Consider the following 144,179-nt stretch of genomic DNA (forward strand, 5'->3'; position numbering starts at 1 on the left):
GAAACGTCGATTTTACTGCTCCTCGGATGCTGCCTGAACTGCTGTGCTCTTCCAGCACTACTGATCCAGAATCTGGTTTCCAGCATCTGCAGTCATTGTTTTTACCTATTGTAATTTCGACACCTGCTGAACTCAGTCACCTCACTCACTACATTTCTAATTCCTGTGGTGTCCATACAGCTCCACCCAAAACAATACTGTGGTGCTCCAAATCCAGTTTGAAGTTCTATGGGAAGTATGTAGACCATTAGAATTGGATGAAATTATACGATTAGATTTATTGAACATTTGTCTTTATGTGTTTTTATGATCCATAGTCCTGCAATGATAATCTCCTTTTCGTGTCAGTTAGAAAAGACTAGAATAAAGTACTAGAAGTGTGCAGATTGATCTGTAGTGACTTGTGCACTGGTGCGACAGAACCTGGAGCTCATGAAATGGTGAGTGTACAAATTCTGGCCATTCCCACATAGCCCCTTTGATCACCATGTTGGCAACATGCGACCCTAATCTTTCAACTGAACAAGGGATCCTCTATAAAATTTATTTAAAGAAAAGACCACGTGAGGTGCTTTCAACTTTTATTTGTTGCTGCAAAGTGAGTAGAAGTGTTGCGCGAGGTGCTGTTGGAGGAATCCATAATGGTGCTTGGAGTGTGAAAGGAGAAACGTTGAATTTTGGTAACAAAGTAGCCCGGTAGTATTTGAAGTCGGTCAGGAACAAAGGTTGCTTTCATTAATTAGTGCTGGAGTTCTAGTTCATCTTGAATTGCAGCGTAGCAGAGATATGGAGCAGAGGTCTTTTTATAATTCATTTATGGGATGTGAACAGCATTGGTCAAGCCAGCATTTATTGCAATTCCTAATTGTCCAGAGGGCAATTAAATGTCAGCCACACTTCTGTGGGTCTGCAGTCACATTGAGACCAGACTGGGTAATAATGGCAGTTTCTTTCCCTGAAGGACATTAGTGAACCAGGTGAGTTTTTCTGACAATTGACATTGGTTTCATGGTAATCAGTAGATTTTTATTCTAGATTCTTCATTGAATTGAAATTTCATCATCTGCCATGACAGGGTTTGAACCCAAGTCCCCAGAACATTAGTTGGGTTTCTGCATTAATGGTCTAGCAATAATACCACTGGGCCATTGCCTGCCCTAGAGCAGGGAATAGTGGTAGAAGGAACAGGGGAGTTCTCAGTTGAAGGCTGCATCCAAGCATGGTCGACAGATGATTCTTTTCCTAACCCCACCTCAGCCAGCAAAAGTGTCTGATGTGGCTACGATTCACCGAGTGGTCACCAGCACTTGCAAGCAGGCCCTCGGCCGAACAGCAGATGGGTAATGCATTGCCATTGGCCATATTGAATTCGGTTTTCCTCAATTTCTACACCAGTGGATAGACGAGAGACAGTGATGCTAATGTTTCACAGGTCACCATCATCACTGCATGAAACAGATAGGGGAAATCCTGATGACCTTTAGGAAAAACTTCACTGCCTTCACTCTAACCAGAGAGAAGAAAAATCCTGTGGTTTTGCCAGGGGAGTGCAAGTCACAATGGCAGACTGACTTACCCACAAAACACATGGGGCTCTGTGGAGTAAAGTCTGCCACTCGCGGAACTTGCAGTCACTATGCAATCGTGCGTGGTACATTATTCTGCAGAATGCCCTCTAACCTAACCACAGCCACAATACTTGTGGTTCTTGGCAGTCAGATAACAGGACATCTCATATTTGAATCATCACAATGAACTACAAGTTTGGTGACTTGGTCTTTTTAAACCGCACTAGTCTCTTGCTATCTCTCCATCTTCTGATCATGTCTGGATAGCATGTTTATAAAGCATACTGACATCAGAAAAATTGTGAAACAAACCATTGCCATTCTAAAACAACAGCTTTTCTACACAGACCTTTGTTGGGAGGGAGCAGTCTAGTCCCCTTGGCCCCCTGGGTCTGTGGCAGAAACATTGCGAAGACAAAGAGGAGGAACCTTTTTATCTGTTTGCATTGCCTTTGACTGGACAGACTGTAAGTCTCTTAAAATCTCATCCAGACATCATCATTATTCCATAAATTCCCAGCTTTTCATCCTTCTGCTGCAGACCATCGAAACTTCTTTGTCAAAATCTTCCTTCCCTTATACTCAATGCCTCTGTATATAAAACTACTCATTCAAATTGAATACCATTGCCTCTTTAAAGCTGTGCCATTTAGTTTACATTGCCTCTCCCATTCCCTACGGCCAAAATACAGCACCTCACACTTCTCTGTATCAAATCTATCTGTCCATTCTTTTAAATTATCAATGTCCTATTGCAGCTTATTCCAAGTTTGGAATAATCAACCAATTTTTAAATTTTACTTATTTCAGATCCAAATCATTTTTATATTTACCAAAAAAAAGGTCTGAGAAAGGCAACACCTCTGCCTATAACCCTCCAGTCTGAAAAGCAGCCATTACCATAGCTTGTTGGTTTTCCCTCCTTAAGCAAAATTATTATCCCAGTTAGCTCTGTCTTCCCATGAGCCTCACTTTTGTTAACTAGCCTTCTGTATGGTACCTTGTCAAAGGCTTTCTTGAAATCCATATGGACAACATTCATTGTTTTCCTTCATATGCCTTCTCAATTACTCATCAATAACTTCAATTGGATTATTAAGCATGATCTCCATTTCACAAATCTTTGCTGACTCATATTAATACCTGAAATCTCCCCAGTGCCAACTCGCATTCAGTTTATACATACAATCTTGATTACAAAAGGTAACAACAGAGAAAACTGGTCATAGGAAAGTGTTGGTAATAGAAATAGAAACACCTCACTGCAATGAAAAACTGGTTTCGCAATGTAGAACAAAACAATTGTCAGCTGAAATGTTTTCTGGTTACCATACATCAAACTGCAGCACCAAGAAAGTGATGCCTGCCTAAGCCCTTTGTTTTTGCAACTTTGCAAAAGCACAGCTTCCTAGGACTCAATTATTTGGGAGCTCATATTGATCCTATAAATAACCATTCTGTTGGACAAGATATGTCACGAGATTCACACGGAGGCAGATGGACTCAATAGCACAATATCATAAATCATTCACACTTCCCAGGAAGTACAGGAAGTCTCAAATAGAAAACATGTCACAAGATGGCAAACGTGTCTCAGGATACACTACCTCTGTGGTGCTCCCATTCCCTAAGTGATACAAGCTATGTAGTGAATTTCAGTCTCAGATTAATGAGTGCTTCTGTCATGTATGTCTTATTCCTTTTCGGGTTTGAATTATCATCCTAAATCTGATTCTTTCCTGGCCAAGTTGGACTGAAAGGTCTATGGCTCCATGAGTCTAAGCCTGGTGTAGCAGATTTTTGTGCATTTAACTGCGTATCATTTAGCAAGTTTGAAATGAACACTCAATTTGTAGCCCAAAATGACTTGGGAATTGCGATATTTCTAGATAATTATAACACTTGAATTTAACTTTGGGTTGGGATGCCTTGGCCCTGATAGATATAAAGCTTGTATGCTCTTAAAGAGAAAATGTCACATTGCCCATGAGCAGTCTGAATTCTTGTGTAAAAGTTCTCCTCTATATAAATTCTGCTTCCATTTACAACAACAAAACCAGCACTTACAAAGTGTTTGTGCTATGTTGTAACAGAATGCTGACCTTGCATTCTGTTCCTGGGACTCTTTCCAGGGTCTGCCAGACAGCTGAGGGAATGATGCCTCGAGGTATCGTGTGAAACATGCAGTCAAGTTCTGGGCTCATAAGATGGAAGTAAAACAAAATATACACAGATAAACATGCAACTAAATCCCCAGCTTTCTGCATTTTCTTACATGAGAAAAGTTTGAAAAATAAAATTCTCCGAGGTGACAAGTGAATTTCTCGAAGGATTATTGAAGAGAAGTCCATCCGGGTCCTGTAAAATATTTTTTTTGATTAAAATGAAACCACATTTGTTTTAAAAATGGCTAAATGTTGGCCTGCTGCATCCAACTGCCTCAAAACTATGTTGAAAAAAATGCCTAACCCGCTGTTCAATTCAAAACTTGCCATGTCACTAGAAACTCCATCCACCGCCTGAACAGCAGGATCTAATATATCTGCATCGGAAGGTTTTCCTGGGACTCTGTAGATGTAAGAATGTTTTCCAGGCTGGTATAGAAATAAGTGTAAAATATTTCAGGAAAAATCTTATTTTTCAGCATTTTGTCCTCAGTTCTTTGTTTTATTTTATTGGAGGTGCTAAGACTGAACACTCACCAAACTGAACTGTCTACATAAGTCCTAGGAGAGCACTCATACATAACCTTCAGCGTTGACGATGCCAATGGCCTTTAACCTAAATGTTAGTGACATGTATCTGTACAACTGGAATGCACATGAGGCACCAGTCAGAGGGAGGAAGAACCAAATTTCAGTAAATGTATGCATCTTCTCCAGGATCGCCTGAAATGGGATTAAATCACCTTCAGATTTCACGTGCAGTTTTGTGGGTCTAGGCTGTATCACAAGTCTATGGTGGGTCTATTTGTACCAATAATCTGGCTGGTATACCTGATCTTTCTCAGTATAATGTTTCTCTACTGTAGAACAGATGCAAAAATTCTAGAAGTAGCTGTCTCTGGGGATGCCCCTTTCTTGCCTCGTTAATGCTGACAGAAGCTCATCATCAAATCAGGCAATTGCATGTCACTCCATGTCTCATGGTCCGGGTCTAATTCACATCATTTCTGATTGTGCGAGAATGCCTAGAGATTTTCTGTCCCAGCGACCTGACCTGGAATATGGTCTGAGGGTATCACAGAACTATAGAATTTTATGACATTGAAGGAGGCTATTTGGCCACTTATGCCTGTGCTGGCTCTCCAAATGAGCATTGTGACATGAGACCATTCCCTGTGCCCTCGCATATTGTTTCTATTTAACTAACTATCCTGCCGTCTGAATACCTCAACTGAACCTTATCTTCCACACATCCCAGCAGTGACTTCCGGACCCAAACCATGAACTGTGTGAAAACAATCTTTGATCACATTACATTATCTTGTTTTGCCCATCTCTTTAAATCTGTGTCCTGTAATTCGGGAACTGTTGCTCTGTATCTACTCTACACAGCCCCCTCATGACCTTGAAGATTTCAATCAGATATCCCTCGTCTCTCCACCTTTCCATTCTATCTTCATAACTGGAGTTTCGGAGTCATTCCTGTAAATCTCTTCTGCACTTTCTTCAATGCACTCACATCTTTCCTATATTGTGGCATGCAGAACCATACACAATGTTCCAACTCAGATTTAGCAAGGTTCCTACATAACTTCAGTATCATCTCCTTGATTGTGTACTGTATGCTCCTATTAAAGCTGAGGATACTGTATGCTTCATTAGTGGCTCTTTCCAGCTGTCTTGTCACTTTCAGTGATCTGCACACTCAGACCCCTCACCCCCATTGCCTGTCCAAGCTGTTCCAATCAAAATGTATCACCTCATACTTGTCTGCATTAAAGTTTATCTGCCATTTATCTGTCCTTTTGAAATTCTACACTGTTCTCCCCATAGTTTGCAATTCTTCCAGGTTTTGTATCATCCTCAAGCTTTGAAATTGTCCCATGTCCACAAAGATCTCGACCATTATTCTATATCAGGAAGACCATAGTCTCTCCAAGAACTCCACTGCAAACTTTCTTCTTGATGTTTCAGATTTCTGTAGGCCTACCTTTCCTCACCTAGGTGTTAAATCTTAGGATGTAAATGCCTATTGGCAAGATTAAAACATCAAATAATCTCTTTTTAAAAAAAATTACTTAATATGATAAGAGTACAAATATTGACAGTCTATTATTTCTTTTTACCACAACAACACTCTAGACAGTCTAATAATGTCTAGACATGAGATTTTTCTAGTGAAGGTTAATAAATGTAATCAAAATTAACAACCACTGCTGCTTCCTTCGACTGCAACCCACCTACACCCACAGCCCACTAGTCTGACAACCTCTCGCATCATCTTTCATGTTAGCTTGGATGAAAGTTCATCTGAAGTGGACTAAGGACTAAAAGTGAAACTTTATGGATTTGGAGGGTTTAATGTCAGCATAAGCTTTATAAACCTTTCTTCCAAAGGAAGAGCAGAGAAATCTTTTGTCAAAAATGAGACCAAGTGTAAAGTGTTGTTAATTCACACCCAGGCCTTTGATGTCATATTGTTTTCCTTTCTGGATCTTATTAACTCTAAAATACAGAGACTAATTTATCTAAGTTCCAATGTGCTCTCGTACTGAAGGGTAAAATAAATTAATCTATTGAAGATGACCTCTTTTATTTTTGTATGGAACTAATGTCACACAGAAATAATCAAGTGGGTTGCTGATTTATGCTACCTTGTAACAATGATCAGTGCCCCACAAGAGTTTCAAGTACAGACCTTAATGATTACTCAGTAAATTGGGTGTGTGTATGCAGAATACTGAAGTCGAACTGAGAAGAGGGCCATTGTCTTTGATTGTATTCCAAACCACTAACGAGACACTTTTCAAGATTAATCCCTCCTAGGTCTGCACTGCTGCAACACTCACTTCGTGGAGGAAATAATCTGTGTTAACTTGATCAATGCTCTATGTTAGATAAGACCAGTTGTTTTATCGGGCTTGCTGCAATGTCGGTAAAGAATTATTACCACATTATTGTGGCATTACTGTTTTAAATGAGTTAAGGAATGAGTTAAACTGTAAGGAGATGAATCACATATGAATGTTGTAACACAGTTGTTATCAATGCCACTGGGAACTAGGGGTTAGCTCTGCTGCCTTACAGCACTGGGGACCTGGGTTTGATTCCACTCTTGGGTGACAGTCCGTGTGAGTTTCCTCCAACAGTCCAAAGATGTGTAGGTTAGGTGAACTGGCCATGCTAAATTGCCCATAGTGTCCAGAGGTATGCAGGCTAGGTAGACTAGCCATTGGAAACGCAGGGTTATGGGGTAAGGAGGATGAAGTTGGTGTGGACTCAATTGGTCAAATGACCTGCTCCCACACTGCATGGATTCCATGAGAATAATTTCAATTCTTATCAGTCAGAAACATTGAGGAGCTGAAAATCTGTAAAACAACTACTTTGCTGTGATTACATTTAAAAGGAAAATAATTACCAGGGAACAGTGAGAATACCAGTTTATTCCACCCATAAAAAAATTCTTGAACACTTACACATGAGCTGTAACGTCCTCACTTCTGAGTTATTAGCCTTTGTATACCTCACTAGTCTAATAAACTAATTTTTAATTTCTCTGTTGGCATTTGTTTGGATTTTTCAATCTGTGATTTTATTTTCAATGTAAAACAATATTATTTTCATTTCAATTTAATGAGACCTACTTGAAGTATTAAAAGTACTTTAATAAGCGTGCTCCAGATGAGATTTCAAAACTCCTCAGCGAAGATAGAGTATTAAATTCACTGGACCGTCCCTGTGCAGGGTTCCATCAATTTTACCCATAATTCACAGAGTTCCTGTGACTTTGTTACCCTTACGGCTAGCTATAAGCACATCAAAAAAACAATTATAGTTTGAAATGATTTACCTGCCTCTGTGCCGAATGAGTGTTTTGCAGCAACTTCCGGACAGGATTGTAAAAGTAAAACAGAATGAGTTATCTGCTTGGTGTAGGCAATATTTGCGATGAGGTCACAGCAAGAAAGCAGAGAAAGGAATATAGGCTGTTGGGATCTGGGGCACAAATATGGGGCGATGGAGCATTGCTGTTGATTTAAACTCAACAGAATGGAAGAGCAATTCCGTTCCAGTTCGTTAACTTTTAAAAATTTTAGCCTTGTTTTATTGGCTAATGTAACATTTGTGAGTTCTTCAGCAGATACTGAAAATATATTGCTGCATTTTTCTGGCAAGACTGAATCTATCATGTATATTTTAAAAATGTAGTCCTTAACGTATTTAGTTTTCTATTTTCTCCTCCACGAGAGTTACAAGACTATTTACATCTATCTTTTTGCTGCAATGAAAGTAAATCTCAGAATGGACAAGAATCTTGCAGATGACAGTGAGGACTGCAGATGTTGGAGATCAGAGTTGAGAGTGTGCTGCTGGAAAAGCACAGCAGCTCAGGCAGCCTCCAAGGAGCAGGAAAGTCGATATTTTGGGCATAAGCCATTCAGCAGGAATCAGTGTCATTCCTGATGAAGGGTTTATGCCCGAAACATCGATTTTCCTGCTCATTGGATGTTGCCTAACCTGCTGTGCTTTTCCAGCACCACACTCTCAACAGGAATCTTGAAGAGTTGTCCAAACAGCGATCTTTTATGTTGGTAATTGGAAAAGATATGCTTTGTTGACTTTTGGTTGTGTTGCAACAACATACAGCAATGAGTTGTAACCCAAGGGTGTGACGTGTCTGCTTTTGTCACCACGATGAACAGAATGTAATATTCCCTCTGGAGTGGAATCAGATGTGTGATCGGAGGATCAGATAATGGGGTGGGTCAGCCTTGGGTGAAAGCTTGTCACATTCCCAACTGCCTCAGAACAGGAAGGATTGAGCACAGCCTTCTCACCTCTTAAAGGTCAACTGAGGCCCTTAAATGGCCAGTTAAGTTACATCTAGGCTCTGGTGGAACTCAGTATTTGGCTCAGTGGTTAATACTGTTACCTCACAGTACCAAGGACCCAGGTTTGATTCCAGCCTTGGGTGACTGTGTGGAGTTTGTACATTCTCCCCATGTCTGAGTGGGATTCCTCTGGATGCTCTGGTTTCCTCCCACAGTCTGAAGACGTACAAGTTAGGTGGATTAGCCATAGGAAATGCAGGGATATGGGGATAGGGTTGGGTCTGGATGGGATGATCTTCAAAGGGTTAGTGCAGACTCAATGGGTGAAGTGGTCTCTATCTGCAGTGTTGGGATTCCATCATGCCAATGTCAATGTTGTGGGGAGGTGGGCATAGCCAGGGAAAATCAATCACTCACCTTTTCAATTGACTATCTTTTCAGCCAGGCAAAAGTGAAGACTGCAGATGCTGGAGATTAGAGGCAATAGTGTGTTCCAACGACTGTTCCATTATTCCAACGAGCCACCACACACTGCAGCACAGACGAACTACGCAAAACAGAGAAGGACCACCTATACAACGTATTCAAGAAGAATGGATACTCAAAAAAACACAGTGCGCAGATTCCTCAAGAACAAACCACAACAAGCAGACCAAACACAGCCAGAAACCCTAACCACCTTACCATACATCAATGAAGTTTCAGAAATGACAGCCAGACTACTAAGACCCCTCGGAATCCTAGTAGCACACAAACCCACCAATACTCTCAAACAAAAACTAACAAACTTAAAAGACCCAGTACATCCCATGGACAAAACCGACGTCATCTACAAAATTCCATGCAAGGACTGCCACAAACACTACATAGGAAAAACAGGCAGAACATTAGCCACTAGGATACACGAACACCAGCTAGCCACAAAAAGACACGACCCCCTCTCCCTCGTAGCCCTACACACGGATGAAAAAAGCCACCATTTCGACTGGAACAACAGATCTATCCTGGGACAGGCTAAGCAAAATCATGCCAGAGAATTCCTAGAGGCCTGGCACTCCAACCACAACGCCATAAACAAACACATAGATCTAGATGCCATCTATCAACCCCCCCCAGAAAATGAACAGGAAATGACATCACCACAAACCCCAGGAACCCCATCCAAGAGAAAAATATAAATAGAAAGCAGGAGACAACAGCTTCGCTTCACTTGGAGGTCGCCACTGATGATGTTACCTAGCCAGGTAATGAAACATCTGGATATCAAACCTACAGCTTAGCGAGCAAACCTACACCCTACACCCCTCAACAGTGTGTTGCTGGAAAAGCACAGCAAGTCAGGCAGCATCTGAGGAACAGGAAAATCAACATTTCAGGCAAAAGCCCTTCATCAGGAATGAGGCTGTGAGCTGAGGAGGTGCTGAGATAAATGGGAGAAGGGTGGGACTGGGGGGAAGGATGCTGAGAGTGCAATAGGTGGATGGAGGTAGGGGTAAAGGTGAGAGGTTGGAGAGGAAAATGGGATGGAGAGATGGGAAGGAAGGTGGACAAAGTGCAACAGATCATAAGGACTGTGCTGAGCTGGAAGGTTGGAACTGGGGTAAGGTGGGAAGAGGGGAAATGAGGAAACTGGTGAAATCCACGTTGGTGCCATGGGGTTGGACAGTGCTGAGGTGGAAGATGAAGTGTTCTTCCTCCAGGTGTCAGGTGGTAAGGGAGTGACAATGGAGGAGGCCCAGAACCTGCATGTCCTCAGCAGAGTGGGAGGGGGAGTTGAAGTGTTTGACCACGGGGCAGTGGGGTTGGTTAATGCGGGTGTCCCGGAGATGTTCTCTGAAGCGCTCTGCCAGTAGGCATCCTGTCTCCCCAACGTAGAGGAGACCGCATCGGGAGCAATGGATTCAATAAATGACATATGTGCAAGTGCAGGTAAATCTTTGATGGATGTGGAAGGCTCTTTTGGGACCTTGGGTGGAGGTGAGGGGGGAGGTGTAGGCGCAGGTTTTGCAATTCCTGCGGTAGCAGGGGAGGGTGCCAGGAAGGGATGGTGGGTTGTTGGGGGGGGGGGAGGGGGGGCGTGGACCTGACAGAGTTGTCAAGGAAGGAATGATCTTTACGAAAAGCAGACAGGGGTGGGGAAGTAAATATATCTCTGGTGGTGGAGTCCGTTTGTCTGTGGCGGAAATGGCGAAGGATGATGCAATGTATACGGAGGTTGGTGGGGTGAGTGAGGACCAGTGGAGTTCTGTCCTTGTTGGAGGGATGGGGTTTGAGGGTGGAGGTGTGGGAAGTGGATGAGATGCACTGGAGGGCATTATCAACTACGTGGGAGGGGAAAGAAGGAGGTCTCTACGTGGTCTCTTAAGAAGGAGGTCATCTGGTGTGTTCTATAGTGGAACTGGTCGTCCTGGGAGCAGATGTGGCGGAGGCAGAGGAATTGGGAATAAGGGATTGCATTTTTGCAGGAGGCAGGGTGGGAGTCAATGCGTTTGTAGAAAATGTCAGTGTTGAGTCGGTCACCATTGATGGAGATGGAGAGGTCCAGGAAGGGGAGAGAGATGTCAGAGATGGTCCAGGTGAATTTAAGGTCGGGGTGGAATGTGTTGGTGAAGTTGATGTACTGCTCAAATTCCTCGTGCGAGCTTGACATGGTGCCGATGTAGTTGTCAATGTAGCGGAGGAAAAGGTGGGGAGTGGTGCTGGTGTATCTGCGGAAGATGGACTGTTCCATGTAGCTGACAAAGAGACAGGCATAGCTGGGGCCTATGCAGGTGCCCATGGCTACTCCTTTTGTCTGGAGGAAGTGGGAGGTTTCGAAGGGGAAATTGTTGAGAGTGAGGACCAGTTCAGCCAAACGAATAAGAGTGTGAGTGGAAGGGTAGTGGTGGGGATGTCGGGAGAGGAAGAAATGGAGGTCTTGGAGACCCTGGTCATGGTGGATGGCGGTGTAGAGGTACTGGATGTCCATGGTGATGATTGGAGGGCGGAGAAATGCAAGTCTTGGAGGAAGTGGAGTATCTTTTCAGCCACCCAATTGTTAGTCCTGACTGTACGCTTGTTCCACTTGCCTCCCTTCTGGGCTGCCAGCACTGTCCCTGGTCATGGACTACTCCCAGTGATGCTCCTGCTAATGAAGAGCTGCTGGGTTCTGATGGTCCATTCTGTAGGACCTGGGAATCCTGAGGTTAACAGGAGGGAGGTGCCTGATTGGATTTGGATCATGTTGAAGAGCCTGGAAATGGCCAAGGCAGGATTGCCACTGACTCACCAAGTAGCCAGGACACCACCATGCCCATTAAATCCAGTGCAATGTTAATGCTGTACTGAATTGACCTGCTACTAAGTGCCTTTAACACATGCATCAGAATTTACTCTGCTAAAATACCAAATTAATAAATAGCAGAAATGAGTGGTGTTGTAGAACAGAGGGTTCAAGGGATTCAGGTACATAATTCTTCGAAATTTGCATCACATGTAGACAGGGTGGATAAGAAGGCATTTGCTTGTCTCTTGTGTATAGGAGTTGGGATGTCATGTTGAGGTTGTTCAGGACATTGCTGAGGCCTCTTCTAAAATAGTGTCCAGTTCAGGTCACCCAGTTATACAATGGATATTATTAAGTTGGACAGGGCTCAAAAGAGATTTACCACAGAGTTGCTGAGTGTGAAAGATTTGAGGTATTAATAAAAAAGCTGGATGGTAATGGTAGCTGTCCTTTCCCTCGGATGGGGATTTCAAGCCTTGGGGCACATTTTTAAGGTGAGAGGAAGGAGATTAAAAAAGACATGAGGGGCAATTTTTTTTTACACAGAGAGTGGGTCACATGTGGAATGAACTTCCTGAGGAAGTGGTAGATGTGGGTACAATTGTTAACATTTACAAGACATTTGGATAGGTACGTGAGGTACACAATTGGGAAAGGTTTTGAGGGATATGGGCCAGGAGCAGGCAGGTGGGATGCATTTAATTTGGGATTATGGTCAGCATGAGCTGGTAGGACTGAAGGGAATGTTGCCGTGCTGTATGTCTATGACTGCATAAATGGCAGACGAGATATTTCACAGCAAAATAGAGGACAGGAAATAACATGGAATGATCATAGAACATAAAACATAGAAAAATACAGTGCAGTACAGGCCCTTCGGCCCTCAATATTGCGCCGATCCAAGCCCACCTAACCTACACTAGCCCACTATCCTCCATATGCATATCCAATGCCCATTTAAATGCCCATAAAGAGGGAGAGTCCACCACTGCTACTGGCAGGGCAGTCCATGAACTCACGACTCACTGAGTAACGAATCTACCCCTAAGATCTGTCCTATACCTACCACCCCTTAATTTAAAGCTATGCCCCCTCGTAATATCTGACTCCATACGTGGAAAAAGGTTCTCATGGTCAACCCTATCTAAACCCCTAATCATCTTGTACACCTTTATCAAGTCACCCCTAAACCTTCTTTTCTTCAATGAAAACAGCCCCAAGTGCCTCAGCCTTTCCTCATACGATCTTCCTACCATACCAGGCAACATCCTGGTAAACCTCCTCTGCACCCGTTCCAGTGCCTCCACATCCTTCCTATAGTATGGCGACCAAAACTGCACACAATTCTCCAGATGCGGCCGCACCAGTGTCTTATACAACTGCAACATGACCTCAGGACTCCGGAACTCAATTCCTCTACCAATAAAAGCCAGTACAACATATGCCTTCTTCACAGCACTATTTACCTGGGTGGCAACTTTCAGAGATCTGTGTACATGAACACCAAGATCCCTCTGCTCATCCACACTACCAAGTATCCGACCATTAGCCCAGTACTCCACCTTCTTGTTACTCTGACCAAAGTGAATGACTTCACACTTAGCTACATTGAACTCCATTTGCCACCTTTCTGCCCAGCTCTGCAGCTTATCTATATCCCGCTGTAACCTGCCACATCCTTCCTCACTGTCAACAACTCCACCGACTTTCGTATCATCCGCAAACTTGCTCACCCAACCTTCTAGCCCCTCCTCCAGGTCATTTATAAAAATGACAAACAGCAATGGTCCCAAAAGAGATCCTTGCGGAACACCGCTAGTAACTGCACTCCAAGATGAACCTTTACCATCAACTACTACCCTCTGTCCTCTTCCTGCCAGCCAATTCCTAATCCAAACCTCCAACTCACCCTCAATGCCATACCCCCGTATTTTTTGCAGTAGCCTACCATGGGGAACCTTGTCAAATGCCTGACTAAAATCCATATACACCACATCTACTACTTTACCCTCGTCCACCTCCTTAGTCACCTTCTCAAAGAATTGAATAAGGTTTGTGAGGCACGACCTGCCCTTCACAAAGGGCAGGCATCATCATAGATCTACTTTCCTTTAAATTGTACAAACCCATATACACTGCTACCGTCAGCAATGTTATCCAAATAGCACATTAACTTTAGAAGCAACAACCTGAATTTCAAACATTCATGTCAAAGGGTCCAATGACTCTGTGACCAATGGTGCTTAGTCATATTTGAATTTTGATTAAAAAGTAATTTAGATTGATCCTTTTAAGAATTTTAGGGATGCTAATTATAAACCATTGTGAGTAAAGTGAGTGGTGAGGTGAGTGGAGGAAGCAGGGGGAGTGATGAGGGGTTCACTGACAGAATTGTGAGGAAAGAAAGTAGTGAGGAGTGAGGGAGAAGTGAGTGGAATGGAGGAAGTGAGGCAAGTGGGGAAGTAAGAGGAATAGAGGGATTGATGGATGGCAAGGCGAGAGAGAATAGTTGAGGAGGAGTGGTGAGAGAAAGCGATGAGGGGAGTGGTAAGAGGGAGTGATGAGGGGAGTGATGAGGGGAGTGATGAGGGGAGTGATGAGGGGAGTGATGGGGGGAGTGGTGAGGGGAGTGGTGAGGGGAGTGATGAGGGAAGTGATGAGGGAAGTGATGAGGGAGTGATGGGGAAAGTGGTGGGAGGGAGTGCTGAGGGGAGTGATGAGGGGAGCGATGATAGAGTGATGAGGGGAGTGGTGAGACGAGTGATGGGGAGTGCTGAGGGGCAGCGATGAGGGGTGTGATGAGAGGGAGTGATGAGGGGAGTGATGAGAAGTGCTGAGGGGCAGCAATGAGGGGAGTGGTGAGAGGAATGATGAGGGGAGTGATGAGGGGAGTGATGGGGAGTGCTGAGGGGGAGCAATGAGGGGAGTGATGAGGGGAGTGATGGGGGAGTGGTGAGGGGAGTATGTGAGGGGAGAAAGTGAGGGCAGTGGTGAGGGCAGTGGTGAGGGCAGTGGTGAGGGCAGTGGTGAGGGGAGTAAGTGTGGGGAGTAGTAAGGGGAGTATGTGAGGGGAGTGTAAGAGGCGTGGTGAGCGGGGAGGTGAGTGAAATGGGTGAGGGAAGTGGTGAGGGGAGTAGGTGAGGGGAATAGGTGAGAGAAGTAGATGGCACAAGTGGGTGAGGAGTGTGGGTAAGGGGTGTGGGTGAGGGGAGTGGATAAGGGGAGTAGGTGAGAGAAGTAGATGGCACAAGTGGGTGAGGGGCGTGGGTGAGGGGCGTGGGTGAGGGGCGTGGGTGAGGGGCGTGGGTGAGGGGCGTGGGTGAGGGGTGTGGGTGAGGGGTGTGGGTGAGGGGTGTGGTGAGGGGAGTGGTGAGGGGAGTGGTGAGGGGAGTGGTGAGGGGAGTGGGTGATGGGAGTGGGTGATGGGAGTGGGTGAGTGTAATGGTTAGGGGAGTGGGTGAGGGGTGTGGTTGAGGAGAGTGGGTGAGTGGTGTGGGTGAGTGTGTGGTGAGTGGAATAGGTGAGGGGAGTGGGTGAGGGGAATAGGTGAGGGGAGTGAGTGAGGGGAATAGGTGAGGGGTGTGGGTGAGGGGTGTGGGTGAGGGGAGTGGGTGAGGGGAGCGGGTGAGGGGAGCGGGTGAGGGGAGTGAGCGACTGGAGTGGGTGAGGGGTGTAGATGAGGGGTGTGGGTAAGGGGAGTGGGTGAAGGGTGTGGGTGAGGAGAGTGGCTGAGGGGAGTGGCTGAGGGGAGTGGCTGAGGGGAGTGGGTGAGGGGAGTGGGTGAGGGTTGTGGGCGAAGGGAGTGGGTGAGGGGAGTAGGTGAGGGATGTGGGTGAAGTGAGTGGGTGAGGGGAGTGGGTGAAGTGAGTGGGTGAGGGGAGTGGGTGAGGGGAGTGGGTGAGGGGAGTGGGTGAGGGGAGTGGGTGAGGGGAGTGGGTGAGGGGAGACAGTGAAGAGTAGCACTGAAAGGAGTGTGGGAAATGATAGTTGAGGTATGTTCAGTGATGATATAGGGAATTGGCGAACCCATACATGCCTTGGTGTTTGGAATGGGCGACAACGTCCTGATATCCTTTTCCTCTTTGATGGTGGCAGGAATTAGAATGGGTCACCAAACTGGGGAACCTATGTATAGATGTAAATAGAGGGCTACTACATTAGATAAAGAGTTGGACCCTTGTTTTGATAAGGGAACAAGCAGCTTTGAGAATAGTATGTGTGCAGACACCCACAGCCTGAGATTTTCCAGATAAGAATCTCAATGGGCAGGTAACTGCATTGGCTTGAAGCAGAAGACAAAACAATGATTGTTATGTGTTGGAAGCTCCGGTTATAATGTTGTCATAAAGTTGCTGCTTATAAGCCAGATGCTACATCTTCTGGTGGCAGACTGGTGATCTGTTCCAGGAAAAAAAGCTATTTATGGAAATAGAAAAGGATGCCTCATGCATCACTAGATATTGTTGGATTCTAAGTCTAATTACTGTCCGTAATCATCTTTAATTCTAGTATGAGGAAATAAATCTCTTTAACAGTAGTACAAAACAGGAACCTCTCTTGGTGATGATGAAAGTAGTGTGTCTTTTTATATTTGTATTTTTTAAAAGCCCCTGGACTGAAAAGAGAGAGGGCTATTTTAAAAACCAATGCTTCATTAGGGTGCTCCATGTTGTGAAAAGCATATATCCTGATACTCAAAGCAAGCATTGTAAAAGAGTGTTGAATAAGCAGTAATTAAAGTTTAAATTGCAGATGAAGATGAGCCAAGGGATCCTGTATTCAGATGCAAATGAGTGGTGACAAGACATTTATTGGTCTATTCAGTCATGACCAGTTATCAATAACAGAGATCTTTTGCTTCCCAATGACTGTGGCTGGTTCTCGGAGTGAGCAGTTTGGAACAGGTGACAGAGAGAGAGAGAGAGAGAGCGAGCGAGAGAGAGAGAGACAGACAGACAGGGAGAGACAGGGAGAGACAGGGAGAGACAGGGGAATAGTGTATGCAGATCTTCACTCAGCCAGAAGCTGCCTATTCCTGTCAGCTGTTGTTGTAAGCTGTGACTTTTGAATTGATAAATGGGAGATTTTCCAAGAGATTTTCCAGCCATTCTACATTTCTTGCAAATGATTGGAAGCACCCGGAAAATGACATTTGAACAGTATGGGAAGTGAAGAAGTATCATTGCAACATCAGAAACAGGTAGCAAAGACCTCTGAGCTGACTTACTAGTTTTTTCTGCCTCTGCCAATAACGTATTTTGCCTATTTGAGTGTATGTGAGTGTGTATTTGTGTGGTTGTGTTTGTGTCTGTGTGTGTGTGCGTGTAAGATGGTGTGTAAAAGGGGTTAGAATTTTAGTTGTTTTATGCCAATGGTTTATATCTGTTTATGTGTAGCTAACATATAATTACTTGTAATAAATAATAATTCATACAGAAGTGCTTTCTTTCTTGTTCTGAAAGTCAAGTAAATTGGAGTACTGTGAATATTGAAAAAAAGACTTTTGGTATGACTTTGAAATAGCACGGCTCGATTTACGATGTGAATCGAGCCGTGCTATTTCAAAGTCATACCAAAAGTCTTTTTCCTGAGTGCAGTATGACAATGATCCAATAATATGTTTGAATTATTAACTTCCATGTAGTAGTGACACTGGCCATTCACAAAATAATTTTAAATAAGCTCATTCCTTTATTACAATCAAGAACAGAAGTGTGTTTGCATGTTATGCTGCTAACATGAAACAGCTTTCAGCCTGGTGTATTAGAAAATGTTTGAAATGCACGGAACATCTAAAGGAGGCAGAAGGAGGTAAAGTTTTATGTGTAATTCTTCATCATAACTCAGGTTTGTGGTTTGGTAGTGGTTATACTAACTTATTATTGTCCTTCATAGACTATTTTAAAATAATCAATCTAGAGATTGAAATAATTAATTCAACATAATCTCCATTCACATTAACAATGCCACTTGCCTCTGAGCCAACGAGAGATAAATGTGATAACTGATTTGTCGACATGGTTAGGACAATCAAAGAAGTTCTGCTGAGGGAGTTTGAGCAGCTAGGAGCTGAACTTAAAAGCAGAGCCACACATGTAATTCTCACTGGTTAACTACCTGATCTACAAACAGACTGGCACAGGACCGATCAGATCGGAGAGTAGAATGTGTGGCTCAAAAATTGGCATTGGAGAACCTGGCTTTGATAAATAAGGTATTTACAACATCATTGGGGAAAGTGGCAGCTGTACCATTTTCCTAACTTTCACCTGAACCGAGCTGGGACCAAAGTGCTGACAAATTTGGGTGGCACGGTGGCTCAGTGGTTAGCACTGCTGCCTCACAGTGCCAGAGACCTGAGTTTAACTCCCGCCTATGTGGAGTTTGCACATTCTCCCCATGTTTATGTGGGTTTCCTTCGGGTTCTCTGGTTTCCTCTCACAGTCCAAAGATGTGCAGGTTAAATGAATTGGCCATGCTAAATTGCCCGTAGTGTTAGGTGAAGGGGTAAATGTAGGGGAATGGGTCTGTGAGTTGCTCTTCAGAGGGTCGGTGTGGACTTATTGGGCCGAAGGGCCTGTTTCCACACTGTTAGTAATCTAATCTAATCTAAAAATTGTCTAGGGTGGGAGAGAGGGTGTGGCATAAAGGATGATGTGACTGATGAGACTCTGAGATGAGAGTATGAGATGGGAGCTGTGAGAGAAGCAACATCCTGCGCTAGACTGTGGTACCAATGTGTATGTAGTGAGAACAAAGAGCTGGAATCAGACTCGGGTCCCTGTGTTGTGAGGCAGCAGTACAACCACTGAGCCACTGGGCACCATTCTGTCACTGTGGTTTCTGCTGATCTTCTATCAAAATTACAATGGATGCCAGAGAACATCCCCCCTCATGTTTAAGTTCATGTAACATCAAACATAGATCACATTTCTAATGTGTCACAAGTACAGTGTGGCAGGTAAACTATTGTATTATGACTTAACACACAGTATTTGCCAATTTGCAGGTTTACAAGCAATCCTCAGTAATGGTCACCCTTTAATCTTTTTATCTGTACTGAGGCATGCATGTTACCATGTGTTAATTTTGGTGACACAGAAGGTACATGGGGGTGTTAGGGAATGGGGAGGTGGGAAATAAGCAAACCTTTTGAACTTTTATCTTTATCTTTCCAAAGTTTCCTGAATCCAGCCAGTGGCTCATGAACCCTCTGAGAGGTCAGGAGGCACAAATCGTGGAGAAACTGACCCAATTCCATGAAAATTGCAGAAGCTTAGGAGATACCTACTTTCACAATGGAGCCAGTCAAACTGGGAGTGCATGGTGCCTGCTCACTACTCATATCCTGAACCCATTTGTACGAATGGGCGCTTTCTCCTGACTCCAAACTCATGCTTCACCCTAACAGGGTGGAGGCACTCTCAATCTTCAAGATTGAGGTTTACAAATTCTATCCAAAATCTGTACCATATTTGTCTGTAGCTCTTCCAGATGTTTTGTCCTCCTGACCTCACACAATTTGTTTTTTCTCATGGCTTCATCGATGCACAGTCTTACATTATTGCACCATGGCATAACGCCAAAGAAAGGTCCTTGTGAGACATTTCTTAATGGGTCACGGACTCAGTGTGGGTTAATTACCAGCTGTTCGAATGTTGCAACTTCTGGTCATTTGCTCTTCAACCACTATTTTCTTTTTAACGCTCATCAATTTCCCACTATCGCAGAAACAAATCTGCCAGAAATATCAAGATAATCAGAAGGCAAAGAGTAAACATGAGATTATATCATTTTCATTGAATCATAATTTCCTCCTTTTTATCCACATTATTCATTTTAATTTGACTTATGTTAGGCAGAGATTTAACGTTCATTGCAATAAACTTATTCTGAAAAAAAAATTTGGTCTGTAAAGCAATTGAGCTAATTTCAGAGAACATGACTTGGTATATAAATTACTTGGGATTTCAGGGCTCAAATAATCCACAACTCTTCGGGTCATTGTTTACCGAGAGGTGTGTATTTGTCAATTTTGGTCAGACTGGTTGCCTTTCACTTGCTTTCATTGATAATACTTTATTGAATCTGTAAATATCTGCAAAAGATCAAACTGCATCTACATTCTTTGAACTTGTTGTTAATTTTCAGCTCCCCATGTAGCTATTCAGACATCAGTTTTCATTTATATCATTCCGTTTAAACATTTCTTCTGAATGATGGAGTCCAATCTCAGAAAACAGATATAAGTCAAATTCCTTTAAAGGGCTACCTGGAAAGAAACTAAATGTTTGTAAAAAGGGGTCAATGTTAATTCGTAATTGGGAACATCACAGAGTGAGCACTGTGACCAGCTGGATGTAACTACTCTAAAAGACTGATAGGTTTCATCAGGATCCACTTGCTGACTTTCTGACCAAAAAGGACTGGGAAATGTTTGCATTAGCCTTTGGATTGGGGTTATTTACTTGAAAAGAAAAGATTTTCAGGGCTATGAGAAAACAGCGGTAATGTGTAACTGACTGGATAACACTTCTGAGGAGCAACAACAGATACAACAGCTCAACCAGGCTCTGTCTGCCATAGGATTCTACAGGGGTAGGCTTTTACTGAGTCTGAAGGAAATATGGCAGATGAAAGGGGATATAGTTAAACAAGAGCTGGAAATGTTGATTACTCGATAATTTGGTCAGATAGAACAAAGAAAATTTACAGCCCAGGATCAGGCCCTTCAGCCCTCTAAGCCTGAGCCAATCCAAATCCACTGTCGAAACCTGTCAGCCAATTCCTAAGCATCTGTATTCCTCTCCTCCCCACCTACTCACACATCTGTCCAGATGCATCTTAAACGAGTCTACTGTATCTGCCTCTACTACCTCTGCTGGCAACACGTTCCAAACGCCCACCACCCTCTGTGTGAAGTACTTGCCGCGTGTATCCCCCTTAAACTTTCCACCTCTCATCTTGAAAGTGTGACCTCTCCTAATTGAATCCTTCACCCTGGGAAAATAAACTTATCTCTATCCACTCTGTCTACATCTTTCATGATTTTGAAGGGTCCCCCCTCAATCTCCTTTTTTCTAATGAAAACAAACCTAACTTACTCAACCTCTCTTCACAGCTAGCACCTTCCATACCAGGCAACATCCTCATAAACCCTCTCTGCACCCTCTCCAAAGCGTCCACACCCTTTTGGTAATGTGGCGACCCAGAACTGTACACAGTATTCTAAATGCGGCCGAACTAATATCTTGTACAATTTTAACATGATGTGCCAGCTCTTATACTCAATACTCCGCCCAATGAAGGCAAACATACTATATGCCTTCTTGAGATTTAGAGATTAGCTCATTAATGTATTGAAAGCTGTCAGGACTCACACTGTTTTCTACTCACAACACACCACAGGAATACTTATTCTATTAAAACTTGTGCAATTCTGAGACTTTTACAGGTGAGGTTACAGAGCACAACAATCTTGTGACATGCAGTACACATTCATTTGCAGGAGACATGCAGCAGGTGGCTTTGTGAAGTTGTGTCTGAGGTCAGCAGCTTTCTTCGCTAAACTCTGTAGCACAAGGAGGAGAGGAAGACACCAAATGGCCACTTCCATAGAAGCTCAGGGCTAGGAGGGGTGTGTCAGTAGTGATGGGAATGCATGGTACTGGGTTGGGAACCAGTGTGAGGTGAGAAAGGCCTGGTGTCCTAGTTGTAGTCATGTCCTGCAGAGTGGCAAGGATAACACAACACTAACATGAACATTCAACATGGAGCAACTGCAAAATACGTAATGTCATTTCTTCCACAATAAAGAAAAATCGCTAACTTCCCTGTAAGTATCAATAGGACCAACCATAAAGTGTGCCAGCATATTTAACTCTCCGATAAAGATGTGTTCAACAAATAATGATTATGTCAACGTGAATAAAGTGAATAGAGTGTGTTGTTAAGTTTCAAGATGGCTGTCGACAGTCACTCAAACATATGCACTTCAGTGAATTCGGTCTGCAGCGCTAGGAATCTCAGTTGTGCCAGTGTGCCTCTGTGCAAGCATGTGTGATGCTGTGACAGTATGCCAGTCACTGCCCTGCAGAGCTTTGTATTGTTCAGAGAGGCTTTCACATTCCAAAGCAACTACATAGATATTGCTCAGTTAGAGCCATGAAAATACACTGTGATGCCAACCTGAGCACCAATTAAACTGAGTAGACAACAGAACATTGAACTGTGGAGTTAAGAAGCCTGTGACCATGGGAAAATGCTGCAAAGGGAAAGGAGTTGCTTAGTTCTAGAATCTTGCTATCATTTTTAATAAAATACATCTTGACATGGAGGGGATGTGAGGAATAGAGTGTGATGGTGGGGAAAGGCTTGTATATTTTTGTTTGGTAGCACCTGCCTTTGGCTGTAAATACCAATCGCATCAGCAGTGAGTGTTGGTAGAGGAGTTAATACCAGCCCCACACCATGGACGTGCGTGGAATAGTGTAGGTTAGATGGGCTTCAGATTGGTATGACAGGTCGGCGTAACATTGAGGGCCAAAGGGCCTGTACTGCGCTGTAATGTTCTATGTTCTATAACTATCAGTGACAGGAAGGAACAGTGATATAGCTCTAAATCAGATGGTATGTTTGGGTGGGGAGGGAACCATGCAAATAATGGTGTTCCTATGTAACTGCTGCCCTTGACTGTCTAGGCGATAGAGGATGCAGATTTGGAAGATGCTGATGAGTTGATGAAGTGCATCTTGTGTATGATTGTGTCTGTGTGTCATTGGTGAATGCCTGTGTTGTTGAATGGGGTGCCAATCAAGCTGGTTGTCTTGTCCAGCACACTTGTTGAGCTTTTATGGTGCTGCATTCTCTCAGAGAAGTGTTCCACTGACTTATGCCTTTTATTTGGTGGATGGGTTTTGGCCTGCACTCATAGCTACAGAAATTGCTTTTGCTTAGTGTTCCTACGTATGGGAAGTGCTGGGATATTGATCGTAGGGAGTTCATTGAGCAGCATGAGGAAATGGTTAAATCTTCTTCAGTTGGAGGCTTTTATTGCCTGGCCCTTATGGGATGTGAATGTCACTTTCCGCTCCTCATTCTAAGCCTGAACATTGCCCAGGTCTTTCTGATTGTGGACTTGGACAGCACTAACCCTCCTGTTGGTTGTTTAATTATCTCCTATCATTCATGACTGTTGTGGCAGCCTGACAAAGCTTAAATCTGATTTGCTAATTGTGGGATCACTTAGCTCTGACCGTTGCATGCTGTTTCGGCAATTTGGAAGAGGACTGGTCCTGTGCCATGGTTTCACCAGGATGAGAACTCAGTTCTACTTGGCTATGACACAGCATTGCAAGGTGTTGTTTCTGTGCATGCTGTCATATTGCTTCAGCCAGCAGTGGCTTTACCATGAGCACAGCCTCAAGTGAAAGCAACATCACGCAAAATATTTACAAGTGAAATTTAAATCTGCGCAAAACGTGGGCCACCTTTGAGCTTTCAATAAAGTCTTAAGTTAATGGCAATGGGATTGGGGGAGAAAGGTGTGCCCAAGGAGCAGAGACGATCTGTTAGGCTTGGAGGCTGTTTTATAGTCTGCTGATACCTGCTGCATTGTCAGCTGATGGTAGGTTACTTCACTGAAAAGCTTGCCTTTGATCCTCATGTCTCTCCTCTTTAATGTTTAATTGCAATTGTGAGAGAACTGACAAAAAGCAAAATTGGAAGTGTTGTGTCCTTCCTGTTCCTCTGTCAGGAATCGGGAGGCAGTGGTGGATTGGTCATATCACTGGTTGAATAACCCTGAACCCCAGACTAATGTTCAGTAAGCATCTGGAATTAAAAGCTAGTCTGGTAGGCCTTAGAGCAGCTTATAAAATCATTCAGATATAAATAAGGTGAATATCTTCTCCCTCTGGCAGATAATTGGATAAGTACATGAATAAGAAAGATTTGGAGGGATATGGGCCAAGCTCAGGCAGGTGGGACTAGTTTTGTTAGGGGTTATGGTTGGCATGGATTAGATTAGATTACTTACAGTGTGGAAACAGGCCCTATCGGCCCAACAAGTCCACACCCACCCGCCAAAGTGCAACCCACCCATACCCCTACATTTACCCCTTACCTAACACTACGGGCAATTTAGCATGGCCAATTCACCTGACCCGCACATCTTTGGACTGTGGGAGGAAACCGGAGCACCCGGAGGAAACCCACGCAGACATGGGGAGAACGTGCAAACTCCACACAGTCTGTCGCCTGAGTCGGGAATTGAACCCGGGTCTCAGGTGCTGTGAGGCAGCAGTGCTAACCACTGTGCCACCGTGCCGCCCACAAATAGTTGGACCAAAGGCTCTGTTTCCATGTTATAGGACTCAATGAATCTAATGATCTCATGTGACCATTGCCAATTATTGTAAAAATCCATTTTATTCACTAATCTCTTTAGAGAAGCAAATCTGTTATCTTTACCTAGCCTGGCCTTGATGGGCTCCAGACACACAGCAATGTGGATGTCTCTTAACTGCCTTCTAAAACATTCTAACCAGCCATTTAGTTGTGTCAAAAAATGGCTATAAAAACTGAACAAAGAAATGAAACTGGACAGATTACCTAGCACTAACCTAGACACTGGAAAAGACAATGGCAAAAACAGTCAGTTGCTCCTGCAAAATCCTCCTTATTAACATCTCGGGGCTTGTGCCAAAATGGGGAGAGCTGCCTTATGGCTACTCTTGAATTTTTCATGAAATCACACCTTATAATGTCCCAAACATCCACCTTCCACGGGAGAGCAGACCCACCCATGGTGGTTCCAGAGTGGTAAATGGTTGAGAACATGCTGCCCTGGGAGACCTCAGTGTTGATTTGAGACCTATGATGACTCACAGCATCAGGCCAAAGATGGGCAAGGAAATCTCCTTGTGGATTGCTACTAACTGTCCTCAGGCCAGCTGATGAACTTTACTACTGCATGTTAAAAACTCCGATGACATACTGATAGTGGCAATGGCACAGAATGGACTCTGGATGAGGGTCTTCAGTGTCCATCACCAAGAGTGGATCTGTAGCATGACATTGAGCAAGCTGGCCAAGTCCTAAAGGATATCACTGCTAGTCCGGGTTCGAAGCAAATTGTGAGGGAAACAAGTGTGAAAACTTTCTATGACCCCTCCTCAGCAATTGACCTGTCGCAGATGTGTCCATCCGTGACAGTATCAGTAACTGGGAGAACAGTACAGTCTTCATACAGACAATGCTCTGTGTTCTCATTGAGGATATCCTCCATTGGCACTATCACTGTTCTGAATGGATCAGAATTTGAACAGGTCTGTGCCTCATCATCCCCATGAGCAGAATTATATTTAAGCACAATCTGTAACCTCAGAACCTCGCACGTAACCCACTTTACCATGACTCTGAGTCAGGAGATCACTCTGGTTCAATGAAGAGGGCAGGAGGAATATCAGGAGCAGCTCCAGGCATTCCTAAAAATGAGATGTGAACCCAGTGAAGTGACAACACAGGGTGACTTGTATAGAGTTATAGAGTCATAGAGATGTACAGCATGGAAACAGACCCTTCGGTCCAACCCGTCCATGCCGACCAGATATCCCAACCCAATCTAGTCCAACCTACCAGCACCCGGCCCATATCCCTCCAAACCCTTCTTATCCATATACCATCCAAATGCCTCTTAAATGTTGCAATTGTACCAGCCTCCACCACTTCCTATGGTAGCTCATTCCATACACATACTACCTCTGTGTGAAAAAGTTGCCCCTTAGGTCTCTTTTATATCTTTCCCCTCTCACCCTAAATCTATGCCGTCTAGTTCTGGACTCCCCAACCCCAGGGGAAAGACTTTGTCTATTTATCCTATACATGCCCCTCTATAAGGTCACCCCTCAGCACCCGATGCTCCAGGGAAAACAGCCCCAGCCTGTTCAGCCTCTTCCTATAGCTCAAATCCTCTAACCCTGGCAACATGCTTGTAAATCTTTTCTGAACATTTTCAAGTTTCACAACATCTTTCCAATAGGAAGGAGACCAGAATTGTACGCAATATTCCAACAGTGGCCTAACCAATGTCCTGTACAGCCGCAACATGATCTCCCAACTCCTGTACTCAATATTCTGACCAATAGTGGGAAGCTTACCAAACACCTTCTTCACTATCCTATCTACCTGTGACTCCACTTTCAAGGAGCTATGAACCTGCACTCAAAGGTCTCTTTGTTCAGCAACACTCCGTAGGACCTTACCATTAAGTATAAGTCCTGTAAGATTTGCTTTCCCAAAATGCGGCACCTCACATTTATCCGAATTAAACTCCATCTGCCACTTCTCAGCTCATTGGTCCATTTGGTCCAAATCCTGTTGTAAGTTGAGGTAACCTCTTCGCTGTCCACTACACCTCCAATATCGGTGTCAATTGCAAACTTACTAACTGTACCTCTTATACTAGACAATGGAAACCATATGCAATAGACAGAACTAAGCAACACTATAACCAATAGATCAGCTTTACTGGACTCAAAACGTTAACATTGCTTTCTCTTCACAGATGCAGTCAGATTGGCTAATTTTCTGCAGTAATTCCTACTTTTGTTTACATTACATCTAATCTCTGCAGACCAGCCAGTCGTGAATAGTGGTGGATTATTAAACAACTAAAAGAAGGTGGAACTCCACAAATACCTCCATTCTCAATAATGGGTTGCCAAGAACATCAGCCACCCATTCTGACACTCCCTTGTACCAGTTGCTGCTGCTTCCTATCACTGTCATGAGGAATAGAATGTAAGTACAAAGTTGTGACCACAAGACTGTCGAATGGAAAGAGAGAGAGAGAGAGAGAGGTCCTAGTCTTTTGCCTCTTCATTTATTAGCCCTCACTTACTTGCCCTGACTGAGGCTTACAGTGTGAGATTCCATTGACCTTCATGACATTTTGACTTCTTTAGATGCATGGGCGTCTGATTTGGTTCTTCAATAGTAGCCCCAAAGTGGCATTGCTAGCCTTTTGTGTTTGGGCATTGGTAGATTCTTTCTTGATGGCAGTAGTGCCTTGGGGAACTCCTTTAGGATATCTAATGTCCTAAGCTAGGGCAATGGTTTGAGACTTCGAGCAGAGTTGGGAGCAAATCAAAGTCTTTCCCCAACAGAAAAGAAGTTCTGAGGAAGGGCCACTGGACCTTAACTCTGATTTCTTTCCACAGACGCTGCCAGACCTGCTGAGCTTTTCCAGCAACTTCTGTTTTTGTGTCTTGCAGATTCTAATTGACTGCTTCAAAGAGGATAATCCAGTTCTCTGGTCTGTTAATGATGAGAGACTGAAATCCTTTCAGGAAAAGGAAACAAATGGGAACATAGGAGGACAAGAGGTAATTCAGCCCCTCGACCCAGCTCTGCGATTTAAAGTTATGATTGTCTGCCTGAAAGCCCTGCTATCCCCAATAGAAACAGCTCAAACACATTGCAAGACTACGTTTGAATAAATAGAAACCCAAGTTACATGTTAATAAAAAAAGTAATGTATATGGCTAATTGTGGAAGGAGAAAGAATAGGCTGTGATAGTTTCTTTCAGTTTCTGGATCGTCTCAAAAGTTCTTCTAACAAAAACATGAAGTTGTTTTCAAGGTTGAGCAGAGTTTGAATAATGTAATCAGATATTAATGTGTGGAGCCTCACACGGAAACAAAATCTATATTTCTTCTTTCTTATCGAAGAGACATTCACCTCATTGTGAACTAACTTTTAAATGCAAAATCTATTATCTCAATTTAATTTTCATCCATAAATCTATCTGTTCTGCTGAAGGTTCTTTTAGTGGTTCAGGAAACAGGCTCACATTAACACTGATGCAAAATTACAAACCATTTATACTGATTTCCAGAGTCAAAAGATTAGCTTGTGCAATCAGTTTATCTTTGAACAAGGTACAAGTCTCAGGCATCAACAAGGCAGAAAAAGCTGGAGCAACCAATATTTTTGCCATGTTCTACTTTCACTTAACAAACACCATCTAATATGGAAGTCCACAGCTCCCTGTCACTTAAAAAAACCCTCAGCAATTATCGATCTGAGTTTTGACCTTTCCGCACTACCTCGACAGTGTTATTCTTTTAAAATTCACAGATCAATACAGAGTCATTGATTCTACAATCCTTGACAGTGCAATTTACATGCACCTTAATAAGGCATTTAATATTGTCAGCTACAATGCATGATGTGAGAAGATTGATAACAAGCAAGTTTGCTGAATCTTCCTTGTTGTTTGCAATAGTCAACCTCTGCTGCACATCAATGTTATTTCAAGTTTTTATACTAGTGTGACCAAAATTGTGATCGATATTCTGTCCTGCATAAGTTATGTGGCAGTAACTGAAAATCACTTGCAGTCTCACTTTGTTGCCTTTTGCCCATGTTTTGCCCTTTTTTTTTCCACTACAGATAAAATGTGCCCAGGCCATTTTAAAAAATCCAAATTCGGTGTCTCCATGACAATAAAATCCATTGGGTCCGCTAATATGAACTAAATTTAAATAAAATAGGATGAACTTGATATTCCCCCAAATCATTTAGCAGAAACATTGGAACAGAGTCAGCAAACCGAGCTTAAAAGTTGCTGCCGCACTCATGTTGATGAATTGTACTTCCACCAGGGCAACAAATATTTCTCAAAATTCTAAAGCAACAGTAAATTATCCATGAAGTTACACACATTAACACCTGCTGTGAATATGACACAAAGACTTTTGCTGTTGGCTGAATTGAAGGTATCCAAATGAAGGTCATGACCTGTAAATGTCATAGAACATTCAGAGAACTCTTCTGATTTGATACAAAAACAGGAATAGTTGATGAAACTCAGCACGTCCAGCAGCATCTGTGGAGAGGGAAAATGTTTCAGGCCCAGGGATCCTTCTCCAGAACTTGACAGGACCTCTGATTTGAGAATTGCTATTTTTACAGTCAATTGAAATACAGGAGAAACACAAGAGTAAACCTTCTGTCTACTCAGCACAGAAGCCAGGCTGGTTGGGCAAGGACTGTTGTGGTGCTGTGATAGTGTCCCTGCCTCTGAACCCAGAGACCTGGCTTCATGTCTTACCTACTCCAAAAGTGTGTTATGACACCATTGAACAAGTTGGGTGGAAGCTCTTTAAATTCCATGCTAAAAGTTGGGCGTCACTTATGTGTGAGGATAGATGGGCTTTCGATTTTACAATGATTGACTAAATCAAATTTTGATTTTTTTGGGGTCTTGCATCCCACAATCTAGGATGGCATGGTGGCTCAGTGATGAGCATTGCTGCCTCAAGCACCAGGGACATGGGTTCGATTCTGGCCTTGGGCAACTGTCTATGGAGTTTGCACGTTCTCCTTATGTCTGCGTGGGTTTGCTCCAGTTTCCTCCCACAATCCAAAGATGTGCAGGTCAGGTAGTTGGCCGTACTAAATTGCCCATAGTGTTAGGTGCATTTGTGGGTGGCACGGTGGCACAGTGGTTAGCACTGCTGCCTCACAGTGCCTGAGACCCGGGTTCATTTCCCGACTCAGGCGACTGACTGTGTGGAGTTTGCACGTTCTCCCCGTGTCTGCGTGGGTTTCCTCCGGGTGCTCCGGTTTCCTCCCACAGTCCAAAGATGTGCAGGTTAGGTGAATTGGCCATGCTAAATTGCCCGTAGTGTTAGGTAAGGGGTAAATGTAGGGGTATGGGTGGGTTGCGCTTCAGCGGGTCGGTGTGGACTTGTTGGGCCGAAGGGCCTGTTTCCACACTGTAAGTAATCTAATCTAATCTAAAAATATAGGGTAGACGGGTGGGTTACTCTTCGGAGGGTTGGTGTGGACTTGTTGGGCCAAAGGGCCTGTTTCCATACTGTAGGGAATCTAATCTAATATTTTTGCTTTTGTGTTCTGCAATTCTCTCCATCTGCTAATGAATATTATGAAATCTGTGGTGCCTTTACCATGCTGCATTGCTGGTGACAGCAGCTGCACTGTCAAGTAAATGAGACAATGATGCAAACATTTCTTGACAAAATGGTTTCTTGCTGTGCCTTAGGAGGCAGTGCAGCAATATAAACTGGAAACATACCAGACTATCTGGTTACATAAGCAATAATTTTTCCTTTGCCCTCCTGGTGGGTAACCTTATCCACCAGAGCGCTCCTTCCATTCCCTGACAGGACCAACCAGAAGTTTGCGTGTGTGTTTTAGGCCTAACTTTTTTGACCACTCATTTATTGGATGGAAAATGTGGTTGAATTCACAGCATACAGTTACCAGTTTAACTTGGGAGACCTAATTGAAAACGCAGACCTATGAATGCAATGTTAGTTATGTTGCAGTTGTGGGAGACAATTGTGGAGGGTTGCAACTACTTCCTTACTCTGACATGTGCAACAACCAATGCAGCTCAAATCCTAAAGCAATATACTGCGGATACTGGAAGGTGGAAATTAAAGCAAATGAGTATTATAGGACATAGGAGTAGGAGTAGGCCACTCAGCCCATTGAGGCTGTGCCTGAACTTCAATGTGTTTTATTCACCATAACTCTATGCGCTTTAGCAATCAGAAATCTATCACTCTCTATCCGAAAGACACTCAAAGATTGACCTTCTACAGCCCTGTGAGGTAGAGAATTCCAAACGTTCACAACCCTCTGAAAAAAAATTCTTCTCATCTTGGACCTAAGTGGCTTCCCCCTTATTTGTACAGTGTGCTCCCTGGTTGTAGGCTCCCTGACCAGGAGAAACATCGAACCTGTGTCTGTTCAGACTAATATCATTTACAAGTTCGCTGATGACACCACCATAGTCGGTCGAATCTCAGATGGCAATGAAATAGACTACAGACAGGAGGTGGAAGACCTGGAAAAATGGTGCACTGAGAACAACCCAACTCTCAATGTCAGCAAAATGAAAGAACTCATTATTGACTTTTGGCAGGATGTTACTCATACCCCCCAACATATTAACAGCACAGAGGTGGAACAAGTGGAGAGTGTCAAAATCCTGGGACTGGTCATCAACAACAGGTTTTCTTGGACACTCCATGTGGACTTAATGGTTACAAAGGCCCAACAACATTTTTTCATCAGGCAGCTGAGGAAATTTGGCATGATGGCAACTTTTATAGGTGCGCCATCGAGAACATTCTGTCTGGATGTATCACTACCTGGTATGGCAACTGTACCATTCAAGATCAGAGACAGTCACAGAGAGAGTGGTGAATTTGGCCCGGACAATCACAAAGGCCAACCTCCCATCTTATAGAATCCATCTACCAGGCCCACTGACAAGCAAATGCTGCCAGTATTCTTAAAGATCCACCCCACCCTGGCAATATTTTTCTACAACCTCTACCACTGGGGAGAAGGTACAGAAGTCTGAACACATGCACCAGCCGGTTTCGTAACAATTTCTACCCTACTGTTGTTAGAATACTGAATGGACTCACAAACTCTTAACATTCGCCTATACCTGTGTTTTTGTTTTTGCCGCTGTTTACCTATGATTTACTATCTATGCTATTTAACTGTATGACCTGCCTGTATTGCTCACAAGACAAAGCTTTTCACTGTGCCTCAGTACACGGGACAATAAATTCCATCCAATTCAATTCAATTCCTGTCTATCCCTTTAAGTATTCTGTAAGTTTTAATGAGGTCACCTCTCATTCTTTGAAACGACAAAGAATACAGGCCCGGTTTGTCCAATCTCTCTTCATAAGACAGTCCTGGGAATAAATCCGATAAAGCTTTGTTGCACATTCTCAATGGATATAATTTCTTTCCTGAGATATTGAGGCCAAACCAGCACACAGTATTGCAGGTATGGTCTAAGCAATCTATACAACTGAAGTAAGACTTCACTGATTCTGAGCCCCTCACTGTAAGCTCCCTAATCAAGGCTGCCTCATTATACATCACCAAATCCGGAACTACCTGTTCCTTAGTGGATTCTACCGGAATGTTGCCTCAAAGAAACCATCTTGTAGATATTCTGCAAATTCCTTTTATTTGGATCTGCTACCAACCTGATTTTTGTAGTCAACCTGCGTATTGAAATTCCCCATGATTATTGTAATACTGCCTGTTTTATATATACTTTCTGCCTCACATCCTGACTACTGCCAGAGGTGTTGTACATAATTCCCACCAAGGTCTATTTTCCTTTGTGCTTCCTCAACTCTATCCATATAGGTTCTCCACCTTCTGACCTTATATCGTTTCTTGCTAACTGTGTCGGTCATGCTAAATATCTCTCTCATCTCCTGATAAACACCATGGTCCGTACTACCACAGCTATATAGTGACCTGCAAATAACTCCAACCAATTTTTGCTGCCCCTTGCTGTTTCTTAGTTCTACCCAAACAGATTTCACACACTCGTTTTCTCATCTGAGATTGTCCCTTACCAATGTACTGCTCACATCTCTTATATCACTGCAACTCTATCTCCTTTTTCTTCTGGTCTGTCCTTCCTAAATATCAAATATTCTTGAATCTTCAGTTTCCTTTCCTGGTCACTATGCAGCCATGCTACCCATCCATCTATTTGTGTCTTTAGATCATCCACCATGTCGTGAACACTGAGTGCAATTAGGTACAGTTTCCTTTCTTTCGCCCTTTTCACATCATTCTGCTCTAAAAGCATATCCAATGCTTAGTTTTGTTCCTCCTGTCTTCTTGTCTCCTGAGCAACTGTTGACTTCTGATTTACCCCTTTTTAATTTGGATTATCCCCCAGGTTCGGTAAATGTTAGAACTGCTCAGCCATCCTGGCATCATCTGGAGAGACAGAAATGGAGTTAACCTTGCAAGCTTTGTGAGAGTGACCATACACATATACATGATGAATCTATGAATAAGAGCATATTCATAACATGGAACACAAAGGGTTAGAATGCAAGTACAGCGAGCAATTAAGAAGGTAATTTACATGTTAGCCCTAATTGGAAAGGAACAACGGTTGTAAAGGTGTCTGGTGAGACCACACCTAGAATACTGTGCACAGTTAAGGTCACCATATCTAAAGAATATCAAACCTATGTGCCTTTTCTCATTGGTACAGCAAAGATTCATGAGATTAATTGCTGGATTAAGAATAGTGGCCTATGATGAGATGCTGATTAAATTAGTCTTATTGTCTCTGGAGTTTTGACAACTGAAAATGAAACACAGGAATAAGGAAACACTGTGTCCAGTGAAGGTTCCCCCACCAAAAACTTCCCCCAGCCCTGTTTCCCCTTACACACCTCTCATCATCGCTGTGCAACCCACAGCGTGGCTCCAGTGATTCAGGAAGCCTCCTTACCCACACATCCAGCTGCATCGAAGATTGCCAACAGGAACCCAATGCAGTCTCAAGAGTGGCCACTGCTTCAGGGAGAACAAGTGAGTCTAGAGAGCTATTTTTAAACCTGTTAATGGGATGTGAATGCCATTGGCTAAGCATTTATTACCTCTCCCTAATTGCCCAGTTAGGAGGCAGTTCAAAGTTCACTACACTATTGTGGATTTGGAGTGACTTGTAGGCCAGACCAGGTAAAGACAGCGGATTTCCTTCCCTAAAGGACATCAGCGAACCAGATGGATTTGTATGACAATTGACAGTGGTTACAATTAGGTTAGACATTATAAAAATTGCAGATCTTTTTTGAATGAATTCAGTTTTGTTGGATATTGATTGATAAGCTTCTCTCAGAGCTAGGGCATCTTCCCCACATGGAGAAAGAGATTTCACCTTTACTGAAGTAATAGACCATGAAATGGCTGTGGTGTGGTTTGGCCAAGGATAGGAAGGTTCAAGTCTGATTTTTACCCAGGGGTGGGCAGGGAGAGGTGTGGAGAGAGAGAGAGAAAGAAAAAGAGAGAGAAAGAGAGAGAGAGAGAGAGAGAGAGAGAGTGTCAGTAGTCTCCTCTTTGTTTTCCCACAGTTAAAATTAATTGATTTATCTTCACCACGCCTATATGTTTATCACTTTCATATAGCCATAATCATTTTAAGTACACTTTTCTCACTTTGGTTATAACTCATTTCTACTACAATAAATAAACATTGGTGTGAACTTTCTCTTCACTATGCTTATTGACATTGGAAACTGTTTAGTGCGATGTCAGCAATGCATTTGAAACAGTGAGGAAGGCACTCAGTAGAGCATATACCTCCACCTTGCTGTGTTAGCTCAATATTATCACAATTACAATCCTCTTCTATGATTTCTTACCCCAGCTTAATTGTTATCATAAAGCTGAAAAAAGAAACGTTTTTACTATGAGCTTCCATTTGGCTGAGTCAGCCCATAATAAAAGTCAAATTATCCTATCTTTCCAACAGACCCTTTTAAGTACTTCAAGATCCAAATCCACGTCTGCATCACAAAAACGAATTAATTCTTTCTTGGTCCATACTCTATCTGCCTACCAAGTTTTGTAGATATCTACTTCTTAGTCTTTGAGATATATTATTTCCAGACAAATCAACAGAGGTAAGGTCACTAACTCCATCTAGCTTCAGTGACAGCAGTAATAAAAGATCAGCATGATGTAAAATTCATTTGCATTCAGGAATTAACCCATTAAGGATTGTGGCTATTGAGTATTATACAGACAGCTCGTAATCTTCCTAGAATAAGATTAAATGAAGCACACCACAAATCTCCAATAGCTATCTCTGAGCTAAATCCTGCTTTTTTTCTGGATTTGTAGCTTTCATACTCAATTAATTTCATATCACTGCATTAAAATCCCAGAGCTCCATCCCTTGCGTTGTGGAATACCCTTCGCCGTATGACTGCAGTGCTTCAAGAGGAGCATACTAAACCAGTTTAAAGGATAACTGGGAGTAGACAATTAATGCTGGCTTTGCTAATTGCACCCATATAGAGTCATGGAGTCATAGAGATATACAGCAGAGAAACAACTCATCCATGCAAACCAGATATCTTATATAAATCTAGTCCCATTTCCCAGCATTTGGCCCATATCCCTCTAAATCCTTCCAATTCATGTATCCATCCAGATGCCTTTAAAATATTGTAATTGTACCAGCACTACTTCAAGAGGCAGCTCACTCCATGCATCGCCCGCTGCTGAAAACATTGCCCCTTAGGTCTTCTATATCTTTCCCCTCTCACCTAAACCTATGCCCTCTAGTTTTGGACTCCCCCACCCCAAGGAAAATACAGTTACCCTATTTACTCTATCCATACCACTCATGATTTTATAAACCGCTATAAAGTCACCTCTCAGTCTCCAATAGCCCCAGCCTATTCAGCTTCCCCCGCTATAGCTCAAACCTGCTAAACCTGGCAACATCCTTGTTAATCTGTTTTGAACACTTTCAAGTTTCACTGCATCCTTCCTATAGGAGGAAAACCAGAATTGCTTGCAATACTCAAAAAGTGGCCTAACCAATGTCCTGTACTGCTGCAACATGACCTCCCAACTCTTATACTCAATGCAGTGACCAATATAGGCAAGCATATCAAACGCCTTCTTCACTATCCTATCTACCTGCGACTCCACTTTCAAGGAGCTATGAACCTGCACTCCAAGGTCATTTTGTTTAGCAACACTCCCCAGAACCTTACCAATAAGTGTATAAGTCCTGCTCTGATTTGCCTTTCCAAAATGCAGCACCTCACATTTATCTAAATTCAACTCTGTCTGCCACTCCTTGGCCCATTGGCCCATTTGATCAAGATCCCGTTGTACTCTAACATGCTCTGAAAATGAATTCTTTGAAATGCAATGATCACTGATTATGGATGGTGGCTAATAAAAATGCTTTGAATTGCATACACAAATCAATTTCGAACGAGACGGGGGAGATAGCATTTGCTGCTGAGATCTTTCATATGGCAGCTTTGTTTTTGTGCAGTCCAGGCATATCAAGGAAGAGCGTGCTCTCATATGGTAGCTCATGAACTTGATAGAGTATTGTTTCAGAGCACCAGTGGTTAAATCTTGAGAGAAGCCTATTTATATTTGCTGGGGTGGGCTTAAAGCAGTGATAGTGTGAGAGTCTGCTGCCAATGAAGTGACTTGTGAATCTGCATGTAAATGGTACAGGGAACTTAATGAATGACACAAAAATAACTTAACAGAATAAAAACTAACAGAACTGCAGGTGCTGTAAATCAGAAACAAAATAAAATAAGTTGCTGGAAAAGCTCAGCAGGTCTGGCAGCATCTGCAAAGAGAAATCAGAATTAACGCTTCAGGTCTTGTTCTGAGGGACGGTCAGAAACGTTAACTCTTGGTTTCTCTTCACAGTTGCTGACAGACCTGCTGAGCTTTTCCAGCAACTTCTGTTTTTGTAACCTTAACAGAAGGAATGATTTGGAGATGCCGGTGTAGGACTGGGATGTACAAAGTTAAAAATCACACAACACCAGGTGTTGGAAGCACCTGCTTTCATCATCAGATTCTCCGCAATCAATTTAAAGAGCAGCGCTCCGAAAGCTACTGCTTCCAAATAAACCAGTTGGACTATAACCTGGTGTTGTGTGATTTTTAACTTAACAGAATGAAGTTACACTCTAAATGGGCAGTCAGAAGAAAAAAATGCAATAAAACTTTTAAATAATGAATACAGGTCTGACTTGTTTTGTAAACCTGAGAGCAATGCACTAATATGACCAGTACATTCATTCCAAGTCCTACTGTTTTCCCAGGGGGAGCAGAATCTGCAGATTCTGAAACAGATATTTTAAATCTCTTTACTGCTTGTACAAGGAATAAGAACGGGAGGGCATAGACTAAAAGCGATGTGTGAAAAAAGAAAGGGTGATGGGAGATAAAACATTTTCATTCATTGAGTAGTTAGGGTATGGAGTACACTGCCTGGAAATATAATAGAGGCAGGTTCAACTGAAGCACTTAAGAGTGCATTAGATAATTATTTGGATATAAATCATCTGCAAGGGTATGAGGGAAGGTTTTGATGTTCTTTTGAAGAGCTGGTGCAAGCATAAACACATGAATGGCCTCCTTCTGTGACAGCACAATTCTGTGTTTCTTCTCCTTTGGGGTGGTAATTGAACAAGAACAAAGAACAAATAAAATTACAGAACAGGAACAGGCCCTTCGGTCCGCCAAGCCTGCGCCGATCCAGATCCTCTATCTAAAACTGTCACCTATTTCCTAAGGACCTGTATTCCTCTGCTCCCTGTCCATTCATGTGTCTGTCTAGATACATTGTAAATGATGCTATCGTGCTCACCTCTACCACCTCCACTGGCAACGCGTTCCACCCTCTGTGTAAAGAATTTCCCACGCGTATCTCTCTTAAACATTTCCACTTCCACCATGAATTCGTGACCACTAGTAATTGAGTGCCCCACTCTGGGAAAAAGCTCCTTGCTATCCACCCTGTCTATACCTCTCATGATTTTGTAGCCCTCAATCAGGTTCACCCTCCACCTCCATCTTTCTAATGAAAATAATCTGACTTGACTCAACCGTTCTTCATAGCTAGTGCCCTCTGTACCAGTAACTTCCTGGTGGACCTTCTCTGCACCTTCTCCAAAGCATCCACATCCTTTTGGTAATGTGGCTACCAGAACTGTACACAGTATTCCAATGTGGCTGAATCGAAGTCTTATACAACTGTAACATGACCTGCCAACTCTTGTACTCAATACCCCATCCAATGAAGGAAAGCATGCCATATGCCTTTTTGACCACTCTATCAACCTGGGTCAGGGTACAATGTACCTAAACACCCATATCTCTCTGCACAACAATTTTCCCCAGGGATTTTCCATTTGAATTAGATTGAATTAGATCTTGAATTAGATCTTCCAAAATGAATCACCTCACATTTACCCGGATTGAAATTCATCTTTCATTTCTTTGCCCAACTCTCCAATCTATCTGTTTTCTGCTGTATTCTCTGACAGTCCCCTTCAGTATCTGCTACTATACCAATCTTAGTGTCATCTGCAAATTTGCTAATCAGACCACCTGTATCTTCCTCTAAATCATTTATGTATATCACAAGAAGCAGTGATCCCAGCTTGGATCCCTGTGGAACACCACTGGTGATAGGTCTTCATTTTGAGAAACTCCCTTCCACTACTGCCCTCTGTCTGCTGTTGTCCAGCCTGTTCTTTATCCATCCAGCTAGTACACCCTGGACCCATGTGACTTCACTTTCTCCATCAGCCTACCATGGGGGACCTTATCAAATGCCTTACTGATGTCCATGTATTTCACATCTACAGCTGTTCCCTCATCATCATCATCATCATCATTGGGTCATTTTCCATTCTTGAGATCCCACTTCCTGAATAGCCATGTCCGCTTCCCATATTTTTGAGCTCAGAATCGGGGCAGGATGGAGGTTTGCATGCAAATGCGAGATTGTTGTGGTGGCCAGGTTAGAAAGCCGGCCTCTGTTTGCCAGGACACCAATTCAGTTCTGTAGATAACTTTGAGTGGCTCAGCCCTCAACCTTCTTTCACCTCTCTCACACCCATTACCTCTTGACTCCCTCACCCTTCATAACCCTAAGGCCCCCATGCTCCGACTCTTCATAGCCCCAATGTCCCTTCACTCTTTACATCCCCTTGTTTTCCCTAACCTTTTCCTACATTTCCACTCACACAGCATCTACAATATAAAGAGTTCTACAATAACATTGGGAAGGCATTGAGGAGCACAGGAGACTGACCAGAAAAGCAACCACTCCTTTCAGAGCAGAATGTTACTGTCCCTTGCAGTTGGTGAGTCCCTTCCTAGCATCCTCCAGCCTACCGCTGACACAGCCATGGTTTTATGGGGAGGTGGGCAACACCAAGGCAGCCCTGTTGCTCTCAGCCCAACTCATTGTCTTAGATGACCAATTAATCAACATGGTGTATTTGCTTCTTTGCTCAGACTCAACTTTCACCCATTGTCAAAGCATAGCCTGCACCTTCGTTGTAGAGGATGTCAAGACCCGGGTGTCTCTTTAATAATAAGTCTGTGTAATCTCTCTCACTGTTCTCACAAATTTGCTTTGAATGAGCATTCAAGGGCCAAGATCAATCCCACTGTTCTTCTGGCAAAGCTGCTGTTACCAAAAAAGAGGCGCAGAGATCACAGTGAGAGCAGCTTTTGCAGATCCAAGAAGGTACAGAGGTCGTAGCAACAGGATAAAATCAATCCCAGTGAACTGGTGTGGAACCCGATTTACAGACTTTGGAGCTGCAACCTAAAAATGAGTGAGAGCTAATGCAGAGGAGACTAAAGATGCCCTGTGTCATTGTGCTACATACCAATGCCAGCTTCTGAATAAGAGCATGTGTTCGCAAAGGCAATCCCACCTCTGGAGACCAAAAGGTTACAGCTTTATGTTTGCAAGCAGGAAGTAAGTTCATGCAACAACTATCTTAAGTGTACCTTGTACCTAAGATGGTGCCATGTGTGGTGACATTGTACACTTTTCACTGTGCATCTGTACATCTGTACTTGAGTACATGTGACAATAAAATCTAAATCTAAACAATGAGCCTACGTAGGGTTACACAGTCCTCTATTCATAAATGCATCTAGGGTTTCACCAATGGCATGTTTGTCAGAATGAATCATCTCATTCCCCTTTGGCCTTGCCATTCAGGTGGCAAGGGCATTAGGATTCTAAACCCATCGCTGGCTTCCTACAAGTATAAGGTGCAGTCAGTTGCACCCATACAACTTTGAGAGCGATCTATCCAGGTTTGCTCACTGTGCGAAACATGTGTGACGTCTCGCTTGCACAGATAATGAGCTGTTAATGGGGATGCTGCCAGGGTTGGAGGGTTTGAGCTATAGGGAAAATAGGCTGGGACTGTTTTTCCTGGAGTGTCCGAGGCTGAAGGGTGACCTTATAGAGGTTTATAAAATCATGAGGGGCATGGATAGGATAAATAGACAAGGTCTTTTCCCTGGGGTGAGGGAGTCCAGAACTACAGGACATAGGTTTGGGGTGAGAAGGGAAAAAATTTGAAAGGGAGCTAAGGGACACCTTTTTCATATAAAGGGTAGTGCGTGTATGGAATGAGCTGCCAGAGGATGTGGTTGAGGCTGGTCCAATTATAACATTTAAAAGGCATCTGGATGGGTATAGGAACAGGAAGGGTTAGAGAGATATGGGCCAAGTGCTTGCAAATGGTAGTGGATTAATTTAAGATATCTGGTTGGCAAGGATAGGTTGGACTGAAGGGTCGGTTTCCATGGTGTACATCTCTATTACTCTATGACTCTAAGTGCAGGAACGGATGAGATAACTCACTCTGGGGCATTGATGGATGTGACACCATTCCACATGTTTGCTGCCATACTTTACATTCAAATGGGAAAATTCTGCACTGGTACATGCTGGAAATACAGAACAAATTGGTTAATGTCTGAAAAGGAAAGGAGTGTTGGCCTGCAGATGGAACTCTTTACCTAAGTGCTGAAATTTTGCACTCAAAGATATTAAGATGTCTTTTGCTCACAGATGCTGGTACTCGAGCATTTTCTTGATTGCCATTGTCGTCCTACTTGAACTTTTTGTAAAGGAGTTATTTGACACATCTGCTTTGACACAACTCTTCCTTATGCCTCCATTTTACTTCAGGTTTGATGAGGTTGCATCATTATCTACTGATATTTGTCTGCTTCAGTAATCACACCATAGCTTAAGTAATCAGGTGAAATCCTCATTATCCCTATTTCTGATTTTACCAATCTGAAACAAACAGGCTCTTAATCTTCTTTTCTCTGTGTTCAGTTGATTGATTCTATAAATAACATGAAATAAATAAGTTGCTGGTCAGGGATACAGTTTGCAAATGAAATAGAGATGAAACTGTCCCACTGAACAAAGAGTGCAGGTTCATAATTCCTTAAAAGTGCTATCGCAAGTGGACAGGATAGTGAAAAAGGCTTTTAGTATGCCTGTTGTTATTGGTCAGTGCATTGAGTGTAGGCGTTGGGAGGTCATGTTGCAGCTGTACAAGACATTGATTAGGCCACTTTTGTAATACTGCATTCGCTTCTAGTCTCCCCACTAGAGGAAGCATATCGTGAAACTTGAAAGGGTTCATAAAAGATTTACAAGGATGTTGCCAGGGTTGGAGTGTATGAGCTCTCGGGAGAAGCTGAATAGGTTGGGGCTATTTTCCCTGGAGCGTCGGATACTGAGGAGTGACCTTATTGAAATTTAAAAAGTCATGACGGGCATGGATAGAGTAGATAGACAAGATCGTTTTCCTGGGTTGGGGAGTCCAAAACTGGAAGGCATAGGTTTAAGGTGAGAGAGGAAAGATTTAAAAGGGATCTATGGGGCAACTTATATCTGGTTGGCATGGACGAGTTGGACCGAAGGTTCACTGGTCTATAGTTCCCTGGATTTCCTTTACTACCTTTCTTAAATAGTGACATTGCATTAGCTAACCTCCAGTCTTCAGGCACCTCACCTGTGACTATCGATGAGACAAATACCTCAGCAAGAGGCTTAGCAACCACTTCCTTCACTTCCCATAGAGTTCAAGAATGCACCTGATCCAGTCCGGGGAATTTATCCTCCTGCTCTATAATTAAGGTATTTCATGATGTCACTATTTACTTCCCAAGATATCTAGCTTCCATGACTAAACATGACTTCAGAGTGAACAGAAATGCAAAAGTGTACATAAAAATAAATCAAATTTGTAGGTATAAGAAACATGAGAGAGATTAAAGAAAGTAGAAAGATAATCGGACAGAAGATGGAACTGTAAGAAATATCAGGAGGAACTGAGGACTGCAGATGCTGGAGACCAGAGTTAAAAAATGTGGTGCTGGAAAAACACAGCAGGCCAGGCAGCATCCGAGGAGCAGGAGAATCGATGTTTCGGGCATAAGCCCTTCTTCAGAAGAAGGGCTTATGCCCGAAACGTCGATTCTCCTGCTCCTCGGATGCTGCCTGGCCTGCTGTTTTTCCAGCACCACATTTTTCAACTGTAAGAAATATTGCATACTTAGGAATTTTAATAAGTAAGCAAAAATGATCAGTTAAGTGAAACACTTATGATTTGTTAGAAAAGACAAGGTCTGAGCCAAATAGCAAGATGGGAACCATTAAATGGGCTGTTTCCTCCTCCTGTTCAATAATAAAACTAAAAGCTCAGCTCAAGGCCAAATTCTCAATATGCTGTTTCAAAGAACCAACAATAAAAAGAGTTTATATGATCTTGCACTTCAGGCTCATATTGGCCTTCCTTGGAAGTTACAGATGATTATTATCAAAGTGATTTAGTTGGAAGACATAAAACAAAGTATAAAATACAAGAGTGCTTAAGATTCTTCAACACCAGTCAAGAGCGTATTATTTTCTGCCACAATGTGTGTAGAAACCTTTCCTAATTTCTGGCTTAGATTTTAGGCTGTGCCCTCTAAGTCATATATATTTCAACCACAGAAAATAGTTCCTCTGTCTACCCAGTCTGTACCCCATAATATCTCAAAAACTTTGATGAAATCGCCACTTACTGTCTTACTTTCAGGAAATAAAAGCCACATTTTTCTTGTAGTTTGAGTTAAGGTGACATTCTGACAAATCTACATTGCCATATATCATTTCTCGGGTGTGGTGCCTTCTCAGTACTCCAGTTGTTGTCCAACTAAGATCTTGTACTGGTGAAGCATAACTTACAAGCCCCTTTGTTCTCGTCCTTGTGTCAACTGTGGTTCAGCTGATAGAACTTTAGCGTTTAAGTCAGATGTTTTTGTGTTCTAAACACAAGATCAAAGAATTGCACAAAATAATTCAGGTCAGCTCCAGTGCAATACTGAGGAAATGCTGCCCTGTTGAAGGTGTTGTATTTTGTATGGAATGCCTTCCATTTCAGTCGGATGTAAATAATCTCATGGCCCTATTTCAATGAAGAGCTGTGGATTATCTCTGGTATCCTAGCAACATTTATCCCTCAATCAACATCATGATAAATAAGTTTATCTGGACATTATTACTTTACTGCTCATGGAAGATTGTTGTGTTCAAATTGACTGCTGCCTTTTCTAAATTATAACTATAACTACATTTCAAATTATTTCACTGCCTTCAGGAAGTCTGGCGTTCATGAAAGGCACTATTTATGGGTGGCAGGTGGCGCAGTGGTTAGCACTGCTGCTTCACAGCGCCAGGGATCCAGGTTCAATTCCTGCCTCAGGCAACTGTCTGTGTGGAGTTTGCACGTTCTCCCCGTGTCTGCGTGGGTTTCCTCCTACAGTCCAAAAATGTGCAGATTAGGTGAATTGGCCATGCTAAATTGCCTGTAGTGTTAGGCGAAGGGGTAAATGTAGGGTGGGTTGCTCTTCAGAGGGTTGGTGTGGACTTGTTGGGCCGAAGGGCCTGTTTCCACACTGTAGGGAATCTAATCTAAAAAAAATTAACAAACTTAAATGACCCAGTACAACTCATAGACAAATCCAACGTCATGTACAAAATTCCATGCAAGGACTGCCACAAACACTACGTAGGACAAATAGGAAGAAAGTTAGCCACCAGGATACACGAATACTAGCTAGCCACTAAAAGACACGAGTAAAAAATGAGGTCTGCAGATGCTGGAGATCACAGCTGCAAATGTGTTGCTGGTCAAAGCACAGCAGGCCAGGCAGCATCTCAGGAATAGAGAATTCGACGTTTCGAGCATAAGCCCTTCATCAGGAATAAGAGAGAGTAGCCAAGCAGGCTAAGATAAAAGGTAGGGAGGAGGGACTAGGGGGAGGGGCGATGGAGGTGGGATAGGTGGAAGGAGGTCAAGGTGAGGATGATAGGCCGGAGTGGGGTGGGGGCGGAGAGGTCAGGAAGAGGATTGCAGGTTAGGAGGGCGGTGCTGAGTTGAGGGAACCGACTGAGACAAGGTGGGGGGAGGGGAAATGAGGAAACTGGAGAAATCTGAATTCATACTTTGTGGTTGGAGGGTTCCCAGGCGGAAGATGAGGCGCTCCTCCTCCAGCCGTCGTGTTGTTATGTTCTGCCGGTGGAGGAGTCCAAGGACCTGCATGTCCTCGGTGGAGTGGGAGGGAGAGTTAAAGTGTTGAGCCACGGGGTGATTGGGTTGGTTGGTTCGGGCGGCCCGGAGGTGTTCTCTGAAGCGTTCCGCAAGTAAGCGGCCTGTCTCACCAATATAGAGGAGGCCACATCGGGTGCAGCGGATGCAATAGATGATGTGTTTGGAGGTACAGGTGAACTTGTGGCGGATATGGAAGGATCCCTTGGGGCCTTGGAGGGAAGTGAGTGTGGAGGTTTCGCCCCCTTGACCACGACCCCACCTCCCACCACCAAACCATCATCTCCCAGACCATCCAGGACCTCATCACCTCAGGGGATCTCCCATCCACCGCCTCCAACCTCATAGTCCCACAACCCCGCACCGCCCGTTTCTACCTCCTGCCCAAAATCCACAAACCTGCCTGCCCCGGCCGACCCATTGTCTCAGCCTGCTCCTGCCCCACCGAACTCATCTCCCAATACCTCGACACGGTCCTTTCCCCTTTAGTCCAAGAACTCCCCACCTACGTTCGGGACACCACCCACGCCCTCCACCTCCTCCAGGATTTTCGCTTCCCCGGTCCCCAACGCCTTATTTTCACTATGGACATCCAGTCCCTGTACACCTCCATCCCCCATCACGAAGGACTCAAAGCCCTCCGCTTCTTCCTTTCCCGCCACACCAACCAGTACCCTTCCACTGACACCCTTCTTCGACTGACTGAACTGGTCCTCACCCTGAATAACTTCTCTTTTCAATCCTCCCACTTCCTCCAAACTAAAGGAGTTGCCATGGGCACCCGCATGGGCCCCAGCTATGCCTGCCTCTTCGTAGGATATGTGGAACAGTCCATCTTCCGCAACTACACTGGCACCACCCCCCACCTTTTCCTCCGCTACATCGATGACTGTATCGGCGCTGCCTCGTGCTCCCACGAGGAGGTTGAACAGTTCATCAACTTTACTAACACCTTCCATCCCGACCTGAAATTCACCTGGACTGTCTCAGACTCCTCCCTCCCCTTCCTAGACCTTTCCATTTCTATCTCGGGCGACCGACTCAACACAGACATCTATTACAAACCAACTGACTCCCACAGCTACCTGGACTACACCTCCTCCCACCCTGCCCCCTGTAAAAACGCCATCCCATATTCCCAATTCCTTCGTCTCCGCCGCATCTGCTCCCAGGAGGACCAATTCCAACACCGCACAGCCCAGATGGCCTCCTTCTTCAAGGACCGCAAATTCCCCCCAGACGTGATCGACGATGCCCTCCACCGCATCTCCTCCACTTCCCGCTCCTCCGCCCTTGAGCCCCGCTCCTCCAACCGCCACCAAGATAGAACCCCACTGGTTCTCACCTACCACCCCACCAACCTCCGCATACAACGTATCATCCGCCGTCATTTCCGCCACCTCCAAACGGACTCCACCACCAAGGATATATTTCCCTCCCCTCCCCTATCAGCGTTCCGCAAGGACCACTCCCTTCGTGACTCCCTCGTCAGATCCACACCCCCCACCAACCCAACCTCCACCCCCGGCACCTTCCCCTGCAACCGCAGGAAATGTAAAACTTGCGCCCACACCTCCACACTCACTTCCCTCCAAGGCCCCAAGGGATCCTTCCATATCCGCCACAAGTTCACCTGTACCTCCAAACACATCATCTATTGCATCCGCTGCACCCGATGTGGCCTCATCTATATTGGTGAGACAGGCCGCTTACTTGCGGAACGCTTCAGAGAACACCTCCGGGCCGCCCGAACCAACCAACCCAATCACCCCGTGGCTCAACACTTTAACTCTCCCTCCCACTCCACCGAGGACATGCAGGTCCTTGGACTCCTCCACCGGCAGAACATAACAACACGACGGCTGGAGGAGGAGCGCCTCATCTTCCGCCTGGGAACCCTCCAACCACAAGGTATGAATTCAGATTTCTCCAGTTTCCTCATTTCCCCTCCCCCCACCTTGTCTCAGTCGGTTCCCTCAACTCAGCACCGCCCTCCTAACCTGCAATCCTCTTCCTGACCTCTCCGCCCCCACCCCACTCTGGCCTATCACCCTCACCTTGACCTCCTTCCACCTATCCCACCTCCATCGCCCCTCCCCCTAGTCCCTCCTCCTTACCTTTTATCTTAGCCTGCTTGGCTACTCTCTCTTATTCCTGATGAAGGGCTTATGCTCGAAACGTCGAATTCTCTATTCCTGAGATGCTGCCTGGCCTGCTGTGCTTTGACCAGCAACACATTTGCAACTAAAAGACACGACCCTCTCTCTCTCATAGCCCTACACACGGATGAAAAAAAACACCATTTCAACTGGGACAACACATCTATCCTGGGACAGGCTAAGCAAAGACATGCCAGAGAATTCCTGGAGGCCTGGCACTCCAACCACAATGCCATAAACAAACACATAGATCTAGATGCCATCTATCAACCCCACCCAGAAAACGAACAGGAAATGACATCACTACAAACCCCAGGAACCCCATCCAGGACAAGCAGATAAATAGAAAGCAGGAGACAACAGCTTCGCTTCACTTGGAGGTCACCACTGATGATGTTACCTAGCCAGGTAATGAAACGTCTGGATATCAAACCTACAGCTCAGCGAGCAAACTTACACCCTAAACCTCAACCTGAGCTACAAACCTTCACAAACCTTGCAAAAAAATGTATTCTTACCTAGATATGAAGGTCAGCATTCATTAGTCTTTTTTTATTCTTTTTGGTACTTATTCAAGATCTGCAGTGTAGGTAGCTGTGGTAGAAATGGAAAGGTCAACAGTCCATCTTCCGCAGCTACACTGGCACCACCCCCCACCTTTTCCTCCGCTACATCGATGACTGTATTGGCGCTGCCTCGTCCTCCCACGAGGAGGTTGAACAGTTCATCCACTTTACTAACACCTTCCATCCCGACCTCAAATTCATCTGGACTGTCTCAGACTCCTCCCTCCCCTTCCTAGACCTTTCCATTTCTATCTCGGGTGACCGAATCAACACGGACATTTACTATAAACCGACTGACTCCCACAGCTACCTAGACTACACCTCCTCCCACCCTGCCCCCTGTAAAAACGCCATCTCATATTCCCAATTCCTTCGTCTCCACCGCATCTGCTCCCAGGAGGACCAGTTCCAATATCGTACAACCCAGCTGGCCTCCTTCTTCAAAGACCGCAATTTCCCCCTAGATGTGATCGATGATGCCCTCCACCGCATCTCCTCCACTTCCTGCTCCTCCGCCCTTGAGCCCCGCCCCTCCAACCGCCACCAGGACAGAACATCAGTGGTTCTCACCTACCACCCCACCAACCTCCATATGCAGCGTATCATCCGTCGTCATTTCCACCACCTCCAAATGGACCCCACCACCAGGGATATATTTCCCTCCCCGCCCCTATCAGCGTTCCGAAAAGACCACTCCCTCCGTGACTCCCTTGTCAAGTCCACACTCCCCACCAACCCAACCTCCACTCCCGGCACCTTTTCCTGCAACCGCAAGAAATGCAAAACTTGTGCCCACACCTCCTCCCTTACTTCTCTCCAAAACCCCAAGGGATCCTTCCATATTCACCACAAATTCATCTGCACCTTCACACACATCATTTATTGCATCCGCTGCACCTGATGTTGCCTCCTCTATATTGGGGAGACAGGCCGCCTACTTGCAGAACGTTTCAGAGAACACCTCTGGGACACCCGGACCAACCAACTCAACCACCCCGTGGCTCAACACTTCAACTCCCCCTCCCACTCCACCAAGGACATGCAGGTCCTTGGACTCCTCCATCGCCAGACCATAGCAACATGACGGTTGGAGGAAGAGCGCCTCATCTTCCACCTAGGAACCCTCCAACCACAAGGGATGAACTCCGATTTCTCCAGTTTCCTCATTTCCCCTCCCCCCACCTTGTCTCAGTCAAATCCCTCGAACTCAGCACCTCCTTCCTAACCTGCAATCTTCTTCCTGACCTCTCCGCCCCCACCCCACTTCGGCCTATCATCCTCACCTTGACCTCCTTCCACCTATCGCATCTCCAACACCCCTCCCCCAAGCCCCTCCTCCCTACCTTTTATCTTAGCCTGCTGGACAATTTCCTCATTCCTGAAGAAGGGCTCTGGCCCGAAACGTCGATTCTCCTGCTCCTTGGATGCTGCCTGACCTGCTGCGCTTTTCCAGCAACACATTTTCAGCTCTGATCTCCAGCTTCTGCAGTCGTCACTTTCTCCTCTATGGTCAAATTAGACAAGGCTGAGCCATAGATGTGATCTTTTTGGATTTCCAGTAGGCTACTGATAAGATGCCTAAATAAGACAGAGTCCATGTTGTTAGGGGCAAGGTAATGGCATGATTGGGGATTGGCAGCTTGACTAGTGGAGTTCTTCAGGATTTGGTATTGGGACCACAACTGTTTGTGTTATACATTAACAATCTGGAGGAAGAAACGGAGGGCGTTGTTGTTCGGTTTGCAGATGACATAAAGATAGGTGAAGGAACAGATAGTATTGAAGAAATAGGAAGGCTACACAAGGACTTGGGCAGGCTTGGAGAGTGGGCAAAAATGTGGCAGATAGAATACAATATGTAAGTATGTGAGATTATGCATTTTAGTAAGAAGAATAGAGGCTTAGACTATTTTCTATTAGGGGAAAGGCTTCTGAAATCTGAAGCACAAAGGGACTCGGGAATCTTAATTCAGGATTCTCTTAAGGTTATTATGTAAATTCAGTTGGCAATTCAGAAGGCCAACAATGTGTTGTTATATGTTTTGAGAGACCTGAGTTACAAGATGAGATATGTACTGGTGAGGCTATATAAGGTTCTGATGAGACCCCATTTAGAATATTTTGAGCAGCTTTGAACCCCATATCTGAGGAAGGATGTGCTGGCATTGAAAGGTGTCCAGAGGAGGTCGGAGATAGTGAGGACTGCAGATGCTGGAAAGTCAGAGTTGATAAAGTGTGGTGCTGGAAAAAACACAGCAGGTCCAGCAGCATCAGAGGAGAAGAGGAGTTGATGTTTCTGGTCGGGAGCTTTCATCAGGAGGAGGTTTACAAGATCCCAAGGTTGATGGGCTTGTCATAAGAGCTGAAAATTTGTTGCTGGTTAAAGCACAGCAGGTCAGGCAGCATCCAAGGAACAGGAAATTCGACGTTTTGGGCCAGAGCCCTTCATCAGGAATGAGGAGAGGGTGCCAGGCAGGCTCAGATCTGAGCCTGTTCCTTGGATGCTGCCTGACCTGCTGTGCTTTAACCAGCAACAAATTTTCAGCTCTGATCTCCAGCATCTGCAGACCTCACTTTTTACTCGGGCTTGTCATAAGAGGAGTGGTTGAAGATGCTGGGTCTGTATTCAATGGAGTTTAAAAGGATGAGGAGGATCTCATTGAAACTTACAGAATACTGAGAGGCCTGGATACAGTGGACGTGGAGAAGATGTTTCTACTAGTAGGAGAGACTACGACCTGAGGGCAGAGTGTCAGAATGAAGGGATGATCCGTTAGAACTGAGATGAGGGGGAGTTTCTTCAGCCAGAGGGTGGTGAATCTGTGGAACTCATTGGTGTAGAGGGTTGTGGAGGCCAAGTCATTGACTGTATTTAAGACAGAGACAGATAGGTTCTTGAATTGAAGGGGATCAAAGATTACAAGGAGAAGGCAGGAGAATGAGGTTTGAGAAACGTATCAACAATAATTAAATGGTGGGGCAGACCCACTGGGGTGGAGGCCTAATTCTGCTCCTATATCTTGTGCTCTCAAGGTCTTTTGATCCTATGAGGAAAAAGAAATTCGTAGAGTCCGTTTTAAATGCTGACTCCTTATTTATATTCAGTGACCCCTAGTACTTGAATCTCCTTTAAGAGGAAATATTCTTTCCTCATCTACCTTGTCAAGGCCCCAAAGAATTTACAGTTTACGGTTTTAAACTGCATCAGATACAAGCCTAACCTGTCCAACCTTTCCTGAGAAGATAACTTTCCCCTTTTAGTTATGCATCAAGTCAACGTTTTCTGAACTGCTTCCAATGCATTTGCATCTTCCCATAAATAAGGTGACCGATACTATGCATGGTCCTCCAGATGTGGTCTCAGTTCATCTGAGGAGGAGTTAGCATTACTGACTCCTGATACATGTGTCATTGCTCTGGTGGAGATGCTGGATATGAATCTGTAAATAAACACTGACAAATTAAGATGATAATGAAAGTGATCATATTTCACTCCATGTAGAAATCAAGTCAATATAATTGTGTGTTGTGTGACATGTGAATTGTTGATATGTCATTGGTTCCCACCCCCCCTCCCCCATCTCCAATGGACAAAGATAACAAAGTGTCACTGATCTCTAGTGCCTTCCCCTCTCCAACTGTGGCCTTCATAATCCCAATTCATCATGTTTTTTACTCTCCTGCAACATGGGACAAATGGCTGGAGAGCCTTTGGTGAACTTTACGATCAAATAGAAATTTCAAATTCCATATGGAGGTGGGTGAGGGCAGTAATAGAAGGATAGATGGCAGATTTGAGGAATTGTGTTCAAGGTAAGTGAATATGAGGCCGCAGGCTTGAGAAGGCAGAGTGAAGGAGTAGCTGTTGAGCACAACAGGATATAGGTGAATGTCTAACCACAGTCACCTTTTCTCATTTGATTCCATCATAAAGCACTATTCTAACGTAACTGTTACTGACCTTTTGGTCCACTTTTATCCATATCTTCTTAGTAATAGTTTCAGGCCTCTTGCCACTGGTGAAGAGTCCAAGCCCCTACCCCACATCTCCCTAGCAACACATCAAATAAAGCATCCTTCAAGCAGAGAGAGTCAATCAACAATGCGATTCCATCTTGAGTTTCCTTCCTTTTCCTTCAGCTCCCCCAAGCTGATTCAAACCCATTTTCAGATTGCATTGTGATTTGCATTATATGAGGTTTTATCATGCTGCTTTCTCACCCAATCATGTCAAACTCAGAATTCAGGGCCAGAACTACTGAAGATACTTCCAGGTTTCTCAGAAGACAGTAGAGCATCCCTGCTTCATTACAAACCTGTAATGTAGAACTTTTAGCTTTTCTGTTTATTTCTCTATTTTTGTACCTTATCTATTTTAGATCCTAAGATTTGTACCTAGGTACTTCGGTTTTTGTACATGTTTCACTGTACTCATGTATTTTGTACTTAAGTATATGTGACAATAAAGTCCAATTCTAATTCTAAACCTGTCCCCAAATAAACATCAGGACCCCAGTGTTTTTGTTACACTAACTTTCATGTTTTAGTCACAGGAATAAAAGTTGGATGATATAATTATTATGAGTGCAATGTTAAGCCTAAAGAGAAAGTTTGAACAGTAACTGACAGTGGCAGCTTGGACATGTCTTTGTGACATTTTGGAGTGTAAGTAAGGGAGTACAGATGGCTCTTGCAGCCACTAGTCTCAAGTGAATAATTTTAGTACAACCACGGAAACTGTGCTTGTTGCCAATATTTGAACGAGGCAGTTGACTGACAGTGGTGAAGAGAGCTCCAAGTGACATATCAGTGTTAAAAGAGAAAATAAATCCCCATTCAAAGTCCCTGCAGAACACACTTCAATGTCTAATCAACACATCCTTTCACTCTGCGATTTCTTATTCTGAAGTTTTCATTGAGATCATCATGTCTTCCATAGGGAGGGAATTCGAATGAATCAGCTTTATTACAATTTTTGCTTTAAATGAACAAACAGGGCTCCACCGAAAAAAACACTGATAGGGGATTTTGTTTGAGAAGAAATGCATCATTTTTTTTAACAAATGGGTTATGTTCTTAAACATCAGAGAACGATATTAATCATTGCAGTAGAAAAGCAAGGTAGAGCTAAAGTGATTGTGTGGAAGATTGTTCCAGGATTTTAATTAGAGGGATATTACACTGCGTTAGCAAACAATTGCAACTTTTTATGATGCCACTCAAATAATGCCACGAGAATTTGAATGCAGTCAGGTTGGTTTAGAGAGCTGAAGACAAGTTGGAGATTAGTTTAAATTTAAAATAAAGCTTGAAGTACTGAAAATGTACAGCGGTTTGACCAGCTCTGAAAGGGAAAGGCTATTTTGTGTGACCCGTGTGGTTTTTCAGCTTTACCGTGCCAAAGTGTAATGAAGGTTTTGTGCTCACTGCTAAATGCCTTTGCTTTCGGTCTTTTCACCAGCTGAGTAATTCTTGATGGAAAATTTCATGCTCTGAAAACAACAGTCGTAAGATCAATCACAGAGGTAACATGTTGATGGTCACAAAACCCTCTCGCCGCTTCTGAAGAGTCCTGAAGTAAAGTCATGCCAGATCTGAAACGTGATCGCCAACTCCACAGATGCTGCCAGACCTGCTGGGTTTCTCTGACATTCTCTGTTTGTTCATGCTCCGCTTCTTAGATTTCTCTCTGATTGTCATGCCTGGAGCAATCACTTTCTCGAACTTGAAGACTGACGAAATGTGAATTGAAGCCAACGTCCATAATTAACATGATTGCACAGAATTGTGCTCCCAGTGCAGAGTTTCACCAGCTGGGAATGCATTTCTGGAATTCGGGAATGGGCCTCCATAATTTCTGGTCGGTTTGATTTGCTATTTTACTCTCTAGTGGGCAAGGCAACATGCTGGGAGTGCAATTTACTTCTAATATGTGGTCACAGCCGTACTGCATTTCAATATTATAGATTCTTACACAGTGAGATATCGCATTGGTATTGAAAAGCTTGTAAGTTAAAAGAAAATCATGGTTCATGCAAATAGCTTGAATTGTGTAAGTTAAACAAGAAGCATTTTTATATCAGTTGCCCTCAAATGTTTAGAGGCCTGAGGAAAAGTTTTGAATAATTTAAATTGTTGAGGCAAGTTTTGGTCTGGAGGCATTTTCATGTCAAGTCTTGGACCCAGAAAAGATGTTTGTCAATGGGCATTAAGCACCCAGTTCATATAGTTAAAGGCATACTTTTTGTCTCTTCCAGGTTGAGAAATTAGACAGAGACACACAACTTCAACAGGAGGGCCAATGCAGGTTTGATAGAAGCACCTCCACTACTAAACTGGTATGTCCTGTATTCATTTTATGCTCATACATTGGATTAAAGTGTATCAATTTCTATCCACAGATCTATACTTTGTACACTATTGCAGAATATGCTGTGGTCAAATATACAGCACCAAATTCTTGTATGTTTGAGCAGAAATGGCGCTGCAAGTTATAAAAGCTCATCTTTATGCTTTGATTCTTTATAACCACCAGAATACGTCAACTTTCCAGTTAATAAAATTGCATGATCTAAATTATATTTGCTATACCTTACAGAAAGCTGTACTTTGGCCTCAATCTGACTTCAATTGCTGGAGGATTAGATGTGATTTCGAAGGTTTTTGCAAAGCTCAAAGCAACCAGATGTCAAACCTTCTGAGTAACCTGACATAGTAAAGAAATGGTTTGACAGCAAGAGCATACGAGGGGAGGTACAAATGACAATAATCAGGTCAGTACTGCATCCAGCTTACCCACTTCAAATGATAGAATATGTGCCTGAAAGCATACCACATCAACCGGCCACTGCTATAGGGATTTAGAGCAAATATTTGCAGGTTTCCCACAAAATCTAACACAAGGCAACCCTAATCCCGAAAGCCATTTACTGACACCCAGCTGTGGGCCACTTCAATTTGTGTCCCATTGGTAAGGGGCCTGGAAGATGCATTAGATTTTCCTGCCGTGCATATAAAACATGCACTGTCATCAAGAGGGCAGGATAAGGGCAGCACAGTGGCTCAGTAGTTAGTACTACAGCCTCACAGTGCCAGGGACCCGGGTTTGATTCCAGCCTCGGGCAACAGTCTGTGTGGAGTTTGCACGTTCTCCCTGTATCTGCGTGGGTTTCTTCCGGGTGCTCCGGTTTCCTCCCACAATCCAACGATGTGCCGGTCAGGTGAATTGGCCATGCTAAATTGCCTATAGTGTTAGGTGCATTAGTTAGAGGGAAATAGGTCTGGGTGGGTTGCTCTTTGGAGGGTTGGAGGGACTTGTTGGGCTGAAGGGCCTGTTTCCACACAGTAGGGTATCTAATACAAATCTAATAAGCACAGAGGCCACACGTGCATGAAGCATTGTAGGGCAATAAGTAGGATTGAATTTATTATTATTTAAACAAGAGTTTCATTCTGATGGTGAAAATTAGGAAGCCTTCAGTTATTTTGTACCAGATACTGCACAAAATACAATGGCCACGGAACATTCAGGACAAAACTGCAACACTAACTTTATATTGATAAACCAAGCAGCCCTAGACACTGTTATTTTCAGTTCAACACTCATTGATTGTCAGCAGGGACTATTGGTATTGTTGCTGTGTCATTTGAAACTACTTGTTCAGTAACAAAGTAGGAGAAATCAAGTTGCTTCCAGCAGCATTACTAGGTCCTAACTGACGTTCCTGGAGACAGGCTACACTGTGAGCTGCTACCTGTATGTCTTTCCTCATGGATATAGCTCTTGTAGCTGCTTTCACTGCATGTACTGAGCACAACAAATTGGCAGTGAATCATGCTATGAAAAATTCAACTGGCTGATGCGATGCCTGGCATTCCAATTTGATCTATACAGGTCAATGCTTGGATCAAACATACTCAAGAAAAGAAGCAAAAACTAGTGTGTTATTTTGCTAAATGACTGTTGCTGGTATCTTGTAATATTAGTCACCTCTATCAGTAATTGTACGTGTTAAAGATTGTTTGACGTAGTTGGCTGTCGCCAGTTCTCGGTTGTTGCTTAATCTTGGCCTCATTTAATGATTATTATTAGAAGATATACCACAGTAAACTATGTGCAGAAGAAGCACTGTTCAGAGATAATGAATTATCGCAATAAGTGTAGATACATTTGGTCAGGCGTAAATACTAGGACCTTAGGAAGATTGTATAGATACATTCTACTCTCGCCCAGCATCCACAAGCCTGGTGTGTCCAAATTTTCCATATAAGAAAATCCACCCATATCAGGTATTATTCTAGTAAATAAAGTGTGCTTTCAACACACTTACATCCTTCCTTAAATACAGTAAGCAGTGCTCCAGATGCTGTCTCAGCAAGTTCCTTTATAACTGAAGCAAAACCTCCCTACTTTAACATTCAATTTCCTTTGCAATAGACAATAGCATTTTATCTGCTTCCATGATTATTTGTTGTCCGTGCATACTAAACTTCTATGATATGTGCACAAGGACACCCAGATCCCTCAGCATTTCATGACTCTGCAATCTCTCACTGTTCACATAATACGTGTCTCTGCATTTTTCCTGCCAAAATGAGTAAACTTATTTCCCACATCTTTCCCAAAGTTGCAACCTTCCAGATCTTCATCAACCCCCTGGACCTACCTACTTTCCTTTGTAGCCTTCTTCTGTTCTTATCACACATACTTTCCTACTTACCTTCAAGTCACTAACAATGTTTGCAATCATACCTTTGGTTCCTTTGTCCAAACATTTATGAAAATTGTTCAGAGTGGAGGTCCCAGTACCAACCCCTGTGGCAGTCAATGTGTAACATCCTGCCAGCCAGTCTTCTGAACATGCGGAATGTTACCCTCAACAATGTGAGCTTTTAGAACATAGAACATAGAAAAATACAGCGCAGTACAGGCCCTTCGGCCCTCAATGTTGCGCCGACCGAATCCTACCTAACCTACACTAGCCCAATAACTTCCAAATGCCTATCCAATGCCCGCTTAAATGACCATAAAGAGGGAGAGTTCACCACTGCTACTGGCAGGGCATTCCATGAACTCACAACCCGCTGTGTAAAGAATCTACCCCTAACATCTGTCCTATACCTTCCACCCCTTAATTTAAAGCTGTGTCCCCTTGTAACAGCTGACTCCATTAGCGGTAAAAGGTTCTCAGTGTCTACCCTATCTAAACCCCTAATCATCTTGTACACCTCTATCAAATCTCCCCTAAACCTTCTTTTCTTCAATGAGAACAGCCCCAAGTGCCTCAGTCTTTCCTCATACGATTTTCCTATCATACCAGGCAACATCCTGGTAAACCTCCTCTGCACTCGTTCCAATGCCTCCACATCCTTCCTATAGTATGGCGACCAAAACTGCACACAATATTCCAGATGAGGCCGCACCAGAGTCTTATACAACTGCAACATGACCTCAGGACTCCGGAACTCAATTCCTCTGCCAATAAAGCCCAGTACACCATATGCCTTCCTCACAGCACTATTTACCTGGGTGGCAACTTTCAGAGATCTGTGTACATGGACACCAAGATCCCTCTGCTCATCCACACTACCAAGTAGCCTACCATTAGCCCAGTAATCCATCTTCTTGTTACTCCTACCAAAGTGAATGACTTCACACTTAGCTACATTGAATTCCATTTGCCACCTTTCTGCCCAGCTTTGCAACTTGTCTATATCCCGCTGTAACCTGCCACATCCTTCCTCACTATCCACAACTCCACCGACTTTTGTGTCATCCGCAAACTTACTCACCCAGCTTTCAAGCCCCTCCTCTAGATCATTTATAAAGATAACAAAAAGCAATGGTCCCAAAACAGATCCTTGAGGTACACCGCTAGTAACTGCACTCCAAGATGACCTTATACCATCAACTACTACCCTCTGTCTCCTTCCAGCCAGCCAATTTCTAATCCAAACCTCTAATGCACCCTCAATGCCATACCTCCGTAGTTTTTGCATTAGCCTACCATGGGGTACCTTATCAAACGCCTTACTAAAATCCATATACACAACATCTACTGCTTTACCCTCGTCCACCTCCTTAGTCACCTGCTCAAAGAACTCAATAAGGTTTGTGAGGCACGACCTGCCCTTCACAAAACCATGCTGACTATCCTTGATCACGTTATTCCTATCCAGATGTTCATAAATCTTATCCCTTACAATTCTCTCTAAGACTTTGCCCACCACAGACGTCAGACTCACTGGCCTATAGTTACTTGGGCTATACATTCCACAATAACCATTGAAATGGTGCATTATCAAATTCATTCTGAACATCGAAATAAAATGCATCCAATAGTTCTCCTTTATCTATTGCACTAGTTACTTCTTCAAGAAACTATAAAAATTAGTTAAACACAGTTTCCCTTTGACAAAACCACATTGACTCTGCCTGATTACCATGAATTTATCCAAGTGCCCTGTTATGACATCTTTAATAATTGTTTTTAACAATATTGCTCTGACAGATGTTCAGCTTTTCCAAATGGAAGCAAGGTGTAAGAATGATATGAAAGGAGAATTTAGATATAGTGACAAAGTTTGGTTGAATAGATGGTTTGGCAAATTAGTTTTGTTGTGTAGAGGATCAAAGCCTGCTGTAACTCCAGGATAGCTATTAAACAGACCCTCTGACTTGTCACTGACACACCCCTCAACTCCAAGTACACCCTCAATACCAGACACACCCTGAAGTGAACCCACTGATCTGATACCCCTCCATCTAATGACCTGAGGCTCCTCAACCCAACACTGCCAATCCTTGATTAGAGCTGCCCAACAGTGCCTAACATTCCCCCCACCCAGACCGCTCTGAGCTGCTGTATCTACTTTCTTGAGCCCTAAATTATCACCCACCCGGCAAGCTACTCCCTTCACTCATCTGCCCCTCCAAAATCTCGCCCACTGGCAGCCTACTCCCCTCACCTATATGTTTTCTTGATCCTCTCATCAACCTGGAACCCCATCACTGCCCTGACCTTACAAGCTTACCTTCTCCCAGGCTATGACTCAATTTCAAAGTGTTTGTAAGATCTTTAAAGCACAGAACATGGCATCTGAGAAAGTGAGTTTGGTTTTCACATGAATCACCTTCACTCCTGTCTTCAGAGATTCCCGGGATCATTTTTACCAGTTCCCTGCAAGTTCAATAAAGATAGGTTTGAATGAATCTGGATTGGGAGTAAAAATTCTGATCCAAATCAAAATGTTTGCCCCATTAGATCAGGTGACCAAATGTTTGGTCACAGAGGAAGTTGAAACCACAGGAAAAAAACATTGAATCAAGTCAATGCTTGAGCACTGTGTCGCTGTCAATGGAATAGGAGATGGGTGCAGTTTTCCATGTCAAGTAACCATTTCTGCTAGATGCCACAAACGTCCATCCAACTATGGGTATGTATATTTATGATCGGTGATAATGATGCCGAGATGTCATTAGCTACATGCAATGGCTCCAAAACCACTTCCTTAGCAATTCTGAACATTCAGTGCAACATTAGCAAAAGTTTAACAATCAAACTGAATCAACGAAAGGAAGGTGGATTGCCAAGACTTCATCACTGGAATTTTTGCACTTAATTAGACACTAATCCTTCTTTTTTCACCAAAGTGACAGCTCTCTGTTGCACCAAGAATTTCCTGCTAATAGTTAAGGTGTCAAGCACACATGAGAAGTCAGCCGGGAGCCCACTAAAATTTTTTACTGAGTCCAATCCTTGTAACTTGTTCAAGCTATTAGCACATCAGTTAGTCAGATAGGAACTCCAAACTAGCTGCATTTTCACTGGTACCTGAGTCAGAAAGGAAAGTCTCATAAGAACGTAAGAAATAGGAGTAGGAGCAGGAATAGGCCATCTAGCCCTTCGAGCCTGCTGCACCAGTCAATAAGATCATGGCTGATCTTTTTGTGGCCTCAGCTTCACTTATCCACTCTCTTGCTATAACCCTTAATTCATTTACTGTTCAAGAAATATCTATTTTAATTCAAAAACATTCAGTGAGGAAGTCTCAACTACTTCACTCGGCATGGAATTTCATAGATTCACAATCCTTGGGCAAAGAAATTCCTTCTCAATTCAGTCCTAAATCTTTGCCCTCTTGTGCTCATTTCACCCACTAGTGGAAACATTCTCTCTACTTCTACCTTATCGACTCCCTTCATGATTTTATGTTTCTATATGATCCCCATTCATTCTTCTAAATTCCAATGAGTATAATCCCAATCTCCTCATAAGTCAACCCCCTCAACTCTGGGATCAACTTTGTGAACTCCTCTGCACCCTCTCCAGTGCCAGTACATCCTTTCTCAAGTAAGAAAATCAAAACTGCACACAGTACTCCAGGTGTAGCCTCACCAGCACCCTGTACAGCTGCAACATATCCTGCCTGCTTTTAAACTCAAACCCTTTAGCAATGAAGGACAAAATTCCATTTGCCTTCCTGGTTATCTGTTGCATCTGCAGACCAACATTTTCGATTATAATGTCTCTGTTCTGTTCCCTTCACACAGAAAATTGGCTCCCAGACGTTACCTTTGTTGTCTTCAGTCTTTCCCAGAGTCAACAGAGCTATGTGCATTCTCCACCTTCAGGCATTTTCTGCTCCAGTTCCTCAGCAATGGCAGGATCCATCTTAGCATCAGTGATTCTGCCTGGAATTCACACTGCCTGGCAAACAACCCCTTACTTGAGAAAACGATTCAGGATTGCAGTCGTCTTAGATTATGCTCCCTTCAATTTCTCTTTGCTTTGCCTCTTTTGTTCTCTGCAAGGTGCTTTGACGATTTCTGCATGAATATGCATGCAGCTGAAAACGTATTGCTGGAAAAGCGCAGCAGGTCAGGCAGCATCCAAGGAGCAGGAGAGTCGACGTTTTGGGCATGAGCCCTTCTTCAGGAATCGTAGAGGGAGGAAGAGAGCTTCTTAAGGAAGGCATCCTTGCAAGAGGATTCGCAGTAGGTTAAAATCTTCTAGGAGAAAGTGAGGACTGCAGATGCTGGAGATCAGAGCTGAAAATGTGTTGCTGGAAAAGTGCAGCAGGTCAGGCAGCATCCAAAGAGCAGGAGAATCAACATTTTGGGCATCATTCATTCCTGAAGAAGGGCTCGTGCCCAAAACGTCGACTCTCCTACTCCTTGGATGCTGCTTGACCTGCTGCGCTTTTGCAGCAACACATTTTCAGCTCTGATCTCCAGCATCTGCAGTCCTCACTTTCTCCTGAATATGTATGCACACAACTTAACTGGAACATTAGTCTTTGGTAGTTGTTTATAATCCTTCCAAGAAGAATAGAGTGTAACCATTGCATTTCTCCATCATTTTCAGCAAATTTCTTTTTTATACACTGTGGGTGTCACTGGCTAGGCCAGCATTTATTGCCCATCCCTAATTGTCCAGAGGACAGTGAAGGGTCAATCACATTGCTGTGGGTCTGGTGTCACATGTAAACCAGGTAAGGATAGCAATTTTCTTCCCTTAAGGGAAGTGAACCAAATTTAGTTTTTGCTCCAACAATTGATTCATGGTCAGAATTGGACTTTTAATTCCAGATTTTATTTTATTGAATTCAATTCCACCATCTGTCATGACGGGTTTGAACTCAGATCCCCAAAACATTACCTGGGTCTCTGGGTCAATAGTCCATGATGATGCCACAAGACTATTGCCTGTCTTGTGAAAGCATTATCTCAGTTATCTAGTTGAACACGACTTCAGGTAATGACCATCTTAAGTAAGAGGGAATACTTATACGTTCCATCATAAATTTCAGCTTTCTCTCCTTGACTTTCAATGACACTAACATTACCAAGTCCTCCATCATTAATGTCCACGATCTTATCATCAACCAGAAATATCAATGGATCAATCGATGGATCAGTAGTTCCAGAAACAGGGCAGAGATAGGATAAGTTATGATGAATGCCTCCACTGTACAGTCTTCCAGTCAAGACTGTAGTGAATTATTCACCACTTGAAGGGCGGCACGGTGGCACAGTGGTTAGCACTGCTGCCTCACAGCACCAGAGACCTGGGTTCAATTCCCGACTCAGGCGACTGACTGTGTGGAGTTTGCACGTTCTCCCCATGTCTGCGTGGGTTTCCTCCGGGTGCTCCGGTTTCCTCCCACAGTCCAAAGATGTACGGGTTAGGTGAATTGGCCATGCTAAATTGCTCGTAGTGTTAGGTGAGGGGTAAATGTAGGGGTATGGGTGGGTTGCGCTTCAGCGGGTCGGTGTGGACTTGATGGGCCGAAGGGCCTGTTTCCACACTGTAAGTCATCTAATCTGTAAGTCATCTAATCATCTCACAGACGACACTCCACAAGTTCAGCACCATCCACAACAGCATTGTTATTTCGATATGTAATCTCAGTTTTCACCCCTTTCACTACCAGTTTATTCCAACTGTGATATGTATGATCGACATGAACAACAAGAGTAACTCACCAATTTACCTTTCACCTCTCTCACCTTCAATGTCTCCTATTGAGAAATACATGAGTAGCAAGTTGCTGCCATCGTGAAACACCCTTCAACCTCATTCTGACTTAAACATATTTCTTCATTTCCTTCGGGTTACAATCATGGAATTCCACATGCATGAGGAGCATCATTACCACTTTTATAACCAGGAAAAGATATATTGCTTTCCAACCTCCATTTGATTCCTCCAGGTGGTATTTTCTCTTGTTTAAATTCCTTCCTGAATTTCTCCAGCTCAATCCATTATTCTGATTTGACTTTCCTGACAACGCTCATGGTCTTAGCGCCAACATTGCCAGACAGAGGAAAGATCACTTTAAACTGGGGATATAATATTGGAAGCCCAAAGCATTTAGTCTCGACATTTTATGTCAGCTATCTAAAATTAATTAGATATTCAAATAGCATTAAGAGAATGCCGATGACATCAACCTAGAAGACAACAGGTTAACAGACAGCAGGGTCTGTGCCTAACGCAGATACGTGGAGGTAGTGGTGGAGATGGGTTTAGGCCCAGTGTGAGGCTGTTGTTTGATGATGAGATGGGCCCAAAGCAGACTGGTGGTGGCTGTGGGGACGAGTTTGAGACAGTGTGGTACCCCGTGTCATCAGTTTCGGCTGCATTGGCAAGGTCCAGTGAAGACTCATAGTGGTCAGGGTGTCAGTGGAGATGAGATGGCACCAAAGAATGGCTATTCTTGTTAGAATGATATTAGGGCAGTACAAAGGGGGTTCATGCCTGGCTACCAGGTCCATGGCCCATGGAGGAACACTTAACAAGAAGAACTGTAAAGTTGAACATTATTTCTTTATTTCTTTATTTTTCTGCCTTTGTGTTCTATATTTTACTTTATCTTCCTGTGTATTAAGATGGTGCCAGAGAGTGGTGACACTGTACAATGCTTTTCACTGACTTTTGCAACAAAATATATGTGACAATAAGTAAATATATAATGGAATGTTAGGTTTGTTGCAAGAGGATTTGAGTACAGGAGTAATGAAATCTTGCTTCAGTTGTTTAGGAGCTTGGTTAGACTACACCGTGAATACATTGTGCAATTTTGTTTTCTATATTATTGCCATAGAGAAAGTGCTAGAAATATTCATCAGGTGTTCCTGAGATGATGGGACTATTCGATCAAGAGAAATTAGGCAAATTGGGCCTGTTACAGTTTCAAAGAATGAGAGGGATCTCATTGAAGCTTACAAAATACTTTGATAGAATAGACAGAGTGGATGAGGTAAGATGTTTCCCCTAGCTGGGGACTGCAGGACCGGGACGTCCAATTTGAAAGCAAGAGGGATGGAATTCCTCAATGCGGAGAAATGGTCTGTTCAGAAAGTTGTGAACCTTTTGAATTCTCTACCACAGAAGGTTGTGCTGGAACAGTGTCTCAGTATTATTAAGGTAGAGATTGAGAAATTTCTGATTATCCACGGTCTACAGGGTGGCGGAGATGGGATGGATAAATCGTACTGAATTGTTTGATCAGCCACAATCATGTCGGATGGTAGGGCAGGCTTGATGCACTGAATGGTCTACTCCTCTTCCGACATTCTCATATTGAAGAGATCTCACTGAGCTATGCATCTATCCTAAACTATCACTAACCTGAATGAATTTACATTGTTACATTGGTTTATTGTGATGTGCCAGAAATATAACACTATGCAATATCATTGTTTGAAGAATTGCACATGCATTAGCACCTTGCAAATTGAAGTTTATTTAAATTAGTGTCTGCCTGTCTTCCTGACAATACATCTTCTTTGACCTTCTGAGTTTCACCATTGTCTTATTGTTGGAATTTTCCAACAAGCCAGAGCATGAATCACGTTCTGTATTATTTTTGTCAACAGTGTGAGGTGTCGATGAAGCATGTGAGAACCTTGCTACTTTGGTCTGGATTTCGTTTTTTTAAATTATCTCTCACTCTTTGTCAAGAATTTTGAGGTCATATTGATTGGGATTGTCCCATTTGGCAGCATTCTGTTTAATATTGCCCACCCAGTGAATATTCACAGGGTTTAAAAGAAAACACTATTCTGAGACTGAGTCATTTTGTGAAGAGTAGTTGCAAGAATGTTGTGGCCATTGAAATGGCTATTGCTTGTAGCATTAGTGCTGGGGACTGAACAGTCAATTTTGATTCTTGGTATTGCAGCTTGATTAAAATTTTTATACTGGTTGCTCTTCACAAGGGCTGGCTGGTGGCACTCTAAGTGATAGGGTGTCTTTTCCTTTTCATTTCCTGAGTAACAGAGCTGTTTAATGGATATTCTCAAAGCTGGGTGATCTTCAGAGCACGCGCTAGGACGTCAATCCACTAACATGCACATAGACCAGGGCTGTAGCTCACGTTTAATGCCTGTCCTTGTATAATCTTGAAAGAGGAACACTAAAACATGTCTCTCACCCTGACTTCTACTTTTTCTTTACCATGATGTTCAAAGTCTGAGATACTAGCAGGAGATTACAATTCAGTTTGTGGAGCAATTCTCTTTTTGAAGCCTCTTCAAGTGTAATATTGCAAAGTGTCCTCTCAGTCATTTACATTGAATTTAATTGGAATCCGATTGATCAAATAAAATGCATGTTGGGTTGCAAGTTTGGTATGTCCATAATTGATGCAAAATTATAATCCGTGTTTAAGCCACTTTACCCACACACCAAATTGCTATAATATTACAAAATAGTAATCAAATTAGTCCTTAGAAAAGGGAAAAAAATTAGGAAAAAAAAAACCCATAAAACAACAAATACACATGTACACTAATCTTGGTCAGTGACATCTTTTCAGTTCTAATCAGGAATCTTTAAGTTCTGGACAGGATGCCTGCAATTATATTTGATTTCCAATCAGTGTCCATGATTTTTTAGGTGGTATGGTTGAGGGAACAAACTTCAGTGGAATAACCTGCCATTCTGGGTTTAAAAGTTTCGATAAAAATTAAAGGATTGTTGTCAATATGGTCTGTGTACATTTTAGACATATATCTCTAAGTATTTGAGAGCTAGTAATAAAAAAACATTTTTTCCCTACCATGAAGTATTGTCTCAGATATTTGTTTAGCTTTTCAGAGAAATATTCCAGATTTGTCTTCCTGAAGGATGACAGCCTCTAACCTGATGCCACTCAAAATTGATGGCTGCTTAATATGGTTGATTAAGGTTTGGAACAGAAAGAACTGGCTCCTTTATTAAAATGGCTTTGAACTTTTCAGAAGCAGTTTAGTAATTCTCAATCTCCCTTCACTCTTGTCTGTCAGAAGCAAATGTACTAGGCCGAGGTTTAAGACAACCTTTCAATAGAAACCATGTATTCACAAGAACCTTGGGAGTTCCCAGATTTTTCTGGGAATGGTGAACTGTACTACTGCTTCCACTTTGGTAGCTCTGGGCCATACTCATCCTTGACCCATTACATATCCTAGAAAGGTCACTAGGTCATTAGCAAACACACTATTTTTCCAAAAGACCATCAGTTCAGCAGACTGCATTTCTGGAAGTGCGTTTCTAATTGCTTGAAATGCATTTCTCTGGCGTTGTCATACGCTGAGAGCTCACCAAGGTATATTATGTAATCAGATAAGCTTACTTTTAACTGGTTCATCATTGAAGGAGGGAGTGTCAAAGTGGTAACGTCCATCTAATACCTCAGGCTAACATTCTGGGACACCACGGTAGATGGCGAAATTTGAATTTAATAATTAAACAAAATCTGGAATAAAAGCAATCTAATCTAATGACAACGTAGCCACAATCAATTGTTGTCAAAACCCATCTGGTTTTTTAATGTAATTTAAGGAAGGATATCTGCCATTCTTCCCCAGTGGGGCCTACATGTGACTCCAGACCCACCACAATGCAGTTGACTCTTAACTATCCTCTCAAAAATCAAGGATGGGCCTAGCCAGTGATACCCACATTCCATGAATGAATAATTTAAAAAAAAACACCTTTTGAAAGGTTAGCAGGGGCATTTTAGATTCTAAATGACATGATCCATCACCCACATATTCTGTCTGGAGATTTCCATTGCTCAGGCAGTTAAGGAAACCCTCCCTGAGTAAATCTATTTTGATAATACAGCCTGCTTTACCTGCCCTATCCATGCAATCTCTCAGATAGGTTATCAATTAGGAATTGCATGTAATTTTTAGTAGTCAGTGCAGAACTATGTGGAATCCACTCTGGGTACGAGCACAACTGGGGTGCTCGAACCACTACTGCTCGGCTGATTACATAATGCTCCAGCACGTAGTTAATCTCTTCATTGAACTAGGGCCAGATTTTTCATCAATAGGGATGTTGCCTTATGGGAGGAGACTCTCCCACATCCATATCATATCAAGCTAGGTTGGTGCAGTCTGGGTTATCTCTATATAGAACATAGAACATAGAAAAGTACAGCACTGAACAGGCCCTTCGGCCCATGATGCTGTGCCAAGGATTATTTCTAATCTAAAATAAAATAACCTAACCTATGCACCCCACAATTCACTGCTGTCCATGTGCATGTCCAGCAGTCACTTAAATGTCCCTAATGACTCTGCTTCCACCACCACTTGCAGCGCATTCCATGCATTCACGACTCTGCGTAAATAACGTACCTCCAAACCTTCCTCTTAATATCTTAAAACTATGACCTCTCATGCAAGCCAAAAATCTCTGGATATTGACTCTTTCCATGCCTCTCATTACCTTGTATACCTCGATCAGGTCACTTCTCTTCTTCCTTCTCTCCAGGGAGAAAAGTCCGAGCTTAGTCAACTTCTCTTTGTAAGACAAGCCCTCCAGTCCAGGCAGCATCCTGGTAAACCTTCTTTGCATCCTCTCCAAATCCTCCCTATCTTTCCTATAATAGGGCAACCAGAACTGGATACAATATTCCAAGTGTGGTCTCACCAGAGAAGCTCCTCTGTTCTTGTCATCCAAGGCTCCTTAACCTTACCCCTTCTTGCCTGTCTCAGAGGAACAAATTTGTGCATCACTTGCAACAACTGCTCCTTAAACAGTCTCCACATGCCTGTTGTGCCCTTTCTGTGGAACAATTGCTCCCAATTTGTACTTCCTAACTCCTGTCTGATAGCGTCATGATTTCCTTTTTCTCAATTAATATCTTCCCTTGGTAACTGCTCCTTTCCCTCTCCAAGGCTATGGTAAATGTGAGGCAGTTGTGGTCACTGTCACCAAAGTGTTCTTCCACCATGAGATCTGACACCTGTCCTGGCGCATTGCCAAGCTCCAAATCCAAAATGGCGTCTCCCCTCGTCGGTCTGTCTACATAATGAGGAAGGAAATCCTCCTGAACACACCTGACACAAACGGCTCCATCCAAGCCATTTGCATGAAAGAGGTTCCAGTCAATATTGGGAAAGTTGAAGTCACCCATAACAACAACCCTGCTACATGTGCATTTTTCCAAAATCTGCCAACCTGTGAGTTTTTCTATCTCCCTACTGCTATTATAGGGCCTGTAGAAAACCCTCAATGAGGTGGCTGCTCCTTTGCTGTTCCTAACTTCCACCCATACTGACTCAATTAACAAACCTTCTTCAACAACTTATGTTTCTGTAGCAGTGCTTCACCCCGTCCTCTTTTTCTATCCTTCCTGTTCTTTTTAAACATTCTAAACCCTGGAACATCTAGCAACCATTCCTGCCCCTGTGAAACCCAGGTCTCCATTATGGCCACAACATCATAGTCCCAAGTACTGCTCCATGCTCTAAGTTAATTACTCTTATTTCTGATACTCCTTGCGTTAAAGCAGACACACTTTAATCAATCCCTTTGTTTCATCACGTGAAAAACCTTCATGATAGATTTCACTACGTCCTGTCACTGCCCCAGTTACAACTGTCCCCCTCTCAGATATGTAGCTCTGATTCCCACCCCCTTGCCAGACTAGTTTAAACCCTCCCGAACCACACAGATAAGTCTCCATTCCAGACACATGTGCCCCTCCAGTTCAGGTGCAACCCATCCTTCATGTACAGTTCCCACCTTCCACAGAAAGCATCCCGATGGTCTAGGTATCTGAAGCCCTCCCTCCTGCACCAACCTCGCAGCCACATGTTAAGCTGCACTCGCTGACTGTTCCTCACCTCACTATCTCGTGGCACCTCTAGCAAATCTGAGATTACTACTCTACTCGTCCTGCTCTTCAGCTTCCAACCTAGCTCTCTGTAGTCACTTTTCAGATCTTCAATCCCTTTCCTGGCTATATCATTGGTGCATAAATGTACCACGATTTCTGGTTACTCACCCTCCCCCTTCAGAACCTTGAAAACTCGATTGGTGACATTCCAGACCCTGGCGTCGGGAGGCAACATAGCTTCTGGGAGTCCCATTGCTGACCACAAAATCTCCTGTCAATCCGTCTAACTATTGAGTCCCCTACTACTAGAGCTTTTCTATTCCCCCTCCTTCCCTTCTGAGCCTCAGTGCCAGGCTCAGTGCCAGAGACCTGACAACTATGGCATTCCCCTGGTAGACCATCCCTACCAGCAGTATCCAAAATGATATACTGATTGCTGAGGGGAGCGGCCACAGGGGATCCCTTCTCTATCTGTTGGTTCCCTTTCCTCCTCCTGACTGTAACCCAGCTGTCCTTATCCTGTGTCTGAGGAGTGACCACCTCACTGTACATCCTCTCAATTTCTCCCTTAGCCTCCTGGATGATCCGCAGTTCATCCAGCTCCAGCTCTAGTTCCCTAACTCGGTTTTCGAGGAGCTGGAGTTCCCACAGATGTAGTCAGCAGAGACATGTGAAGTGTCTCTCACCTGCCACATTGTGCAGGAGGAACATGCAACTGCCCTATCTGCCATGCCCTGCTAATCTGAAAGCCCACACAGGACTAAATAAGCAAGAGAAGAAAAGTAAGAGAAAGAGAAAACCTGAAAACTTCCAAAGTTTAGAGACTCTTAGTAAGGTTAGAGTACGTGGGTGGGAGAGAGACCCTACGGTGTAGGACCTTGGGTTTGGATCTTACCCACTTAAAAACTTCCGGGCAGCCCTAGATTCTCTCCTCGGTGCTCTGTGCAAAATGGATGCCTGACTCTCGAGTATATACTCTTAAATTCAGTGAGCTACCTCTTTAAGTCTGCTCACTGTTGTGCACCTAGATAGGTGAATAATGAATCGAAGTTTGCTAGTAATTCTGTATTAATTAGGGGTGTTCTGGGCCCCTTGCACTCTCCTTCCATTTCATCCCCACTGCTACTCTTGTCTTCCGGGTCAGTGACAATGGGACAGACAAACTCTGCTGGTTTGGGGGCTTTGTGTGCTTGCCTGTTTTCTTCAATGAAAGAGTGAGCTTAATAGTTAGTAAGTGCATGACAAAATAATAACATGACATAATACACACGAATTAGGGACAAGAAGAGCAGCCAAAAGAAGATCGACTCTCGAAAGGATATACATTGTAGTTCCCTGTGCTGTTTGATAAGAGTAGGGGGAAGACCATTGTGATTATGATGATGGTTGTTGCTGGTTGTGTTGATATTGGCAGTTGACCAGTTGATTTCAAGATTCTTGACTTTTCATGTCGATTGAAATTCTTTCGTCCTGATGCCTTTTCACAGGAGCTGGATGGCAGCACAAGACTAACCGAGTGCCTTTCCCCTTTCGAAACCTGAATTGCAGAGCTGTTCAATGGTTTTTCTCAAAGCTGTGATCTTCACAGTGTGTAAATCTGCACATAAAGATAAAGGGCTTTTGCCTGAAACGTCGATTTCGCTGCTCGTTGGATGCTGCCTGAACTGGTGTGCTCTTCCAGCACCACTGATCCAGAACCTACACATAAAGATGTCAGGCCATGAATAGACACAGATCAGGGTAGACGTTCATTTTTATCCAGTGTGGTTTGTATTCTTGTACTCCTGCTGTATTTCAGAGTTTCGCTCCAGACAGTTGCTGCATTCTGCAGTCATTTTAACATATCAGTCCTCCTTTAAAAAACACATGCGCTGGAATTAAATTTCAGTATGTCCATAGGTGCTCCAGGGTTATGGTCTGGGGTCATGATGACATATTCAATGCTACAGACTCTGCTGCTCTTGGAGGGAATAGATTTTCACACACTAATGACTCCTGACAGAAATGAATGTCTTGACCTCAGACCGAAATGGGAGACCCCTAATTTTTAACCTGTTCCCCCAGTTATAGATTCTTTTGCAAGGGAAGTATTCTTGCAGCATCCAGCCTGTCACAGGTTCTAAGAGTTGCATATGCTGCATTAAAGTCACCTTTTACTCATCTCAATTACCATGGATAAAGGCCTAACCCACACACCTTTTCCTTGGAAGATAACACCTTCCATCCAGGAATAAATTAAGTGAAGCTTCTCGGAATTGCCTCAAACACAATTATCGAATTTCTCAGGTAAATCTCTCATATCTTTGTGCTGGGATTTCCTGAAAAACAGATTCTTAATAATAAGTTTTTATTTTTATGTAGGCAACATTACCACGACTACATTTATTGCACGTCCTTTGTTCCTCTAAAATACGTGATAACGGTCACTTTCCTTTTACAGTATGACACAAACACCAGAATTATTGAATTCAATTTCATAGCTTGGCCAGGTGGGATTTGAACTCACAACTTTTGGGATGCCAGACAACTGATTGACCGAAATCATGTGTAATACCATTGTGGAAGTCTGTAATTGGAAAAAGTAAGCCTTTTGCCGCAAAGCTAGCCAAAAGATTAATCATGTGTTTCAGACGTCCCATGACAAACCCAGTGGTGTAGGTTTGCCTTACTCTAGAGAGTAAACCGTTAATTACTCCATGCACAATGGAGTGACTGTCTGCATCATGTGCCACTCAATTAAATAGTTTTTTTAAGCTGCCCATTTGGGCGTGATGTTCTTCAGTTCATGAACCACTTATTTTGAAATGAAGTCACTATGTCAGTGTAGGAAAGATAGCAACCAACTTGTGGATAATATGTGATACTTGTGAAAAGTGATTTAATGCAATTAGTTGAAAGATAAATATTGGTTTCTGTATCATCATGATCCAGGGAACACAATTAAACTATTTGGAGTTTGATAGATTTAAATAACAGTCGTTATGCACTTTTTAGTCTTGGTGTTGAATTTGTTTTCCTCTAGTTACTCAGCTTCAGTTCCTGATCCATGATATCAAAAAGTATAGAAATGTGCAGTGGTTAGAGCTCAGATCCCAGCAAGAACTACCCAGTTCACACCTCCTAGCTTTTCTTGTGTAGTCCTGCATGTCATTGTTTTCCCTATATTTATGTAATTTCCTTTTGAAAACCTCAAGAACACAAGACGTAAGAACAGGAATAGACCATATGGTTTGTTGAGTCTGGATTGACCATCAAAAAGTTCATGGCTGGTTTTGGGCCTAGGCCCCACGTTTCTACCAATTTTCCATTTCCTAGATTCCCAAAGAGACCAAAAATCTGCTTGTCCCAGCCTTAAATCTAGTCATCGATGGAGATCCCACAGCATTCTGCAGCAGAGAATTCCAAAGATTCACACCTACTTAAATGAAGAAATTTATCCCCATTTCAGTCCAAAGTTTGTCCCTTATCCTGAGTCTGTGCCCTTGTGTTTATGATCCCCTGAGAAGTGGAGACAATCCCTCAGCATCTACACCAGCCAGCCCCTTCAGCAATCTTGTATATTTCAATGGGATTGCCTCTCATTCGCCTAAACTTCAGAGCACACAGACCAGATTTCCTCAGTTTCCCATGAGAGGACAACTGCCTCAATGAATCTTCTGCCAATACCCTTTCAGGCAGTGCATTCCAGCTCTTAATCACTTACTCCTTTAAAAGGTATATTTTTCTTTGCCGTTTGTAGCTCTTTGTCAATCACTTTAATGTCGTGCCCTCTGGTTCTCAACTCTTCCACCACCAACAGGAACAGCTTTTGTTGGTCTTAGTATCTCATGACTTTGAAAATAATCCTCAAATTTCCTTTCAACTGTCCCTGCTGTAAGGAGGTCATCGCTAGCTTCTTTGATCTGTACATGCAGCTGAATGTCCTCATTACAGGAGACATGTTGGTCAATCCCTGCTGTCTACTCCGTAAGAATGCTTCCTAAAATAGGATACCTAAAATTTGACTTGGTCAAGCTGGGGAGAAGCCTGTGCTTTATAGAGTTTCATGAGAACTTTCATGCTCTCTGAGTGGGATTTTCCATTCTTGGGCCATAAATAGGAAATTCTTGCAAAAATGTTAAAATTAGATTCCCAATGGCAGGAAAAGATTGCCTTATAGGATATAAAAGCCAAGTACTTAGTCACATGATTGAGCAGTGACTGCCATACTCTGCATTTGCATGCCATTATTGGGTAATCTTGACTCATTTCCAGGAAACTCTGAATTTGCCCCTGAGACATTGGACAGTGCCAATTCCCGCTATGCCAATCAGAGCAATTATCCAGCTCATCATCTGCTTCTATGAGTCTCTAGTCAACTTTATCTTCATCACCATTTCCCCGCAAGCTTCAAGGACATCAATCTCATCGACGCAGGGCGGCATGAACAAATTTCCAGCGTTGCTGCATCATCATGGCTGCTTTTGGAGCAACTCTCTCATCAGTTCAGCTCTTCAGCACACCATTTTGGAACTCAGAGACATTTATGACTTACATACCTTTACCAAGTTACTGTGCATGCATGGGCACACATACTTCAACACACAATACACCTGTTAGCTCTTAACTGACCTTCGTAGCGCTCACTCCCTCTGTGCTGACCTAGAGGCTAGCAGCCTCACTGGGTTGCATTGTTTTTCATTTCATTGGCTCTACAGCCCCTCTTGCAGGCTGTCTGCTTCTCTAGCTTGCAAACTTGTTCCACAGAGAGGGAGAAGCAGAATACCTACTATTGGCCAGATCACTGGGCAAGGGGATGGACATGTTACTGCACAGCTCTGCTGTACATTGATGTCACACCAGCAGCATGTGTCAACAGTTTGTGCAGAAAACAAAAGACACGTGCTTCAGCCAATTGGTTGCATCTGAAAGTCAAAAGGAACCAGTTCTTTGACCATCAGTCAAGACGTGTTGCAGCAGTCAGTAATCTGACCTCATTCCAGGATGTTGGCCATGGTCAGTCAGGTGCTTGGTCCAAAAAGAGTCAAAGTTAAAAATCACCCAACACCAGGTTATAGTCTAACAGGTTTATTTGGAAACACTAGCTTTCAGAGTGCTGCTCCTTCATCAGGTGATTGTGGAGAATAAGATTGTAAGACACAGAATTTATAGCAAAAGTTTACAGTGTGGTGTAACTGAAATTATACACTGAAAAAAGACCTGGATTGATGGTTATGTCCCTCATCTTTTAGAATGAACATGTTGGTTTCAGTCCTTTCAAATGTAAATTGCAAAATTTTTTTTACTTGAGAATATAACTTTAAAAAAAATTATTTTGGCAACTATGACCACTGCATACATTGCATTCATTAACCTCCTGCCGTGTCTACTGACCAACCCCACCACCCCCTCCCTCCCTCAATCGTGTGCAAATCAATGCAGAAACACATTTAAAAGTCTCATTTGGCTTTGCTGCTTCTGTATAACTTTTCCCACTTGAGACTAGATGCAAAACTTCAGAGCTGCCAGACTGTCCCAGTTAACTGTAAGTGTGTGATAACATTCATCTACGATATTGCTCTTTTGATGAGAGGTGTATCATGGCGAAGCATTGACTGCATTTAAATTCCTGAGTTAAACTTTTGCTCTTTGGTTCAGCAACATTCACCTATGTGAAGTTATATAGTTCAGAGCTTCTTATCTAGGCAAGGCATTGGCCTCCTTCTGAAGGCATCCCTTCAAGATGGTGGTGGAGTAGCAGTGCTGTGTTCAAGCTCCTGAATTCGTTTGCTTCCATCAGCTTTACTTTTTTTCTCTTTCGTTTTGTACTTGTTTTTCCTTTTATTTTCCCTTTTGTTTATACTCTTTTGCTTTGGCAAGGAATTGGTGATGGGCACTGCCTGAGCATGTTCCAGGACCAGGCTGCAGCACTGCCAGTTATCTAATTGGAGGTGGCGGTGGTAGTAACATCAGCAGCAGCTAGCACTCAGCTCCTCCTGAGACTCCTGCCTGTGGCTTGGCCTGGGTGCCTACATGGAGACAAGAATTAAATAAGACTTTAATATCTGGACATTTCTCATTCCTTTTGCCTTTGCTTCCTTTCCTTCTGCTGTTTTCTTTAACTCCAATTTTGTAATCAAGCAGTTAACCAAGATGTTTATGTCAGTGAAGGCAAGATGGTACTGAAGAGTGGTGACTTTTGTTCCGGTGGTGACAAAGGGGACTCCGGCCAGGTCACCAGCCCATGATGGAACACTTAACAAGAAGGACAGGCAGCATAGTGGCTCAGTGGTTAGCACTGCTGCCTCACAGTGCCAGACACTGCTCGTGTCTGCGTGGGTTTCCTCCAGGTGCTCCGGTTTCCTCCCACAGTCCAAAGATGTGCAGGGTAGGTGAATTGGCCATGCTAAATTGCCCGTAGTGTTAGATGGATTAGTCAGGGGTAAATATAGGGGGGTGGATTTCTCTTCGGATGGTCGGTGTGGACTTGTTGGGCCAAAGGGCCTGTTTCTGCACTGTAAATAATCTAATCTAAACTGTAAAGTTGGACACTTTCTTAGTTTCTTCATTTTTCTGCATTTATATTCTATGTTTTGGTGTATTTTTCAATGTTGTAAGATAGCACCAGAGAACAGTGACAGTATATAACACTTATCACTGTATTTTTGCAACAAGGTACATGTGACAATAAATAATACATAAATAAAATGAAATTTATGCTATATTGTGTGAGGGCCATAACAAGCCACTTCATTGTGATTGATGTAAGGGATCAGGAGGACAATTACTATGAGACTTGGTGAATGTTTGTGACATTCCCCAACGTTACATGCTCATCCTTCTGAGGTGGACTGTTTGGAGACTTCCTTGTGACATTGCTGACTATGATGCAATAGCACTGAAGAAGACATCAACTAGAGAGAGTCAGCAGCTAAAGGACCAGCCAAAGGAGGCAGATGAGATGGGAGAATGGATCCTGTGATCTCACTGTCATTTTCATTAGCCATCAGACAATCAGTGCAGGTGGAGACTATAGATGTCCCAGCCCATTGGAATGGGTGGCTGTACTAACCTGGTGCCCATCAATGTCACAGCTACCCTGAGAATTTATACCAGTGACTCGTTCCAAGGTACAAGATTAGATTAGATTAGATCGATTCCTAAAAGTGTGGAAACAGGCCCTTCGGCCCAATGAGTCCACACCGACCCTCCAAAGAGTAACCCACCCAGACCTATTTCCCTCTAACTAATGCACCTAACACTATAGGCAATTTAGCATGGCCAATTCCCCATACCTGCACATCTTTGGATCGTGGGAGGAAACCGGAGGACCAGGGAGAAACCCACACAGACACAGGGAGAATGTGCAAACTCCACACAGACAGTCGCCCAAGGCTGAGATCGAACCTAGGACCCTTGTGCTCTGAGGCAACAGTGCTAACCACTGAGCCACCGTACCGCCCCAGTTCAACTGGAGACTTGGGCAACATGGCTCAATCCTTAGTCCTCAAATGCATCAAGGAAGTAACAGATACGATTTTTTGTAGATTACAACAGTTTCCAACCTTCTACCGTGATGAAGAGAATCAAACAGCCTTGGCAGTGGCATTCTCCACCCCAGCTGGCTGTGCTCAATGCACAGAGGTATTGTCTACACCCACATGTAGTGTTTCAGTGTTCTATCACCAAACTGCAGTGTTTAATAACAGGAGACTAAAATAATCCGCGTACATTAGCAGGAAAAGCTCCTGGCCCACCCTTGTCCTGTACAGCTGTGAACACTGTTTCCATATTCTGAAAGTGTGCACCAGGTATCATGAGAGTTGCTCTGATGTGCACATACTGCAGAGGTCATAGGTTCCTGTACTGTTCTCAAACCCCTAGACCATATAAGAATGGCTGCTATGAGACCAGGGTTAGCCTCTCTATAAATGGCTAATGGCACCTTTGTGAAACCCCAAACTGATACAGAACATTGATGCAACCCTCTATCATACCAGCCAGGGCCATAATGGAATGGACCAGAGACCTCACTAACATGGGTTTATGATTTTTTTATTCAATATTCATTCAGAGTCAGTTAAGAGTCAGCCACATTGTTGTGGGTCTGGAGCCAGGTGTAGGCCACACCAGGTGGGAAAGGCAGATTTTCTTCCTTATAGGACATTGGTGGACCGGATGGATGTTTACAATAATCGACAATGATTTCAAGGTCACAATTCCTTTCGATTCCAGCTTTTTTTTAAAGAATTGAACTCAAATTCCACCAGCTGTCACAACAGATTTAAATCCATGTCCCAGGAAGACTAGCTTTGCTTCTGGAATGTTAGTCATGTGACATTACCTGTACACCATATCCTCCCAGCAGATATCTGGTCCTCTCTGGCAGGGTCTTGCAGTATTGCTCAGACCGAATGCGCTGCGTCATTGTAGTCTCCTGTACCAACAAAGCTTGAGAGGGGTGGGGGTGTGATGATGACTTTCTTATTTCTATGTGTGCAGTGTCAGAGTTAGAGAGAGTAGTTGCCCTGTGTGTTCGTGTGTTCGGAAACAAGGTGAAAATGGTAGCACCACCCATTGTAAAGTGGAGAAGGTGGTTCTCTTTCAGCATCTGCTTCACCGCACTGACCTGGGTGGAGACCTCTTTCTGGGCAGCGTGGTCTTTGTTGGCGGCCTGGAGGAAACAATACTGCCCTTCTTCTCACCAGCCAATCCACTGGCACCTCCCAGTCCCTGTCAACAACACAGGCTGCCAACTTCCCTTTCTGGACCATCGCTGTGAACTAATGGTGCAGGAGCACAGATAGTGTAAGGGCCAGTTGTTGGCTCGCACCTTCTGAAGTCCAATGGCCTGGGGGCTTTCACCATGCTGCCTGAATACTGTAAACTCCTAGCAGTGGTGGGCAGTTTTGCCACTCCTGCCCCATGGCTGCATCAGCCAGGAACCTGCAGAGGCCGGTGAGCTGAAGAACAGGCGATCGGTGAGAAATGCCAACAACCACAGGACATCTGCTGTGAATCTCCTTGAGAAAAGCAGTTCACCATAAGATGGGAAAATTCAGCACTCAAACGCTTTCCTGCATTAAACTTCATCTATCCTGTGTATGTGCATTTTAACAACCAGTCTGTGTTTTTGAATTATAACATTATCCTTTGCACTGTACAATACATTTCCAAGGTGTATGTCATCTGCAAATTTCAAAATTGAGTCTTGTACATGAGTCATTGTAATACATTGAAAAAAGCAGTGGTATTAGTATGGACCTTTGGAAACAGCAGTATTCATCTTCATCCACTCCATAATCACTGTTCATCACTAACATTTGCTTTCTGTCCCTAGCAAATTTTGTATCCCTACTGTCACTATTCAATTTAATCCTTAGACCTTAACTTTGATGACACACAGCTTTCTCCGATATGTCCGCAAAAAAAAAATCAATCGTGTCAGTTAGATATATTTCTTCCACAAATCCACGCTATTTCATTCATTCTTTCATAACTATTGTCTCAGCCATTTGGCAGTGTCCATGCATAGATTTCCTTTTTGGTCACTAATCCACCCCATGCTTACCACAGAATGCTGAGCTGTAGAGAGATTTGGGTGCTCCAGTGCATGAGTCACAAAAATGTTACTACGCAGGTACAGCAAGTGATCAAGAAGACTAGTGGAATGTTGTTGTCATTATGAGAGGAATTGAACATAAAATTTAGAATGTGATGCTTCAGTTATACTGGATATTGGAGACAGCACATGTTGACTACAGTGTACACTTTTAGTTTCCTTATTTAAGGAAAGATGTAAATACATTTGAGATGTTTAATGGGAATTTAATAAATTCCTATCTGGAATGAATGGTTTGTCTTATGAGGGCAGCTTGGACAGACTCAGAGTCATAGAGCATAGAGATGTACAGCATGGAAACAGAGCCTTCGGTCCAACCCGTCCATGCCGACCAGATATCCCACCCGATCTAGTCCCACTTGTCAGCACCCGGCCCATATCCCTCCAAACCCTTCCTATTCATGTACCTATGCAAATGCCTTTTAAATGTTGCAATTTCACCGGCCTCCACCACATCATCTGGCAGCTCATTCCATACATGTACCACCCTCTGCATGAAAAAGTTGCCCCTTTTATATCTTTCTCCTCTCACCCTAAACCTATGCCCTCTAGTTCTGTTCTCCCCTACCCCAGGGAAAAGACTTCGTCTATTTATCCTATCCATGCCCTTCATAATTTTGTAAACCTCTATAAGGTCACCCCTCAGCCTCCGACCTCCAGGGAAAACAGCCCCAGCCTGTTCAGCCTCTCCCTGTAGCTCAAATCCTCTAAACCTGGCAACATCCTTGTAAATCTTTTCTGAGCCCTTTCAAGTTTCACAACATATTTTTGATAGTAAGGAGACCAGAATTGCATGCAAAATTCCAACAGTGGCCTACCTAATGTCCTGTACAGCCGCAACATGACCTCCCAATTCCGTATTGTATTCAATATTCTGACCAATAAAGGAAAGCATACCAAATGCCTTCTTCACTATCCTATCTACCTGTGACTCTACTTTCAAGGAGCTATGAACCTGCCTGGTTTGTTTCTATTGGTGCTTAGAAGAGTGAGGGATGACTTGATAGTCTTGTATTAGATCCTGACCAACCTTGACAAAGTGGACATGGAAAGGTTTCCTCTTGCAGAACTAAGGGGCATTAATTTAAAATTTGGGGATGTCCTTTCAAGATGGAGGTAAGAAGAAAACCTTTTTTTTCTCAGAGGTTTGCACAACTTTTGACGTCTCTGCTTCAGAAGGCGGTGGTGCCTGGGTCATTAATATTGTTAAGGCAGTTTTTTGTTAAATAAAAGAATTGAGAGTTATCGGGGTGAATGGGAAGGTGGAAATTGTAACGCAAACAGATCAGCCATGATTATACTGAGTGGTGAAGCAGAATCAAGGGGCTGGATTGCCTATTCCTGATCCTATTTTATACATTTGTATGTTCATAATAACCTGCAAGGTGTACATGAAGCTCCTGAGATCTCCTAAGCCATGGCACTAGCTTCTGGTTCATCATCACTCGCAGCATCAATCTCTGAGCAAGTACTTTATAGGATCAATTGACTTTGTATCTTCAGAAAGCTGGCCTTTTCATATGAGCCTCCACCCTGGAGGCTCCCTGCCTCCATTCCTGATGAAGGATTTTTGCCCGAAACATCGATTTTCCCTCTCCTCAGATGCTGCCTGACCTGCTGTGCTTTTCCAGCACCACTCTAATTTAAACTCCTCATATGAAGTGGCAGATCAACTGTATTAAAAAAGAGGGACATGGGTTAATTTGATCTGTAGGCCTAACTCTCATTTGTTGTTTCACAGGTATTTTGAAGGTGCCGGCAGGGTTATAGTATTCTATTTTATAACAAACAGTGAGTGAGAGAGAATATTTCCTTACAGTTTTAAGTCTATGCAATTTAAAATGTTAAGCAAAGCTATTCTGTCTCACCAGTCTCCAAAGCAATCCAAAGCAGGTTAAATCTATCGATTGGGGATGCAGTCATGTTGTAAGCTGCAGAATGGGGCCAAGCCCTCACTATTTAGATTCATTTGGAGACTGGTGAGACAATATAACTTTGTGTTTATAGCTTTGCTAGTAATCATGTACTGAACTGACGCATAGCATTGTATTTCAGCTAATTAAAAACTGATTACTAAAACTTAAAACCTATAAAAACATAGGGTAGATTTTGCAAAGCTCTGCAAAATTTACTCTGATGCTTTTGTTTTATGAGGTTACATAACAAAACAAAGTGTTATATATAAAACAGAGCATAATAAAATAAAGTTAATTTATTGGAAACTGAATTGATGTTAAGTGTTTGAACAAAGTATGATATAATCTGTTGTATTTCCCCTCTATTATGATCAGCAATATTGCAAGGAGCTTCTGTAACAGACCGACTACATTCGGTGTGGATTTTAATAGGAGTTGGCCTTTCTCATTGCCATGAAACCTTGACAATCCCCTCATTGCTCAGTGTTTTTAGTAGGACCTGAGCATAGCATGGCAGGGAGTGTGACTGGACAGTGACTTTGGCAGGAGCCACAGACTGTCGGGTTGGATCATGTTCAAGGACAGTCTATAGCCGAGGGCCAGGAAACTGTTTATTGTCAGCTCCAAATACTTAGAGGGAATTAATGAGGAAATATTAAGGATGGAAACCAAGATGTTATTTAGTTTGATCCTGTTCCTGATACTAAACCACAGTCTCTTTATTTTCTCTAAGCCTGGGGCAGTTTCAAAGCGTCACTAACATTTGGTGTACATCTTAGAAAAGACACAGCTCATGTTAAACCATAGTAATAGCTGTCCACATAATTGCAAATGAATTTCTCAGCTTACAGTGATCTTTGTCTCGTTGATGTTTTAGGAAATCATTTCCAATTTTGGTGGAGGCGAGGAATCAATGATTTCGCCATAAACCATGCTTACTGCACATTACAGAAATCACAGCAGAGGGGCAGTGTAAGGGGCCATTTCATAAAGTGCAGCGTATTTCTTTCCCACTCAGCAATCTGGTGTGAATTTAATAAAATAACCTTTCTTAAGAAGTCAGGATGTCAAATTTAGACAGCTGAAAGAAAGCACATACAGTTTTTCTTTGTACTTAACACTCTTGTAAACAGAGTCACCCACCTCCCTCCTCAGTGGGTGATTGAGAATGAAACCAGTCGATGAGAGTGGCTGATGCCAAGAACTGCAGTCCCACTGGATGCTTTCTCTTGACAAGCCTGAGGCAATGAGCAACATCCCATAGCTCTCCCCACTTGCCTGGTTTTTATTTCTTTGCAATTACAGCTCAAATCAAGAGTCCATTTTGCTTTTGAACATTCAACCCTGCTTAAGAACATTGTAAATTTAGCATTGGTACTTTACAAATTGCCACTATTTCAGCAAAGGGAGCTCATTTGCTGATTTGGCCTTTATCCTACATTAGAGTATTTCCTTCCAACACCACCTTTGGTAGCTGCTTGCGCTGTAAGCTTTGGAATTTCCTCTCCACCTCTGTCCCTTTCAAATTACCCCTCAAACTGATCTGACCTGTTTATAATGGAGATGGGGAGGAGGGAGGTAGTGACATTGTAGTCATGTCACTGCTCAGAGTTCCAGGCTAATGCACTCGGGAATAGCTTTGTAGTTCCTAATAAGGGCAGAGGAAAATCACCTATACAGCGTATTCAAAAAGAAAGGGTACTCAATGAACAAAGTCTCAACAAACCCAAACAAGCAGACAGAACATGTCCAGAAACCCTAGCCACTCCCCCCTACATCAAAGACATCTCAGAAATGACTGCCAGACTACTTAGACCCCTTGGCATCATGGTAGCCCACAAACCCACCAACATATTAAAACAGCAGCTAATATGCTTAAAAGACTCTATACAAGCAACAAGCAAAACAAGCGTTATTTACAAAATACTTTGCAAGAACTGTAACAAACACTACATTGGGCAAACAGGCAGAAAACTAGCCACCAGGATAATGAACATCAACTAGCCACAAAAAGGCATAGCCCACTATCACTAGTATCCTCACGTACAGATAAGGAAGGACATCACTTTGACTGGGACAACACATTCATCACAGGACAAGCCAAACAGAGACACACAAGAATTCCGAGAAGCATGGCATCCTAATTGGAACTCTATCAACAAACACATCTATTTGGTTCCCATCCATCAGCCCCTGAGAAATTTGATTGGCACCCCATCCTTAAACATTTGTTCCTTTCACTACTAATTCACAGTGGTAGCAGTGTACACCACCTATATGATTTACTGCAGCAATATGACTCAGAGTTTTCAATGGCACCTTCCAAATTTGCAACCTCGAAATAATAAGGGCAGCCAATGCATGGGATCACCAGCACTCACAAACTCCTCTCCAAGTGGAGCTCCATCTTCAATTGGAAAATCTCGATGTTCCTTCACTGTTGCTAGTTCAAAAGCCTGGAATCCTCTCTCCAACATCATTGTAGCAAAGATGTGACCAAGGACTGTCACTTTCTCAGGGGCAGTTAGGGATGGGTAACAACACCCACTCCCATGAATGAACAAAACAGTGTGTCTGTGTCAGGTTCTGTCTGATAACCTCTGAACCACTGTGGGATATTTCACTATAGTCTCTTCTGCTATAATGCGATAGTTGCGTTCTTGTGTGACCTCGTGTTTTAGAAAATCGCGCAACAGAAATAATGGAGCCTATGGGAAAAACAAGGTTGGGGTGAACCACCAAAAATATCAGTTAAAATCAAAACAGAAACAGTAGTTAGCCTAATGCAAACAGTCTAAGGACGTGTTAAAATCAGATATTTTAGTGAAATAATACAGTAAATATTGCACTTTAAGAGGTTTCTGAGTTTAGAGTGGTGCTGGAAAAGCACAGCAGATCAGGAATCCTGATGAAGGGCTCTTGCCGGAAACATCGATTTTCATGCTACTCGGATGCTGCCTGACCTGCTGTGCTTTTCCAGCACCACTCTCATCTTGACTCTGATCTCTAGCATTTGCAATCCTTACTTTTGCTGGGTTTCTGAGTTTGCTGAGTTACATACTGCGCTAGGACAGGGGCTGAGGGTCAGCATTATTTTCACATGAGGTTCTGGGTGCAGTGTTACGATGAAAGAAAATATTTAGTCCAGAAGTGGACAGCTGTGGATCTCAGACTATTTCTTGGGGGCTGGCTTAAAAAAAGGCATCTAGGTTTTGTCGCTTTGCCATCTTTCTTCTTTCACAAAGGACCTGTTCATAGGGTTCCGGGTAAGACTTTATGCCATGAACTGCTGTCCTGCTGCATTCTGCATTGTAGTCATTGTCCTCTAAGAGCTGCAACTGCTTCTCAACTTCCCTCAAGGTAGAAGAGAGAAGTGGAAAGTTCTCGTGGTGCCGCATCCTGGAGTTCATCTTGAGCTTCCCTTTACCCCACAGCAACAAATTGTTGTCGATGCATCTCCACTTCTTCAAATTCAATGTGCTTTGCAAGAGTGACACAATGATCTTTGACTGTTGGAAGCTCCTCTAATGGTTCAACACCTTTAAAATCATGAAGAAAGTCTGGGAGAAGCCTTTGTGGGCCGGGGAGACGGAAGTCTTGGAGAAGGTGGAGGGCATGGGTGGTGTCTTGAACGTATGTGGGGAGTTCCTGGGGATAGGACAGTGTCGAGGTAGGTAGAGATGCGTTCAGTGGGGCAGGAGCATGCTGAGACAATGTGTCGGCCAGGGTGGTCAGGCTTGTGGATCTTGGGAAGGAGGTAGAACCCACTCCAGTTACAGGCTCCGACCCCACTCCCAGCTCCACACCAACACCAGATCCCAGCTCCCAGCCTTGCCGAGTTTTCACCTTCCCCCCAGACCTCCCCCTCACTGAGGATGAACGATCAGTCCTCAGCAAAGGACTCACCTTCATCCTCCTCCGTCCACGCATCAATGAATTTAATACACGCCGTGACGTCGAAAATTCTTCCGTCTCCTCCACTTCCGAGCTTACTTTTACAATCAGGACTCCCGCCCACCATCCGAGGACCCCTTCGCCCACCTCCAACACACTGTATCCACCTGGACACCCCGCTCTGGCCTATTACCTGCCCTCAACCTCTTCATTTCCAACTGCCGCCGGGACATTAACCGCCTCAACCTGTCTACCTCCCTTCCCCAACTCCAACCTCTCACCCTCACAACGCGCAGCCCTCCAATCCCTCTGCTCCAATCCCAACCTCACCATCAAGCCAGCGGATAAACGGGGCGCAGTGGTAGTCTGGCGCACTGACTTCTAAACTGCTGAAGCCAAACACCAACTCGAGGACACCTCTTCCTACTGCCCCCTCGGCCATGACACCACCCCCTCCATCACCAAACCATCATCTCCCAGACCGTACAGAACCTCATCACCTCAGGAGATCTCCCACCCACAGCTTCCAACCTCATAGTCCGGGAACCCCGCACTGCCCGGTTCTACCTCCTTCCCAAGATCCACAAGCCTGACCACTCTGGCCGACCCATTGTCTCAGCATGCTCCTGCCCCACTGAACTCATCTCTACCTACCTCGACACTGTCCTATCCCCCCTAGTCCAAGAACTCCCCATATACGTTCAAGACACCACCCACGCCCTCCACCTCCTCCAAGACTCCCTTTTCCCCGGCCCACAACGCCTCATCTTCACCATGGAAATCCAATCCCTCTACACCTCCATCAGCCATGACCAGGGCCTTCAAGCCATCCGTTTTTTCCTCTCCAGATGTCCCCAACAGTACCCTTCCACCGACACTCTCATTCGTTTGGCCGAACTGGTCCTCACCCTTAACAATTTCTCCTTTGAATCCTCCCACTTCCTCCAGACCAAAAGGGTAGCCATGGGCACACGTATGGGCCCCAGCTAGGCCTGTCTCTTTGTTGGATACGTAGAACAGTTGATCTTCCGTAATTACACCGGCACCACTCTCCACCTCTTCCTCCGCTACATTGATGACTGCATTGGCACCACCTCGTGCTCCCGCGAGGAGGTTGAGCAATTCATCAACTTCACCAACACATTCCACCTTGACCTTAAATTTACGTGGACCATCTCTGACACCTCCCTCCCCTTCCTGGATCTCTCCATCTCCATTAATGACGACCGACTTGACACTGACATTTTTTACAAACCCACCGACTCCCACAGCTACCTGGATTACACCTCTTCCCACCATATCTCTTGCAAAAATGCCATCCCATATTCCCAATTCCTCCGCCTCCGCCGTATCTGCTCCCAGGAGGACCAGTTCCACCATAGAACACACCAGATGGCCTCCTTCTTTAGAGACCGCAATTTCCCTTCCCACGAGGTTAAAGATGCCCTCGAACGCATCTCGTCTACATCCCGCACCTCTGCCCTCAGACACCCCACCCCTCCAACCGTAACAAGGACAGAACGCCCCTGGTGCTCACCTTCCACCCTACAAACCTTTGCATAAACCAAATCATCTGCCGACATTTCCGCCACCTCCAAAAAGACCCCACCACCAGGGATATATTTCCCTCCCCACCCCTTTCCGCCTTCCGCAAAGACCATTCCCTCCGTGACTACCTGGTCAGGTCCACGCCCCCCTACGACTCACCCTCCCATCCTGGCACTTGCCCCTGCCACGGCAGGAACTGTCAAACCTGTGCCCACACCTCCTCCCTCACCTCTTTCCAAGACCCTAAAGGAGCCTTCCACATCCATCAAAGTTTTACCTGCACATCCACCAATATCATTTATTGTATCCGTTGCTCCCGATGCGGTCTCCTCTACATTGGGGAGACTGGGCACCTCCTAGCAGAGTGCTTTAGGGAACATCTCCGAGACACCCACACCAATCAACCACACCGCCCTGTGGCCCAACATTTCAACTCCTCCTCCCACTCTATTGAGGAAATGGAGGTCCTGGGCCTCCTTCACCGCCGCTCCCTCACCACCAGACGCCTGGAAGAAGAACGCCTCATCTTCAGCCTTGGAACATTTCAACCCCAGGGCATCAATGTGGACTTCAACAGTTTCCTCATTTCCCCTTCCCCCACCTCATCCTAGTTTCAAACTTCCAGCTCAGCACTGTCACCATGACTTGTCCGGACTTGTCCGACCTGCCTAGCTCCTTTTCCACCTATCCACTCCACCCTCTCCTCCCTGACCTATCACCTTCATCCCCTCCCCCACTCACCCATTGTACTCTATGCTACTCTCTCCCCACCCCCAACCTCCTCAAACTTATCTCTCCACGCTTCAGGCTCACTGCCTTTATTCCTGATGAAGGTCTTTTGCCCGAAACATCGATTTCGCTGCTTGTTGGATTCTGCCTGAACTGTTGTGCTCTTCCAGCACCACTGATCCAGAAAATGGGAGGAGCCTATGCCAAACTGCATACAGGCAGTCCTTACTGATGTCACCCCAGGCCTCCACAATGATGGCAATAACATTCTTAATGTTAAAACACTTCCAAAATCGAACAACATTGTCCTCATTATCCCCCTCAGTAGCTTCAAACAACTTCCTGCATGTGTGCTTTAAATAGTAAGCTTTAAAAGCTGCTATTGCCCCCTGATCCGTGGGTTGAATGAGACAGGTTGTGTTCAGAGGTAGAAATAGCACTTTGATGTTTTCAGAAAGCTCCCCAACGTTGGGAGGATGGCTTGGTGCATTGTCCAGAAGGAGGAAAATCTTGAAATCCAAATCTTTTCTCCTGCAATAATTTCTAAAAACATCCTCAAGAACATTGAAGATAAGGTCGGAAAAAAAACCTTTTTATTCATATATTTAGCAACATTAAAGTTCAAGGACTGAAACAATAGCCTGGTTCATATGTCTTTTGAATTGACAAGAGGCTGCTTACAGAGCAAACAGAAAAATGACAAAATGAAAATAAATTGAAACCCAACTCATTCATCAATAAAAATGGGTATTAATTAGCTTCTCTCTTTCTTCTTGGACGCAGTGATGCATAGCTCTGTCATGATCTCTTGAATATCTCTCTTGTTGAATAGTTTCCCTCCTGATTGTCATCCTTATTGACATTCCCAGAAGATTGCTGTCAATCCTCAGTCCTTCTACATCAGAGCCATCCCGTTTTATTGGCTCCAGCTGTGAGGGTGCAGAATGCTACAATGATGTGGCACCCTCTTTTTGGGCTGCATTGAAAACCTGACATTAAAAGCTCACCTTAAAGCAGGCTTTGGTCTGTTCCACTGTGGCTCAGGTGAAGGTGTTGTTTCTTCATTCTGGAGTATATAACCTTAGCTGCTGAACCAAAGTACTAACACTACTTTGGGGAAATACTATTCTGATATTAATATACCATCATAGCTCCCCCTTCCAAATAAATGGCAGTCTTGAAAAACACATCATGTCCTTGCATATTACACTTCAGTGTAAATGTGGCAGACCTGAAGTGATGGCTTTCCATGTCAGGTATGAAATACAATTAAAAAAAATGTCAAACCCAGGTGGGACATCTCATAGACTCATAGTCATAGAGCCCAACAGCACAGAAACAGACCCTTTGGTCCAACCAGTTCACGCTGGCCATAATCCCAAACCAAACTAGTCTCACCTGCCAGCTCCTGGCCCACATCCTTTGAAACATTTCTTGTTCATATACTTATCCAAATGTCTTTTAAACATTGTAACACTACCCGCATCCACCACTTCCTCTGGAAGTTCATTCCACACGTGAACCACTCTCTTCGTAAAAGAAAGCCCTTGTATCTTTTAAAAATTTTCTCCTCTCTTGTTAAGAATATGCCCCCTAGGTTTGAACTCTCCCACCCTCGGGAAAAAATACCTGCCATTCACCTTATCTATATCCCTCATGATTTTATAAACCTCAATAAGGTCACTCCTCAACCTCCTATGCTCCAGTGAAAAGTCCCAACCTCTCCTTATAAGTCAATCCCTCTATTTCCAGCAACATTTTGGTAAATCTCTTCTGAATCCTCTCCAGCTGAATATTATCCTTCTTATAACAGGATGACCAGATCTGCACACAATAATGCTAGTGTCTGAATAGATTTGTTTACTGAACATGACGAGGAAAAAATTGCAAACAACGTAATGGTCATGATTATTTGAGACTATATATTTTAATGCCTATTCTTGGACAAAGAATAGCTACCATTGGATTACAATTTGATGTCGGATGGGTGGAATTACGAGAATCAGTGGATTCATGATTAGTTCAAATGGCCCAAATAGAACATCAGATTCAAAGTTAAAAATCACACAGCACCAGATTACGGTCCAACAGGTTTATTTGGAAGCACTAGCTTTCGGAGCGCTGCTCCTTCATCAGGTGGTTGTGGAACATAAGATCGTAAGACACAGAATTTCTAGCAAATGTTTACAGTGTGATGTTACTGAAATTAGATAAACTTGAAAAGACCTGGATTGTTTGTTAAGTCTCTATCTTTTAGAATTAACATGTTGGTTTCAGTTCTTTCATCTGTAAATCACAGAACTTTTTACAGTTAAGTGAACTTTAACAATTGGTGTCATGTTGGCCCAGAAAAGGCATTGAAGGTGTGAGGTGCCCTGTGTGAGGCTGTCTATGCCACAATGTTCAGACTGATTCTGATCTAAAAAATGGATTTACAGAATCATGCAGTTTTTGAGCAAAATACAATGTAATTCTGCAAGTACAAATTCACTCACAAACTTATGTGTGTGTGTGTGGGGGGGGGGGGGGGGGGGGGTCAGAGCAGTGTGAGGGGGGGAAAGGGGGGTGGGTGTTATGAGTGCCTGTGAGAGAGTGTGTATATGTGAGTGAGTGTGAGTGTAAAGGGGTATAAGTCTGTGAGAGGGTTTGTGGGTGTGTGTCAGTATGGGAATGTATGTGTGAACATATGAGAGAGAACTTGTGTTTGAGAGAGAGCCTGCATGAGTGTATGTGTCTGTAGAAGTGTATGTGTGTCTGTAGGAGTGTCTGTGTGTTTGTAGGTGTCTGTGTCTGTGTGTCCGTGTGTCTGCGTGTGAGTGTGTGTGTGTGTGTGTGTGTGTGTATGTCTGTGTCTGTCTCTGTGTCTGTGTGTCCGTGTGCATGTCTGTGTGTGTGTGTGTGTGTGTGTGTGTTTGTGTGTGTGTGTGTGTGGTGTCGTGGGATCACCTGTAATGTGACATTAACCCAAGGTCCCGGTTGAGGCCATCCCTATGGGTACCGAACTTGGCTATCACCCTCTGCTCGGCCACTTTGCGTTGTTGTCTGTCCCGAAGTCCAACCTGGAGGATGGTCACCCGAAGGTCCGAGGTCAAATGTCCTGGACCGCTGAAGTGTTCCCCAACTGGGAGGGAACACTCCTGTCCGTTGATTGTTGTGCGGTGCCCATTCAGCCGTTGCTATAGCCTCTGCTCTGTCTTGCCAATGTATGTTGCCTCGGGGCATCCTTGCCTGTAGTGTATGAGATAGACAACATTGGCTGAGCCACATGAGTACCTGCCATGAACACAGTGGGAGGTGTCCCCAAGTGTAATGGTGGTATCCATGTCTATGCTCTGACACGTCTTGCAGTGCCAACTGTGACAAGGTTTAATGGTGTCTCTAACTGCAAAGAGAAAAACTGTAACTTACTCTGTCCACGTTGCTGTGGTGGCAGCCAATTTGTCATTGCTCAGTTGATTCTAAATCCAGCATGCCAGGTTCGCAACTTCACATCCTCAAGCGAGATTTGCAAGTTTCACCTGAGATGTAGGACAGTGTCAGGGAGAGCTATAGAGACATAGAAACAGGCCCTTTGGCCCACCATGTGTAGGAGAAAGTGAGGACTGCAGATGCTGGAGATCAGAGCTGAAAATGTGTTGCTGGAAAAGCACAGCAGGTCAGGCAGCATCCAAGGAACAGGAGAATCGACGTTTCGGGCATAAGCTCTTCTTCAGGAATGTGTAGGCCACCATGTGTAGGCCAACCAACAAACAGCAAGATTTGGTCCAAATCCTACTCTGCCCTGGCATTTGAAGTACTCATCCAGATCCTTCTTAAATGTTATGAGGAATGTTTTTATTTCCTTTGTGTTGCTGTCCATGTCCTCAATGACCTGTCACCCTTCCCTATTTCCATTCATCCCTTTTATGTGATTATTAATGCCCTCAATTTACTTACTGAGTCCATGGTGTTGTGAATTGCCATGCACTTAACTGACTCCCCTCTTGACAATGTCATTTGTAAGAAACCCGTTCCCTAATCTTTACATCTCCTCCTATACTTAATGAAATTCCAATTTTCTATCTCAGAGTACCCTTTTTCACTTTAATTATTCCCTGAGTGATCCAATCCTGTGAACCCCAAACTCCAGGCTTGAGCTTCCCACATTCCGCAAGGATTGTCCCTGCCCACTGACCATTACTGCCCAATTCCCCAGGACTGAACATGCCCATTCCCTGGAATGAGGCGGCAAAACAGCTTGACTGGGTATGGTGTAGGCCTTAGACTGCTGTATGTGCAGCACTCTGACTAACCTACCTGTAATCCTCTGGCTGTCTGCACTTGACCTAAAGGACTGACTGATGCCCAATCCAATGGTTCTGTTTGGAAAAGGTACCTGACTGTGGCAAAGCCCCAGCACTATAATCGGGCAAGCTCTTTGACTGACTGCAATCTCTGTTAATCTCAGAAATGACTGGTCCCCTTTGACTTTCAGACATGCTGTGCTTTTCCCATTAGCTGCAGGTGCTGAATAGCAGTGTATCTAACTATTTGACTGATCAGAGCTCTAAACCATGACAAATTGCCTGTATCTCTGTGCTAACAGAGCAATTCAAGGAGCAGTGACTGACAGCTTGCATGTCACCATTGAAGAGCCTAAGCACTGAAAATCAATACAAACCACCGAGGTTGACAGTCTTCAAGTCAGCATAAAGTGATTGAGTGCTAACAAATCAAGCAAAGAGCCGTAAAATACACTCTCTGTAGATTCATGAGCTCTGTGTGTGTGTCCCTGCACACAGCAACCTGACAGAAGTTTGCAAATCATGTGTGCCTAAATTCCAAAGTTAAGTCCTGGTGGGCTGAAGTGGTGTGGGAGTTAGTTTGAAAATAGCCATCATGATGTAGTGAGGCTGGTGGTTTAGTACTTCTTACTAGCATGGACACAGAGTGGAAGAAGATGGTGTTCATGCATCATCCGGGTAATTGATGGCAAAGGAGGAGGCATCTGAAGGCCCAGAGGAACAAACGAGTAACCTTCATTTTGGAAATTGGCACCAGCTACTTAAGGGAATTTGGAGGTGAATTAAGCTAATAATGAGATATCGAAATAAGGCAGTCCTCACTCATTGGGAAGGTTCAGAACCTGCTATTTGAAGGAGAAAATCAAAAATTTTTCTTGATGTTGAGAATCTGATTTTTCATTTTTGTGGTATTTTTTCAATCTTCTCCTTATTTCCCAAGTTGCTCAACAAGTGCATTATACTCCACTCTGTGTGTCACTATGGTATATTTTCTAAAGTGATCTATTGTGTGACAGATAAAGCATTCACCTTTAATTTCTGGCATTGTCTTCATCCCATCTCATCACTGCTTCGTTGCTCCAAAGTATGGAGAAGGAATTTTAGTTTCTGGTGCTTGTCTGAATCACTGTTTAAACCAATGCTAGTTGTCTCTCTCTAATTATGGAGCAGCTCTGTGTTTCTCTGGGACAATGGCAACTTGACATTATCTTTAATCATATTTGGAAGTGTATTTAATTGTTTCTTGTGTGTGTTGCTCATTGTGTTGCATCTTAATATCGAATGGACTCTGCTGATATCTTGTGCCCAGGTTGATCTTTTTCTCTTAGGATTGATCTATGCTGTTTCTGACCTTCTGATCATTTGTCATTTCAATGGCTTTGTTGAGCGAAATCTGACAAAGACTCATCAACAATTCCAGCAATAATTTTGTCTCTTCTGATGTTCAACTTGAAGATACCATATATGTATTTCTCCCTACTCTGTAGTGATCATTAATGAAATCAACTATGAATTTCTATGAATGATGAACTCCTCTATCAAGTCTTGTTTTTTGTATTTGTTCTGAGGTTGAATTAATTGTCAAAGAGTTGAAACAAGTCTTCAAAAGTGTTTCTTTCACTATTTGGCATGTTATAATATCTTCGGGTAAAAAATAAGGTCTGCAGATGCTGGAGATCAGAGCTGAAAATGTGTTGCTGGTTAAAGCACAGCAGGTCAGGCAGCATCCAAGGAACAGGAAATTCGACGTTTTGGGCATAAGCCCTTCATCAGGAATGAGGAGAGTGTGCCAAGCAGGCTAAGATAAAAGATGTTAGTAAAGTTGATGAACTGTTCAACCTCCTCGTGGGAGCACGAGGCAGCGCCGATATAGTCATCGATGTAGCGGAGGAAAAGGTGGGGGGTGGTGCCAGTGTAAATACGTATACAACGTATCATCTGCCGTCATTTCCGCCACCTCCAAACGGACCCCACCACTAGGGATATATTTCCCTCCCCTCCCCTATCAGCGTTCCGCAAAGACCACTCCCTTCGTGACTCCCTCGTCAGGTCCACACCCCCCACCAACCCAACCTCCACTCCCGGCACCTTCCCCTGTAACCGCAGGAAATGTAAAACTTGCGCCCACACCTCCTCCCTCACTTCCCTCCAAAGCCCCAAGGGATCCTTCCATATCCGCCACAAGTTCACCTGTACCTCCACACACATCATCTATTGCATCCGCTGCACCCGATGTGGCCTCCTCTATATTGGGGAGACGGGCTGCTTACTTGCGGAACGCTTCAGAGAACACCTCTGGGACGCCCGGACCAACCAACCCAACCACCCCGTGGCTCAACACTTTAACTCTCCCTCCCACTCCACCGAGGACATGCAGGTCCTTGGACTCCTCCACTGGCAGAACATAACAACACGACGGCTGGAGGAGGAGCGCCTCATCTTCCGCCTGGGAACCCTCCAACCACAAGGAATGAACTCAGATTTCTCCAGTTTCCTCATTTCCCCTCCCCCCCACCTTGTCTCAGTCGGTTCCCTCAACTCAGCACCGCCCTCCTAAACTGCAATCTTCTTCCTGACCTCTCCGCCCCCACCCCACTCTGGCCTATCACCCTCACCTTGACCTCCTTCCACCTATCACATCTCCATCGCCCCTCCCCCAAGTCCCTCCTCCCTACCTTTTATCTTAGCCTGCTTGGCACACTCTCCTCATTCTTGATGAAGGGCTTATGCCCGAAACGTCGAATTCTCTATTCCTTGGATGCTGCTTAACCTGCTGTGCTTTAACCAGCAACACATTTTCACATGTTATAATATCATCAGTTATATTGCAATGTCCCACATTTTCAACCTTACCCCTCACCTGAGGCATGGTAACACTATTTAAACCAATGCTAGTTGTCTCTCTCTAATTATAGAGCAGCCCTATGTTTCTCTGGGACAATGGCAACTTGACATTATCTTTAATCATATTTGGAGGTGTATTTATTTGTTCAGCTTATTTGGAATATATTATCTACCTCAAAAATTTGTTTCTCCAATTCTATGTTCTCATTGCTCCATCTCTGATATTCTGTCTACCTGGAAGTATATATTTTTTTTCTCCTAATGCGATTATACATTTTGCTTGATTGAAATTCTTTTATTTCATACTAATAGTAGTTGTGGTCAAAGTATTGTGTACAAGAGTTGGAAAGTCACGTTGTGGCTGTACAGCACATTGGCTAGGCCACTTTTGAAACAGTATGTACAATTCTGATCTCCTTCCTATTGGAGGGATTTTGTGAAACATGAAAGGGTTCAGAAAAGATTTACAAGGATGTTGCCATGGTTGGAGGATTTGACCTATAGGGAGAGGCTGAGGCTGGGGCATCAGAAGCTGAGAGGTGACCTTATAGAGGTTTATAAAATCACAAGGGGCCTGGATAGGATAAATAAAGTCTTTTCCCAGGGCTGGGGGAGTCCAGAACTAGAGGGCGCAGGTTTAGGGTTGGAAGGGAAAGATATAAAAAGGACCTAAGGGGTAACTTTTTCACACAGAGGGTGGTGTGTGTATGGAATGAGCTGCCAGAGGAAGTGGTGGAGGCTGGTACAATTGCAGCATTTAAAAGGCATTTTAATGAGTATACGAATAAGAAGGGTTTAGAGGGATATGGGCCAAGTGCTGGCAATTGGACTGGATTGGTTGGCATGGGCAAGTTGGACCAAAGGATCTGTTTCCATGCTGCACATCTCTATGACTCTGTGTTGTAGTCATACTGGAGGGTTTTCCAATGTTTTGTGACTAAAATTAAGGAATCCTTGAGTGGGTATTTCATAATGTTCCGGAAAATTTTATAGAAATAACACAGTGAGAAGACCAATCCACCTGCAGTGAACAAAGATGGCCAAGGAGAATATTCAATTACAGACTAAGGCATGTAAAGTGAAAAATCTAGTAGTCAGCCAGCGATTAAGTCAGAAATCATATGACACCATGTTATAGTCCAACAGGTTTACTTGAAGTCACAAGCTTTCAAAGCACTATTCCTTCACCTCTGAAAGCCTGTGTTTTACATTAAACCTGTTGATCTAGAACCTGGTGTCATGTGACTTCTGACTTCTGACACACCACTATAAATGCCGGAGGAAACATCACAGAAGCACTTCACAGAGGCTCCCAGCACTGAGGATGTCACCTAGACAGAGGACGAAACGTCTGCAACACAAATTCCCAGCTCAGCGAACAGAACCACAACAATGAACACCCGAGCTACAAATCTTCTCACAGACTTTGAACATCTGACTTGTTCACCCCAGTTCAACACTGGCACCTCCACATCATAACCAGAAGCCTAGGAATCCTTTCAGAATCAGCAATCAGTCTTAAATGCTAAACAAAAAGGGACAAAATTATTATTGAAAGTAAATTGGCACAAAATTTAAAAACAAACAGCAAAAGCTTCTACGAGTATATATAAGGAGAATAACTAATTTAAGTATGGAACCTATACAAGTTGTGACTGGGGAATTAAGGGAGTGGCAGATAATTTAAAGCAATATTTTGCATCAGTCTTCACATTGAGAACACTGTAACCATCCCAAAGATAACAGCTAAGCAAGGTGCTGATGGGAGGAAATGTATTATAACAGTCTCTATCATGAGGACGAAAACATTTGATAAATAGATGGGACTAAAGACAGACAAATGACAAGGACCTGATGCAAGGGTTTTAAAGGAAGTGGCTGCAGAAATAGTGGAGGCATTGAGCTGAGATCTGGGACAGATCAGCGATGTGTTTATAGAATGGTGTCGGGATGAATGGTCTATTTCTGCAACTATCTATTAAGTTCTTATGTTACCTGCGTCAAATTTGCATGAGACACTCAGATAATCAGGGAGCACGCACTGGAAAAGCACATGAAGAGAGGTTCTAAACTAGGAATGGATGACAGAAAACTTTGGGGAAGAAATTACTGAACTTGAGGTGCAGGCAGATGAAGGTGTAACTGCCAATGGTGTATGTAATATTTAAAATTGGGAATGTACTAAAGATCAAGTTTGGAGAAGTACAGATATCCCAGGCTGTTAAAGGAAGGAAAAGTCTTTGGGAAATGTAAAAATACAAATGGCGTTTTCTTAAAAATGAGGGTCAGCAGGATCAGGAGCCATTGTAAAGTTGTGAGCCAGTTATTGTTTTCAATCTTCTCAAAATTTAGCTTGTTACCCAAGAATAAATGTTGACAAAGTAGAGAGGAATGAGTGAACCTTGTTGTTACGTTGTGAGTCTACAACTTTTGGAACTGATTTGACACTTTCCAAATTCATTTTGTGAGGGTCATTTAAAGGGATGATGTATAGATGATTCTTTGCACCAGTACAGTCTGCAGAGGTTTCAATAAGCTCAATGTTATAGAGAGTAAACCAAGCGAGGGTGGAGGCGTAAAATACTGTGAAGGTAGAAATAGATGGTCATATTCATGGAGCAGATATCTGATTGAAAGCAGATCTCAGTGTCAAAGAGGCTCTCATGTTTACAAATGGTCTGGTTCAGCCTCAGAGAGTGCCCAGGAAGAAGGAAGGAGTCCGCAACTAGGAATTGGATCAAAGCCATTGCATTTGGTTTCCTAATATTTCAGAATTGGAGGTTGGACAAGCAGAAAGGTGATGGAGACCTCTGTGTAATTGGTGTATATTTGGAAATATGAGTTGCAATTTCAGTTGATGTCACTGAAGAGCACAAAAAGTAGGAGAGGACTAAGGATAGGTGTTTGAGGAATTTCAGGACTAGCTGTTCAACAATTAGCAGGCAGGGGATGGCCTGGCGCTATTATTGCTGGACTGTTATTCCAGTGACCCAGGTAATTCTCTGGGGATCAGGGGTTCAAATCCTGCAATGGTAGATGGTGGAATTTGAATTCAGTAAAAACAAACTGAAGCTAGGAATCTAATGGTATTCAAGAACCATTGTTGACTGTCAGGAAAAACCCAGCTGGTTCACTAATTCATGGGTTTCCTCCGGGTGCTCCAGTTTCCTCCCACAGTCCACAGATGTGCAGGTCAGGTGAATTGGCCATGCTAAATTGTCCATAGTGTTAGGTGCATTAGGCAGAGGGAAATGGGTCTGGGTGGGTTACTCTTGTGAGGGTCGGTGTGGGCTGGTTGGGTCGAAGGGCCTGTTTCCACACTGTAGGCAGTCTAATCTAATTTAATCTAAAGTAATCTAATTCCTTTAGGGAAGGAAACTGCCATTCTCACTTAATGTGGCCTACATACGACACTTAATTGCCCTCTGGGCCATATGGCCCCTAAACCCTGCTCTAACACATCTGATTCTGTGGCTTGCCCAGATAAGAATGAAATCTGGTGAGGGCAGTCCTCGTCTACCGGATGATTGAGGAAGTGCTGGAGGGTGATTGTGTGGTCAACTGTGTCAAATTCTATAGACGGACAGGAAGGATAAAATAAAAATACATCAATTGACACTGTGTTGGCAATTGTCTCTCACAAAGTAAACAGGAGGATAGTATCACATAGACACTGCTTTTCTAAATTTATTGTTCAGTCATGTTAGACACATATCCATACCTTACACAGAACTCAAGCTTTGTTTGATGCCTCTATAGGATGCAAAGACATTTTCCATTTCTAACCACATACTTAAACTGAAGAGCAAAACTTAGAAGACAATTATTTAGAAATTTTGTGAAATGATTTTCCAAATGTATGTACTATTTTTGAATTATGCAATTTCTACTCATTTCAATGAAGCCTGTATTTAATTACTTCAACAGATAAGTGATAATTAAGTTGACCTTAAATCCTGTTAAGTTTTAAAACAAGATTTCTTTATTTGGTGTTAAATGCCTCATTATTTCGTCTTTGATCTTATTAGAGCCAAACCTGTTTGTAAATTATCATGAGGTGATCATGCCTATATCTACACATTTGGGCCTGTGTGCTGTTTATTTGAAAATTGCTTCCTTAGGTTTGGAGAGTGCACTTTTAGTATTTAAAATTCACACCAATTTGAAACAGGAACGGGAAACAGTCAAACTGAGAGGAAAGTAAATAGACATACATTTCCATGTCAGGGAAAAAAAAACATCAATATAATCTTTTGAGGATGTTTTAACACTTCTGTATCTTTGTTGATGAAGAGATTGGCAAACTAGAGTGTCCAGTCATGCGATATCAGTTCTTCCTGTACTGTGAAAATAATGGAGCCAAAGACAGTAACTGTATAAACAAAACTGTCTATGTGTTGAATCACACTTGCAGTTCAAATACTGATGATTCAGTTTAATTCAGGGAAATGTTAAATTCCTTTGTCTGGGATTTGACTTTCCAATCTGCTTTATTTTATTTTCATTTCTTGTTGTATCATGCACCTTGTTTTGCAAATGTTCCCTGCAACAGTATTTTGTTGCTTTTTCATTAATTTTTATCACCTTGGCTCCACAGAATGCTTCCAGCCTTCCCCTCCCCCAATCAAAAGGTCAACAGTAGTGCTTGGAATAGCCAAGATGCATGTTTCACGCAATTCAATGGAGATGGCAGGATTTTATGGTGTGAATCTCTTTAAAGATGCAAGTAAAGGATATATTAAAGATCTATATCATGGTTGCAGCCATTTGCTTTTTGTATTCATGTGCATTGTCACCTTGCTGTGTTATTGGTGTCCTGGAGTTTGATTTTAACTTCCTTTGTTTGCTGTTAATGGGGTGATAATGGATTTAAAATGGAATACAACCTTTTTGCCCACTAAGCCTATGATGTAGCTCTGGCTATTTTGAAAGGGAACTGGCCTTGAGAGCCAAGATAACTTGTTTATTGTAGGTCCATTTTAACATATAAACCTGTTAGACGTGGTTAGAATGGATATGTGCTTTCTCTGATCAATTCCACAGGGGGTAGAACTGAAGAGTCCCAGCCAAAATGAGGGGAGTTTTAACCTAGTAGAGAGTTTAAGTGTCTGTGAGCGTATGGCGCAGTGGAACGGGGCATGTAAACTATAAACCTAAACAGATAAATAAAAATGTGGATGCTGAAAACCTGGAATAAACACAGACATTGCTGGAGAAACTCAGTATCTGTGGAGAGAAAACAGAGTTAATATTTCAAATCCACTGAGCCTTTTTCAATAACATAGACCCATTGGAAGCCAAGTCCAACTTGCCAGTTTCCATTTTTAAGACACATTTTAGGTTGCCAACTCCCTGGGAAGAAGTTATTAATGTAGAGCCTATTAACATACAGCAAACGCTGAATTATAGTGATATTTCAATATGTAGGATAGAATCAGTCTAAGAATAAGTGGTAAGCCATTCATGTCTAAGATGAGGAAAAAAATTCTTCAATCAAGAGAGTTGTGAACCTGTGGAATTCTCTCTCACACAAAGCTGTTGGGATCAGTTTGTTAGATTTATTCAAGAAAAGCTGGATATGGCTCTTGTGATGAAAGGGATCAAGGTGTATGGGAGAAAGCAGGAGTGGGATACTGAAATCAGATTCAGCCAGGATCATATTGAATGGTGGTGTAGGGCTGCATGGCCTGGTCCTGCACCTATTTTCTAGGTTTCTATATTCCTATCTGATAGGAGCCTGAATGATGTGGGCTACACGAGAAAAGTGGCAGAATTATTTGAGATGTTCAGTGAGGCCTATCGTGACATCGGGAAGAATCCAATGCAACTTTTAGGTTTCTTGCCGCACAAGTTTCAGATAATGACCATCTCCAACAAGACATCACTCTTAACGTTCAATGGCATTACCATCTCTAATGAAAGCAGATAAGAATTATGAGCAGGAGTAGGCAATTCAGCCCCTAGGGCCTGCAACCCCATTTGATAGCATCATGGCTGATCTCATCTTTGACTGTGGCTATGAGAGCAAGCGAGAGGCTAGGAATCTTGCAGTAAATAACTCACCTCCTGACTCCAAAGCCTGTCCACCATTTATAAGGCACATGTCAGGAGTGTGATGGAATGCTCCTCACTTAGCTGTATAACTGCAGCTCCAACAACACTCCAGTGGATTGACACAAGCCAGGACAAAACAGCCTTCTTGTTTGGCACCACATCCAGAAATATCCATGTTCGCCACCTGTAGATGCAGTATGCACTACTTACAAGATACACTACAGAAATTCACCAAGGCTCCTTAGACAGCATCTTCCAAATCTGTGACCACTTCACCTAGGAGGAGAGTGCAAGGACTGATTAGGGATAGTCAACATGGTTTTGTACCTGGGAAATCATGTCTCACAAACTTGATTGAGGTTTTTGAGGAAGTAACAAAGAGGATTGATGAGGGCAGAGCGGTAGATGTGATCTATATGGACTTCAGTAAAGCGTTCGACAAAGTTCCCCATGGGAGACTGGTGAGCAAGTTAGATCTCACGGAATATAGGGAGAACTAGCCATTTGGATGCAGAACTGGCTCAAAGGTAGAAGACAGAGGGTGGTGGTAGAGGGTTGTTTTTCACACTGGAGGCCTGTGACCAGTGGAGTGCCACAAGGATTGGTGCTGGGTCCTCTACTTTTTGTCATTTAGATAAATGATTTGGATACGAGTATAAGAAGTAAAGTTAATAAGCTTGTAGATGACACCAAAATTGCAGGTGTAGTGGACGGCAAAGAGGGTTACCTCAGATTACAATAGGACCTTGACCAGATGGGCCAATGGGCTGAGAAGTGGCAGATGGAGTTTAATTCAGATAAATGCAAGGTGCTGCATTTTGGAAAAGCAAATCTTAGCAGGAATGATACACTTAATGGTAAGGTCCTCCGGAGTGTTGCTGAACAAAGAGACCTTGGAGTGCAGGTTCATAGCTCCGTGAAAGTGGAGTCGCAGGTAGATAGGATAGTGAAGAAATCGTTTGGTATGCTTTCGTTTATTGGTCAGAGTATTGAGTACAGGAGTTGGGAGGTCATGTTGTGGCTGTACAGGACATTGGTTAGGCCACTGTTGGAATATTGTGTAAAATTCCGATCTCCTTCCTATCGGAAAGATGTTGTGAAACTTGAAAGGGTTCAGAAAAGATTTACAAGGATGTTGCCAGGGTTGGAGGATTTGAGCTATAGAGAGAGGTTGAATAGGCTGGGGCTGTTTTCCCTGGAGCGTCGGAGGCTGAGGGGTGACCTTATAGAGGTTTATAAAATTATGAGGGGCATGGATAGACAAAGTCTTTTCCCTGGGGTCAGGGAGTCCAGAACTAGAGGGCATAGACTTAGAGTGAGAGAGGAAAGATATAAAAGAGACCTAAGGGGCAACCTTTTCACACAGAAGGTGGTATGTGTATGGAATGAGCTGCCCGAGGAAGTAGTGGAGGCTGTACAATTACAACATTTAAGAGGCATTTGGATGGGTATATGAATAGGAAGGGTTTAGAGGGATATGGGCCGGGTGCTGAGGTGGGACTAGATTGGGTTGGGATATCTGGTTGACATGGTCGGGTTGGACCGAAGGGTCTGTTTCCGTGCTGTACATCTCTATGACTCTATGACAGGGCAACAATTACATGGGAAACTCAGCCACTCCAAATTCTCCTTAAAGCCACTCACTATCCTGATATTGGAAATATATCGCTATTCCTTTTGTGTCGCTAAATCAAAATCCTGGTATTTTCCCTCTAACACATTGTGAGTGTAAATACACCAACCAACCCAACTGCCCCGTGCCTGAACACTTTAACTCCCCCTCCCACTCCGCCATTGACATGCAGGTCCTTGGCCTCCTCCATCGCCTGGCCAAGGACCTGCCCTAGCCACACCCAGACCCTGGCCACATGACGCCTGGTTGAAGAGCGCCTCATCTTCTGCCTTGGAACCCTCCAACTACATGGGATGAATGTAGATTTCTCTAACATCCTCATTTCCCCTCCCCCACCTTATCTCAGTCCCAACCCTCAGAATCAGCACCACCCTCTTGACCTGCAATCTTCTTCCTGACCTCTCCACACTCACCCCCACTCCAGCCTATCACCCTTACCCTCACCTCCTTCTACCTATTGCATGTCCAGTGCCCCTCCCCCAAATTCCCTCCTCTTGTCCCAGCCCACTTGGCACACCAGCCTCATTCCTGAAGAAGGGCTTATGCCCGAAACGTCAATTCTCCTGCTCCTTGGATGCTGCCTGGCCTGCTGTGTTTTTCCAGCACCACATTTTTCAACTCTAAGTACAGCATGTGTTCTGCAGCGGTTCAAGGAGCCAGCCCACCACCATCTTTGTGAGGGGAACTAGGGATGGGCAAGAAATGCTGAGCAGCCAGCAACATCCATGACTCATAAATGAATAAGGGGAGATTCTTGCTAGGCAACAGCAAATTTCATGTATTGCTTGTTAACAACCTTATTATTGATATATCTCAATTCATTAATATGCAATTTACTTTAGTACCATCCACTGTGAGTAAACTGGATGAGAATCCTTGCCATGAATGTCAGAGTGGTAGTTGATATGGTAATTTCAGATCTCCATGTTAGACATCATAGTATCATAGAGTTGTACAGGGAGAATATGAGGACTGCAGATGCTGGAGATCAGAGTTGAGAGAGTGGTACTGGAAAAGCACAGCAGGTCAGGCAGCATCCAAGGAGCAGGAGAATCGACATTTTGGGCCAAAGCCCCATTCCTGATGAAGGACTCCGGCCTGAAACGTCCATTTTCCAGCTCCTCGGATGCTGCCTGACCTTGTGTGCTTTTCCAGCACCACACCCTTGACTCATGGAGTTGTACAGCATGGAATTCCAATTCTTTCATGCCAACCAGATATTTTAAATTAAACCAGACACATTTGCTAGCACTTGGCCCATATCCCTCTAAACCCTTCCTATTCATATACCCATCCAGATGCCTTTTAAATTTTGTCATTGTACCAGCCTCCACTAGTTCATGTGATAGCTCATTCTGTACGCACACCACCCTCTGCATGAAAACATTACCCCTTAGGACCCTTTTAAATCTTTCCCCTCTCACCTTAAACCTATGTCCTCTCGTTTTGACTTCCCTAGCCTGGAAAAAAAAGTCGACTATTCACCCTATCTATGGTCCTCAAGATTTTATAAGGTCACCCCTCAACCTCCAACATTCCAGGGGAAATATCTCCAGCCTATTCTGTAGCTCAAACCCTCCAAACCCAACAACATCCTTGTAAAACTTGTCTGAACTCTTTCAAGTTGAACATCTTTCTGAGAACAAGGAGACCAGAATTTAATGCAGTCTTCTAAAAGTGGCCTAACCAATGTCCTGTACAGCCATAGCATGACCTCCCAACTCCTGTACTCAATACACTGACCAAGAAAGTCAAAGAGAGTGGTGCTGGAAAAGCATAGCTGGTCAGGCAGCACCCAAGCAGCAGGAGAATTGATGTTTTGAGCATAAGCTCTTCATCAGCTCATTCCTGATGAAGGGCTTATGTTCAAAACGTCGACTCACCTGCTCCTCGGGTGCTGCCTGATCTGCTCTGCTTTTCCAGCACCATTCTCTTCAACTCTGAGCTCCAGTATCTGCAGTCCTCACTTTCTCCGTACTGACCAAGAAAGGCTCGTGTACCAAATGCCTTCTTCAATATTCGATTTACCTGTGACTCCACCTTCAGTGACCTACGAACCTGCACCCCAAGGTCTCTTTTCTCAGCCATAGTCCTGAGGACCCTGCCATTAAGTGTATACGTCCTGCTTTGACTTGCCTTTTCAAAATGCAGTATCTCACATTTATCTAAATTAAACTCCACCTATCACCTCCCATCAGCCCATCTGTTTGAGGTCTGATTATACTCTGAGGTAACATTTATCACTGACAACTACTCCTTCAATTTTAATGTTACCTGCAAACTTACTAACTATACCACCTATGTTCACAGCCAAATCATTTATGTAAATGACAAAAAGCAATGAACCCAGCACAGATCCTTATGGCACACTGCTGGTCACAGACCTCCAGTCGAACCACCACACTCAGTCTCCTACCTTCAAGCTAATTTTGTATCCAAATGGCTAGTTCCTCCAGTATTCCATGTGATCTAACTTTGCTAATCAGTCTACCATGAGGAATCTTGTCCAGGTTTTGTCTTCATTAACCTTCTTTGTTACTTCTTCAAAAAACTCAATCAAGTTACTGAGGCACGTTTTCCCACGCACAAAGCCATGTTGACTATCCCTAATCAGTCCTTGCCTTTTCAAATACACATAGAATCCCCTCTGAAACCCCTCCAATAACTTACCCATCACTGAAGCCTGGCTCATCGGTCTATAGTTCCCTGGCTTTTCCTGACCACCTTCCTTAAATAATGGCACCACATTAGCCACCTTCCATACGTCCGGCACCTTACCCCTGGTTATTGATGATGCCAATATCTCAGCAAGGAGGGCCTGGCAATTCCTTCCCTAGCTTCCCAAAATGTTCTGGGGTACACCTGATCAGGTCCCGGGTTTTAACCGCCTTTATGAATTTTAAGACGTCCAGCATCTCCTCCTTTGTAATATGCCAACTTTTCATGATGCCATTATTTCTCCAAGTTCTCTAGCTCCCATATCCTTCTACATAGTACATATTGATGCAAGATACTCACTTAGTATCTCACCCATCTCCCATAGCTCCAACATAGCCATGCTGTTCTTTAAGGGACCCTATTCTCTCCCTAGTTAGTGTTTTGCCCTTAATGTATTTGTAGATTCTCATGATTTTCTTTAACATGATTTGCCAAAGCTATCTGATGCTCCCTTTTTGTCCTCCTGATTTCTCTCTTGAATAAAATCCTAATGCCCTTATACTCCTCAAGGGATTAATTCGATGCCAGCTACCTATACCTGTCATATACCTCCTTCTTCTTCTTGACCAGAGACTCAACTTCTCTAGTCATCCAGCATTCCTTACACCAACAAGCCTTGCCCTACACACTAATGGGAGCACACTGTCTCTGGACTCTCAGTATCTCATTTTTGAAGGCCTCCCACTTTTCAGCCATCTGCTTTTTTATGCAAATAATCTCCCCCAATCTGTTTTTGAAAGTTGCTGCCTAATATCATCAAAATTGACCCTGCTCCAATTAAGATTTTGAACTTTTAAATCAGGTTTATTCTTTTTCGTCACTATTTTAAATCTAGTGGAATTATGGTTGCTGGTCCCAAAGTACTCCCCCACCGACACCTCAGTCACCTGCCCCCTGCCTTATTTCCCAAGACTAGGTCAAGCCTAGCTCCTTCTCCAGCAAGAGAAAATGAGGACAACAGATGCTGGACAATCAGAGTTGAAAAGTGTGGAGCTGGAAAAGCACAGCAGGTCAGGCAGCATCCGAAGAGCAGGGGAGTCGATGTTTTGGGCATAAGCCCTTCATCAGGATTGAGGAGGGGGGAGGGAGCTGAAAGCTACAAAATGGGGTGGGTGTGGGGGTAATATAGGTGGGAGGGCAGGTGAGGGGTGATTGTAATAGATTGGTGGGGAGGGCGGAGCAGGTAGGCGGGAAGCAAGATGGACAGGTCAAGAGGGCGGTGCCGAGTGTGAAGGTTGGATCTCAGATGAGGTGGGAGGAGGAGAGATTTGGAAACTGGTGGACCTGATGTTGATGCTGCGTGGTTGTAGGGTCCCAAGGCGGAAGATGAGACGTTCTTCCTCCAGTTGTCATTTGGCTTTGGTTTGGTGGTGGAGGAGGCAGCCCAGGACTTCTTGTCCTTAGGGGAGTGGGAGGGGGATTTGAAGTGGTCGGCCAGAGGGTGATGGGTTGTTTGGTGCGTGTGTTGCAGAGATGTTCCCCAAAATGCTCTGCAAATTGGCGTCCTATCTCCCTGATATAGAGGACACCACATTGGGAACAACAGATGTGGTGGATGGACATGCAGAACTTGAAAAAACCTTTCTTGTAAACACAACAAATTCCTTTCTGTCTGGCAGTCCACCAGGCATCAACATCTGAGTGTGCGCACGCACACACACACGCATGCACACTCATACACACACACTCATACACACACACACTCACACTCACACACACGTGTGTGTGCATGTGTGAGTATGAGTGTGTGTGTGTGTGCGTGTGTGCGTATGTGTGCGTGTGTATGTGCATGCGTGTGTATGTGTGCATGTGTGTGCGCACGCGTGTGTGTGGATGAATGTGTGCGTGTGTGCACACTCATACAAACACATGCACACACACTCATATATACACACACACTCATATGCACGCACTCATACACACACATATGCGCACACACTCATACACTCACACGAGACTGCTAGCCACATACGTGTGTGTGTGTATGACTGTGTGTGTGCACGTGTGTATGAGTGTGTGCGTGTGCGTGTGTGTGTATGAGTGTGTGTGCGCATGTGTGTGTGTGTGTGTACGAGTGTGTGCGTGTGTATGTATGAGTGTGTGTGTGCATGTGTGTGTATGTGTGCTTTGTGTGTGCGTGTATATGTGCATGTGTGTATGCGTATGTGGGTATGAGTGTATGTGTATGAGTGTGTGTGTGTGCGCACACTCATACAAACACACACACACATACATACACACATAAGCACACATATACACACACGTGCACACACACACTCATACACACACACGCACACACTCACACACACACACTCATACACCCACACACACGCACACTCACACACACACACTCATACAACCACACACACACTCATACACACACACATTCATACACAGACATGCACACACATTCATACACACACACACTCATACAGAGACACATACATGCACACACACTCATACTCATGTATACATAGATACACACACTCATACACAAACACATTCATACACACACACGCGGACACACACACACACATACATACACACACAAGCACACATACACTTGGCACACTCATACACACACACATGCACATGCACACATGCACACACACTCATACACACATACATTCATACACACACACGCACACATACACAAGCACACATACACACACACACTCATACAGAGACACATACATATACACACACACTCATACTCATGTATACATAGACACACACATACACACACTCATACATACACACGCACACACTCATACACTCACACACAGACACACACACTCATACAGAGACATACACACACACTCATACAGACAGACACACATGCACACACACGCATACACGCGCATACACACACACTCATACATGCACACACAAATACACGTACACACACATGCACACTCATACAGAGACACCTACATACACACACTCATACATACACATACATACACCCACATACACAAGCACACACACACACGCACACGTACACACACACTCATTCATATACACACACTGATACACACACACACGCACATACACCCACACGCACACATACACCCACACGCACACATACACACACACTCATACAGAGACACATACATACACACATATACTCGTACTCATGTATACATAGACACACACGCATACACACACGCTCACACGTACACACGCACACACTCATACACTCATAAACAGACACACACACTCATACAGAGACACATACACATACACTCATACAGACAGACACACATGCACACACACGTATACACGCGCATACACACACACTCATACACGCACACACACACAAATACACGTACACGCACATGCACACACTCATACAGAGACACATACATACACACACATGCACACATATACACACACAAACATACATTCACACACACGCACACACTCATACACACAAGCACACACAAACACACGCGCGTGTGTGCACACACACAGAAAACACACTCATGCAGAGACACATACATACACACACACGCACACATAGATACACATGCACACGTACACAAACACACACTCATACACACACACTCATACAGAGACACATACATACGCACACACTCATGCACACACATGCACACATAGACACACACACATACACATGCACATACACACAGACACACACTCATACAGGGACAAATACATACGCACACTCATACAGAGACAGACGCACACACACATGCATACACACACATACACACACACGCACACATACACACACACACGCACATGTACACACACACATGCATGCGCGCGCGCACACACACACACACATACATGCACACACACACTCTTCAGGCACTGGCATCTGAAGACTACTAGCCACTAGGTAGCCTCATGGCACATCTCGCTATACATGCAGCACATTTCTTCGTTTCAGTGCAGCAACAGCTCAGGGAGCCATGGCAACTCTCAGTGTAAAACTGCAGAAAGGACACTTCTCAGTGACGTGCAGCCAGCTCATGGACTGGACCAAGCAGTACCTCCCAGCTGTGCACTTGCTCTCTCAGCACCCACTCACGTTGACTCTACCTGGATGCTTGCAGCATTTCTGCATTGCCTTACCATTTTCTCTCTCAGCCAGAGATATTGGGCTGACAGCATTTCTGTTTTGCCTTACAATTTAATACAGACACAAAGGAGAAAGTGAGGGCTGCAGATGCTGAAGATCAGAGCTGAAAATGTGTTGCTGGAAAAGCGCAGCAAGTCAGGCAGCATCCAAGGAGCAGGAGAATTGACGTTTTGGGCATTCCTGAAGAAGGGCTCATGCCCGAAACGTCGATTCTCCTGCTCCTTGGATGCTGCCTGACTTGCTGCGCTTTTCCAGCAACACATTTTCAGCAATGCAGACACAAAGCCAGGAAGATTGTCATGGTTGTTAGTAGCCTTCAGTCAAGGCAAGGAGATAGCCTTTGCTAAGGGAGTCTCAACACAAAAAGCCAAGGTGCATCTCCGATACCTATTGATGCAGCCTCAACATAATGAAAATTCTGGGCTATCAAAGTCACAAGAGGAGTGAAGAGCCAAATGTAGGCAGCATACCACCTATTTAACTCTGTCTGCTCTATTTTGTTCTGTGTTTCTCATGGAGAGAGAGATGAAGGCATTAAGACAGATGCAAGTGGATGGTTCAGTTGTTACTTTTGGTGCAAGTGGGTGGCAGTGAGTGAAGGAAGGCAACAGTGAGAGTGATAATGAGTTTTAAGGAGAAGTGGGCAATGTAGCAGAGATAGAGTGAGTGTGAGGAATCAGAATGAAAATGATATTACCTATGCTGGCACAAGGAATGGAGGTTCTTGACTGTCTTTCTTGAGTGCGGTTCATTCCTCCAGATGATGAGACTGCTTTAATCCCATCCATCAGGACATCTGTGTCTCTGCCTGCAAAGTGGGTCACCAAGTTAACCTCCTCTGTCACTAAAGTCAGGAAAAGTACAGGGCTGCTCCAGACTAACACTGTTTGATTGGATACACAATGGTCTTGTAAAGACAGAGCCAGTGCTAGTAATGTTGGTCCATTTCATGATATCCTGGTACTAAAGATTTTAAACTGGGGTTTCCATTTGTCCCATTGCAATTTGTAAATAATTTGGTGTCAGTGGTGTTGCACCAAGCCTTTCGTCCAGTTTGAACAAAATAAGTGAACGCTGGTGTTTGCCGTTGGGACAGAGACCAGGGACTGACTGGTCAGCTGCATGAGGAGCTAGCCTTGACTGGATGGGCTGTATGGCCCTCTTCCATGGCCCAATGGCTCCTTTAAGGCACTGGCACAGACTTTAAATCTTGCAGCTATTTCGGAGCTCCTATCTCAGCTCACTGTGCTTCAGGTGGCAAAGATTGTTCACATAGATATCCAGACGGGAAAATTACAATGAGATCGATCCTAGAAATTCCAATGGGATCAGCATTTGATTCATATGCTGAGGGAAGAACATCTAATTAGACCATATTTAGATTAGATTACCGACAGTGTGGAAACAGGCCCTTCGGCCCAACAAGTCCACATTGACCCTCCATAGAGCAACCCACTCAGTCCCCTACATTTACCCCTAACTAAAGCACATAGTACTACGGGCAATTTAACATGGCCAATTCACCCAACCTGCACATCTTTGGACTGTGGGAGGAAACCAGAGCACTGGGAGGAAACCCACCCAGACACGGGGAGAATGTGCAAACTCCACACAGACAGTTGCCCGAGGCAGGAATTAAACCCAGGTCCCTGACGCTGTGAGGCAGCAGTGCTTATTCTGTCTGACATTGAATTGAGTCATTGCATTCGAATGAAACAGTTTGACAGCTCAACATGAACACGAAATGCTGAGTATTTTTCTTGGTTCTGCAAACAGTCAACAGTGTCTCAGGAGTGAACAATGTCAGCTAAAACCTCTCCAATACTGGCTTCAGGCAGCAAGCTCTTACCTGTGCTGATTGCTTTTCCTTCCCAATATTTGCAATTTCTTGCGGGTTCATCTTTATTGACTCCTAGGCAATGAAAACTCCCACCAGATACTCGCTACCTGCTTTACATTCAGAACATGCACACTGAAGAAATTCAGCAGAAAGGTACCTACTGTTGTTTAATATGGATGAGCAGATGACTTCACTTTGAAACCAAACCAAATCTGGAAATTAATAGTCCATCTCTTAACTTACTGTAAAATGAAACATGGATGTGTTCTTACGTTCCAATTGAAGACTGAGGAGACAATTCAAAACCGAGGAGAGCTTAAGGTTTGATTCTGGAAGTGAACTTTGATTTCAATGATCTGGAGGCTGTTGTAACTCTAAAGAGAAAATGAGAAATCAAAAAATTTGTGAAGTAAGGAATGGGTTCCTGAAACATCAAATCGATCAATGCAGCAAAACCTCAATGCTGCCTCTGGGCTACCTACAGAATAAATTATTTGATCACCAGAAACATTGATTGCCATTTTGATTTCTTGTTTCAGATCAGAGCACTGCAGAAGAAAATGAAGAACTTTAATTTTGTGTATTCTGCTGCACGAAGATCACTGCTGAAATCTCAAAATTTCACTGTTCATGTAAATGATTTTAATGAAGAGACCAAAGGCAGGATTGCGAAATTTATTGATGCCACAAAGTTGGACAGGAAAATGAGTAGAGAAAGGGAGTAGGAGGGGGGTGGAGAGTGGCATGGGGAGGGAGTGGGAGGGAGGGGGAGAATGGGAGGTTGGGAGTGGGAGGGAGGGGAGAGTGACGGGGAGGGAGTGGGAGGGAGATGTGGAGTGGCAGGGAGAGGGAGTGGGAGGGAGTGGGAGGGAGGGAGAGAGTGGCGGGGAGGGAGTGGGAGGGAGAGGGAGGGAGGGAGAGAGTGACGGGAGAGGGAGTGGGAGGGAGGGGAGAGTGGCAGGGAAGGGAGTGGAAGGGAGGGAGAAGGAGGGAGAGGGAGTGTGGAGTGGCGGGGAATGGCGTGGGAGGGAGGGAAAGGGAGGGGGAAAATTGCGGGGGAAGGAGCGCGAGGGAGGGCGAGGGAGTGGGAGGAAGGGAGAGAGTGGAGGGGGAGTGGGAAGGAGGGGGAGAATGACAGGGAGGGAGTGGGAGGGAGAGGGAGAGTGGCAGGGGGAGGGAGTGGGAGGGAGGGGGAGAGTGGCAGGGAAGGAGTGGGAGGGAGGGGGAGAGTGACGGGGGGATTGGGAGGGAGGGGACGAATGACGGGGAGGGAGAGGGAGAGTGGCAAGGGGAGGGAGTGGGAGGGAGGGGGAGACTGGCAGGGAAGGAGTGGGAGGGAGGGGGAGAGTGATGGGGAGGGAGTGGGAGGGAGGGGAAGAATGGCGGGGGAGGGTGTGGGAGGGAGGGGGAGAGTGATGGGGAGGGAGAGGGACAGGGAGGGAGTGGGAGGGAGGTGGAGAGTGGCGGGGAGGGAGGGGGAGGGAGGTGGAGTGTGGCAGGGGAGGGAGGGGGAGTGTGGCGGGGAGGAAGTGGGAGAGTGGGAAGGGGATACTGACTGGAAAAGTACACATGCAAGAGGGAGACAGCAAGCTATAATATCATAAAGAGAACGGAGAAATTCTCTCTTGGTTGCTCGGGATCAATTTTGGCAAAATTCAGAGTTTTTGAAATGGTCACCATCAGCAGAGCAGCCCCTGAACACCTCTCCCCAAACTGTTCTCACAGTGAACCCCAACTCTCACAACTCCCCTCAAAGTGAACGTTCATTGAATTTGCAACTTGCCCTTCAGATGGATCTCCCCTGAAAGTTATATCCAGGTGGCTCAGGTCTGAAATGCAGATGTCATTTCCTCCCTCTGAGATTAATAAACATTTCATTTCTCTCATCCTTCCCACAACTGCTGTAACCTGATGTAGTCTGAAGACCGATAACCTTAACACTCTTTAGCTGGCTCTAAATATTAAAATTTGATGTTGCCATCCAATCTTACTCAGAATAAACAAATCTTAAATTGTCTGCACCCCTGAAGATCAGACATTGTAGTAAGTATGTACTTTATCTCCGATTGTTAACTCTGTACAACCTTGTGATAGGGTGTTACATTATGTATAGATCCAAAACTAGAACTTGTGGTTTCAGAGCAGAAGATGATTTCTATATTGAGGGCAGCATAGTAAACAGGCATTGTAGTCATTGATATCCTACTGCCATCCACAATGTCAGGCAGTAATGAAGACAAAGGATGTTTCCACTGGCACTGGTTACAAGTTTGAGTTAAAGATTCATAAGATTTCACAGGAGGAAGAAACTCTTTGTGGAGCATAGCATGGGCTAGAGTCAATACCTTTCAAGTGTGCATTAGACAATATTATTTTGTGGATTAAAACATGTGCACATGTGTAGACATATGTAAGACTCCTAACTGTAATATGAATGCATTTCGCAAATTATCAATGACATTTTGATCATTCTTAAAATTGTTTTAGTCTAGATTAAATGCCAGGAACTTCCCTGTTATAGTCCACTTTGTTATACATGACCAAACCTCTGTGTAGTCAGCTTCCACTGCTGGTTCTCATAATTATGTTTCCTTCTTTACATCAAATAAAGGAAGCTTGTCAAACAGTACCAGATGAATCAGCCTCTGCTCTTCCTTTCTAATGACAATTGAAAGTTACTAAAGAACCACATCTTTTATTTTAACTCCTACTCAGCTAATAATATGTTTCCCTGTCTGATTACAAAGTACAAGGTAACATTTTCAAGTACAGCTTAATTATTTTATAGCTTGTAATAATAGTACACACTGTTTACTTTTTCGTTGCTATACTCCATTTGGGCAAACCCCAGTACCATGTAAATAATGGCATTGTGGATAACTTTCGCATGCATAATCCAATATTGTCTGCGATTCATTATTTAGTCAGGAAGTAAAAAGTAAGTGTGGGTCTACTTCTTGCCCTCCTCTTAATGATTTCAATGTTTTTGCGCTTGCTGTGAACATGATGGGTCTGGCCATCTGCACCATGTCCTGAACATTGGGGGAGAGCAAGTGTTTCTTTTGATCATTCTGGAGGTTTTAAAACAGGACTTCCCCTTACTAACACATGCAACGGAGCAAGGATACTCGGAGTTACTGTAGTGGAAAGGTTGTCACTTGGCTTCAGCCTAAGATGCTCAGAAACTTGACTGAGATTTTGCAGATAGAGAGCGTGAGAGAGAGAGAGAGAGAGAGAAGGAGCACAAGAACTAAATTGCCTTCATCAAAAGATTCTTTGAAGCTTTGGTGGAAGCTGTCCCATATGTTAAGGGATTATCCTTCATTTTGAGTGTTTGTCAGGTGTCTCTTGTGCCATGTCATTTGCTCCTTAGTTCTAGCCTCTGTTGGAAACTAGAACCTGGGAGTCTCTTCAGTGATGTGTGTGTGACTGCAGTTCCTTGAGTTGGTTAGTAAAGAGGTCTCAATGATATGAACCATAGTGATCAGCCACGATCCATCTTCGGCAAGTGTTTCATCCAGTTCATCCTGATACATCCCAATCTCCTGATCCCATGGTTGAACTGCCTCGTAGAGTCATAGAGTCATAGAGATGTACAGCACGGAAACAGACGCTTTGGTCCAACTCATCCATGTGAACCAGATATCCTAAATTAATCTAATCCCATTTGCCAGCATTTGGCCCATATCTATCTAAACCCTTCCTATACATATACTCATCCCGATGTCTTTTAAATGTTGTAATTGTACCCACCTCCACTACTTCCTCTGGTAGCTCACTCCATACACACACCACCTTTTGTGAGAAAAGTTGCCCCTCAGGTCCCGTCTGAATCATTTCCCTCTCCCCTTCAACCTATGTTTCTAGTTCTGGGCTCCTCCCACCCCATGGAAAAGACCCAGCCTATTCAGCCTCTCCCTGTACCTCAAACCCTCCAATCCTGTAAATACTTTCTGAATACTTTCAAGCATCACAGGATCCTTTCAATAGAAGGGAGACCGGAATTGCACGTACTGTTACAAAAGTGGCCTAACCAATATCTCGTGCAGCCGTAACATGAAGTCACAATTCAAAGAACCATACAGCACGGAAAGAGACCCTTCGGTCCAGCCAGTCCATGCTGACTATGTTCCCAAACTAAACTTGTCACACCTGCCTGCCCTTGGCCCATACATCTTCAAAGCTTTCCTATTCATGAATTTATCCAAATATTTCTTCGACATTGTAACTGTACCTGCATCCATCACTTTCTCTGGCAGTTAAGTTCACACACAAACCACCCTCTGCATAAAAAAGAAATTGTCCCACATGTCCTTTTTAAGACTTTCTCCTCTCACCTTAAAAATACGTCCCCTACTTTTGAACTCTTCCACCCTTGGGGAAAGACCCTTATCATTCATCTTATACGTACCCCTCATGATTTTATAAACCTCAATAAGGTCACCCCACAACCTCCTATGCCCCAGTGAAAAAGGTCCCAGCCTTTCCAGTCTATTTTAACATTTCAAACCCTCCGATCTCGCCAACATCCTAGTAAATCTTTTCTGAACCCTCTCCACTTAATAATACCTTTCCTATAACAGGGCGACTAGAACTGCACACAGTGTTCCAGAAGAGGCCTCACCAACAACCTGTACAACCTCAACACAACGTCCCAAATCTTCCACTCGATGGTCTGAGCAATGAAGACAAGCGTGCTAAATGCCGCCTTAACCACCTTGTCTTTCTGTGACACAGACTTCAAAGAGTTACGTACCTGAACCCCCGAGGCCTCTCTGTCCTACAACACTACACAGGGCTTACTATTAATTGTAAGTCCTGCCCTTGTTTGTTTTACCAAAATGCAATACCTCATATTTATCCAAATTAAACTCAATCCACTCCTTAGTCCGTTGACCTAATTGATCAAGATCTCTTTGCAATCTTAGATAACCTTCTTCACTGCTCACTATACCATCAATTTTAGTGTCATCTGCAAACTCAATAAACATTCCCACCAATATTCTCATCCAAATCATATATATAAATAACAAACAAAAAAGGACCCAGAACCGATCCCTATGGAACACCACTGGTCACAGGCCTCCAGTCCAAAAAAAAACAGCTCTCCACCAACACCCTCTGTCTCCTGACAAAAAGCCAATGTTGTATCCAGTTGGCAAGCTCAACCTGAACCTCCTGCAATCAAACTTTACTAATTAGTCTATTATGCAGAACCTTGTCAAAGGCTTTATTAAAGTCCAAATAAACAACATCTACCACCCTGCGCTCAACAATCGTTTTGGTTACTTCATTAAAATATTTGTTTGAGAGACATGATTTTCCATGCACAAAACCATGCTGACTATCCATAATCAATCCATTCCCCTCCAAAAGCATGTAAACCCTATCTTTCAGTATCACCTCCAACAATTTACCCACCACCAATGTCAGACTCACGGGTCTATGTTTTATGTCATAGGAATTGTCTACACTGGAGTTAATATTTGCAGTGAAATTGGAAAGGAACAAAAGGCTCTATTAGATCCAATGATTTACCTGAGTGTTACTATTGATACAAGGAGCCTGATTGTCTGCTCAACAACCTGTCAATTGTCACTTGGGGATGCCAAATAATTTCCCGTAGCTCACTTGTTTAATGATAATGAAGCCCAAGGCCCAGTATTAGGTACACCTCAGGCCTACCGAGAAGTGCAAGGCTATTCCCTCAGTAACTTGATTGGGAGAGTTTTCAACACAATAATGGCTTACCATGTATGCCAGACATCTTGCTGATAAAAGATCCCAAGGAATGTGATTCAAAGACAGCGGCAGTAATTCAAAACCGGTTCTACTGACCAAAGGAAATGGCATTAACTTGTAAATTTATCAAAATGCCATTGTTATGCTGGTGAAAAAAATATTCTGAACATATATTAAAGGGCCTAAAGATCCACAAGGGTCTGCCTGCTCTGCTGAGAAATTGGACATTGAACAGAAATAATGGCTAGGAATGTTTGAGGTGGAAGAGGCCCTGTTTCCATGGTTGCATTCAAGCAGTGACTGCCCCAGTTCAGTGTACGTCACAACCTGGGAGCTGCTGGTGGCAGTCAATTCAGTGGTCAGGCCCCAGGAGCTGCCAAGCCAATCACCACTACTATGGAGGCCCCTGGATGGGCTGCACCTGGAGGAAGGTGCTCTCTCATGGTAATGTGAGTGAAGTCTGGAGACTGCTGGGGTCAGTCACACAGAATCTGGCAAAGATTGCGGGGGGTGGGGGTTGGTAATGACAGACTGCTATGATGCTGCAGGGGCAACCATGGCTGCTAGGGGATCACCTCTGTAGGTCAAAGATCATTCAAGCAGAAAGGCTCTTCTGTTCACAAAGCTTGCAAGGAGGCCACCAAAGTTGATGTGGTAGCATCCCCATGTGATGGAGAGCACCCCCCACCATACGCCCCTCCTCCCTACATTCACCACCACCAGGTGGATCAGTGGTTAGCACTGCTGCCTCACAGCACCAAGGTCCCAGGTTCGATTCCAGCCTCGGGTGACTGTCTGTGTGGAGTTTGCACATTCTCCCCATGTCTGCGTGGGTTTCCTCCGGGTGCTCTGGTTTCCTCTCACAATCCAAAGATGTGCAGGTTAGGTGAATTGGCCATGCTAATATTAGCATTAGGAGGGAAATGGTTCTGGGAGGGTTACTCTTCGGAGGGTCGGTGTGGATTGGTTGGGCCGAAGGGCCTGTTTCCACATTGTAAGGAACCTAAAAAAGAAAATATCTAAAAAAAACAGTACTAGTGGCAAAATGTCAGCAATAAAGTGAATCATCCCCACTTTATTGGGAAAGAGGCCTAATTCAATTGTAGGGTGATGGTCTGTTACTACTGAAGTGGCATCCATTTGAGACAGTGTCAGGTGTGCCACTCAACATTTCCCATTGCCAATTATGCTTCCACCCTATCTCCCTGCCCTATCCCCAAAGTCCCTGTAAGATTTGGACACATGTCTAAACATGTTCACAAGATCTCCTTTAAATTGTTGTTGAAGGAAGGATATTCGACCCAAAAAAGCCAGTGGATGTTTGTAAATTTAAAACTTGCAACACAATGTAAGTTCTGCAATTTTGTCAAAAACAAACACTCACTTTATTTAAATGTCCACCAGTGTGGGATTTATATTGGTTTGCACTGATTTTCAAGTGAAAAAAACATGTAAAGATTAGAATAGACATAATAAATAACCAATAATTTCAGCATTTGTTTTACAAAAGTCATTCCTAATATTTCTATCATTCTTAGAACAATGTGTAATGTTATTAATTTATAATTAATGTTAATTACTCATTCAGTGAGTGTGAGTATGACTTGAAAATTGTCTTAAATCCAGTAAAATGCTGGATGCCCTTTGGTCCAACTCAGGAACTTTATCCTTGAACAATAGGTGCAATAAGCTTCAGGGTGTGAATCATTGCTGAGTGACAGACTATTAGATGGAACTATGAGAGCACTACAGGGGACATTTTCTCAAAGGAAGTGCAGCCTAAGCAGATGGAACTGGCTCTTCAGATCTGAAAAGAGCTGAGACATCAGTTAGTCAGCTGGACACCTTTGCTGACAGGAACTAGGACTCATTCAGACTAATGACTTTTTGACAACAAGAGACAGATAACCACAATTCCTGCGCACATCAGGTTGTTACTGCAATGTTAGGAAAATATATTATGAAAGTGTGATACAACAATAAGGATCTGATCAATAACAATGCCTTGTCACCCAAGGCAAATGACAGTAAATCCATTGCTCATCATAATGTTAGTGTCATGTTGCCAAAATATATTCTAAACATGCTTTGAGTTTAATAACAATTTGGCTTAAAATATGCATGACTTATTGCAGGGGACAATTTTAAAAAAATGAAAAATGAATGCATTGTAATTCTGTGAGGGTAAATTACTTGCTTAATCATTTTTTCCCCCCATTTACATAGAGATGCAACTTCAGCCAATTCACCTCCTGTCCTCTCCATCCCTACCCACCTCTTACAACCTTTCTCTGTATTTTCAGGACGTTGGTGCAGGAATTCCTCAATGACTCAGAGCATCAATGATTTTCCCTTCATCTAGCTTAACGTTACGGGGTATAGATACTGTAGGAAGAATCAAAAAAGGGACAAGAGAGGAAGGGAAAGTGGCATTTTTTGATAAGGGATAACATTACAGCTGTATTTAGGAAGGATATTTCTGGGAATACATCTAGGGGAGCTATTTGGGTGGAGCTGAGAAATAAGACAAGATGATTCACTTTATTGGGATTGTACTAAAGACCCCAAATAGTCAGAGGGAAATTGAGAAACAAATTTGTAAGGAAAGTCATGGTAAGAGATTTTAACTTTCCAAACATGGACTGGGACTGCCATAGTGTTAAGGGTTTGGATGAAGAGGAATTTGTTAGGTGTGTACAAGAAAACTTTCTGATTCAGTATGTGGATGTACCTATTGGAGATGGTGCAAAACTTGACCTACTCTTGGAAAATAAGGCAGGGCAGGTGACTGAGGTGTCAGTGGGGATGCACTTTGGGGCCAGTGACCATAATTCTATTAGTTTTAAAATAGTGATGGAAAAGGATAGACTGGATCTAAAAGTTACATTTTTAAATTGGAGAAAGGCTAATTTTGATAGTATTAGGCAAGAACTTTCAAAAAGTGATTGGGGGTGGATGTTTGCAATTAAAGGGACGGCTGGAAAATGGGAAGCCTTCAGAAATGAGATAACGAGAATCCAGAGACAATATATTCCTATTAGGGTGATGGGCAAGACTGGTAGGTGTGGGGAATACTGGGATGACTAGAGAAATTGAGGTTTCAGTAAAGAATAAGAAAGAAGCATATGTCAGGTATAGACAGCAGAAATCGAGTGATTCCCTAGAAAAGTATAAGGACAGTAGGAGTGTACTTAACAGGGAAATTGGGCTGGCAAAAAGGGGACATGAAATAGTTTTGGCAAATAGGGTTAAGGAGAATCCGAAGGATTTTTACAAATACATTAAGGACAAAGGGGAGAGAATAGGGCCTTTTAAAGATGAGGACCCAGCGCCGATCCTTGTGGCACTTCACTGGTTACAGGCCTCCAGTCTGAAAAACAACACCCCACCACTACTCTCTGTCTTCTACCTTTGAGCCAGTTCTGTATCCAGATGGCTAGTTCTCCCTGTATTCCACGAAATCTAAACTTGCTAATCAGTCTCCCATGGGGAACCTTGTCAAACACCTTACTGAAGTCCACATAGATCACATCTACTGCTCTGCCCTCATCAATCCTCTTTATTACTTCTTCAAAAAATTCAATCAAGTTTGTGAGACATGATTTCCCACACACAAAACTATGTTGACTATCCTGAATCAGTCCTTGCCTTCCCATATAGATGTACATCCTGTCCCTCAGGATTCCCTCCAACAATTTGCCCACCACTGAGATCAGGCAGACTGGTCTATAGTTCCCTGGTTTGTCCTTACCACCCTTCTTAAACAGTGGCACCACATTAGCCAACCTCCAGTCTTCCGGCACCTCACCAGGGACTATCGATGATACAAATATCTCAGCAAGAGGCCCAGAAATCACTTCTCTAGCTTCCCACAGAGTTCTTGGGTACACCTAATCAGGTCCTGGAGATTTATCCACCTTTACCCATTTCAAGACATCCAGCACTTCCTCCTTTGCAATCTGGACATTTTGCAAGATGTCACCATCTATTTCCCTACAGTCTATATCTTCCATATCCTTTTCCACAGTAAATACTGATGCAAAATATTCATTTAGTATCTCCTCCATTTTCTGAGGGTCCATGCAAAGGCTGCCTTGCTGATCTTTGAGGGGCCTTATTTTCTCCCTAGTTACCCTTTTGTCCTTAATATATTTGTAAAAACTCTTTGGATTCTCCTTAATTCTATTTGCCAAAGTTATTTCTTGTCCCCTTTTTGTCCTCCTGATTTCCCTCTTAAGTATACCCTTACTTCTTTTATACTCTCTTAAGGATTCACTCGAGCTATCCTGTCTATACCTTACATATGCTTCCTTCTTTTTCTTAACTAAACCCTCAATTTCTTTACTCATCCAGCATTCCCTATACCTACCAGCCTTCCCTTTCACCCTGACAGGAATATACTTTCTCTGGATTCTTGTTATCTCATTTCTGAAGGCTTCCCATTTTCCAGCCGTCCCTTTACCTGCGAACACCTGCCCCAATCAGCTTTCAAAAATTCTTGCCTAATAACATCAAAATTGACCTTTCTCCAATTTAGAACTTCAACTTTTAGATCTGGTCTATCCTTTTCCATCACTATTTTAAATCTAATAGAATTATAGTCGCTGGCCCCAAAGTGCTCCCCCACTACACCTCAGTCACCTGCCTTGCCTTATTTCCCAAGAGTAGGTCAAGTTTTGCACCTTCTCTAGTAGGTACATCCATATACTGAATCAGAAAATTGTCTTGAACACACTTAACAAATTCCAGTTTTTTGAAGAAGAAACAAAAAGGATTGATGAAGGTAGGGCAGTGGACATTACCTATATGGACTTCACTAAGGTCCCTCTTGGTAGCTTGGTTAGCAGGGTTAGATCTCATTGAATTCAGGGAAAACTAGTTATTTGGATACAGAACTAGCTCAAAGGCAGAAGACAGAGGGTAGTGGTGGAGGGTTGCATTTTCAGACTCAAGATGTGTGACCAGTGGTGTGCCTCAGGTATTGTGCTGGGTCCACTGTGTTTTGTCATTTATATAAATGATTTGAATATGAGCATATGAGGTATAGTTAGTAAGTTTGCAGATGGCATCACAATTGGAGGTATATTGGACAATGAAGAAGGTTACCTCAGAGTACAACAAGATCTTGATCAGATGGGCCAATGGGCCGAGAAGTGGCAGATGGAGTTAAATTTAGATGAACATGAGGTGCTGCATTTTGGAAAGGCAAATTAGGGCAGGACTTACACACTTAATAGAGTCATAGATTCATAGAGATGTACAGCATGGAAATAGATCCTTCGGTCTAACCTGTCCATGCCGACCAGATATCCCAACCCTAGTCAACCCAACCCAATCTAGTCCCACCTGCCAGCACCCGACCCATATCCCTCCAAACCCTTCCTATTCATATATCCTGGGCAGTGTTGTTCAATAAGTAGACTTTCAAGTGGAGGTTCATAGTTCCTTGAAAGTGGAGTTGGAGGTAGATAAAAAAGTGAAGAAGGCATTTAGTATGCTTGCCGTTATTGATCAGTGCAATGAGTATAGGAGTTGGGAGGTCATGTTGCAGCTGTACAGAACATTGGTTAGGCCACTGTTGGAATACTGCTTGCAATTCTGGTCTTCCTGCTATGGGAACGAAGTTGTGAAACTTGAAAGGGTTCAGAAAAGATTTCAAGGATGTTGCCAAGGTTGGTGGGTTTGAGCTATCGGGAGAGGCTGAATTGGCTGGGGCTGTCTTCCCTAGAGTGTCAAACCCTGAGGGAGTGACCTCATAGAGGTTTATAAAATCATGAGGGACAAGGCTAGGGTAAATAGACAAGGTCTTTTCCCAAGGTAGAGGAGTCGAAAACTAGAGGGCACAGGTTTAAGGTGAGAGGGGGAAAATCTAAAAGGGATCCAAGGGAGAACTTTTTCACATAGAGGGCAGTGTGTGTATGGAATGAGTTGCCAGAGGAGGTGGTGGAGATTGGTACAATTATAACATTTAAAATGCATCTGGATGGGTAGATGGTTAGGAAGAGGGATATGGGCCAAATGCTGGCAAATGGAACTAGATCAGTTTAGGATATCTGGTCAGCATGGACAAGTTGGACTGAAGGGTCTGTTTCTGTGCTGTACATCTCTGACTCCATGACTTTAAAGGAATGAAGTGAGGAATTTGCTTATTATTGCAAATTTCTATTTTCAGATAATGAAGCAGTCTATATATAAAAGCAAGATGATCAGGACACTATCCAGGCTTGGACTGAAAATGTTAAGGAATATTCATGCCGTACAAATGCCAAGAAATGGTGTTGATCTGCCATAGATAATCTAACCATCTTCCTTTGGCTTTTAGTAATATAACTGTCAGTGAATTTGCTAACTACTAAAATTCTGAGAGCCATCATTATTAAGATTTTAAAACAAATACTGCAGATATAAGCGCAGGTCAGAGGCTGGAATATTGCATTGAGAAACTCAAGTTTTGACTTCTCAAAGTATACCTAACATCTAGAAGACACAGATCAGGAGTGTGATGAAATGCTCCCCACCTGCCTGGTTGAATGCTGCTCTGAATGATACATCCCCTGAACTGTAAAAATTTCACTCCAAAATAGCGAAGAAGATGGCTTTGAGATCATGGGCGTTTTGATCATTATTTTAAAATTCCGTAGATTCTTGAGAGGTACCTTTGAAGTGAAAAGAGTCAAATGTAATCCCACTATTTAAGAGGGAAGGCAGAGGGAGAGTGAAAGCCTAACTAGCATTAGTCTGACATCAGCACAAAGAATAATGTCAGAATTTATTGTAAAACATGTAATACCTGAACATTCTGAAAACAGTGATATAATTAGTCTGGGTCTATTAAAATGTGATTTCTTTTGAGGATATTCATTGGAGTACTGATAAAGGAGAACCAGTGAATATGTTCCGTTTGGATTTTTGGAAGGCTTGTACAAGTGCTACACAGCAACTTAGGAAATAAAACAGTTTGAAAGCAGTGTAGGAATAAACAGACCATTCTCTAATGGCATGCTCATAACTAATGGAATGTGGTCAGGCCCAATGTCAGATCCAAACCTGTTCACAATCTATAGGAATAATTTGAATATGGGGACTAATTGTAATATTTTCAAATTTGCTGATGGACAAAATTGAATGGAAATGTAAGTTGTTAGGAGGATCCAGAATGCTTCAAGACGACTGGGGCTGCACGGTGGCACAGCGGTTAGCACTGCTGCCTCACAGCACCAGGAACCTGGGTTCGATTCTAGCCTCAGGCGACTATCTATGTGGAGTTTGCACATCCCACATGTCTGCATGTGTTTCCTCCCACAATCCAAAGGTGTGCAAATTAGATGAATTGACCATGCTACATCAGGGGTAAATGTAGAGTAATAGGGTCTGGGTAGGTAACCCTTCCAAGGGTCAGTGTGGACTTGTTGGGCCAAATGGCCTGTTTCCACACTGTAGGGATTCTATGGAGACTTGGTCAGGTTACATGAATGAGCTAAAACATGGCAGATGGAACATAACCTGATGTTCATCCTTTCAGAAGGTTAAAACAGAAAGGCAGAATATTTCTGAAGTGACAAGAGGTAGGGGAGAGTGGATGGTCCAAACGTACCTGGGAGTTCTTTGTTCATGGGTCACAATAAATTAGCATACAGGTGCTGCAAACAATTAGGAAGCAAAGTGAGATTGGAGCAGTAGAGTAAAGATGCACTGGTGAGTTGTACAGATTCTGGTGAGGATTGTTATGGACAGATTTTACCTTGTTACTTAAGAAGGAACATACTTGCTGTAGAGGGAATGCAATGGAGATTGACCAGATTAATCCCTGGAATGATGGGGTTGTTTAATAAGAATAGACTGAGGAGTCTAGATTTGCAATCTCTTGAATTTTGAAGCATGAGGGGTGACCTCATTGAAGATGACAGAACTTTTACACAGTGTGCCAGGATGAATGTGGATAGAATGTTTTCTCTGGAAGATGAGTCAATGGAACGTAATCTCAAGACCAGCGTTTGGCAATTTTAGAGGAAAGTGAGAAGGAATTTCTTCATCCAGAGGGATTGAGTCTTTGGAATTCTTTATTCAGAGGGTTGTGGAAATTCAATCAGTGAGGATGTTCAAGGTAGAAATCAATACAACACATGAGTGGGTTTGAGAGACCAATGATCTAATCCTGCTCCTATTTGTTATGTTTACGTTAATTGACTCTGGCTAGGAGGTCCCCGAGAGGTAAAATAGAGAAGTAGTTGCAACAACAGTACTGTTGCATCTGAGTGTACTGTATCACCACCACCCCCATCTCCCATTTGCCAGCTGGCTTCTGGGAATGGGTGTATCAGGGCACTGTAAAATTCCACCCACAGACTGCCTAGTAGGTCATCTTTATGGAATTGAGCATGACTTAGGGAATGAGCAGAAGCAGGATATGGAAGATAGAGACAGTAGGGAAATAGATGGTGACATCTTGCAAAGTGTCCAGATTACAGAGGAGGGAGTGCTGGATGTCTTGAAATGGATAAAGGTGGTGTACCCGAGAACTCTGTGGGAAGCTAGGGAAGTGATTGCTAGGCCTCTTGCTGAGATATTTGTATCATCGATAGTCCCTGGTGAGGTGCCATAAGACTGGAGGTTGGTTAACATAGTGCACTGTTTAAGAAAGGTGGTAAGGACAAGCCAGGGAACTATAGACCAGTGAGCCTGACCTCAGTGGTGGGCAAGTTGTTGGAGGGAATCCTGAGGGACAGCATGCACATCTATTTGAAAAGGCAAGGACTGATTCAGGGTAGTCAACATGGCTTTGTGCATGGGAAATCATGCCTCACAAAGGATCTATGTGGACTTCAGTAAGGTGTTCGACAAGGTTCCCCATGGGAGACTGATTAGCAAGATTAGATCTGATGGAATACAGGGAGAACTAGCCATTTGGATACAGAACTGGCTAAAAGGTAGAAGACAGAGGGTGGTGGTGGGTTGTTTTTCAGACTGGAGGCCTGTGACCAGTGGAGTGAAACAAGGATCGGTGCTAGGTCCTCTACTTTTTGTCATTTACATAAATGATTTGGATGCAAGCATAAGAGGTACAGTTAGTAAGTTTGCAGATGACACCAACATTGGAGGTGTAGTGGACAGCGAAGAGGGTGTTGAAAGGGTTCAGAAAAGAGTTACAAGGATGTTGCCAGGGTTGGAGGATTTGAGCTACAAGGAGAGGCTGAACAGGCTGGGGCTGTTTTCCCTGGAGCGTTGGAGGCTGAGCGGTGACCTTACAGAGGTTTACAAAATTATGAAGGGCATGGATAGGATAAATAGGCAAAGTCTTTTCCCTGGGGTCGTGGAGTCCGGAACTAGAGGGCTTTAGGGTGAGAGGGGAAAGATATAAAAGAGACTTCAGGGGCAAGTTTTTCACGCAGAGGGTGGTACGTGTATGGAACAGGTGGGACTAGATTGGGTTGGGATATCTGGTCGGCATGGACGGGTTGGACAAAGGCTCTGCTTCCATGCTGTACATCTCTATGACTCTAAGTGAGGAGGAGGATGAAAATGGGGAGAAAGAAAAGAGTGAGGAAGAGGAAGCAGGAAAAGGGAAGCTGCAACATAGCTTCTTTCTGCCATAAAGAACTAAAATGCCACTTGATTCAAGCTTATTTCCCCATTCCTCAGCAGCACGTACCACATTCTTTCCTTTCCCATTGGCTCTGACCACTACAACATCTGCTTGGCCACAAAGCAAACTTAAATGTCTCAACAATGTAAACATTTAGCATTAGGGCAGCACAGTGGCACAGTGGTTCGTACTGCTGCCTCACAGCGGCAGGGACCCAGATTCAATTCCTGCCTCAGGTGACTGTCTGTGTGGAGTTTACACATTCTCGCCGTGTCTGCATGGGTTTCCTCCCGGTGCTCCAGTTTCCTCCCACAGTCCAAAAATGTGCAGGTTAGGTGAATTGGCTATGCTAAATTGCCCATAGTGTTAGGTGAAGGGGTAAATGTAGGAGAATGGGTCTGGGTGGTTTGATCTTCAGAGGGTCGGTGTGGACTTGTTGGGCCAGAGGGCCTGTTTCCACACTATAAGCAATCTAATTACTTGAACATTAGAATCAAAGGCAAGTAAATTCCCTGGAGCTGATGGGTAGCATCGCAATATTTTAAAAGAAGATGCCATGGAGCTGTTGAATACAGGGGAAGTAATCTTCCAAGAAACTTTATATTTGGGAGAAACTGCACAGATTGGAAAATTACCCAGAAACACTCTTAGTCAAAAAGGTAGGGAGATAAAACCTGGTAACTACAGGCCAGTTAGCTTTAACACCTGTTGTTGAGAAAATGCTAGAGTCTATTGTAAAGGATGCAGTTGCAGTGCATTTAGAAACCTATAATACCGTGAAGCAGAATGAGCGCAGCTTAATGAAGGGCAAATAAACCTAACAAATTTATTTGAAAAGTTAACAAGTGGCATAGATAACATCAAATCAACAGATGTTACATTTTTCAATTTGACGAAGGTATTTGATAAGGTACCACACATTTGTCTATTTAATAAGAGCCCATGGTGTTGGGAGTAGGCAGGCAGGAGGCTGGAAGAACACAACAAACCAGGCAGTATCAGGAAGTGGAGAAGTTTTGAGGTTATTTGAAATCAGAGAGCTCAATGTTGAGTCTTTCAGGCTGTAGGCTGCCCAGGCGGGAGATGAGGTGTTGTTCCTCCAATTTGCACTCTGGTTCATTTTGACAATGCAGGAGACCAAGGACTGTCATTTTGGAAAAGGAATGGTTGGGAGAATTGAAATGGGTGGTGACTGGGAGGTCTGGTTGGCCTCTGTGGACCCAGCGGCAATGCTCAGCGAACCGTTCCCTAAGTTTACATTTGGACTCCCCGATGTAGAGAAGACCACATCAGGAGCACCTGATACATTAAACTAGGTTGGAAGAGAGGCAGGTGACCTCTGTCTCACCTGGAAGGATTGTTTGGTTCTCTGGACGGAGGTGAGGGGCTTGGTATACCGGCAGGTTTTGTATCTTTTCTGGTTGCAGGGGCAGGTACCTGGGGTTTTGGCGGGGGGAGTCGGTGGGGACAGTGGTGCAAACCAAGGACTTTGAATGGAATGGTTTGGGTGGGGAGTGGAATATGTTCTTGGTGGTGAGGTCTAGTTGGAGTTGGCAGAAATGTTTGAGGAAGATGGCTCACTACAAACCTACAGACTCCCATAATTACCTGGACTCCACCTCCTCCCACCCGGTATCCTCCATTCCATTCTCCCAATTCCTCCGCCTCTGCTGCATCTGCTCAGATGAGGAGACATTCCGCACGTGAACATCCCAGACGTCCACCTATTTTGAACAATGCGGTTTTCCTCCCTCTGCCACCCAGACAGCCCTCCGCTGCACCACCTCCATTCCCCGTTCCACCACTCTAAACTTCCCAACACAATAAAGACAGAGTCCCCCTTGTCTTCACCTACCACCTCACCAGTCTCCACATCTAACGCATCACCCTTAAACACTTCCGCCTCCAGCTCGGGGGACTCAGCATTGAGTTCTCCAATTTCAAATAACCTCCCTCCCCTGACTCCCTTCCCAGTCCCTCCCCCTCCCTGCCACTGCTCTGTTCCACCAACCAGACTCATTCCTCCTATTGACCAACCAGGTCATAACCGCTATCTGTCTTCACCTATCCCCATTTCACCACCCTGCCCTCACCTCCCCCTTTTTCTGCAGCTCCCCCCACACCCAGCCCTAGTCCTGAAGAAGGGTGACACATGAAACGTCAACTTCTCTACCTATTGATACTAGCTTGTTTGCTGTGTTCTTTCAGCCTCCTGCCTGTTTATTTGGATTTCAGCACTGCAGTATTTTTGTTTCTAACTATGGTGTTGGAAGTAATATATTAATATTGATAAAGGATTAGCCAACTAACATAAGACAGAGAGTTGAGGAAAAGGAGGCATTTACAAAATGGCAATCTCTCACTAGTACACTGCCATGGGGACCAGTGCTGGTGCCACAACAACTTACAATACACATTGATGACTTGGATTATGGCAGTGAATGTATTAATGTTGAAAAATGTGGTGCTGGAAAAACACAGCAGGCCAGGCAGCATCCGAGGAGACGGAGAATCGACGTTTCGGGCATAAGCCCTTCTTCAGGAATGAGGCTGGTGTGCCAAACGGGCTGAGATAAAAGGTAGGGAGGAGGGAATTTGGGGAAGGGGCACTGGGAAAACGATAGGTGGAAGTAGGTGAGGGTGAGGGTGATAGGCCGGAGAGGGGGTGGGGGGCGGAGAGGTCGGGAAGGAGATTGCAGGTCAAGAGGGCGGTGCTGAAACTGAGGGTTAGGACTGAGGTGTCTAGGAAGGGGAGGGAGGAGTCTGAGTTGGTCCATCTTCCGCAGCTACACTGGCACCACCCCCCATCTTTTCCTCCGCTACATCAATGATTGTATTGGCGCTACCTCGTGCTCCCACAAGGAGGTTGAACAGTTCATCCACTTTACTAACACCTTCCACCCCGACCTCAAATTTACCTGGACCATCTCAGACTCCTCCCTCAGACTCCACACCAGCCTCATTCCTGAAGCAGGGCTTATGCCCGACACGTCGATTCTCTGTTCCTCGGATGCTGCCTGGCTGCTGTGTTTTTCCACCAGCACATTTTTCAACTCTGGTCTCCAGCATCTGCAGTCCTCACTTTCTCCTAGTAAGCCAATGATTATTAGTTCAGCCATGATCTCATTGATGAGTGGAGTAGCCTTAATGGGCAGAATACTCTCATCTGCTTCTACATCTTATGATCTTAGTGAAAAAACATTGACATTTTTTAAAATCCTGAAAAGTAATTAAATTCTCAAGAAATGAAACTGTACATCTGTCAAAGGAGGTTTTCATTGCTATGAGGTGGGTTTATAGTCTTTGAAACTCCATACAATGTCAAAAGTTTACTCCCTCGCCCCGCCTCCCCACCCCACCCACCGAGTGCACCAACCTTAACTCTTTTTCTAACATATTTTGTGGAAATTTTGTGGGCCAACGCTGCTTTCACACCTTGCATAGGTTCTGGAGGTAGGTTTGCTCACTGAGCTGGAAGGTTCATTTTCAGCTCAGCGAGCAAACCTACATCCAGAACCTCAACCTGAGCTACAAATCTTCTCAAAACTCGTTAACCTTACATTGGTCTTAAAATTGAATCTCTCAGTCAGTTACAGATGTCACAAAATTTCTAACAGAGCAGGACACTTCAAACAGCAACTTCCTGATTTCTAGACTTAACTACACGTGTGCATTCCAGACCTGGCTCTCTCGTTTACTCCATTAAAAAAAAAGAATGCTGTTAGCCACACCCTAGTTTCTGTGCAATATCTGGGTCCATTTGTTTTTCATGTTGGTTTTTGGGGTGAGTGCTGGCCAGGAAACTGGCAGAAAATGCCTCCTCTTCTTTGATTGTACCCTGAGGTATTATATTCTCCTGTGAAAGCAGATGGAAAAAAAGATTAGGGTGTTACTTCACAATAAATTCTATACTCAAATCTTTGGACTAGATTTTGAACAAAATGAAAGACAACAAAAGGGATATTATATTCTTTTAGATTATAAAATTTAAAAAAAGACAATATAAGTTGATCTTGGAAATAACAACTATGTTAATCTGTGTCAGTCACATTATTCATTGTGCTGTTTTCTGTTAGAAAGAGGGAGGGATGGAGGGAACATTTGTTTTAACATAAGGTCTTGACAATATATTGGACAGATCAAGGAATGAAACCCCAATCAAAAAAGACAACTTTGAAAATGTTGGAAATTTATATGCACTCAGTCAAGATACAGTGGCTCAGTGGTGAGCACTGCTACCTTACAGCATCAGGGACCTGAGTTCAATTCCAACCTCGGCCAACTGTGTGGACTTTGCACATTTGCACATTCTCCCTGTGTCTGCATGGATTTCCTCCAGGTGCTCCAGTTTCCTTCCACAATCCAAAAATGTGCAGGTTAGGTGAGTTGGCCATGCTAAGTTTCCCATAGTGCTCAGGGATGTGTGGGTTAGGTGCATTAGTCAGTGGTGAGTGGTCCATGTAGAGTAGTAGGGGAATGGGTTTGGGTGGATTACTCTTCAGAGGGTCAGTGTGGCCTTTTTGGGCCAAATGGCCTGTTTCCACACTGTAGGGATTCTATGATTCTTTTCTGGTAAAATAAGTAGCTTAATGTGGAATAAATAAGAAAACAAAAAAGAAAAGTTGCATAGCCCCACTGCCCTGAATGAGTAATTGTATAATTAATTCAGACTAATGAAACTGGGAAATACCAAATTTATTGATATTGTAAATGGTCATCTGCTTTGTTGGAGACAGTCTGTTTCAGCATTTGGCTAATTATAATAACAGAAATTATATTAGTAACATTTCTAATTGTTTTGGGGAAAATTATTAGGTCTCACATCAAACATGTGCCTCCTTGCTGTTACTGTGAAGAACATTAGGGGAGAAATTTGTTTTAAACATTTGTAAAAAATGAATGTGTATTGGATCAGTTGCTCCATTCTTTGTATCATCTTACATTCAGTCTGAATTCAGTCAAAATGGCAATCAATATCAGGTGCTGTGTACAGCAACTGGCGGATTCCATGTCGCCAAATCTGCTCCATCAATATGGTAAATTTCTGCTCAATATATTGTTGTCAATCTAAATGTTTTGAGAATAAAGTTTTCCCAGTGTTTCTGTTTTCTGACATAAAAACATGTGGGCCACGTTGACGGGGCATCACATCAATGATTACAGTTTAGTTAAATGAGTGATCTCTTTTTGAAGAATTAATGGAACTTTTATAATTGGCCTTTTAAATTCAGTGAGGCTGACAATCTGTTGCACATTTACTCTAGTTTGTAAGGATGCACAACATTATTTTCTTCATGGTATCAAAAAGTCCACGTGCCAAAGTGCTGATTCTCCTTAAATCCCTAAATCTTCTGCTGGGCATGATGCTGGAGAAACTCAGCAGATCTGGTTGCACCTCTGAAGAGAAAAACCAAGTAAACATTTCAAGTCTGACATGACTTTGCTTCAGAACTTCAGAATGCGAAACATTAATTCTGTTTCTCTCTCCACAAGTGGTGCCGGACTTGTTGAGTTTATCCACCATTTTCTGAGTTCCCATGATTATGGTTCTCCCACAGCGTTAAGCAGAGGATTCCATGATTGTTGGAATATGTTCAAGTCAAGCCAGTGTGTGACTTGACAGGGGAATTGAAATAATGGTGCATCCACAACATAAATGCTCTTCCATTTCTTGGTGGGAGATGTTACAGTGAGGGAGGAACGTGCTATTGAGGCAGTTAGTAGACGATACACACTGCAAGCAAGGTGTATTATTAATGAGGAGGAGATGCTAGGGATATTAGAACTTCAGTCCATGGCACAGACACTAATTAAACAAACTATGTATCCTGACCTATGGATTTATTATATTTTGGAATGTTATAGTAACTGCACCCAGAAATATGAATGGTGAGACATCCATGAATTCCTTACTGGTGTTTTGTAGATAGTGAGTGGTTTGCTCAGCGATGATTGCCAAAATGTTGGTGGTGGGTCATTTGGAAATGGTTATGCTGTTAAATCTAGATGTCTACTATCCAGCATTTATATAGTGCGAAGGTTAACTCGGAGAAAGTGAGGACTGCAGATGCTGGAGACCAGAGTTGAAAAGTGTGGTGCTGGAAAAGCACAGCAGGCCAGGCAGCATCCGAGGAGCAGGAGATTCTCCTGCTCCTCGGATAGGGTGAAGTTTTCCTACTACTCAAGGTTAGATACCATCCTGATCCTGCAGTGGGCAGATTTAGCTGTTTCATTTTCAGAGAAGTTGTGAATTGGCAGCAAGCAGTATTAATATTCTATCAAGCAAATAGTCATAGATAATAGTGGAGCCTAAGACACATCCTTAAGGAATTGCTGCACCAATGTTATCTATCTTGACAAGCTTTCAATGACCATAACTTTGTCATGAAAACAATTTTTGCTGCTGGACATTTCTCTCTTTGTCTCTCTTTATGGTTCCTTTTTGTCCTTCTCAATCGGAAGCTGCCTTTGTGCTACCCCATCGGTGTTCAGCTCTTCTGTTCACTTCTGGATCAAAACTGCAATAAAATCTGGAGCAAAGTGATTCTCATTGAACCTGAGGGAAGGATCAATTAACATGATGTGGAGGTGCTGGTGTTGGACTGGGGTGGACATGTTAATTCATAAAAATCACACAATACCAGGTTATAGTCCAACAGGTTTGTTTGGAAGCACTCACTTTTGGAGCGCTGCTCCTTTATCATTTTAAAGGAATTCAGGGATTTTCATATTAATGAGCTGAAACTTACAACCCATTCTAAAAGATGAAAAATGTCACAGCAATCTCGGTTGTTCAATATATCGTATCAATTGCATGACACCTTGATCTTTTACTGTAAATTCTCTGTCTAATGATCCTGCCCCACTTACCTGATGAAGGAGCAGTGCTCTGAAAGCTGGTACTTCCAAACAAACTTGTTGGACTATAACCTGGTGTTGTGTGATTTTTATCAATTAACATGTCATGGAGGTATCACCTGTTGAAACATGATTCCGTTTTATTAATAGTTAGGAGTGGGCTGGAGGGAAATTATCAATATTTAATCTGTGCTGTCAATTATAGACAAGACCCTGTGAACACTCATTAAAGTGTGGCAGGGTAATGCAGTCATAGAATCATGCAGATGTACAGCATGGAAATAGATCCTTCTCAGTCCAACTTGTTCCATGTCAACCAGATATCCCAAACCAATCTAGTCCCATTTGCCAGCACTTGGCCCATTTACCTCTAAACCCTTCCTATTCATATACCCACCCAGATGCCTTTTAAATGTTGTAATTAAACCAGTCTCCACCACTTCCTCTAGCAGCTCATTCTACACACGCATCACCCTCTGCGTGAAAAAGTTGTCCCGTAGATTGCTTTAAAACTTTTCCCCTCTCACCCTAAACCTATGCCCTCTAGTTTTGGACTGCCCCACCCCAGGGAAAAAAACCCTTGTTCAATAGGGTATGGCTGCATTGACCAACTCGGAGAGTGCCATAGTTAGTTTGAAGCATAGGCCTTTCGCACTCTGACCTTGCTCGGACCCTACAGTTTGTTGGGCCCAGTGTGCTCAGTGAATGCCCAATGACAAAGTGAGTCAACTAAATTTGCTAGAATCTGCAATGTTCAATAGCAAAGCACTTGGGAGAAGACCAATTAGGATTGTGTATTTACACTGTTCCATTAGTCTCCAGTGAAGGGATGCAGAGGGTGAAAGAGGTGAGGATCGTGAGGATGGGTCCTTCACCTTCCTCTCTTTCATCACCAGCAGGAAGGGAGTATTGATGAAGTAGTTTCCAGGCAAGGGAATGACACTTTTGTGTCCTGTGTAAGTCTCAGCGTGACTCATCTTATTTATACCATGAGGATCTGAAGAGATCGCAGCCTTTATGAGGAAAGCAGCAGCTTAGTCACCGCTCCTGTGCTTTTGGGAACCGAAAATGGGAACTGGATTATTTTGTCCAGGCCCACTTAAACTTTCAAGGCTGCTATCTGATGGCACAGCTGGCCAGGAATTTTGCTGTTCTTCACTCATACGAGAAGAGTGGTGGATCTCAGGAAATGATGGTCCTCTATCCAATGTGGCACAGGAAATAATCCCCAAGTTTGCTTCTCAGGAGTATGATGAGTTAGAAGATTTCAGCTCAGACAACAGGAGAGTATCTAGCTTTAACTTCAGTTCCATTATGAACATACAGTAAATACTGGAATTGCTGCAGTTATCTGGCCCAGACACCTGATGGCCTGTGGCAGTCTCTTGGCCTGGCATGGTGGTCTCTTGGCCTGGCATGGTGGTCATTTGGCCTGGTGCGGTGGTGTCTTGGCCTAGTGTGGTGGTGTCTTGGCCTGTTGTGGTGGTGTCTCTTGGTCTGGTGTAGTGGCGTCTCGGCCTGGTGTGGCAGTGTCTTGGCCTGGTGTGGTGGTGTCTTGGCCTGGTGTGATGGTGTCTCGACCTGGTGTGATGGTGTCTCGGCGTGGTGTGGTGGCATCTTGGCTGGGTGTGGTGGTGTCTTGGCCTGACGTGGTGGCATCTTGGCCGGGGGTGGCAGTGTCTTGGCCTGATGTAGTGGCATCTTGGCCAGGTGTGGCGGTGTCTTGGTCGGGCATGGTGGTGTTTCGGCCTGGTGTGGTGGTGTCTTGGCCTGGTGTGGTGGTGTCTCTTGGCCTGGTGTGGTGGTGTCTCTTGGCCTGGTGTGGTGGTGTTTCGGCCGGGTGTGGTGGTGTCTTGGCCTGGTATGGTGGTGTTTCGGCCAGGCATGGTGGTGTCTCGGCCCAGTCTCTTGGCCCAGTGTGTGAGTGGGTCCTGCCCAAATATGTTCCAGAGGCAGCAGGAGGAGATTGAGGAGGCAGCAGCTTCTGTAGCAGTAGCAGTGATGACATTGTGGCCTAATGCAGGAAGAGCGAGCGATGAGAGAGGTCCTTCAGTGTCTGTGGCGGTGTGTTGTGGACAGGCAGCTGAGGTCTCCTGGAGGGTGAGTTGAATGGAGACTCATCAAAGACTATTGAACCTTTAATTTTATCCCTAGTTTATAATAAGAAGTACTTTAGTGTTAGCTATTACCTCATTTCGGACATAAGCCCTTCTTCAGGCTTTCGGGCTCATGCCTGAAACATCGATTCTCCTGCCTGACCTGCTGCGCTTTTCCAGCAACACATTTTCAGCTCTGATCTCCAGCATCTTCAGTCGTCACCTCCTCCTTGCTATTACCTCATTTCCTTATTTTCCACTTATTCAATGAAGGTAATGCTTAACTTTTCAAACTTTGTTCCTTTTACTACTTTGTACCTAAGATTTTTGTACCAAGGTACTTTTGTAACGAAGACGGTGCCATGTGCCGTAACATTATACGTGTTTCACTGTACTCCCATATTTCTCTACTTGAGTACACGTGACAATAAAATCTAAATCTAAATCCCCATAACATTAAAATGGTTTAAATAATGATTTGATGAAGACACAACTTCCTACTCCTGACAACTATTCAAAATCTTGTTTTGGAGGCTGCCTATCAGAATATTGGATGAGAAAAGTGTTTGGATAAGGTAGTGGTGCCTCTTGCTATCAGTTATGTTGCTGACATGTGCTGTCAAAGCCTGCGCAGGAATAATAGGAAATAATAATAGCAGCTAATTTTGTTTGATTTTATTTTGATTCAGATTCAGGAAAAGTAAAATTGGAAAATACAGAAGTACCTATTTTATATGGTAATAGTTCTGAAGGGGTAAATGTTTATGTTGCATTGACTCTGCCCATTCTACTGATGACACATGCAATCTGTGGGTGGAGAAATGTAGATTCTAATTCTGGAGGAAATAGATGTATCTGTAACAGTTTCCTAAGATACTAGTAAATATTCCTGACCAAATCTAGTTTTACTTATTGTTATCAAAGAATAAACATTTTTGCTATCTAAGAACAGTGCCCTTTCTATAGATACTCTACAAGTGTACCATTATCACTAAACACAAGATAAACCCAAGGCATAGCAAAGACAAAGGAGGATTATTGGCACTGAACTACCTCAAACTATCCTTACCCAGATCCACACACCGACAACAGCTAGTAAATGTCACAAGATCCCAGAAACGTAGGAAATACAATGGTGTCTTCATGATAGCATACTCTAACATTTAAAGGAGAAAGTGAGGACTGCAGATGCTGGAGATCAGAGCTGAAAATGTTTTGCTGGAAAAGCGCAGCAGGTCAGGCAGCATCCAAGGAGCAGGAGAATCAACATTTCGGGCATGAGCCCTTCTTCAGGAATGAGGAAAGTGTGTCCAGCAGGCTAAGATAAAAGGTAGGGAGGAGGGATTTGGGGGAGGGGCGTTGGAAATGCAATAGGTGGAAGGAGGTCAATGTGAGGGTGATAGGCCGGAGTGGGGGGTGGGGGCCGAGAGGTCAGGAAGAAGATTGCAGGTTAGGTAGATGGTGCTGAGTTCGAGGGTTGGGACTGAGACAAGGTGGGGGGAGGGGAAATGAGGAAACTGGAGAAATCTGAGTTCATCCCTTGTGGTAGGAGGGTTCCTAGGTGGAAGATGAGGCGCTCTTCCTCCAGCCGTCATGTTGCTTTTGAGGGTTGGGACTGAGACAAGGTGGGGGGAGGGGACGGACACCACCCACGCCCTCCACTTCCTCAATGATTTTCGCTGATAACACACATTGAAGCAAATAAGTAAGATCTGAAAATCATTAAGAAAATGTGGCTGCAGAATGACAAGGATTTTGGTAAAGAATGTTGAGGGGCATATGCTATTCAAGAAGAATAGGAAGAGAGGTAAAGGTAGAGGGGTAGCAATGTTAATCAAAGATAGCATTTGTACAAGAGTTAGAGATGATCTTGGTTTGGGAGATTAGGACATGGAATTGGTTTGGGTGAAAATGAAGAATAGAAAGGAAATGAAGTCACTAGTGGGAGATTTGACATCCAGTTTGAAGTACTGCTGAGGGCAGTCTTCAGATTTCTCAGAACCCTGGGAATTAAAGTTGGAGTAGGAGGGAATGCAACAATTATGTGGGTGCTGAATTTAAGGTGGATTGTTAAGGTGGAATGGCACAGTGGCTGCCTCTGAGAACCAGAGACCCCAGGTTCAATTCTAGCCTTTGGTGACTGTCTGTGTGGAGTTTGCACATTCCCTCATGTCTGCATGGGTTTCCTCTGGGTGCTCTGCTTTCCTCTCGCAGTGTAAAGACACGCAGGTTAGGTGGATTGCCCATAATATTCAGGATGTGAAGGCTAGTTGGATTAACCAATGGAAATGCAGGGCTACAGGGATAAAGTAGAGGAGTGGGTCTGGGTGGGATGCTGTTCAGAGTGTCAGTGTGGACTTAATGGGCTGAATGGCCTGCTTCCATACTGAGGGACTCTTATGATTTTATTCAGAGGCAGATGGTAAGTATGAACCTGGCTGCTTTCCAGTCTCTGCCCCTATTAGGTTCAAGACAGAATGTCCCCTGGGTGGCCCACCCTCTCTGCTGTTAACTGAACAATAAATTCCCATATAAGGCCCTGATTTTGCTGGAGCTGGTATTAATGCAATGATTAGAGATTCTGTCACCTCCACTAAACTTGCCACTGTTTATCATTAGGTCTGTTGAAGTGTTTCAGTGCTAATTTTTGAAGTAATTATCTAATTCCCTTAGTAATTGAATTCCTAACCACAGAAAAAGTCCTTTAACAATTACCTCATCACCACCTTCAGAATCTCTCAGACCAACAGATGATCACCATCCTTCTCAGCTCCTAGGAAATAATATTAACTTCAGCGCTTCGCTGGTTCAGAACTTTCTGAATGCGATCAGTCTCACTTATGCTTATTACTATAAAGATTAGATAACACTATATTACTGGCAGGAGGTCTCCCTGAGTTATGAATATCTCTAGGCTGGCAGTCTGCTCAGTTATCAGTGTGAAATGATCAGCGTTAGATTTTCACAGAATCGCTCATCTCCATGTAATTATCATTTTAAATTATAAATTCATCTAAATAGAATCAGTTAAATACAGTAGCAGGTAATAGCAGAATTCATATTGAAAACTTTGTTATTAAGAGTCAAATACTTCATCTCTCTAGCAACTTGGCATTGGGCCATCAGGCTCATGTTCTGAACAATGTTTGAACTTCAAACAGAAAAAAGCATTAGGGCTTTTTTTTGTTGCACATCTTCCGCTTATTGTGTTCTGAATCTAAAGTCTGGCAATTCCTCAATGCAACAGTTATTATTAACAGAATTTATTAAGTTTTAAGTTTATTAGCAGCATACAATTAACAATAGGATTCAGACCTTTGAAGTGAAAGGGGCAAATATGAATCAGATTTATCAGCATTGGTAAGATTTATTAGTAGTTGCAAGGTTTATTAAGATAAGGCCAAGTCAAACAAAGTTAATATAAGTAAATCAAAGTAGTATTAAGTGAACATACACGAAGTAGAGGTAAGGCATGGAAGGACATCTTGGTCATGGAAAAGTTCTTACACCAAATGACTATGAGAAATAGGAACAGGAGTAGGCCAGTAGGCCACTTGAGCCGACTCCACCATCCAATAAGGTCACCATAGATTCAATACTCCTCACATCCACCTCCTTGCCCTTTCCCCATACCCCTTGATTCCCTTGCTAAGCAAGAATCTATCTCAGCTTTACATATGCATAATGATCAGCGTTTGCAGATCTCAATGGCAAGGAGTTCCAAAGGCATGTCTGTAGTATGTGGGAAACTGGGACTTCCACTGGTGATCTGGATGAATGTTGTGTCCCTGGCTGCAAAAGGTTAAACTCCGGGTTTCAGGGTTTGAGTGGCAACTAGAGTCACTGCTGCATATCGCTGAGTCTGAGAGCTACACAATTGGCATGTTCAAAGACATAGGGACACTGCTCTTTAGAAGCCAGAAAGGGAATGGGTGACTGTCAAGCAGTCCATGAGAACCAGGTATATATTACAGGAGACCCTGTAAGGTCCTGCTTGCGAATTAATTTTCCATTTTGGTGGATAAATTGGTTCCTTGAAAGATGCTAGAAAATGGGATTAGAATAGTTAAGTGTTTTTTTATGACCAGCAGAGACACAACGGGCCAAAAGGCCTTTGTATATGCTATAGATCTGTATGACTCTGGGTGAAGACAGAACCAAGTTCATGGCACCATGAGTAGCCAAGCTGTACAGGAGTGTGAAAGTGCCATGACTCACTGGTGTACCAAGCTGGAACCAAGCCCCATTGTTCCTACAGTTGTCACAAAAGCAAAGGTTTTAAAAGAAATATGAAAAATCCCCAAACTATCTGATATTCAGACCCAGGTTGATAGAAAAGACAAACATTTTCTGTACTTAACAAAAATTATTATTTATTGCAGGTAATTCTATTCTAGGGTCAGGAAAACAATTAACCTAAATTATGTAAACTCCACAAATTAAAATCTAAACCCCTTTATAAACTAAACCTTAGACATAAACAGACAGACAATACTAAACAGGGGATAAACAAAATGTACAAGCAGAGGAAAACTAGAAAATCAGGTCTGTCGTCTTTGTTCACAAGATCTGTTAGGTTAGTTATAGAGTCATAGAGTCATAGAGATGTACAGCATGGAAACAGACCCTTTGGTCCAACCCGTCCATGCCGACCAGATATCCCAACCCAATCTAGTCCCACCTGCCAGCACCTGACCCATATACCTCCAAACCCTTCCTATTCATATACCCATCCAAATGCATTTTAAATGTTGCAATTGTACCAGCCTCCACCACTTCCCCTGGAGCTCATTCCATACATGTACCACCCTCTGCGTGAAAAGGTTCCCTTAGGTCCCTTTTATATCTTCCCCCTCTCACACTAAACCTATGCCCTATAGTTCTGGACTCCCCGACCTCAGGGAAAATACTTTGTCTATTTATCCTATACATCCCCCTCATAATTTTGTAAACCTCTATAAGGTCACCCCTCAGCCTCCGATGCTCCAGGGAAAACAGCCCCAGCCTGTTCATCCTTGTAAATCTTTTCTGAACCCTTTCAAGTTTCACAACATCTTTCCAATAGGAAGGTGACCAGAATTGCACGCAATATTCCAACAGTGGCCTAACCAATGTCCTGTACAGTTGCAACATGACCTCCCAATTCCTGTACTGAATATTCTGACCAATAAAAGGAAGCATACCAAATGCCTTCTTCACTATCCTATCTACCTGCGACTCCACTTTCAAGGAGCTATGAACTGCACTCCAAGGTCTCTTCGTTCAGCAACCCTCCTTAGGATCTTATCATTAAGTGTATAAGTCCTGCTAAGATTTGCTTTCCCAAAATGCAGCACCTCACATTTATCTGAATTAAACTCCATCTGCCACTTCTCAGCCCATTAGCCCATCTGGTCAAGATCTGTTGTAATCTGAGGTAACCTTCTTCACTGTCCACTACACCTCTAATTTTGGTGCATCTGCAAACTTACTAACTGTACCTCTTATGCTCGCATCCAAATCATTTATCTAAATGATGAAAAGTAGAGGACCCAGCACCGATCCTTGTGGCACTCCACTGGTCACAGGCCTCCAGTCTGAAAAACAACCCTCCACCACCACCCTCTGTCTTCTACCTTTGAGCCCGTTCTGTATCCAAATGGTTAGTTCTCCCTGTATTCCATCAGATCTAACCTTGCTAATCAGTCTCCCATGGGGAACCTTGTCGAACGCCCTACTGAAGTCCATATAGATCACATCTACTGCTCTGCCCTCATCAATCTTCTTTGTTACTTCTTCAACAAACTCAAATCAAATTTGTGAGACATGATTTCCCACGCACAAAGCCATGTTGACTACCCCGAATCAGTCCTTGCCTTTCCAAATAGATGTACATCCTGTCCCTCAGGATTCCCTCCAACAACTTGCCCACCACTGAGGTCAGGCTCACTGGTCTATAGTTCCTGGCTTGTCCTTACCACCCTTCTCAAACAGTGGTACCACGTTAGCCAACCTCCAGTCTTCAGGCACCTCACCTGTGACTATCGATGATACTAATACCTCAGCAAGAGGTCCAGCAGTCACTTCTCTAGCTTCCCACAAAGCTCTAGAGTACACCTAATCAGGTCCTGGGGATTTATCTACCTTTATGCGTTTCAAGACATCCAGCACTTTCTCCTCTGCAATATTGACATTTTGTAAGGTGTCACCATTTATTTCCCTACTTCCTATATCTTCCATATCCTTTTCCACAGTAAATACTGATGCAAAATACTCATTTAGTATCTCTCCTATTTTGTGTGGCCCCACACAAAGGGGCCCAATTCTCTCCCTAGTTACCCTTTTGTCCTTAATGTATTTATACAAACCCTTTGGACTTTCCTCATTTCTATTTGCCAAAACTATCTCATGTCCCCTTTTTGCCCTCCTGATTTCTCTCTTAAGTATACTCCTACTGCATTTGTACTCTTCTAAGGATTCACTCGATCTACCCTGTCTATACCTGACATATGCTTCCTTCTTTTTCTTAACGAAACCCTCAACTTCCTTAGTCATCCAGCATTCCTTACACCTACCAGCCTTTCCTTTCACCCTAATAGGAGTATACTTTCTCTGGACTCTCGTTATCTCATTTCTGAAGGCTTCCCATTTTCCAGCCTTCCCTTTACCTGTGAACACCTGCCCCCAATCAGCTTTTGAAAGTTCTTGCCAAATACCATCAAAATTGGCCTTTCTCCAATTTAAAACTTCAACTTTTAGATCTTGTTGATCTGTAATTTCTGCTCAACTTTCCTTTTCAAAGTGATTCTACTGGTCTGCAAGAGGAAAATGGTAGCCGGGTTAGGTCTCTGATTTAGCTAATTCAAAGTCAGAGCTTGCATTAATGGCTGAATGAAAGATATGCTTGGTTTCTTCACACGCAAATTAGATTACTGCAGGGAACTGAGAGTGAAATTTCAACTGCTGCTGATTTCTCTTCTGGTCTGACTAGCTTCTCTCTGTCTTACTGCCAGTTTAAGTTGATCATTAACTGACAAGCACTTTGTTGCTGGCAGGTAGAGGACATTTGACATTGATAATTGGTACCTAGTCCACAACCCAATCAGCCTCATTTGCAAACATTCCAAGGATCCTGTTTGTCTGCACATTGCTGGAACCCACAACTACACAAAGAGGGTTCACAAAAGGTATCAAATTCCTTACATTCAAAACATACAACCATCCTTGTAAATCCCCGCATTTAAAATAGTTCTTTCTCACTTTTTAAAAAGCACAATATATAGTCTTTACAATTAAAATTTATTAATTAACACAGAAATATAACTGTGATTAGGAAGGCAGAATAGACGAATATTAAAATTAGATTAATTATTGTTATATTTGATGTAATCCATCCAATGAACCACTGAAAATCTGTTGTAACATGGACATAAGTATCTACAGTTAACTAACTAATGAGGAGTTCTCAAATTGGACTTTCAAATGTCTCCAGTACTATATTATTGATTCATGCATAATGTACACCATTAAATCTGACAATTTGTTTAAAAAATTGGAACTTACACAAGTAACGTAATAATAAAAATGTTTCATCGTGCCTGTGATAACTGAGAACAGGAGTTGAATAAAACTATTGTTAAAGGAAAACTATTGGTCAGGATACAAGGAGAATTCACTGTTATTCTTCAATAAGGCTGTCAGATCTTTTACTTGCATCTGATCTGATAGAACCTCACTTTAGTAACTGATCTGAAAACAGGGACCCCCAATAAAATGGCACTCTCTCAGTAAATTACTGAATTGCCCAACTTGATTATAAACTGAAATCTACAGTTGGGTTTGAACTCAGAATGTTTGACCAGAAGGATACAGAACCAAATTGACATTGCGTTGTGCATGATGTTAGCAGACTGAATGGCAAGATACTGCCCAATGATATTTCTTTTTGTTTATGATGAAGACACTTAATATACCATTGTTTCTATGTGATTCCGTTGTTGAAATAGCACTGTGCTGGTTAGTTGCAGGATGTCACGAATGGCATGTTGAGGAATCTGGTGATTGCAGACCTCCATATCTGCTACTGAGGCCTCTTGTGTACAATAGGCATGTCTTAGACTGTGCTGCCTGCTTTAAGCTTTTTTACTTCTGTGGCTGTTGTGCCAGATTGGTTGGAGGTGTGTGGTGGTAGTCAATCCCTGAAATCATGCACTTTTTGTACCTGTCTTCCTTTTGTGCTCTTTTATTACTCAGTGACCCCTACTTCTACACCAAATCAGAACCTTACTAATTATGTCACCCTATTGCTACCTCATATACTTAGAGGAAAAGAACATAGAGCACCTTCTGTAATAACTCAAAGGGCTGCACAGCAAATAGTCTATTTCTGAAGTGCAGTTATTCTAGGGAACATGGCAACCAATTAGGTAACCTGTTTGCTTAATGATGTCGGTTGATCATCAAATATTGACCATGATACCAGAATTAGTGCAACAGGAGTCTGCAATCTTCTGTTTCATTGAGGGTTTATTTTAATTTAATAAAATTGATTAATGATTATGGTTCTGATGGGAGGTAGGGAGTATGGAGATGGTGGGTTGGTATTGGTCTCAGATTAGGGTCAGTGGACTTATCATCCGTGGACACAATGATCAATCAGGTGCCATGTGGTTCAGGCAGTAGGGTGTTTTAATATGCCTATTGATTTTTGGGACTTCATTTCCAATTTGGTTCTTCAAACTTAAATAACATTAGCAGAATTACAATGTTCTTCAAAGTGATTCATCGAGCCCACAGAAGAGACAGTATAGATTATTGTGTTATAAATACTTAATATAAAGTGTACAAAGCAGTGTTGTACAATATTAAATATTGAGTATAGTAATATAAATGTTAAATATAGTCTGTAATGGAACAATGCCACACAATATTAAATGCAATATTGATCAAAACAGGATTAACACTAGGTTTAATTTTAGCAGAATACAAGTTCCATTAAAATTTAAACTGCAAACCGGATAAAAATATAATGATTTCAACAAGCTAAAAGCAAAAGAAATCCATACCAAGGAGTTGGAAATAAATTAATAACTCCAGCGGTAGGGCAGATAAAAGAAATCATTCCACTGACATGATCACTGAAAGCTTATATGGGCAACTAGAAAATGCTACAAAGAACAGTAGGATGACCTAAGACAGACAGAGACCAAGTAGAACATCAGTAAAGCTGAATGAAGACATAATATCAGATGTAAGACCAAAAAGGTAGCAGGGTGGGGGTGGGAAAGGTTGGTGAGGTAAGGCTTCCATTGCTGGTTGGGAAGGGGACAATTGACAAATGCTTAAAGATATGAAATCAAAGATATAAAACTTTAAAATGTAAAATTTAAAACAAAATTTTCCCTTAGAGGTGGCAAAAGTTGAGTTTTGGATGATTCATGCCATTGCACAACAAGAGGTAAGAAGCATGATAGGTTTTATCCATTACATAAAGCGTTGAGGAAAATTGTTGTTCCTAGTATTAATGATTGCACATCAATTTTCTACTGTGAATAGCAGGCATAAATCATAAACAGGGAGTATGGCTGGACCTGAAGTGAATGTTATATGCAAGACCTCCACTCATATATAGACATAGGGTTAGTTAGAAGAACAAACAGAATTCGAAACAAATTTTGATTTTAATAGGGTTAAAGAGATTTTCAGAGCACCTGATGTGATTCTGGTCCTAGATGTGGAATAATATTTGTTAAAGTTCAATGTATCCTGAATGCATAGGGGAAGTTCATTGAGATATATCTGTTTTATATCGAAAATTGTTTATATGATGCATGCATTTCTAGTAGATAATTTTATCTTTGTAATGGTGACCAAATATATAAAGGTGTGTTTGGCTCTAACTTCTTCTTTGGCCGAAAGCATGTAGGTTGCAGGAATGTGAAAGAAATACAGTCACAGTGCAACTTTAAAATGACATTTGAGTCGTTCTTAAGCTGTTAATGAACCATTGAAATTGGTACATTGTATGATTTATTAATCCAGTGCTTCCATTGCACAACATTAGTCTTAAACAAGTCCACAAAAATTCAGAAAATTCTAAGATAGCCGGAAGTATTGCATTACTACACATTGGTAGTTGTGTAAAATAGTTCAAATCGGAAAATTATTAGCTCCTATCAAAGGCCTAAGTCACACTTTCAATCCCTACAAAATCACTGATCCATCTGTTTTTGGCATCAATTTCTATGTTCGTATGAATGTCATCAGATTTGATATCAATGAGAAGTTTGTAATTATTTTTGAAAAAGAGTTTACATCTTCCCATTCTAGTTCTTTTATATGAGATTATAATAAGAGCATTTCCTGTGTGTATAATTTTTCTAGTAATGCAGGGGTTTCTTAATGATACGTTTTATATTTACAAAAACCATTGAAATAGCCTCACTATTGTTTGAACAAAAGCATTTGGAAAACCATGACAGGCTGCTGGTGTTGACTGTTTTGAGAATAGGCAGGAAGTGCAAAAATCATTTACAAACTCAGATATTATAAACAACACATTATATTAAAATTTCCATTTGTTATTAGAAGGAATGCATGTTCAGCTTCATAGATTATATTGGAATTTCACTAGCCAGCTAGCCTGTTTACATAGGAAGCCCACAGAAAGAATAAAAACGTGCATTCTAAACATAAGGGAGTGGTTCCAATTTGCAGAATCTTGGAGCAGCTGAAAGCACATATCAGGATATTTCATGTCCCCTCCCCTTGATTTTCTATTCATTAGAATGAATAGGTAGAAAATTAGGGGCTGGGTGGATGCAATTTCCCATATGCACTCTTGGCATGCACTAAGAGCACTGAAATTGAAAATGTTGGCACAGTGCCAGTCTCAGCCCAATCTCTCATTATTTCTTTTGCTTCGCTTTCTTTCTGTCGGTCGTTTTAATTGTTCACTTTGCATGTTTTAGTCTCTTCTTCATTCTTTCTGTGCCCCTTAAAATGAATGTATCCTGTCAAAACTCAAGCAATGAACAGATTTTCGTTTCCTGATCTTAGATATTTAGATTACTTACAGTGTGGAAACAGTCCCTTCAGCCCAACAAGAGCAACCCATCCAGACCCATTCCCTCCATTTACCCCTTCACCTAACACTACGGGCAATTTAGCATGGCCAATTCACCTAATCTGCACATCTTTGGAGTGTGGGAGGAAACCGGAGCACCCGGAAGAAACCCACGCAGGCAATGTGCAAACTCCACACAGTCGCCCGAGGCTGGAATTGAACCTGGGTCTCCGGTGCTGTGAGGCAGCAGTGCCACCCAAGGTTCATTAAGAATCTTGGTGTTTCACACAAAGATCATCAATTCTTAAAACATGATAAAATTAAAACCACCTATGGACTTTAAAGAGGCAATTTTGGCATTAACTAACTGCTGCTGGTCAATGATTTTGATAAATATATGAGAGGAATTGTTAGTATCCCAATTTAGATTTTAAAAACTAGCCAATCAAATGACTTACCTGTCAAATTTAATTTCATTTT

Source organism: Hemiscyllium ocellatum, chromosome 1 (genome assembly GCF_020745735.1).
Source record: "Hemiscyllium ocellatum isolate sHemOce1 chromosome 1, sHemOce1.pat.X.cur, whole genome shotgun sequence".
Classification (NCBI taxonomy): Eukaryota; Metazoa; Chordata; class Chondrichthyes; order Orectolobiformes; family Hemiscylliidae; genus Hemiscyllium; species Hemiscyllium ocellatum.